The sequence below is a fragment of the Acomys russatus genome, chromosome 19 (assembly GCF_903995435.1).
Source record: "Acomys russatus chromosome 19, mAcoRus1.1, whole genome shotgun sequence".
NCBI lineage: Eukaryota > Metazoa > Chordata > Mammalia > Rodentia > Muridae > Acomys > Acomys russatus.
Genome location: NC_067155.1, coordinates 51885554 through 51996123, shown reverse-complemented (window position 1 = coordinate 51996123; position 110570 = coordinate 51885554). Strand labels below are relative to the sequence as shown.

The 110570-nt window shown below is 49.4% G+C and overlaps 4 protein-coding genes and 1 pseudogene across 8 annotated transcripts; 3 read left to right on the top strand and 2 right to left on the bottom strand.

Moving 5' to 3' along the window:
* Positions 1-16005: 16005 nt before the first annotated feature.
* Positions 16006-17433, top strand: LOC127203378 (protein S100-A11-like; annotated as a pseudogene).
* A 4345-nt stretch (positions 17434-21778) lies between these two features.
* Positions 21779-41953, top strand: Kmt5a (lysine methyltransferase 5A). 4 transcript variants are annotated; one of them, XM_051161474.1, is made up of 8 exons: positions 21911-21935; positions 27078-27199; positions 28471-28627; positions 32713-32932; positions 33280-33367; positions 38999-39058; positions 40985-41175; positions 41742-41953. In XM_051161474.1, the coding sequence occupies exons 1-8, from the start codon at positions 21926-21928 to the stop codon at positions 41950-41952; spliced, it is 1059 nt and encodes a 352-aa protein (XP_051017431.1). In that variant the 5' UTR covers positions 21911-21925; the 3' UTR covers position 41953. The 4 variants fall into 4 exon arrangements, with proteins under 4 accessions (XP_051017432.1, XP_051017431.1, XP_051017430.1 ...); XM_051161475.1 differs by lacking the exon at positions 27078-27199 and having other exon boundaries at positions 21779-21935; XM_051161473.1 differs by lacking the exons at positions 21911-21935; positions 27078-27199 and adding an exon at positions 26682-26849.
* A 4055-nt stretch (positions 41954-46008) lies between these two features.
* Rilpl2 (Rab interacting lysosomal protein like 2) lies at positions 46009-57064 on the bottom strand. The gene is made up of 4 exons (XM_051161488.1): positions 56672-57064; positions 49782-49933; positions 48924-49028; positions 46009-46444 (listed from the first exon to the last, which is right to left on the bottom strand). The coding sequence occupies exons 1-4, from the start codon at positions 56978-56980 to the stop codon at positions 46414-46416; spliced, it is 597 nt and encodes a 198-aa protein (XP_051017445.1). The 5' UTR covers positions 56981-57064; the 3' UTR covers positions 46009-46413.
* Positions 57065-61999: 4935 nt separating this feature from the next.
* On the top strand, positions 62000-66613 carry Snrnp35 (small nuclear ribonucleoprotein U11/U12 subunit 35). 2 transcript variants are annotated; one of them, XM_051161484.1, is made up of 2 exons: positions 62000-62134; positions 65862-66613. In XM_051161484.1, exon 2 carries the CDS (start codon positions 65865-65867, stop codon positions 66603-66605), a length of 741 nt encoding a protein of 246 aa, XP_051017441.1. In that variant the 5' UTR covers positions 62000-62134; positions 65862-65864; the 3' UTR covers positions 66606-66613. The 2 variants fall into 2 exon arrangements, with proteins under 2 accessions (XP_051017441.1, XP_051017440.1); XM_051161483.1 differs by lacking the exon at positions 62000-62134 and adding an exon at positions 62169-62268.
* A 2341-nt stretch (positions 66614-68954) lies between these two features.
* Positions 68955-104900, bottom strand: Rilpl1 (Rab interacting lysosomal protein like 1). The gene is made up of 7 exons (XM_051161496.1): positions 104197-104900; positions 94548-94698; positions 89410-89528; positions 88544-88765; positions 79315-79493; positions 77200-77292; positions 68955-69418 (listed from the first exon to the last, which is right to left on the bottom strand). The coding sequence occupies exons 1-7, from the start codon at positions 104503-104505 to the stop codon at positions 69274-69276; spliced, it is 1218 nt and encodes a 405-aa protein (XP_051017453.1). The 5' UTR covers positions 104506-104900; the 3' UTR covers positions 68955-69273.
* Between the last annotated feature and the right edge of the window lie 5670 nt (positions 104901-110570).

Sequence of the window (110570 nt, the reverse complement as noted above, 5' to 3'; positions counted from 1 at the left end):
GAAGCTCCCTTTAGATTCACTGAACTTTACTAACTTGAAAACCGCACTGTGACCCTGAGCTCATGTATGGTCCTGTAGAATTGAGCAGAAAGGTCCAGATTCTAGTCTCTTCACACACGCCCAGACACCTACACACACCATTGCTTTCCAGTAACGATTGCTGCATACCAAGACTTCTGCCGGTCCTCCCTTATTGTCCCGTTTCCATTATTGTTAAGTGGCCTTGCAGACTAAACGCATTAACTTCTTGGTCACCCTTTTATAAAGTCATTCTAAGAATGTGCTTTGACTTTTTCTTACTTAGGTAATAGGCACGACTGGACAATTCTTGCCCCCTCATCACAGCCCATCTGTTTTCTTCTTTGCTGAAAGCAAACCTCACACGGGCGTTTTGACAGTTGACATTGAAGTGTGAACTCGTCTGGACTCGGTGGCGCACGCCTTTAATCCCAGCACTTAGGAGACAGAGGCAGGCGGCTCTCTGGGTTCGAGGCCAGCCTGGTCTGCAGAGTGTGTTCAAGGAAAAACAAGCTACACAGAGAAACCCTGTTTAGGGGGGAAAAAAAAAGTGTGACCTCTTCAAGACAAATTATTGATTATTGGTGTGTATTCTAGTTTGGTTTTCTGTAACTATGATAAAAACAAAGCAACAACAAAAAAGAAAAATTTTTAAATGAAAATAATAATAATAATAATAAGCTTCACAACACACACACACACAGAGACTGCAACTATTCTAGAAGAGGTAAATCACTCCCCAGGGATGCAAGTCTCATATGTGCCGAGTTTCTGTGTGGAAAAAAAAAAGTGTCCTGTAGATAATGTGCCATTGGATCCTAACCGTGGCTCTGAGGAAGATGTCAGCCGTCAACAGTCCCCAAAGCCTGCATTATTTATGTGCAGCAATATGACTTTGCCTGCTGATAGCCAATAAACTTGCTTTGTTTGGGGTTGTTTGTTTGTTTGTTTGTTTTTTCTATGTGTCTTTGTTTTTTCTACACAGGGTTTCTCTGTGTAGCCTTGCTTGGTCTGAGCTCTCTTTGTAGACCAGGCAGGCCTTGAACTCACAGAGATCTGCCTACCTCTGCCTCCCGAATGCTGGGATTACAGGTGTGTTGGCGCCACCACCCCCCGGCTAACTTGATTTGTTTGGTTTTTTGTTTTTTTTTTTTTTTTAATTTATTTATTATTATGTATACAGTGTTCTGCCTGCTTGTACATCTGCAGGCCAGAAGAGGGCGACAGATCACATGACAGATGCTTGGGAGCCAGTTGCAGTGACACAAGCCTGTAATCCCAGCACTTGGGAGGCAGAGACAGGCGGATCACTGTGAGTTAGAGCCGGCCTGGTCTACAAAGCTAGTCCAGGACAACCAAAGCTACACTGACAAACGTCTCAAAAAACCAAAATGAAAAACGAAGAAAAAAACATTTAAGAGCCGGGCGTGGTGGCGCACGCCTTTAATCCCTGAACTCGGGAGGCAGAGGCAGGCGGATCGCTGTGAGTTCGAGGCCAGCCTGGTCTACAAAGTGAGTCCAGGATGGCCAAGGCTACACAGAAAAACCCTGTCTCAAAAAAAAAAAAAAAACCAAACATTTAAAATGCCGTATTGAGCAGATCCCCGAAGGGTTTGAGAATCACAATCTATTAATTCATCTGAGCTACCCAAACTTTGTTCCTAGTTATCCGCTTCAGACTCAAGCCTGAAAACATGTACAGGAAGAGAGAGGGAGAGAGATGGAGCTTATTTCTAGAACTAGTATTTTGTTTGACTACTAGTATCACGACGGAAAGCTTATTAGATACATAGTACTCTTATAATATTTATACCTTAGGAAAAGGTTTAAGAGAGCCAAATGAAAACCAAAATTTTCAGCTGGAGACATGGCTCAGAGGTTAAGAGCACTGACTGCTCTTCCAGAGGTCCTCAGTTCAATTCCCAGCAACCACATGGTGGCCTCTTCCGGCCTGCAGGAGTACATGCAGGCAGAGCACTGTATACATAATAATAAATAAATAACTCTTTAAAAAATATTAAGAGACTAGTGGCTATAGAATGGTCCATCGTTTTTTGTTCTCCTCTGTCATATACAAGGTGGCTCATCTGTATTAGAGATTTTCAAATTTTTTTTTAGTTTTTTGAGACAGGGTCTCTCTGTGTTATCCTTGACTGTCCTGGACTAACTTTGAAGACCAGGCTGGCCTCAAACTCACAGCTACCTGCCTGCCTCTGCCTCCCAAGTGCTTCACATTATTTTTTAATAATAAAAGATTTATTTGTTTTATGTATGCGTGCTCTATCTGCATTTACACTCTTAACCTCTGAGCCATCTCTCCAGCCCTTTGAATTTTCCTTTAACCAGGCATGTGTAGGTTTGGGGAAGGAGAGCACTGCAACCCCATGCTACCCTTTAATTTTTTAACTGAATTGGGACCACATAAAGACCATTTGCCACTTATGTCTGTAGAGGGCAACAGAGACAAACATTTGGTAATGCACCATGGGAGGTCCAGCTGCCTGCCTAAAAGAAAGAGAGAAGTGCCCACCTGGGCTGTCAGTGCTCCGCCCAAATCAGGCAGTGTTCCAGTGAGGAGGGGCAGCCACTCTGACAAGATGGTGGCATGGATGCCATTGCTTTTCCGGGGATCCCAACCAGGATTTCAGACTGGTCAGCCACCACTGGGCCAATTCACTCTTTTTCTTGGGACATTTTTTTCTTTATTTTTTTAATTTTAGATTTTATTTATTTATTGTATGAGTGCCCTATTTGCATGTATACCTGCAGACCAGAAGAGGGCATCAGATCACATTATAGATAGTTGTGAGCCAAATGTGGTTGCTGGGAATTGAACTCAGGACCTCTAGAAGAGTAGACAATACTCTTAACCACTGAGCCATCTCTCCAGCCCCTCCTTTTCTTTTTAAAAAAAATATTTTTTTATTCATTTTACATAAGAGTGTTCTATCTACATGTATGCCTACATGCCAGAAGAGGGCATCAGATCCCAGTAAAGACAGTTGTGAGCCATCATGTGGCTGCTGGAATTGAACTCAGGACCTCTGGAAGAACAGCCTTGGCTGTCCTGGAGTAGCTTTGTAGACCAGGCTGGCCTCAAACTCAGAGAGATCCACCTGCCTCTGCCTCCTGAGAGCTGGGATTAAAGGCATGCGCCACCACGCCCGGCCCTGACTTTGTTTTTCAAAGCAGGGTTTCTCTGTAATACAGAGCCCCTGTGTTTTTATTTCCTGATCACAAAGGGCATTTGCTTTGAGTTTCAGCCTGCCTTTTGCAAGAGACTTCTTGTTGTTGTGATTGTTGCTGTTGTTGTCATCATCAGAACTTTATTAGGTGGAGTTTGGGTGAGAGGAAGGCCTGAAGCAGTTGTCCACCTGGCTCAGGACAACCGGTATAAAGAGGCTTTGTTTGGAGACAGGCTTTCGCTGAGATGGAAGCAGATCATTGATTTCTTTACAAGGGGGCTGACTGGCTAATTATCTCTGAGACCCAGTTCAGTTTTTGTTTTTTTTTTAAGGGGTTGATAAGAAAAGGCGAGCCGGGAGTGGTGGCGCACACCTTTAATCCCAGCACTCAGGAGGCAGAGGGAGGCGGATCACTGTGAGTTCGAGGCCAGCCTGGTCTACAAAGCGAGTCCAGGACAGCCAAGGCTACACAGAGAAACCATGTCTCGAAAAAAAAAAAAAAAAAAAAGATTTGCTGGAACGGGGACCGTGACAAAAGACAAAAGGATCAGTTTCTCAAAAACAAGTATGAAGTAACTACAGAGGGAAAAAAAAAAAAAAAACATAATGGTCACAAGGGAGGAAGGGAGATGATCCGTGACTCTTCATTAGTACCTGACCCCATCCCCAAGCCACCAACCCTTCAGGGGCACACCAAGCACCCCACTGAGCTGTGGCCACATAGAAGGCCTGAAGGCAGAAAGGTGGGGATAGGGCCTGCTTGGCTACAGGGAGGGTGTGCAGACCTGTAGAACACTTGTATGCTACCCATGGCCACAGCCCAGCCCCTCCAGGCTTCTATCACAGTTACAAATAAATGCATAAATACATTACGTACAATAGTGGGTCTGGGAGGCAGGCTTGTGACAGAGGCTCAGCTGACACAGTTATGTGTAGGAAGGGCACTGGGCCTCCCAGAGCTGTGCTGTATGTGTTCCCTTCCTGCCCATGAGTCCACCCTCTCCCTTTCAGTGTCTAGTTTGTCCAGTATGGAGAGCTGCCATAGGTGGGCTTGTAGGCTTGAGACTTGGGCTGCAGGAAGCTGGGCTGGCTGTGCTGACCAGAGCCACGTATGGCATACTGCAGTTGCAAGTAGCTTTTATATTTATTTATTTTTATTTTCTTCTTCTTCTTCTTCTTCTTCTTCTTCTTCTTCTTCTTCTGTTTTTTTGTTTTGTTTTGTTTTGTTTTTTGAGACAGGGTTTCTCTGTGTAGCCTTGGCTGTCCTGGACTCACTTTGTAGACCAGGATAGCCTCGAACTCATATCCATCCGCCTGCCTCCGCCTCCCAAATGCTGGGGTTAAAGGCATGTGTCACCACACCCGACGATGGATTTCTTTTTGCTTTTGTTATGCCCAAATTTTGAGAGACTCCCCGAACAGACCACTCAAGAGCCGAGTCCAAACGCAATGGCAAGGAAGTCTTTATTGCAGGTTAGAACCCTGGGCCACCTCTCCCATGCACTGACACAGCAGATGCAGGGAAGTGGCCCTGAGTCAAAACTGAGAGTGGTTTTTATAGGTTTTAGACAAAGAAATGGGTTTTACAGTATATGATTGGATGGCATTTGGGCAGAAAAGCTGCAAGTAGGGAGTTAGAAGCCTTGGTGTTTCATGATTGGGTAATAGGTATAGGGGCGAGTTGGCCTATAGAAAAGATTGGTTGAGCTGGGCAATGGTGGTGCACGCCTTTAATCCCAGAACTCAAGAGACTCTCGTGAGTCCAGGACAGCCAAGGCTATACAGAGAAACCCAAAAACACACACACAACAACAACAACAACAAAAAGAAAGTAAAGAAAAGATTGGCTGAAGCAGTATCACAGGGCCATTAGGAACTTCTGGCTTCTTCTAATTGGTTCTTGCTGTGTGCCGGACCACCCGCTGGTCAGCTTGACTGTATATTTGGAATTTCCCAAGGTGAGCTGATTGTGTTGCTAGGGAATATTTTTCTGTTTAGACTACTTTGTGGGTTTTCTGGAATCTGGGCTCAGCCCTTGGCCAGGTTTAACACAAAATGGGGTTTCTTTTTCAAAATGGAGTCTGTCTGGTCCTTTCATTTCCCCCTCTCCTTGTAACTAGAGAAGCTCAGTCTTGGGCTTCTGTGTGCTCTGTATTTCATAACTGACTAGGTCCGCATTTTGTAGAAGCTGGTAACCATCAGTTGGATGCTACCTAGTTTTTCTTATGTGAATTGTATTATGTCACTTAGGATACAAGGCCCAAAGGCGAGAAGGGGAAACAGTGAGCAAAGGACCTAAAAGCATGGATGTTAAAGTGGTCAGCCACGGAGAGGAACTGACCCGTGACGCAAGTCATCAGTGCTGTGGGTTAGGGCAGACATAACATAGAGTCCATCATACAAGGGGCACAAAGCATGACTTGGAGAAACAGAACTAAGGGCCCATTTGTCCCTTATGCCAGGGTCTTTTTGTTTCTACATAGCATTTCAGCCTATTAGGTGGGATAGTGGACGCTGTAGTCTCTTCTGTAGCTTCTTCAAGCTGACATTAGGACGTTGTTAGCAGTGACCCAGGAAGGCTGAAAAGCTAGTCAAAGGCTAGGTAATGGGACACTTATCAGAAGCATCTGCTTAGCCGATCTAGTTGAAGAGACAGGGAGCAGTCATGTCTGCAGGGCTGGTTAACATCAGCTTCCAGCAGGTCCAGATCTCAGCAGCTTGTAATCTACAGGTGATCGCTGGATGGAGTCTGTCAGCCAGGTAAAAATCTGCTGAGACAAATATAAACTTGGAACAGAATTAAAATCTTTTAGTAATTGAGGAAGGTGAAGAATCCCAAGACCAGGGAAAATGTCCATTTTCAGAAACAGGTAGATGAACTTATCTGATGAGTTCATTTGCTCTGTGGCAGGTGGTTCCAGTTCTCATGACTTTTTGATTCTCTTGAGCTTATATGAATTTAAGCTTACAGAAAGAAGCATATTAATCTTACAGTTATAACAGACAACAGCAGGAGACTCACACCTTTTTTAAGACCCAGTAAAAGCATGAACATTTTTTTTCTCTGTTCCAGTAGCCTTGGTATACAGACTGAACAGACTTGTTTTTAGCAGAAATGATAAGTACCCTTAAGTCTGTATTCAGAAGACAACCAAAGGGAAATTAGAATCTTGATCTTGTGACTAATTAATAAGCGGGCAGTGTTTCACCAGCTTATCGGAACTCTAATGATCTCATTTTATGTGCCTTAAGTCATTTTTGTAGCTCTACAACTTGTATTTATGTACCTTAAAACTTTTCTTAACAGCCTCTAACCTTCATCACTTTCACTTGCCATTTAAACACTTTCTTAGACCCTCAAATACTTTTTTCTTTTTTTTTTTTAAAGATTTATTTATTATGTATACAGTATGCATCAGATCACATTATAGATGGTTGTGAGCCATCATGTGGTTGCTGGGAATTGAACTGAGGACCTCTGGAAGAGCAGACAGTGCTCTTAACCTCTGAGCCAGCTCTCCAGCCCCCTTTTTTTTGTTTGTTTGTTTTTGTTTTTTCAAGACTGGGTCTCTCTGTGTATCCTTGGCTGTCCTGGACTCACCTTGTAGACTCCACCTGCCTCTGCCTCCAGAGTGACAAATATTTTCTTTATTACCAACTTTTAAATACTTTCTTAGACCTGTTAGTATTTATAAAATACTTTCTTAGTCCTTCTAATATTTTAGATCCTCTTAAGTTAAATTTTTTTTTGTTGTTAAATTTTTATATCCTCAATCCTTACGTAAACTTTACACCATTTTTTCTTCTCCAGTTATTCACTAAGAGACACGTGCAGTTGATTACTGGGAGCAGTCATCCAAATGAAGGATTAGTAAAAAAGTTACACTAGAATCTGTTTACCTTTTAACATGAAGCCTGTGAGCCAGGCAAGCTTGTCTGTCTTTTTAAATAAGAGAAGAGACCTAATATCTGATAGTTTTAACTACCTAACGAATTGACTAATGAACTAACAGTGGATCTAATTGTTCCCTAGTTGTCAAGCTACCATCAACTTAGCCATCAATGTGATCAGAGACCTCAGAAGGAAAAATTGTAACCTAGATGAATCTATATATCAATTAAAATGACAGAGATGACTAGCCAGTCTGCCACCTAGACAGTTGTCTCACCCAGGCTGCTGTGGTTTCCTGATATTGGGGGCAGAGACAGTCTGGCCATCAGGCACAGAAGATGAGAGGCTGTTTCTGTGGAAGAAGAACACGAGAGACTGACCTCACCTTGTTTTCAGCAACGTGAGACAAGAACTTTCCAGATGACCAGCTTGTTGTCCACAGTCCATGCTGGGCCTAGCAGCGGGTGAAGCTTTGGGGCAGTTTTGCCTGGTGGTTAGAATACCACAGTCCAACACTGTGGTCATCTGCCATGCTAAAAATCTTCTCGGAGACCTTAGGAAGTTACTGCTAGGATGTGGGAGTCTCTGTCCTAATTAGTTTAAATATATTTAATGCCGTACTTAGTAGATCTCTGACTAATTTGAGGGTCAGCATATCTGAGCTGAGTCCTTGTCTGTCTTTAGCTGTCTGTTGCAAACTACATCCTACAAGCATAAGACTGGATGTCATGACTTATAATCTGCAGATAAGTGTTTGCCTATATGACAATCTATTTTTATTTATTTATTTATTTTATTCATTTGTTTTTTTTGAGACAGGGTTTCTCTGTGTAGCCCTAGCTGTCATGGACTCGCTTTGTAGTCCAGGCTGGCCTCGAACTCACAGCGATCCGCCTGCCTCTGCCTCCCGAGTGCTGGGATTAAAGGTGTGTGCCACCTCGCCCAGCCTATCTACTTTTAGTGTATATGGACTGTTTACATTGACTGATTAATTTAGAAAACTGAAATAGCACATAATGAAACCCTGAGTTGGGATTACCCTAAAGAGTGTGTGATAGGAGCTCTTAGCTGTACGCACCTGTTGCGGTTAAAGCACTAGTTTAAGAATGTTTATTTCAAGCCGGGCGTGGTGGTGCACGCCTTTAATCCCAGCACTCGGGAGGCAGAGGCAGGCGGATCGCTGTGAGTTCGAGGCCAGCCTGGTCTACAAAGCGAGTCCATGATGGCCAAGGCTACACAGAGAAACCCTGTCTCGAAAAACCAAAAAAAAAAAGAATGTTTATTTCTAGGTTTAAGAATGTTTATTTCTAGGCCTATAATCACTATTACGGCAGTATTTTCTAACCTGCCAGCACTCAACCAAGACACAGACCCCTGTTATATTTTAAAATAGCCTTAGTTAACCTGGGGCAGGGCAGATACAAATCCCCTAAACTACTTCCTATAGTGGGCAGGTATGGGATCCCTTCTCCAATCCCATGGCATCTGCTTCTAATAACTTCTATCAAGCTACCTCCCAGCCATAATCCCAGATACTTGCTAGTGTTCTTCATCTGGGCCAAATCCTCCATCCACACGGGCCTGTGCCTCTCCTCCATCTCTCAACTCTTCCAACTCACAGCTCTTTGCCCAGAGTCTGGTAATGATTCCCAGTATCTGTCCTGGGTGGAGTCTCTCTGAGGACATCTGTGTTGGGCTAATATCCACTTATAAGTGAATATACACCATGTGTGAATATACGCACACATTTTCCTGTACGCCCAAATGCACCCATTCTTTCTATGAGAACAGCTTTGCCCTTAAGGTAAGGAAACAGTAGCAGCTGAGCAGTCCTACCCCCTGCATTAATTTGCATCCCCTGCTTTACACACACCATGGTTTTTATTTCCTCCTTAACAATCCCCATCTATAATACTGGGATGCACAATAAGACCCTGAGAAGTCACATACCATTTTTAAGATTACAACACCTTAAAGGAGTTGATAGATAGTATGCTGGAATCAAAATATAACCTTCCTTAACTGACAGCTGGCCATCAATTTGTATCTCCCAGTTATATGTAATAATTTAGTTATTTACCTCTGTTTAATTTTGAAACATGCATAGGAGGCCAAATAAATCCCACCTTGGCAATCACTCATGACCATAAGCACAGTCAAAGATATTTTAAGAATACAAGCATCCAGGAAGCAACCAATAATCTGCACTTTATAATTATTTTAATAATAAAATGACAACCATTAAATTGGAGCTCCTTTACTTCAGCATCAAGATCTCTAAATATAGGGGCTGGAAACTTTTCTGACTCCCATATGGTAAATCATTATAGAATGCAACAGTTTTCTTAAAAGAAAATTCATCAGTGTTGCTAACATTTAACTTATGATTTACAGAAGTTTCATTTAAGTTACTAGTAATCTGCACTAACTGTAATTAATACAAATGAATCTTTTTTTACATTTGTTTAAGAGTGAAGTCATAGGGACTGGAGAGATGGCTCAGAGGTTAAGAGCACTGTCTGCTCTTCCGGAGGTCCTGAGTTCAATTCCCAGCAACCACATGGTGGCTCACAACTATCTATAATGTGATCTAATGTGCACTGTATACATAATAATAAATAAATAAATCTTTAAAAAAAGAGTAAAGTCATAGAGTATAAGCATAATTTTTAGAAATCAAAACCAGATTTTTCACAGTGTAAACAATTGAATATTTATAAAGTTAATACATTTCAACTTAAAGGTATCTTTACAATCCCTCCTATTTATTTTTTTATTTTTTTATTTTTATTTTTATTTTTTTTTGCTTTTCGAGACAGACTGTCCTGGACTAACTTTGGAGACCAGGCTGGCCTCGAACTCACAGTGATCTGCCTGCCTCTGCCTCCCGAATGCTTGGATTAAAGGCGTGCCTGTCCAGCATAATTTTAAAAGAATCTTACACCTAAATGTTAAATGCTAAAGGCAGAACCTGTGGAAGATAATAGAGAAACTAGGACTATCTGAGTTTGGCATCCTCCGCAGGATGTTTCTGCACACGAGCTCCTGTTGAAAATGCGCAGCCCGGCCGGGCATGGTGGCACACGCCTTTAATCCCAGCACTCGAGAGGCAGAGGCAGGCGGGTCGCTGTGAGTTCGAGGCCAGCCTGGTCTACAAAGGGAGTCTAGGACAGCCAAGGCTACATAGAGAAACCCTGTCTCGAAAAAAAAACAAAACAAAACAAAAAAAATGCACAGCCCTCATAGTGAAAGTTATACAGAGCCCATGGCCAAGGAGTCCAAGGAGTGACTAGGACTGAAAAGGACCTTACCAGTGGCTTTATCTGGTCACCGCTTACCACCCAGTCCCCAGAAAGACCCATCACATTAGCTCCCGCTGCTCAGCCACCTAGTTGGGGGTAGTGACCCTGCACTCACCATGTTGAGGCTTCTGGGCTTGCTGGAGTTCAGAGCACATCACTGGGAGTTCAGGCAGCCCTGGGCTTGTTGCCAGTTTGCTCTAGACAGGACACTCCCAACATGGCTCCAAGGACAGAGCTAGCTTATCAGTCCTTGCTGCCTTTTTTTTTTTCCTTGAGAATCTTTAAAATGAGTTAGAACTAACAGCCAGCAGATGAAGGTTGGCCCTCGCCCCCCTCAACAGAATATAAAGCATAAAACAATACTTAAACAAATTTTCTTGAAATTGTCCGTCACGACGGAAAAGGGGCTTGTCACAGTCTGTCATTAAATCTAGAGGAGTGGAGGCTGTCTGTCCCATCGTCAGTTCACGTCTCAGTCAGATAAAGAGCAACAGAACCTGTACACAGTTGTCTCAAGACCAAAGTGAAAGTAAGACTGAGAGCGACAAAACAACAAACACAAACACAATACTTACTACCGGCTTAGAATCCCATTGGATCGGAGGTCTTGGGGGTCGCTGGGGTCGGGGGAGTTCCCAGCCAATGCACCATAAGTTATGCCCAAATTTTGAGAGACTCCCGGAACAGACTACCCAATAGCCAAGTCCAAATGCAATGGAAAGGGAGTCTTTTTTTTTTTTGGTTTTTCGAGACAGGGTTTCTCTGTGTAGCTTTGGCTGTCCTGGACTCACTTTGTAGACCAGGCTGACCTCGAACTCACAGTGATCTGCCTGCCTCTGCCTTGCCAATGCTGGGATTAAAGGCATGTGCCTTCACCGCCCAGCGGCAAGGAAGTCTTTATTGCAGGTTCGAACCCAGGCTACCCCTCCCATGCAACATGCACTGGCACAGCAGATGCAGGGAAGTGGCCCTGAGTCTCAATTGAGAGGGGTTTTTATAGGTTTTAGACAAAGAAATCGGTTTTACAGTATATGACTGAATGGCATTTGGGCAGAAAAGCTGCAAGCAGGGCACAGTTACAAGCTTGCCGTTTCATGGTTGGGTAATAGGTGTAGGGACAAGTTGGCCTATAGAAAAGGTTGGTTGGCCGGGCGTGGTGGCGCACGCCTTTAATCCCAGCACTCGGGAGGCAGAGGCAGGTGGATCGCTGTGAGTTCGAGGCCAGCCTGGTCTACAAAGCGAGTCCATGATGGCCAAGGCTACACAGAGAAACCCTGTCTCAAAAAACCAAAAAAAAAAAAAAAAAAAAAAGAAAAGGTTGGTTGAAGCAGTCATGGGGTGTTAGGAACTTTGGCCTGGCTTCTCCTAATTGGTTGTTGCTATGTGCCAACCTGCCCATCAGCTTCACCAGCAGAGAGTATATTTGGACTTTCCCAAGATGAGCTTGACTGTGTTGCTAGGGAATATTTTTCTGTTTAGACTACTTTGTGGATTTTCTGGAATCTGGGTTTAGCCCTTAGCCAGGTTTAATACAAATTGGGGTTTCTTCTTCTTTCTTTCTTTTTTTATTTTTTATAAGATTATGTATACAGTGCTCTGGCTGCAGGTACACTTGCATGCCAGAAGAGGGCATCAGATCTCATGATAGATGTTTATGAACCACCATGCAGTTACTGAGACTTGAACTCAGGACTTCTGGATGAGCAGTCAGTGCTTTTAACCTCTTGGTGTTTTTGGTTTTTTTGTTTTGTTTTCTCGAGACAGGGTTTCTCTGTGTAGTCTTGGCTGTCCTGGACTTGCTTTGTACACCAGTCTGGCCTTGAACTCACAGCAATTCGCCTGCCTCTGCCTCCCGAGTGCTGGGATTAAAGGCGTGCACCACCTCTGCCAGGCTTTTTTGGTGTTTTGAGACAGCGTTTCTCTGTATAGCCTTGGCTGTCCTGGACTTGCTTTGTAGACTGGGCTGGCCTCAAACTCACAGAGATCTTTCTGCCTCTGCCTCCCTGAGTGCTGGGATCAAAGGTGTGTGCCACCACTCTGGGCATCAATGGATGATTTCTATTTCCGATTACTTGTAGTTATATAGTGAAGTTACTTCTGAGTCAACGGGAATGTTCGGCAGTTTCAATATGTAAAACAGTTTTTTCTGCATAGTGAGAGTGAGTAACTATATTAAGGGATTCAGGAAAATCTAATAGCACCATAAGAACAGCATACAACTCTGATTTTTGAACTGAATCGTAAGGTCTCTGAGCCAGTTTACATATATTTTTCCTGACTTACAACCTGCCTTTCCTGACTAGTTTGCATCAGTATAGAAGGTAGGGGATGCAAAATTTGATGTCTCATTTACTATATAGGGGAGAATCCTATTAGTTCTGATTTTTTTAATATATTTTATGAATTTATTCATATTACATCTAAATTGTTATCCCATCCCTTGTATCCTGCCTTTCCTCTTTCCCTCTAGTTCTTCTTATAAAGTTTAGTGTCTTGTTTGTTTTATGCCACACTTGGAATAAAACAAAAACATGTTTACATCGCACATCTGAGTTTAGGAAGAAACCAAAACTTCCATCACAGGGAGGGACGGGGTGGCATCTGGTGGTGGCCTGTGGCATGTAGCGGTTCCAAGACTGCGGTGGCTTGGAGATAGATGGATGGAGAGAAACATTTCTTTTTGTTTTATTTTTCGAGACAGGGTTTCTCTGTGTAGCCTTGCCTGTCCTAGATTCACTTTGCAGACCAGGCTGGCCTCGAACTCACAGCGATCCACCTGCCTCTGCCTCCCGAGTGCTGGGATTAAAGGCATGCGCCACCACTGCCGGGCTTGGAGAGAAACATTTCAATGCAGAGGCTCAGAGGAGACTGCTTGCTGCATTTGCTATTGACAGAGATTGGTATTTGCCCCAAAAGAACCACTGACCCTAAACAGCCCTGAGAAGTAAAGGGGTCTACGGCCCTCTCTGCACTAACATCTTTCTAATACTGAGGGTTAAAAATAAGCATCAACACATATATGTGGATATGTGTGTGTGCGTGATTTCTTTGCATGGATATGGAAAGACAATCCTTTTAGGGAGCAGGAACTGAGATAATGGAGGATTCTTTGCAGGAGGAACCCTTATTTAGGGCACAGCAGAACGGAGATGCCACTGAAAGCAGATGATTGAGAATGCTATTTGTTGACTATTTACCCAGCACTTCTTGTTCATCCTGTGTCTTCGAGCACGCTTACACATTAATGGGAAGCCATCAAAAGGCACACGAGCGCCAGCACACACACACAAGAAGTTTCTAGATACATTTTACAGCTTTCTATATAATTTAACATATCTATATAGTTTTTACTCCTGTTGTCTTGAGGAAAGGTCTGTTACCTCACTGTGAACCCTGAGGTTGCTAACTATAAAAACCTGTTTTTTATTTGTTGTGGTTCATCCTAACACACACCTTTAGCCCAAGAACTTCCTTCCTTTCTTTTTTATTTAGAGATTTATTTATTTATTTAAAAAATTTTTTTTCAGCTCTTAAAGATGTTTTTATTTACTTATTTATTATGTATACAGTGCTCCACCTGTATGTAACACCTGCAGGCTAGAAGAGGGCACCAGATTTCATTGTAGATGGTTGTGAGCCATCATGTAATTGCTGGAAATTAAACTCAGAGCCCTTGGAAGAGCAGGCAGTGCTCTTAACCCCTCAGCCATCTCTCCAGCCCATATTTACTTATTAAGTACACAGTGTCCTGCCTGCATGTACACCTGCAGGCCAGAAGAGGGCACCAGATCTCATTACAGATGGTTGTGAGCCACCATGTGGTTGCTGGGAATTGAACTCCGGACCTTTGGGAGAGCAGACAGTACTCTTCATCTCTGAGCCATCTCAACAGCATTACCCAAAACTTTCTATACACAGGATTTAATAAAGTTAATCCTAGGTCAAAAGGCTGAGCAAGAAACCAGCTAACAGGGATTTAAAGAGTAGAGAGACTTTGAGTTGAAGGGTATTTAAGACAGCATGGATAAGAAGAAGCAGGCTTCTTGAGCTTTGAGCTAGTAAGCCTTTGGCCTTGGATTTTTTTTTTTTGCCTTTTCCTCCTTAGCTGTTAGCTGTGGTAGTGAGCTTTTTTGGCCTTTTTCCTTTGAGAGATGAACTGAATAATAAAGTCAGCTGGGTGCTTTCTCTGTCTCTCTGAGCTAGCAGGTTTTCACCCCAGCATCTGGCTCCTGAGTCTTTATTAGTAATATAGAACATTTGGGGTTTTCATTCTTTTTAAGATTTATTTATTGGGGGTTGGAGAGATGGCTTAGAGGTTAAGAGCATTGTCTACTCTTCCAGAGGTCCTGAGTTTAATTCACAGCAACCACATGGTGGCTCACAACCATCTATAATGTGATCTGATGCCTTATTCTGGCCTGCAGGTATACATGCAGATAGAGCACTGAATACATTTTTATTTGGTTTTTCGAGACAGAGTTTCTCTGTGTAGCCTTGGCCATCCTGGACTCACTTTTTAGACCAGGCTGGCCTCGAACTCACAGCGATCCGCCTGCCTCTGCCTCCCGAGTGCTGGGATTAAAGGCGTGCGCCACCACGCCCAGCTCTTTTTTTTTTTAATTTATTAGCCGAGCATGGTGGCACACACCTTTAATTCCAGCACGCAGAAGGCAGAGACAGGCAGATCTCTGAGTTTGAGGCCAGCTTGGTCTACAAAGCAAGTCCAAGACAGCCAGGGCTGTTACACAGAGAAACCCTGTCTCAAAAAGCCAAAATAAAATAAAATAAAATAAAGATTTATTTATTTATTATGTATATAGTTTTCTGCTTTCATGTACACCTGCAGGCCAGCAGAGGGCAACAGATCACCTTACAGATTGTTGTGAGCCACCATGTGGTTCCTGGGAATTGAACTCAGGACCTCTGGAAGAACAGACAGTGCTCTTAACCTCTGAGCCATCTCTCCAGCCCAGGATTTTCGTTTTGTTATTTTATTGTTTTTATTTTATTTTGGGTTTTTTTTTTTTTCACGACAGGGTTTCTCAGTTTTGCCTTGGCTGTCCTGGATATGCTGTGTAGACCAGGCTGGCCTTAAACTCACAGCAATCCACCTGCCTCTGCCTCCCAAGTGCTGGGATTAAAGGCGTGTGCTACTACGCCCAGCCTCATTTTTTTGTAATAACAAAGGTCCATGTATTCTAGGCTGGTATTGAACTACCATTTTCCTGCCTCAGTTTCTCATTTGACATCCCTATATAAATTCTCCACCACAGCCGGGCGTGGTGGTGCATGCCTTAATCCCCACACTTGGGAGGTACAGGCAGGTGGATCACTGTGAGTTCAAGGCTAGCCTGGTCTACAAAGCAAGTCCAGGACAGCTAAGGCTACACAGAGAAACCCTGTCTCGAAAACCCAAAATAAACCAAAACAAAAACAAAAAGAAATTCACCACCACACTCACATTATTACTTTAAAATTTTTAAGTAACAGACTCCTGTCCCAGCCACCATCAGCCTCAGTCACAGCCCGACCTCGCTCCTCACCTTGGGTACCTTTAGCCACATGGATGAGACTCTGAATGTTTGGAGGAGGAGCTTTCCTGCTGGTTATGAATAAAATAGTTAACTGGCAAAAATGTCCAGGCCTAGAGACTGAGTGATGCACTGAGTCGCTGACGGCTGTGAGCCAAGCGTATGGTGGGAAGGCTGGGAATGGCTGTCAACTCTCCAAAACTGAGTTCCGTGCCTTCATGGGCACAGAGCTGGCCATCTTCACAGAGATCCAGCAGGGCCCTGGAGTCCTGGACCACATGATGGAGAAGCTGGGCATCCACAGTGATGGCAGCTAGATTTCCAAGAGGCTCCCAACCTTATTGGCGGCTTAGCTGTACTGTGTCAGGAGCCCTTCCTCCAGGCTTCCCCAAAGCGCATCAAAGCGGCTCATTTGCCTCCCAGCTACCAAGGCATCAGCTCCTCCACCATTGGCACCTGCTCTGAGCCCACGACACCCACCACCACATGCAGTCCATGCCTGCTAGCTGAAACAAATAGTGCCATTTTTCAAATTGTAAAAAAAAAAAGTAAATAATATTTTTAGATTTTTAAAAATATTGACAGGTAGCCAGGCGTGGTGGTGCACACCTTTGATTCCAGCTCTTAGGGAGGCAGAGGCAGATGGATCTCTGTGAATTCAAGGCCAACCTGGTCTACAAATCAAGTCTAGGACAGCCAAGGCTACACAGAGAAACACTATCTTTTTTTTTTTTTTTAACATATGAATGTATCAGATCCCTTGGTACTGGAGTTACAGACAGGTGTAAGCTGCCATGTGCATGCTGGGAATTGAACCTGGGTCCTTTGGAAGAGCAGACAGTGCTCCAGCCCCAAGAAAACCTATTTTAAAAAACAAAATGTATATGAGTGTTTTGCCTGCGTATGTCTCTGCACTGTGAACATGAAGTACCCACGGCGGTCTGAAATGGGCATTGGATTCCCTGGAACTGGATCTGCAGACCACTGTGAGTCATCATGTGGTGCTGGGAACTTATCCCCAGCCCTCTGGAAGACCAACAAGTGCTCGCGCTCATAACTGCTGAGTTTAAATTAAGCTGGGTATGGTATGCGCGCCCTCAATCCCGGCACTGGATAGGCAGAGGCAGGCAAATTTCTGTAAATTCAAGGCCAGCCTGGTCTATAAGCAAGTTCCAGGCCAGCCAGCAAGGACTACACTGTGAGACCCTGTCTCAAAAAACCCAACAGACGACAAAAGACAAAACAATGCTGAACATGGTGGCATGTTTCCAGGCTATTCTGATCTATACGTCTCATTTGAGGACATCCAGGGCTGCACAGAAAAACCTTGTCTTGAAAACAATCAATTATTATTCTGTACAAATGTATGTAAGATGTTAATGCCCGGCTGCTGCTAGAAAGAGGTCCAGGGTGGGGTCTCTGGGGCCTCATGCGGATGCCCTTCCAGGACGCCTTCATCTCCTGGGTGGCCACAGCTGATGGCTCAGGCCACCGATCAGGATTGAAAGGAGGAAGAAAAGGGAGCCCAAGGTTTCTTCTCTGGGGACTGGCTGTACTGCAGCCAAGGAGAAGTTAAACTGACCACAGTTTTCCTACGGCTGAGGCTGTAAAAGCGGCTCCTGGCTAGAGAATACACAGGGTGGGGGTGGAGGTAGGGGTGATGGGTGGTCATAAAAAGGAGGCTCTTTGATCTGTAGCTAGGCCTCTTTGTCGTGGTGTCCAGTAAGCCAATGTAAACTTTGGCTTATTAGCCATAGAAGGCTGATGGCCCTGAGTCTGCTGACTTATTTGTGAATCTGCAGATAAATAAGAAGTAAGAGAGAGACAGAAAATAAACCACTCACACACATACATTCAAGAGAAAAGGTGGATGAAATTAGGCATCTCGACTTCAACTGAAGTTAAGCTTCCCAATGTCGGTACATACATTCAAGAGAAAAGGGTGGATGAAGTCAGGCATCTTAACTGCAAGTAAAGTTAAGTTTCCCCAATTTCAGCCCTGTTTCTTGTAGATGACTATACTTATACTCGTGAGAAAAGGGTGTTACCTCATAGTTGGAAAAAGGCAATTATTCACAAAAAACACATGAACTCTTTTTTTTTTTTTTTTCCCTCTGTGTAGCCTTGGCTGTCCTGGACTCGCTTTGTAGACCAGGCTGGCCTTGAACTCACAGCGATCCGCCTGCCTCTGCCTCCCGAGTACTGGGTTAAAGGTGTGCGCCACCACACCCAGCCTACACGAATTCTAAAATACAAGAGGTTACATGTTTTGAGCCGGATGTGGTGGCGCACGCCCTTAATCCCAGCACTCGGGAGGCAGAGGCAGGCGGATCGCTGTGAGTTCAAGGCCAGCCTGGTCTACAAAGCGAGTCCAGGACAGCCAAGGCTACACAGAGAAACCCTGTATTGAAAAAACAAACAAACAAACAAACAAAAAAAGAGGTTACATGTTTTAAATCTAAACATTTCTCATCTAAGTATCCATTACACAAGTTCACAGTGAGTTCAGAGTGACAAGGCCTAAAAGTTACAAGAATATACGACTTATCAATTAAGACTGACCTAACTATCTATTATCCAGCTATCTTTTAGTTCATAATGAGTTCAGGACAATAATTTTATCTGTCTTTCATTCTAAGAAACAACAAATTCAGACATCTCTAGGTAGCTTCATTACAACTTAGGTTCATGGAAAGTTTAAACAAACTTGCCTATGTTTATGGCAAAATACCAGGATTCGTGGTGCCATATGGAGTGGAGACTTATCTGAAGCCACAAATCGGCTACAAGGCTATCCTTAGTGAGGCATCTTGAAGTCCACAAAGGTATTTATTGCAGCCATAAACTAAATAGAACTTTTAAAACTATTTGAATTAAATCAGGAAATCCATAGTCAGGGATTAATTCATCTGAATAACAAACAGTACATCTTGAACAGATTCCTATAGGAAGTTTGCTCAATCAGAGCTGGTCAGTATCCAGAAAGTAACAGTTCACACCAATGCCAGATGTTTTTTCTTTTTGGTTATTTGAGACAGAGTATTTCTGTATAATCTTGGCTTTCCTGGAGTCACTTTGTAGAGCGGGCTGGCCATGAATGTAGTCCTGGCTGTCTTGGACTTGCTTTGTAGACCAAGCTGGCCTTAGACTCACAGTGATTCACCTGCCTCTGCCTCCCTGGGTGCTGGGATTATAGGCATGTGCACCATGCCTGACTCTAATGCCAAATTTTAGAGAGATGCAACAAAGCACAATTGGCAGGGCAGTCAGAGTTTGGAAGCAATTCTGGGGTACATCACAGTACAGACCTTGCAAATACCAGATCACCTCCAGAGGTCTCTCATGCCTACTGTACTTCCCCAAATCAATGGCTCCTGACAGCATGTCAGAGGCTGGAAGCAGTTTGGGGGTGCATCATGGTACAAGACTTTGCAAATACCAGATCACCTTCTAGAAAGCCCGCATGCCTAGTGAGCTCCCTCAACAGGGTGGCTGTTGGCAGTAAGGTGGCCTGAAATTCTCTTCTTTTGTTTGAGATAGGGTCTATGTAGTTAGTCCTGGCTGTCCTGGATACTCAAAGATCAGTCTGGACTCAAATTCAGAAATCTACCTGCCTCTGCCTCCTGTATGCTGGGATTAATGTTGTACCTTATCATGACAATTCTCTCACTCTCTCTCTCTTTCTCTCCCTATTTTGAGACAGGGTTTCTCTGTGTAAGCCTTGGCTGTCATGGACTCACTATGTAGACCAGACTGGCCTCGAACTCACAGAGATCCACCTGCCTCTGCCTCCCAGGTGCTGGGATTAAAGGCACGCGCCACCATGCCCGGCCTGTCTCTCTTTTTAATTAAAAAAAATTATTTTATATGTAGGGGTGTTTTCCCTGCATGTCTGAGAACCACGGGCATGCCTAATGCCCTCAGAGGCCGGAAAAGGGAGGGCGTGAGATGTGATTGAACTGGTAGGCATGAGCCGCCATGTGGGCCTCAAACTCTTGACAGTCCTGCTTCAGGCTCAGGAGTGTGGGGTTCACAGGTGTGAGCCACAACACCCAACTGAGACGATTGAAATTAGCAAAACTAGGGGCTGGAGAGCTGGCTCAGTGGTCAAGAGCACTGTCTGCTCTTCCAGAGGTCCTGAGTTCAATTCTCAGCAACCACATGGTGGCTCACAACCATCCACAATGAGATCTGATGCCCTCTTCTGGCCTGCAGGTTCACATGCAAACAGAGTATTCATATACAGAAATTAACTTAAATTGAAAAAGGGAAATAGTGAATTGTTTAAGGGCTAGTGTGGGACTAGGAATGGAAAAAGGTGGCATGGAGGACACTGAATGACACATACTGGAAGCAGGTTCCACCTCGCAGGCTGGAGGAGATGGTTCTGGTGTGGAGCAGGGCTACATGGTTGGAGGAGTCCCAGGTGCAGCTTCCTCTGACAGCCTAAAGAATGAGACTGCCAGGGTGTTGGAGGCCCTTCCGTCCCAGGCAGTGGGACATTGGGTCGGAGACCTTCTTAATCTGTTTGTTTGTTTTGAGACAAGTTTTCTCTGTTTAGATAGGGCTGCCCTGTAACTCACTCTGTAGACCAGGCCGACTTTGAACTCAAAGATCCTCCTGAGAGCTGGGATTAAAGCATGCACTAGCACACCCGGCTGCTGTCTCTCTCTCTGTGTCTCTCTCTTTCTCTCTGTCTCTCTGTTTATTACATTTTAAACTTTATTTTGTGCTGATGTGCATTTGTATACACGTGGAAGTCAGGAGACACCCTGCAGGAGTCTGTTCTCTCTTTCTGCCACGTGTATCCTAGTGGTCAAACTCAGGCCATCAGGCTTGGTGGCCTGTAGGTACATTTACTGAGCCCTTTCATTCACTTGGCTTGCCTGCTAATCTTGTCAATCGCTGGGCATGGTGGTGCACGCCTTTAATCCCAGCACTCAGGAGGCAGAGGCAGCTGGATCTTTGTGAGTTTGAGGCCAGCCTGGTCTACAAAGTGAGTCCAGGACAGCCAGGGTTCTGTTACACAGAGAAACCTTGTCTCAAAAAACCAAAACTGAGCAAACAAACAAAACCCATCCTTGTTCATGGTAGGGTAAACAAAATGTTCTTAGTCCACAAAGAAAATATGCAGTGGCACCTTTCACGCTCGTAAAGCCAAGACTCAGGACATTTGTGCTTATCTGGGGACCTTGGGTGCATGCTTTCCTGGAGTTGAGGTTGTCATGTAGAAGCTGGCTGTCCGTCCTGGGATTTACCCAGGGCCTGAAGAGAAACTGTTGGGTGATCCTGGAGAGCAAATAAGTTTGCTGCAGTCTACTACTCCGTCTGTAAAACAGACACAAGTATTTGGGGTTGCATTTTTGAGGTTCTGTTTACTCACTGACCCAGTTGTACCATCAGAGTTTACATAGTGGAAGAGCATACTTTTTGCAGTAAGCCTTTGCAAGGTAGGCATTCGAATGAAAGTGCCAAACTGAGGGTGGCCGTCCAGGTGATGGAGATGACCAACTTCTGACCACGTTACGTTGCCCAAGAGCGTAAAGAGAGGTCGACTGGTCAAAGGTCTGGTTTCCGGTCAAGCCTAAAGCACACCGGAAGTTCCTGATCAGGTCCACCTCTAAGCCGGTTCCTCCAACGGGAGATTGAAGAACGCGACCTAGAGTTACTGCCAGGAGAGGGAGGAGTTTGCTGCCCCTCTCTCCCAATAGCAGTCGATGAGTCTTTCTTTCTCAGCCAATCAACGCCAGGAGATGATCAAATTTAAAGTCACCCCTCCCACCTGGCTGCAGGCTCTTCCTCCTGCAGAGAGGCGGGGAGAAGGGCGGGCCCTGGCCTCGAGGTCGCCTATCACAGTGGGTACCCCGCGAAAGAGCGGGCGTTAGTACCAATCAACACTCGCAGCCGCGGTATGGTTGAGCAGTTGGCTACAGTTGTTGCAACTTTTTTCGAAAGCTGGGTTTCCCGGGAGATTCCAGGCGGTGACAGAGCCCGGCCATGGCTAGAGGTATTTACTAGGGTGGCCAGCGCGTTGGTACTTCTTGGAGGGGAGACGCACTGCAGAGAGCGCAGGGCGCAGGAGCGACCGCTCACAGGCAACCTCCTATGGTGGAGTGCGGGGACCCGGAGGGGCAGGGGATCCTGGGTGCTCCCGGAGCCCGTTCCCCTTGTTGGGCAACGCTTTCTCGTCTGAACGCTTGGGTGCCTGTGGTTCAGCTAGTCTCCCCAGAGCTGGCACATCCCTATGTCAAACAAAGCTCCTGGGAAACTTGAGCGCAGCGCCCCTCCAGAAACGGTTGTTACTGATGCCACGAGCCTGGCTGCCCGAGGAGGTGACCCCGAGGCAGGGCACAGATTGCTGATCTCCTTCTGGGGCAGTGCGCGCCCCTGAGTCAGCTCTGCACAGCGAGGTCTGCACAGCGAGGTCAGACCCGGTCCGGTGTCTGTAGGCTGTAGTCTATTTCGTGTGAACCGGGTCCCCCAGGTGCCTGGCAGAGCAGCCCCTTACCCCTAAGCTGGGCAGGACTTGAGCTAACAGGGGATGGCGTGGGTGGACTCGTGGGTCCCCGCGGCGCAAGTCCCTCTTTGAAGATATAATTTGCTCACAGGACAAAAAGCCCACGTTATGCGGCAAAGGGATCTCCACCCGCTTGCCATTTCTACCCGTTGAGTCGCATCCAGAAGGACAAAAACTTGAGCGTGACTAGAGAACCGGTTGGATTTTTTTTTTTTTTTAAGTTGTAGTATTGCGTTTTTCTCGAAATGCCAAGCCCTCTCGTGTTAGTGGAAATTTCCATTAATGCAATAATCGTAGATTAATTCGTCATTCATTCAGGGAATATTTTTGGGCCCCTTTGCATGTTCTGCACCCTATTGCATCATTTATTCTCCCAGCACTCTTACACACACACACACACACACACACACACACACACACACACACACACCGCCCCCGAGAAAGAGTTTCTCTGTATAATCATAGCTTTCTTGTAGGGTCTTTGGAGACAAGACTTCTAAGATGCTAACCAGAGATGAGGCATATGAACTTCATGTTAAAGTGTTTCATTACCTAAAAAAAAATATTAACCCTAGTCTCACCTTTCCCTTCACTCCAACACCTTTTTCTTTTTCTTTATTTTCTTTATTTATGTAGAGACAGAGTCTCACTACGTAGCCCTGACTGAAATGGAATTTGTTATGTAGACCAGCTGGCATCAAACGTGGAGTGATCCTCTTGCCCTTACCTCCCAAGTTTAGGGTTTCTAGGCATACACCCCATGCCAAGTTTAACATTACATTTTTCTTGGGGGGGGGGGAGGAAAAAAAAGAAAGTATATAAAAGCATATTTAAGTTGTCTAAGTTATAAGATGATGACTTCCTAGTTCACTTTTTCTATTACCATAAAACTTTTTTTTTTGTTTGTTTTTGTTTGGTTTTTCGAGACAGGGTTTCTCTGTGTAGCCCTATGTAAAGATTACCCCTGTAGTACTCAAATGCTGATTTCTATGCCAGTAGAAATGAGATTCCGGCTGGACTTCGGCATTGTCATTTTTATGAAATATGTCCTGTCTCAATGTTGTGTAAACATGGTCCCCCATCACTATTACAGATAGTTCTTCAGAGGGCAAAGGTGAAGTCTGAAGTCACACATATTAGCTGTGCTGTGTCTTTGTTAGGCTGCTGTCTCCATTTCTTAGCCAAAGCTAAGGGTAAAGTTGTCTAGCTTCTGCCCAGTAAGGCTTATGACCCTAAACCCGACCCTTATGGCTAGCTATGTGCTTCTTTGACCTTTGACCTACTGCTTATGTGTGTGTGTATGTGTGTGGATGTGTTACTGATATCGGATCCTAGGGTCTCACACACTCACAAGCACTCTTCCACTTTCTTATCCTTTCCACCCACCCACCCACCCTTTTTTTGTGTGTGTGAGACAGGGTCTCTCTTGTGTAGCCCTGGCTTCCTTGGAACTTACTGTGCAGACCAGGCTGGCCTCAAACTCACAGAGTTCCACGTGCCTCTGCCTCCAGAGTGCTGGGATTGAAGATGAGTACTACTACACCTGGCCTGAGCCTGTTTTTTTTTTTTTTTTTTTTTTTTTTTGGTGGTTCTTAGACAGACTCACCATGTAGTTCAGGCTGGCCTAGAACTGAAGCACTCCTCCTGCCTCAGCTCCCTGAGCAGCTGGCCACTAGCTGGACTCTTAGCAGCTGTAGATTCCACATCCAAGGAAAAGGCCAGGCTTTTTCCTCTAGAAAATTACTTTTGGGGGGAGTCGTTTGTTTTTGCAGTGCTGGGGATGAAAAGGGGGCCCGGTGCCTGCTAGGTCAGCACTGTACCACTGAGCTTCATTCTCAGCCTCCAGAGAGCCTGGCTTTGCTCGGGCACAGTGACGCATGCCTGCAATCCCAGTGCTGGAGGAGGCAGAGGCAGGAGAATCGGCTAAGATTTGGAGGCCAGCCTAGGCCACAGTGTGAGACCTCCCTGCCCCCCAAAAAAGGAGACAGAGGAAAGAAACCAGAGAAGGTGTTCAAGTCACATTGAGAGTCCCACTGTGTCATCTGAACGAACCACTTTTGTTGTTGTTGTTTGGTTGGTTTGTTTTGGTTTTTATTTTATTTTATTTTTTGTTTTTCGAGACAGGGTTTTTCTCTGTGTAGTCTTGGCTGTCCTGGACTCACTTTGTAGACCAGGCTGGCCTCGAACTCACAGTGATCTGCCTACCTCTGCCTCCCGAGTGCTGGGATTAAAGGCGTGCACCACCCCACCTGGCCTTGTTTTGGTTTTTCGAGGCAGGGTTTTTCTCTGTTGTAGCCTTGGCTGTCCTGGACTCACTTTGTAGACCAGGCTGGCCTCGAACTCAGGGTGATCCACCTGCCTCTGCCTCCCTAGTGCTGGGATTAAAGGTGTCCGCCACCATGCTCGGCATAAGAGAACCATTCTTCATGGTAAAATGTGATTACAAAGTGGAAGTGGGTTCCGGTCCCATTTCCCATTTCTTTCTTGTCACAGTACTCCTAGGCAAAGAAGTCGTCACTCTAAGCCTCAGTTTCCATAGGTGTGAAACGGAGATACGGTACAATGATGCCCTATTAGAGGTTCCCATGCACGGCAAACACTCAAGCTACGTCAGCTGTTGACGATATGTATTGTTGTCAGCTCATAGTTCTCTGGAATCCTAGCAACAGTAGAGTTTGTATCTCTGTTGTTTTGTTTTGAAGTGTTTTACTTTACAGCCTGGAGTGGCTTCAAACTTGCTGTCACTCAGCCTTAGCCTGCCAAGTGGAGACTGGAGGTGCGAGCCACACACAGTTCAAATGGGGTGGTTCCCACTGTCTGTTTGTCCTTTGCAGAATTTGGGATTGAACTCAGGGCTTTGGAGTGTCACTTTAGTGTCTTTTTGGTTTTTGACACAGGCTTTCTCTGTGGAAGAGAGCCCTGATTGTCATGGACTCACTCTGTAGACCAGGCTGGCCTCGAACTCACAGAGATCTGCCTGCCTCTGCCTCCCAAGTGCGGGATTAAAGGCGTGCGCCACCAAGTCAAGCCACTTTAGTATCTTTTTCACTTTAAGTGTGGGACGTCTGCAGAGGGATGGCAAGTCAGAGGTTGGGGGGGGGGGTAGGCCTCTAACTTTGAAATTTATTAAAGTAAATTGATAAGGTGTTCAAGTCCTGCGAGTGGCTTGTCCTGTAATCCTTCTCAGTAGGGCCTTTTATGAGGAGCAAAGGTGGTGATGCGCCTCTGAATGGCTCTTTTTTGTTTTTGTAGATGTTGGAAGGTCCCTTTGATAGATCATGGAAAACGAGGCTTTGGGGATTTAGCTGACAAGACTAGAGGGCCAGATTCGGGAAGTGACTTAGCTGCGTGGTCGGAATGCTAAGACAGGAGCTGGGTACCTTTCAAGTGTCTTGTTTGCGTCTATGACTTTGCACAAATGCAGCGAATCTTTGGCTGTGAGCCAGCATGCCCTAACAGGGCCACAGCACAGCGAGCGGCACAAGGCAGTAATATAATCAGACAGTCACCAGAGTGCATGGAACTCTGCCCACCTAGGCATTTTTCTAATAGGGAGGGCTGCAGGAACACAAGATGAGTGACCTGCTTGCTAAACCTTAGATCCCCCACAACCTCGATTTCTTCATTTGTAAGGGCCAAGAGTAGTGGCTATGAGTACAGTCTCCCCGGTCTGTTAGCTTGGGCTGCGACCTGGGTAGCAAGAACTTGGCCAGGTCCCTCGCTTCTCCGGGTCTCAGTTTCCCCATCTATAGCAAAGAGGCAGTAACTGTGTCTCTCTTTCCCGGGCTGTTCTGAGGCTTGAACAAGACAGCCTGGCAGAGGAAGCACCCCAGCAAACTTATCAAGGCCAGCGAGGACTCCCTGGCTCCTTAGAGCCTCCTACCGGCCACAGGCAGTGTTCGCCCAGCTTTAGACGAGGGCCCCACACTTGGTGATCCTGTGGCCCTGGAGGCTCCCCATCTTCCACTGGGATGCCCACAGAGCTGGCGCCGCGGCTCGGGTGAGCTCCCCACGCGTGCAGACGCGGCCCCGCAGCGGGCTCGGGGCGCCGTGCAGTCGCCGCGCGGAGTGGCCGGGGGCGCGCGCGCGAGGGGCCGCGCTGAGCCGGGATTGGCCATCGTGCGCCCTCGCGCCCGCCCCGCAGGCGCCTGGCAGCGCCGCCCCTGCCCGCGCCGTCCCCGGCCTCGCTCGGGGCCCCGGCTGCGGCGCGCGCGGGCGCCCGGCCGGCAACAGGCCATGGGCGAAGCGGGCGCCGTGGGGCGCCGCCGGCCCTTCCCCGGGGCGCCGCGGCGGCGCTGGTGGCGGCGGCAGCAGCAGCAGCAGCGGCGGCGGCAGCGCTGGTGGCCGGGCCGCGGCGAGGGCGAGGGCGCCGGCCGCGCCGCCATGGGCCTAGCCGGGCTGCAGGTGGGTGTGTCGGGCCCGGCGCGTGGGGTGGGGCGGGCGCAGGGGGCCCCTGCCGGGCCGGGTCGGGAGGGCGCCGCGGCGACGGCTCGGGCCCCCGGACAGCGCAGCCGGGGCCCCCTGCGTGCGCGGGCTTGGAGACATGGCTGCGGCGGGCCCCGCGGTCCCGCTGCCCGCGCCGCCGCGCCCTGAGCGCCCCTCCCCCGCTTCCCCCGGGTCCCCCCTCTCCAGGCAGGAAGATGTGCAAGCCCCGCGCGGTGGAGGCGGCGGCGGCGGCAGCGGCGGTGGCGGCGACGGCCCCGGGCCCGGAGATGGTGGAGCGGAGGGGCCCGGGGAGGCCCCACAGCGACGGGGTAAGCAGGCTCCCTCCCCGCACTGAGCAGCGCTCCAGCGGGGCGCGGGCCTCGCGCACGTGGGCGCAGCGGCGGGGGCTCCCCCACTCTCCGGTGCCCGCCGATGAGACCGGCCTAGGGCAGCTTCATTCTTTGCTGCCTGGCCGGGAGTGGTGGTCCCGCTCCACTGTGACCCTGACTGGTAGTGTCTGACCTCGAAAAGTTTAACTGTGTGGCATTTCCAGGCGCTCCAGAGACCTTGGGTCCCTGGAGATGGGGCTGTCTTCCCAAGAGTGTCCAGGGCCTGCTCTCGCCCCCGCGATCAGCCCCCAAAGTAGCTGATCTGGTGTTCAGTGGCTTACCAGGTTGCCAGGCCCTGCATTGTTTCTGGGAGGACTTCCTCCTATGTGTAGTCACTTGGAGGAGAGGTCCCACACCCAAAGACACCGCAGCAGAGGTGACCTGTACCTCCCCCTCCCTCCTCTCTCTCTTGGAGTCCGCCCCAGTGTTAGCAGCCAAGGTGCGGTTTGCAGTGGAGTGACCGCCCTGAATGCGCTGGCCACGAGTCTGTGCTCTCATTGGCCTCCCCCATCACTCAGCTAAAGTACTGGGAGGTGCTGAGTTGCAGTGGCTTGAGAGAGGCCAGGCCTGGCGTAGAGTAGAAGATTCAGGCAGTAAGCAAGCCCTCCCAGCTCCCTCGGCACCAAGTGGCCCTTAGGCCTGTTTCTATGCTACCGGTTGACTCCCTAGCCTGGGGAGTTAACCCCTGACTCAGCCCATCCCTTCAGAGCTAGAGTTTTTCCTGGGTCATTCTGATCTCCCTGCTGTTGGAAGGTTAGCTCTTTCCTTTACCTTCCTTTATGGTCTTGTCCTCTGGTGGCCAGACTTCCCACCGAGGGACTCTGTATAGAGAGTACATTGTTCAGCAACCAGGGACCTGGGGCTTCAAAAATCTGCCCGTGCTCTTCTGAGCTGGCATCTGCTGGTTGGCCTGTCCTGAATCGTTGATGCCATATGTCTTTTGAGTTCTTTTGTTGTTGTTTTTGGGTTTTTTTTGTTTGTTTGTTTGTTTTTCCCCTGAGGCAAGGTTTCTCTGTGTAGCCTTGGCTGTGCTGGACTTGCTTTGTAGACCAGGCTGGCCTCGAACTCACAGAGATTCGCCTCCCTGAGTGTTGGGGTTACAGGCTTGCGCCCGGCTGTCTTTTGTATTCTTATTCCCCTTCTTCCCTTAAAATGCTATGGGAATGTCTTTGTTTTCAAGCCTCTTTCAGAGTACGTGTTTGTCTTTCTAGGAGAACGTGTTTGCTGGGCAGTCAAAAATATATGCCTACATGAGTCCGAACAAATGCTCTGGAATGCGTTCACCACTTCAGGAAGAGAACTCGGTTGTGCATCATGAGGTCAAATGCCAGGGGAAGCCATTAGCTGGAATCTACAGGAAGCGAGAAGGTAAGTCCTGAGATGGCTTGTTTCTGCCTTTCAGCTGCTCAGGTTGTACGTACGTGCGTGTGCGTTGTCTCTCTCCCTCGCGCTCCCTCCCCTCACACACACAGAGACACACACACACTCTGGCTTGCACATACGTCTTCCCAGTGCCTGGTGTGAGGGAGATATTAACTGTGTCCCTTCTCACTAGTGAGTAACAAACCCAGGTAGAGAAGAGTTGGATGTGTCAGGGTGTGTGTCCTGTGGTCCGACAGGTTTTTCCTACTTGCACAAGAGTTAGCGTGTCCTTCAGGCGTGTCTTGCCACATTGCAAAAATAACACACCTGACCTGCAATTTGAGAGGCTTATGATTGTTAAAAATGCAGAAAAAGTGAGTTCAGATTGTACTGAGCAGGTGACTGGCTGCAGTGTGAGGTGAGCTCAGGGGATCAGCTAACTTCCTCTTGTACAGCAGGCCCTGACCCCGTTTCTACCGTTTCTTTCCATTTAAGCATTCTGTGTTACTTTCCAAAGCATTATGCACTGTGTATAAGATTTTGAGTTAAACATTGAGCATAGGTTGCTGACAGGGCTCGGTGGTAGAACGCTTGATTGTCTAGCACGGGAGATCCTGGGTTTGGTCCTGAGCACTGTACAAAGAAAAAGGAGGCAAAAACATTAAACTAAGAGAATATGGTTACTGGAAAATTCTGTGGAAGCCAAAACGGGACTGCAGTGGCTTCAAGGCCAGCGTGGCTTGCAGTATGACAGTTTGTCTCACCCCACTGCCCAAAATAAGTAGGGCTGGGATGTAGCTTAGTGGTATGCTGCCTGCCCGGCAAGCGTAGAGCGCTAAGTTCAGTTCCTAACACCACAAAATGAAAATTCCACTTAGCTGTATGAACAAAGCAACCCTCTAAAGCTCTTGTCATTTCCTCTTTTTAGGGGTTCAGTGAGGAAAGGCTCCTGTCCACCCCCATAATTCGTTTCTTATGATGAGTCTTGCCAGACCAAGCAGGGCCCCCTGGCTACCGGCAGCTTTATAGGAGAAGCTGTGTGTTCACTAACAGAAAGGCTCGGAAGTGCTGAACCCCAGCCTCTAGCTGGGGCCTTCTTTGCTGAGAGCCTGGGGGAGCCCTGTGCCCGCCCCCATGCACAGGGGTTGTCTGAGTCAGTCCCAGAATACCTTAGGTTCTAACTGCTGCGTGGAAGGAGGGGGCTTGGGCAAGCTGTCGCTCTTTGTGATCCCCAATTGTCGTACTTGTCAGTTGAGAGAGAAGGAATCCGCCAACCCCCGCGCTGTTTGGGGAGTAAGTCACAGCACGGGTGTAGAAGAGTCCTGCGATGTGGCAGCTGCCAGTTCGGCCCCACTGCTGTTGCCACATCTTTCTTCATCCTCATGCCTACAGCTCTTAGGAGGGTGCCTGCCCCCCAAGTGTGGGCAAAGGACAGAATGAATATTGCCCACACGGTGATGGAGACCTGCTGGTTCCCAGTGCGGCTACATGGCAGTGATTAGAATTTGGAGTCTCGCGTACAGTGGAGTTTCACAGTCTGACTCAGTTGTGCTGTGGCACAGACAGCTCTCACAATGTACATAGGACACTGTCCGCTCCCTGGTTTACACCTGCCGTCCTGCCAAGATAAGAGAGTGGTAGGGGGCGGGGTGTTTTCATTACATTTATTTAGTTTGTGTGTTTGCATGTATGTGGGTGGGTATTTCTGTGCTTCCTGTACGTGTGGGGTTCAGAGGACAACTCACAGGAGTCAGTTTTCTTCCACCATGAGGGTCCTGGGGATCAACTTCAAGAAATTAGGCTCGGTGGCAAATTAGGCTCTGAGCTATCTGGGGGCCTCAGCTCTAGCCCCTATCCCCAGCTTTTTTTATGCCTGTGCTGGGTCTCCGAACTCACCAAGCCAACCCCCCAACTCTACCTTCCTGGATACATGTGATGCATTTCCTTTTCCTTCCTATCTGTCTGTCTGTCTGTCTCCGAAACAAGCTCTCTTGTAAGCCCAGGCTTGCTTCTAACTTCCCATAGAGCTGAGGGTGGCCTTTAACTTGTGTCCTCCTGCCTCTACCTCCCAAGTGTGCTGGGATTACAGGCACATGCCACCACGCCAGGATTTACTTTTACCTGCCTCTATCCCCCAGCTCCACAGTGTGTCTGCAGATTCACACAACCTCTGAAGTCCAGAACAGTTCATCCTCCCACAAAGAACACAGCCCTTAACTCTCAGGCTGCGCTCCCCATCCCCCACAGCCCGAGGCAGCCTTGAAACTCCCTTCCCGGTCTGCAGCTTTGCCTGCCGTGGACATTTCATGCAAATGAAGTTACAGGCTTCTGGGCTTGGTCTTTTTACTCAGTGTGTCTTTGAAGGTCTGTCCATGTTGTATATAGTGTGTGACGATGCTTCATGCTTTTCTATGGCTGACCTAGAGTATGGACAGACCACATTTTGTTTGGGATGTTTGCCCTTCTGGCTAGTGTGCATAAGCTGCCATACGTTCATGTACAGATTTTTTTTTTCTTTCTCGAGACAGGGTCTCTAGAGCTTTGACTGTCCTGAACTTGCTTTGTAGACCAGGCTGGCCTCGAACTCACAGAGATCTGCCAGCCTCTGCCTCCTAAGTGTTGGGATTAAAGGCGTGCGTCACCATTGCCCAGCTCATATACAGATTTTTTGTGTAGACGTGTGTTTTTAATCTTCTCGAGTAGATGTCTGACTGACAGAATGGCTGGGTTGCATGGAAATTTGATGTTTAACTTTATGAGGAAACTGCCAAACTGTTTTCCAGAATCTGTGCGGTCTCATATCTCTGGGTATACTAGTTGTTTACTTTTAAAAAGTAAATTGTTGCCGGGCGTGGTGCCGCACGCCTTTAATCCCAGCACTCAGGAGGCAGAGGCAGGTGGATAGCTGTGAGTTCGAGCCAGCCTGGACTACAAAAGCGAGTCTAGGACAGCCAAGGCTACACAGAGAAACCCTGTCTCGAAAAACCAATAAATAAATAAATAAATCGTTAAATCCATTTATTAAAAATAGCATGGTTAAGATGGGCGTGGTGGTGCACACCTTTAATCCCAGCACTTGGGAGGCAGAGGCAGAGGTGAGTTTCAGGACAGCCAAGGCTATACAGAGAAACCCTGTCTCGAAAAACAAAACAAAACAAAACAAGGCATGGCTGCACGCCACTATCAGTAAAGCCATTTGCTTTGTGCTTCATGACAGGATGCATGCCAATCTGCCTAGGTACCATCCAGAGAACCTCTGGGAGCCTGGGTCTTCAACCGTGTTAGAAGGAGAGTTTATGCCAGGTGTAATGGTGCACACCTTTAATCCCAGAACTCTTGAGGCAGAAATAGGGTGTGTGTTCGAGGCCAGCTTGGCCTACAGGGCTAGTTCTAGGACAGCCAGGGCTACACAGTGAAACCCTGTCTGGAAAAGAGCAAAATAGAAGGAGGGTTTATTTGACTAAGAATCTGAAGTGAGCCGGGCATGGTGGCGCACGTCTTTAATCCCAGCCCTTGGGAGGCAGAGGCAGGTGGATTGCTGTGGTTTCAAGGCCAGCCAAGGGTAATACAGAGAGTCCCTGTCTCGGAAAATACAAAACAAAACAAAGCCACTGGCAAGCATGCAGGCCAGTGGTGTCACCACTGTGCACTTCACATGCTCACAGGCTGTCTCCTATGTCCACATATAGAGGACCAGGTCTTGGTCTTGTCTCCGGTATGTGGGTCAAAGCATAGATCCAAGTACTGGTTGGCCTTAGTAGACACTTGGCTCAGTGGGCTCTAGCTCCTTGGTGACACTCCCATGATGCTCTGTCCTTAGCCTGTCGTTTTTTTGTTTTTGTTTTTGTTTTTTAACATTTTATTTATATCTATTTTATTTTATTTAAATGTTTTGCCTGCATATGTGTCTGCCTCAGGGTGTCAGATCAGAGTTACAGACAGTTGTGAGCTACCATGTGGGTAATGGGATTTGAACCTGGGTCCTCTGGAAGAGCAGTCAGTGCTCTTAACTGCTAAGCCATCTCTCTAGCCCCCTTAGCCTGTCTTAGAACACAGGTGATAACCAGTGTCCCCCACTCCTCCTGCTGCAGAGAAAAGGAATACTGGGAACGCGATCCGAAGCACCGTGAAGTCCGATGAACAGAAAATCAAGGATGCCAGGAGAGGTCCCCTGGCACCTTTTCCAAACCAAAAATCCGAAGCAGCAGAGCCTCCAAAAACTCCACCCCCACCATGTGATTCTACCAATGCAGTGGTTGCCAAGCAGGTCCTGAGAAAGCCCCTCAAGGGCAAGCCGGCTCCTCGGAAAAAGTAAGCAGCCTGGAGCCCTCCCCAGCAGACCATTTGGCCCCAGTGGCCTGGCTCAGGTGCTCCTTGCCAGGCCTCTCTCCCCTGAGTCATCCTCACACGGCACTTCCGTTGTTTACCTGTGTCTATGTGACAGGGTCTAGAGGTCAAGACTTCCCTCCCTATCTCTTCGCCAGAGAGGAATGGTTAGTTGTCCTTGATACTGGGCCCCGCCCAGGTAGGTGAGCAGATGTGCAGCCAGGTCCCTGTGCACAAAGGTATTTGAGGAACAAGTTTATAGGGAGTTCCCTCCCGGGTCTGAGCAGGGCATCTGGCCTCCTGTTTATCTTCTCCCCTTCCCTCTCACCCAGGTCTCAAGGGAAAACTCAGCAGAACAGGAAACTCACAGATTTCTACCCCGTGCGAAGGAGCTCCAGGAAGAGCAAAGCAGAGCTGCAGGTAGTGTGGAGCTGCAGCAGCTGCTAGGAGGGAGGTGGTCGGTGGGCGGGGCCTGGTGTTTGTGGGCGGGGCCTGGGTGTGTCTCTTGTCCCTGAAACAGATCATCTTTAGTTTGCTCTTTGACCCTGGTGGGGCAGGAGACCCCTCTGGGGAGCCTTGTAACTTGTGTTTCATGGCATAGAAACTCAGGCTTTTCCAGGATTGGCAGTGTTTGGGACCTGGGGCCGTGGGGGTCGGGGGTCGGGGGGGAGGCTGCCTCTTCTTTGAGGAGTTCCTCTTGGCTGCAGCCTAGAGGTTTCTAAAGAACGATAGCTTGGAAGTACTGATCGCTGAGCTCCAGCCTGAGGGCCCTTCCCCCTGGAGTGCCGCGCTCTGCTGCCTGAAATGGAGTGGTGAAGGTCGGACATGTGGCGACACACATCTGTATCCCTAGGATTCGGGACAGAGTTGAGAAAGCTGATAAGTTCTGATGAGAGTGGCCAGTCTATACAGCAAGTTCTAGGCCAGACAGGGCTACACAGCAAGGGTATGCCTCAAAAAAGAAAAAAAAAGACACAAGGATGAACGGTGAGGTGTTGCGAAGATTGAAGAAACGGATCCATGATAGGGGTGGCAGTGAGTCAGGAGAGAGTGGCCAGATCTCCAACTTGAGACTGCCCTGTCTGAAAGCAAAAGAGAAAAGAGCTCCCTGGGTGCTAGGGACATGGCTCGGTTGCTTAGCATACTTCTAGAAGTCCCATGCTTTTCATCTCTAGCACCATATAAACTGGAGGTGGTGGCTCTTGTCTGTAGTCCCAGCCCTGAGGAGGTAGAGACCGATCAAGAATTCAAGGTTCTTGGGGCTAGAGAGATGGCTCTTCCAGGGGTCGTGAGTTCAATTCCCAGCAACCACATGGTGGCTCACAACCATGTATAATGCGATCTCATGCCCTCTTCTAGCCTGCAGGTGTACATGCAGGCAGAGAGCACTGTATACATAATAATAAATCTGTAAAAAAAGAGATTTCAAGGTTCGGCTAGGCATGGTGGCGCACACCTTTAATCCCAGCACTCGGGAGGCAGAGGCAGGCGGATTGCTGTGAGTCCAGGACAGCCAAGGCCACGCAGAGAGACCTTGTTTCGAAAAACAGAAAAAAGGGGGAGGGGCCATGGGGGGGGCCAAAGTTCTATAATGGCCTTGGAGTGCAAGTGGCATTTGGCTGAGACTGTCACCCTCCCTTGTTCTTCAGTATGGTCACTTCCCAGGTTTCCTATCTGCCTATTTCCAGCTGAACACCAAGTGGCTTGTAGGCAGGAAGGTAGCCAGTCCAGGTGGCCCCACACCCACGTGTACAGGACCAGCGGGCAGCCTGTAAATGTTTGGTGTAGCAGGGTGTGGCTGTTGCTTCTCTGTTCTGAACCCCCAAGGTATGGCCAGATAACTCTTTGCTCCCACACAGAGAGTCAGGGTTAACCCTTCACTCTCCTCCATATCTTTTTAACTCTGGAGGCTTCTGGTCACCTCCAAACAGGGAAGAGGAGCTGGTCTGGGCTTTGGAGCACCTCATCTGCTGCATAGGTTCGCTCAGCCTCAGAGATGGCGGACCTGCAGGCGGAGCTACAGAGCTCTGCCATCCTCATTTTCTTTGAATTGATACAGTTTTATCTTAAAAACAAGCCCAAAGGAGGGAGGGAGGGTCTGCTTCACTTCCCCCACTTTCCCACTAGATTTTGCTTTTTTTTTTCTTGTGAGAGGCAGTGTCTTTTGGCCAAGAATGAGCTATTATAAACACCCGCCAGCAGTGGGAGGCTGTGCTAGGTTACTCTCAAAGGCAGCACTGCAGAATGGAGGTGGTGCCAGGCCACAGAAACCAGGGTCCTGTTCTCCAGGCACAAGGTCCTGGAAAGGCTGGAAGGCTGCAAAGGAACTGCAGAGGTCACCTGCTTCCTGCAGCAAATAAGCTGCAGACAAGGAAAGCGCTCTCAGTTACTAGACCAGGAACCAGTACAAGCCAGAGCCATGCTGTGCCCCTCGCTGTTTGTCTTGGCTCTGCTAAAAGAGCACAGTTCCCCTGCCGCCGCCTGTGGCAGTGAAGCAACAGCGCCTGTGGCCATGTGTATGTGGCTGTTGCTGGCAGGGGCTGGTTCCCTTGACTGCAGAGAAAGCTGGAGGGCACAGCAGCTAGGCTTGAAGTTCCTCCTGACCTGACTAGGCTAGGCCAGGAGCTGAGTAGGTGGGCCAAGAGATACTGTGCTTGACCAGGTGTCCAAAAGTGAAATCAAAGTACCCAGTCCTGCGGCACCTCGTGGAGCTGAAGAAAAGCTGGCGGGGCAGAGCCAGGTCCAGAGGTCAGGACAGGAGGAAGGGGTTTGGACCATAGGGTTTGAGGACAGGGCAAGCCATAGATGCCCCCAGTCTCATCTCATCTTGAGAAGCCCCTTGGCTACCTGGCTGCCCTGCCCATTGCTGGGGTGGCAACCACACTGTGGCAAGAACTGCAAGTGTTGGCAGTGCCATGGCTTCCTCCTCGTCTCTGATAACCACCCGAGGGCTGTAAGGAGCCGGCCGTCTTTCCTGTCCGCCTTCACTCAGGCCTTGCCTGCTCCCACCGGGGATATGGTTATGGAGTTAGGAAGACCCTTAGTGCTGTAGCACGAAGCCCCCGTGTTATCGCCAGGACTTTCAGGAAAACCAAACCTACTCTGCCTGCCTTTGATACTAAGTTAGCGTGGTGGAGTAGCATGGTGGTGTGTGTTCAGCCTAAGGCTCCTCAGTCTCCTGGAAGCTGCAGTTTCTCTGAAAAGGTGTCCTGACATCTCTGGAGCTGAGGAGGAAACAAGCAGCAGATGGCCTGGGCTCAAGACCTGGCCCTCTGGAAGAGCTGCTGTCTAGCTGGCAGGGAGTGGGGGAGGTGAGGCACTGGGACAGTCCCAGCACTCAGGAGGCAGAGGCAGAGGCCAAACTGTCTCAAAGCAGAAAAGGTAACGCTTGGGATGGTATAAACTAAGCCAGCATTCTGCGTGTGCGATGGTGTGCTCCTGTAATCTCAGCACAGATTTCCTGTTCCAGGCTAGCCTCAGGACATAATAAAGACCTAATTCGAGACAGGGTCTCCCTACCACCTTGGCTGTCCTGGAACTTGCTCTGTAGACTTTTTTTGTTTGTTTGTTTGTTTGGTTGGTTGTTTTTGGTTTTTGGTTTTTCGAAACAGGGTTTCTGTGTTAGTCCTGGCTGTCCTGTATTTGCTTTGTAGACCAGGCTGGGCTGGAACTCACAGCAATCTGCCTGCCTTTGCCTCCCAAGTGCTGGGATTAAAGGCGTGCACCACCATTCCCAGCCAGACCAGTCTTACAGAGATCTGCTTGCCTCTGCCTCCTGAGTGTAGGCGTTAAAAGTTTTTTTAGTAATTTTTTTTTATGTATAGAAAAATTGCAAAGGTAACAGACACTTCTCAGGGACCTATTACCAGCCTGTTCCATTACTAACATCTCCAGTCATTCTGGAAATCTGTCACTACGGGGGATGCAGCATTCACTGTTAGGTGAACACACTGAAATGATGGGACTTCTTTTATGACTTTAAAAGCTGGGTTTGGTGGTGCTTTTAAAAATAACAGTAATAACAACAACACTTCAAAAGATCTGTGGTAAGGAGTGGAGTCCTTATTCATGGTGGAAGGCCTGGGCATACGGAGATGCTGTCCTGTAATGCCTTGCCTGGGGGCAAAAGAAGGTGGCTAGGTTTCAGACTGTCCTCCGGGTGGACATTTGATCTCATTCACTCATCAGTGTCTCCATCACGTGTCCCAGGGTAGGTGTGGGACTGACTGGCTGGATATATCTTGGTCCTAGGCTCTGTCTGAAAGGGTATGAGTTCAGTAGCCCCCACAGATGCTATCTGCCCAGGGAGTGCCTTGACGTCGGTGAGCCAGAGTGCTTTGGGGCATCTGTCCTTGGTAGGCCTGCTCCAAGAGCAGTGTCTTATCAGCTGGGAGGCATAGGTGGCATGTGTCCTGCTGGCAGGTGCAGCCTGTGATCTGCTCTGGGTGATTCATCCCATTTATTTATTTTATGTGCTGGTGCTGGGCATTGAACCCACATGTTAAACAAGCGTCTTCCCTTTAGTGCCTTCCTCTCTATCCTTTTTTGCTTTCTATTTTTATTGTTTGTTTGTTTGTTTGTTTGTTTATTTTTGAGGCAGGGTTTCTCAGTGTAGCCCTGGCTGTCCTGACTCGCTTTGTAGACCAAGGCTTCCTCAAACTCAAAACAATCTGCCTGCCTCCACCTACCGAATGCTGGGATCACAGGCATGCCTGGCTCCTTTTTTTTACTATTTATAGGATCTCAATAAACTGCTCTATGCTGGCCCAGAATTAACTACATAATCCAACCTCAAATATATGAACATCGTACCTCAGCCTCTTAAGCAGCTTGGATTGCAGGCATAGCCATTTTGTCCAGTTCATGGTTGACGGTGACTTCATATGACATCAGAATCCAGATTTTATGTTCACTTATTTACTTGTAGCGGGGACATTTGTATACCATGGTTTGAGTATAGCCATCAAGGAGGACACCTGGAGAGTTGGTTCCCTCCTATTGCATAGGTTCTGGGGATCAAATTCAGATGGCCTGGATTGCCAGCAAACGCCTTTGCCCATTGAGCCGTCTTGCCAGCTCTAGTTCTGGTTTTTAGATCCTGGTGAACTAAACATTTTAAAAAGTACTACACAGGACAGACAGCATATTTAAGGCTCTGTAACAAATACGCAGGATAGTAATGATCGCCCCCTTTTGTATTTTTGTTTTTGTTTGTTTGTCCTGGACTTTGTAGACTGGGCTGACCTTGAAATCACAGAGATATACCTGCCTCTTGCCTTCCTCAGTCCTGGGGTTGCTGTCCGCCATGCCTGGCAGTAAGATTTCTTTTCTGTTACTGTTTGAGAAGCTTCAGTCCGTGAGCTGACCCCGGTTGCTTTGGGCAGGAAGCCCATCATGGAGGAACGTGTGGGACAAAAGCACTGGCCTGGTTGCCGAAGATGCGAGGCTAGGCAGGAAGCCCTGTCCCACTCAGGGTACATGCCTAGTGACCACACCTGGTCCCCCCTCTTCATGGTTTCAGTGTCTCCCAATGGTATCTCAGGGCAGACCATACATTTCCTCACAAGGACCGTTGTCAAACACTTAAGATCCAGGCTAGCCAGTTATGGTAGTGCCCACCTATAATCCCACACTCTGGAGGCTGGGGCAGGAGGATCAAGAGTTCAAGGCCGGCTGGCCTTAAAGAGCGATTCCCGAGCCGGGCGTGGTGGTGCAGGCCTTTAATCCCAGCACTCGGGAGGCAGAGGCAGGCAGATCGCTGTGAGTTCGAGGTCAGCCTGGTCTACAAAGTGAGTCCAGGATGGCCAAGGCTACACAGAGAAACCCTGTCTCGAAAAACCAAAAAAAAAAAAAAAGTGATTCCCTGTCTCAGAAACCAACAAAGACAAAGGCTTAATGTATAGCAGACCAGAGTTGTATCCTACTGTCCCAGGCGAACCTAGGTGATTGGTTGCTCATGGTAGATGGGTGAGGAGAGGCAGGCTCAGGGCTGTGGCCTCACGGCTTCGCCCTGGCACGGTAACACTGTTCTTTTATTTCCTCTCCACACAGTCTGAAGAAAGGAAAAAAATAGATGAGCTGATTGAGAGCGGGAAGGAAGAAGGCATGAAGGTAAGGCCACAGCGCCAGTGCCCTGAGGTGATGACCCTCCACCTGGCACATCGCTGAGACCAGCCATAGGCTGCCTTGACTGTGTCTGGTCTGTAGCAGTTCCCACTGCTTTAGGGTGTCAAAGGGCCAGACTCTAAAGCTCTCATGAGGCAAGCATGTCAGGAGGGGTGCACACAGGCCCCATCGCTTAACTGATATATCCATGGTGGAATACCCACTTTTACTTGTTATTTTTTTTGTGGAATGCATGTTATGCTTGCATGTATGTCTGTGCACCACATTACACACCTTTGAGACCATTTAATCCCCTCAAACGGGTTTCATGGTAGATGGTTCTGACTCACCAGGTAGATACTGAAAATTGATAATTTTTCAGTGTGGCTTTTCAGGCCTACAATTATTACAGCAGTGTTTTCTAACCCACTAGCGATCAGTGAAAACACAGACACCTATTATATATATAATAGCCTTAGTTTGTCTGTGCAGCAGCTCAGTAAAACAGGCTGGTTACAGACTCAACAGAGATCTGCCTACCTCTGCCTCCAGAGTGTTGGGGTTAAAGGTGTGTGCTCTGTTACACACAGACACCTTGTATCAAAAAAGAAGAAAGAAACGAAGGAAGGAAGGAAAAAAGAAAGGAAAGAAAAGCCGGGCATGGTGGTGTATGCCTTTAATGCCAGTACTTGGAAGACAGATGCAGGTGGATTGCTGTGAGTTCGAGGCGAGCCTGGTCTACAAAGCGAGTCCAGAACAGCCAAGGCTACACAGAGAAACCCTGTCTTGAAAAACTGGAAAGAAAAAGAAAAAGTTCAATGGGAATGGTGGCAAAGTTTTGTCCTTCCAGCTACTCCAAGGTTGTCTGGTGGTTTAAAGATAAAGTTCACAACATCTTCCAGCCAGGTGTTATGCACACCTGTAATTTCAGCAGGCAGATCACTGTGAGTTGGAGGCCAGCCTGGTTTGCAAAGTGAGTCCAGGACAGCCAAGGTTACATAGAGAAACCCTGACAATAAAAATAAAAATAAATCAAGTCTTGGAGCTACTGAGTCAGTTCAATAGAAAAAGAAGGCTGGCAGCGTGGCTCAGTGATGGGATGCTTTGCCCAGCGTGGACAATGCCCTCATTCAGTTCCTCACACTCCCCAGGGCAGCAAGCACCAAACAAAAGATAAGGAGATGAGGGTTATCTTCTCTACTATTTTCCCCCAGCAAGGTCTGAGGCACTTGATTTTCCCTTTGGATCTAGTTTTTTGTCAATGCTGGGAATTGACTCAGCCCTGAGCATGCAAAATGTGTGCTGTGTCACTGAGAGTGTTTCCTACACCTGTGGTTTGGGTGAGGGTCTGTACCTCTACTCCAGGGTGTGGTGGTGGATGGGTTTGTTCTAGAAGCCGAGGGTCAAAAACCTTCTCTTTCCACCTACAACCTAGACAACAAGGCTTAGTCCTGAGCTCCTAGGCAGCCGTGCATTCTGTGAGTGCGTTTGTAACAGGGTGAGGCGAAACATCAGAGGTTATTGATGGATCACAGGAAGCTCAAGACACTGGGCCTTGCTCCTTCCCCAGCAAGCAGAGAACCTTCCGGATCAGACACACACACGCACCCCCCCACACACACAGTGCTACCATTTCCTAGCTTTTTGTGGCCTTGGGCACGTGATTCTGCCTACCCAAGCCTCATTTTTCTCATCTGCAGAATGGTGTTTTGCCCACTTAGCAGATCTCAGCCGGGAGCCTGACATGGAGAGCACTTTGTGGGGTGGTAGGACCTGAAACTCGACATAGCCAAAACCATTAAGCCATCCACTCGGTGCGCGCGAGGTCCCTCCAGTAAAGTTGGTAAAAAGTGCAGTCCAAGCTGGTGGACATAGTGCCTGGCGACATGTGTCACATTTATGACTCCATGCTGTTTTGTCACCTCCTAACAGATTGACCTCATTGATGGCAAAGGCAGAGGTGTGATTGCCACCAAGCAGTTCTCCCGGGGAGACTTTGTGGTAGAGTACCATGGGGACCTCATTGAGATCACCGATGCCAAGAAGCGAGAGGCTCTGTATGCACAAGACCCCTCCACGGGCTGCTACATGTACTATTTTCAGTATCTGAGCAAAACCTACTGGTGAGTACACGGTGTGAGTGACTTAAACCCCTCAAGTGGCGGACAGGCAGAGAGCTGGGTGCCCAAGGCTGCTCCTCAGTCTCTGTGGTTAGCTTCCGTACAGATAGATCAGGTCTCACTATGTAGCCCTGGCTGGCTTCAAACTCATCATCCTCCTGCCTCAGCCTCCTGAGTGCTAGGATTGCAAGCATGAAGCCATGTCCGGAGAGATCTGCCCCTTTCACCTCCCCAGTTAGTTGTTGGGGTCAGAGCGTCCTCCAGCAGGAGAGGCCTCTCCCTCTGGGCATCTGCCAGAGCAGCTCTGCAACATGGTACCTGCTCCTTCTCGGTGGAGGTCCACAGAGCTGACTCTTACCCATTTATATACTTTGAAACACTACAGTTAGTTTCCTCAGCTCCATGGAGAGTTCTTTGGGTTCTGTCCCTAAGCTCTCCTCCGCAATTAAACTGTCTTCCTCCGAATGAGGTTGCCAGTTGATATCCCACAAAAGTCATGTGGAGCAAGACCCCAGCCAGGTTAAAGGCCTCTTTATCAGTGTACTCCCCTCGCTCTCCCACCACGCCAGCGTGGATGCCACTCGAGAAACGAACCGCCTGGGGAGGCTGATCAATCACAGCAAGTGTGGGAATTGCCAGACCAAACTGCATGACATCGACGGCGTGCCTCACCTCATCCTCATCGCCTCCCGAGACATTGCCGCCGGGGAGGAGCTCCTGTACGACTACGGCGACCGAAGCAAGGCCTCCATCGAAGCCTACCCTTGGCTGAAGCACTGACCGCGCGCGCGCGCGCGCGGCCCCCCGCTGCCCTGCCGCCCTGCCCCCTTCAAAGGACAAAGTGCCCTCAAAGGGAAATGATTTTTTTTTTTTTTTACACACACACACACTTACTCTTAGCTAATTACTTCAAATGTTTTTTAAAAGTATATTAAAGATGCCTTTTCATGTAGTATTTAAATATCTGTTACGGGTCTCCAAGGCGGACCTGAACGGATGGCCTTATATTACCAAAACTTTTATATTCTAGTTGTTTTTGTACCTTTTGCATACAAGTTGAACGTTCGTGCTTCCCGCGCAGCCTAAGACTCGGCACAGGTTTTAGAGAATGGAGTTGAACGTGAACTAGGAAGCCGGGCTCTGCCCGCGATGAAAGCCAGGACTCCCCCGCACCCCGCGTCCAAGGACAGGCGGGTGTGAGGGTGCTGCCACCCCCCACGCACAGCCTGGACAGGATGTCTCCAAGCTCTTGTTCTCCTCAGCGTCTTGACAGGCCTACCCACTGATGTGTATGAATATTTTTTAACAAAGTTTCGCAGTAAGCTAGTCTTCCCCTCTGCTTTCTCCAAAGCTTACTGAGCCTGGGGCTCGGAGGCCCCGCGGGAACAGACCTCCTCCACAGGCTTACGGCTTTTCCAGGCACCTCGAAGCATCAGGGTGGGCAGTCAGACTAGAGGCGGGCCGGGAAAAGCACTGTTGTCCTGCCCAAGCAGGGCAGGTCTCCTGAAACTGCATTAATTCTTTATAGAAATGTGAACACTGAATTTATTTTAAAAAATAAAAAAATTTAAAAAACAAAACATTAAAAAAAATTAAAAAGAAAAAAAAAAGAAAAAAACCACAGAAAACAACTTATATGTATATAGGTTTTGAAGGGAGTGAAGTGAATGCGTTTTTCTTTTTTTTCTGGGGTTCTTTTATTTTTATCTTTTTGGCTTGGCTGGCTGGTTTGTGTAGAGAAGATTTGAGATGGTGCCCTATTCTAATCAAAAGTGAGGTTTTGTAGCGGGACCAGAAATTACTAATAACCCCTTCCCCCCCATACACACACATACCCCAATTCTGCTGCGTGGAAAGTTCTCTACTTGCTGTCAAGGCAGAACTCCTGGTGTCCTGTGCAGATGCTGCCAGTCTAGGGCCCCTGCCGGCATCAGAAGGGTGCTTAGCGGCCAGAGAGCCGGGGTGACTTCGGTTCTGACCTGTGATTAGCAAGAGTAGGTGGCTGCCTTCCCCCTCCCTAGGAAGAGCTAGTTCTCACCGTTCACCTGCAGCCCAGGGGCTGCTGCGGCTCAGGAGCCAGGTCCCCTGTCCCTACCACCTCCCTCATCCCGAGCCTCATGATGGTGCTACCTGAGAAAGTCTTCCCCACACCCGTTGCTAGCCCGGTCAGCGGCCAGACTTGGAGGAGGATCCGACGGGAGGGCGTAACTGTGAGATAATTGTCTTGGTTGTACCTGTTTGTGGCTTAGCTTTGTATTTAAATAGCAAACAAAAAAGGAAATAAACTTGAAACTTATTTGTCATCATAAAAATAAAGCAAAAATTAAAATATTTATTGCCAGGCAAGGCCAACTATGTGTTGTTTGGTTTGTTGTTGTTTTATTATGTATACCTGCATGTACACCTGCACACCAGAAAATACCAGATCTCATTGATGGTTGTGAGCCACCATGTGGTTGCTGGGAATTGAACTCAGGATCTTCGGAAGAACAGCCGATGCTCTTAACCCCTGAACCATTTCTCCAGCCCCCTTTTTTCTTTTTTGTTTTCATTTTTAAAGAGTTTCTCTTACATCCTGGCTACCCTGGCCTCTTGAGTCAAGAGACCCACCTGCCTCTGCTGGGATTAAAGGCGTGCGCCACCACACCTGCCATGTAAAGGTTCTTGTCACCAAGTTTGACCTCTGGGACCCACACACACGGAGACAATTTCTGTAAATTATGTTGACCTTTATACATACTGTGCTATGCACATAAATACAAAAAGACTGGGATCTAATTTGCTGCAGAGTGAACTTTGAGGTTTTGCCCTAGGGAGCCAGAATTGAAGCCTGTGGTGGTGGTTTTGTTTTTTTCTGGGTTTTTTGTTTGTTTGTTTGTTTTTTGTTTTTTTAGAATTTGACTCCTAATTACCCTATATAAAAGGGAAAAGGCTTGGAGGGCTCCTGCGAAGTCTGCCCTGGTGCTGGGATCACAGGTGCACATGCCACAGTGCCTTCAAGTGCTAGATCCAGCTTATAAGCATCACCTTACCTTATCCATCCTACCTGCACCTCTGTCCCAGTCACATGTCATTCCTACCAGCTTTGTTATTTCAGTACTTGTGACCTTTTGGGAGTCGGTGGCCTTGTGTCAATAGGAACAGCCTACCTATTGCCCTCAACGGGTGTTCTGAAGACTCACTCTTTGGGCATTACGTCATGCCTTGTAGAAGGTTCTGTGGTCTTTGGGGTTTCTCGTGCCCAACACAGATGGCAGTAGGAATGCTAGGGGCAAATCCGATGCACTGATACTGAAAAAGCCTTAGAAAGGCCTTGGACTAGTGCTTTGTGAACGGGAAGCTACGCAGATAACCTTAAGAGTGAAAATCTGTTTCAAATTTTCCCAAGTGCTTGAGGCTGATAGTGAATGCTTCTGAGTTCTGTGTAGTCTTGGCTGTCCTGGACTCGCTTGGTAGACCAGGCTGGCCTCAAACTCACAGCAATCCATCTGCTTCTTGCCTCCCCAGTGCTGGGATTAAAGGCGTGCACCACCACGCCCGGACCAATTGTAATATTTTAAGCTGGATATAGATGGCCTCTGTTTTTGTTTTGTTTTATGGTTTTTTGAGACAGGGTTTCTCTGTGTAGCCTTGACTGTCCCGGACTCACTTTGTAGACCAGGCTGACCTCGAACTCACAGCGATCCGCCTGCCTCTGCCTCCCGAGTGCTGGGATTAAAGGCGTGCACTACCATGCCTGGCTTATAGATGGCCTCTGTAAAAGCACCAGCTGCCACATGTAATCCCAGAACTCAGGAGGCAGAGACAGGTAGATTTCTGAGTTCGAGTCCAGCCTGGTCTATAGCACTAGCTGTATAAGCCTAGATACCAGCGGGTTGTGGCGCTCGCCTTTGATCCCACTAGTCTGAGGCAGATGGATCTGAGTTCCGAGCCAGGCAAGGTTTTGACAGGAAGATGGAGGCAGAGGCTGAAAATTATCCAGAGGCCCCAGAGTCAGCAGCCCTACCTCAACAAAGTTTCCAGAAGTCCAAAATCCAAAACTGACTCTCAAAAGTTATCCTGGGGGTGGGGACTACAGGGGGCTGGAGAGATGGCTCTGCACTTGAGGGAACTGACTGCTCAGGAGGATGGGGGTTCAAATCCCAGCACCCATATGGCAGATCTGACACTCACATAAACATACATGCAGGCAAAACACAAATGCATATAAAATAAAGGTAAATGTTTAAAAATAAAGGGTTGTTGTCTGGCATCTGGCAAGATGACTCAGCAGTTAAGAGCAGTGACTACTGATCTTCCTAAGGACCCAGGTGCAATTCCAGCACCTACATGGCAGGTGTTTCAATTGTACCAATCTTTTTTTTTTTTTTTTTTTTGATTTTCGAGACAGGGTTTCTCTGTGTAGCCTTGGTCATCCTGGACTCACTTTGTAGACCAGGCTGGCTTTGAACTCACAGCGATCCGCCTGCCTCTGCCTCCCGAGTGCTGGGATTAAAGGCGTGCGCCACCACGCCCGGCTAATTGTACCAATCTTGAACTTGAAAGGCTTGCGTCCCTTTTGAGTCAGATCGTCGGCATGGCCTGCAGTCTGCAGAGATTCATCCTCCCTGGCTGACCCCTCACTGGGGTTCAGTATGCAAGCACATGCGCCACCATGACTCAAGGAAACCACTCGGTGGTGCCTTTAATCCCAGCACTCAGGAGGCAGAGGCAGTCGGATTGCTGTGAGTGTGAGGCCAGCCTGGTCTATAAAACGAGCCCAAAACAGCCAAGTATACATAAAGAAACCCTGTCTCAAAAAAATAAAAAGAGACCACTCTGAAACAGTAATGGAAACTATAAAGGTCATTCTGCTTTAATACAAAATTCATGTAAAGTTGTATGAGAAAAATCAAGTATTCACCAAATATCAGTGAAGTTAATTCCATTTTTTCCCTGCCACATGTTAATGACTGGATTATCATTGAGCAGGCTGCAGGCCAGAGGCCTCTGTCCATGTGTAGAGGCAGGATATGGCCATACTCTCTTCCCTCGCTCTGCCTGCCCTGGCCAAAGCTTGGTGGCTCTCCAGTTTCTGACCCCAGGGAACAGGTAAGCTGTGTGAACATCTTCCTGTGACTGCTCTGAGGGGTAGATGAGTGAGCGGGCCCAAAGTACATACATGGCACAGAAGGATGGTTCCAGAAGGCATCTTGGCAATTATCAAGTCAGACGGTCAGCACCTTAGTGGTGGCTTTCAATCTAGGTGTGCTTCCCTGACCGGAAGAAGAACCTGGGTGAGGGGAAAGGAGAGAGCATGGAAAAAGACAGTCTTGCAGGCTGCGGCCTCAGGTTCCATTCAGAGGCCTGTGGGATGTTACAGTGGGTAAAGGCACTCGCCCCAAGCTGACAACCTGAGCTTGGTCCCTGGACCCATGTGGTGGAAGAAGACAATCTAATGTCATTTACTGTCTGAACTCCACACATCTCCTGGGGCATGAGCACCATAAACAACCAAATAAATTTAATCCCAGTACTCAGGAGGCAGAGGCAGGTGGATCACTGTGAGTTCGAGGCCAGCCTGGTCTACAAAGCGAGTCCAGGACAGGCAAGGCTACACATAGAAACCCTGTCTTGGAAAACACGCCAGACGACAACCAAAGCCATAGTGATGAGTACTCTTGCGTCCTCTGCTGTCCTGGTCTGTTCACACAGGGAACAGAGTCCTTCCCTGGCAAAGACAAAAATCCTTAGCCTGACATTCTTACTTAGAAAGCCACCTGTCCCCTCATTCCTTCCACTGGTTTAATGAGCTTACCTAATGTAAATCTATAGCCTTGTGGCCACAGACATTTTTTCTTTTGCCATATTTGGCTCAAATACCAGTGAATTTTCTCAGAATTTCCAAAGGGGAGGCTGAAAGAAAACAGTGGTTTCTGCCTTCTAGAGGTTTCATTTAGACAGAGAAATACCAGAGAGCAAACATCGGAGCTCACTGGGAACCTCATGATACTCTTCAGCTTAGCGCCGTGTGCTGTCCACACGTGGGACCCGAAGCTGGTTGCAGTGGTAGTGGCCCTCATCTGTAATCTCAGCACTTGGGCGGTAGAGGCAGGAGTATCAGGAGTTCAAGGCCAGTCTGGGCAACTTTTAGTGAGAGTCTGTTTCAAAAAAAAAAAAAAAAAAGTTTTTAATGCAAAACAAAAAGAGGGCTAGGATGGCAGGTTTGGTGGGACACACCTTTACTCCCAGCACTCAGGAGGCAGAGGCAGATGGATTGCTGTGAGTTCCAGGCCAGCCTGACTACACAGAGAAATCCTGTCTCGAAAAACCAAAACCAACCAACCAAAAAAACAAAAACCAACAATAACAAAGCTCATTGTTCAGCTGGACATGGTGGCGCATGCTTTAGTCCCACGGCTATACAAGGAAATCCTGTCTCGAAAAACTAAAAAACAAAACAAAAAAGACCTCATGGTTCACCAAGTTGGACTTTGGTGGTATCCGTACTTTGGTCTGCTGTGAGTTCCCAATTGGACTAAGGCAGGCATATATCTAGCGTGCCCCAGGAAAAGTTTTGTCACACAACACTGCCCTAACTGCTTTTGATGATGAACTGTGAGGTGGAAGTGGCAGTAAAACAAACAAACAAACAAACAAACAAACAAACAACCCTTCCTTCCCTAATTTGCTTTTGTGCAGGTATCTCATCCCGGCAATGGAAGCCCTCAGAACAGAAGAACAGGAATGGCTCTTAACTGCCCAGCCATCTCTCCAGGCCCAGCTATCCTCCTTTCTATTTAAGCCAAGTTCCTTAGAGATAGTATCTCTTTAGCATAGCAAGTAGCCAGTACCCTACCTCAGAACCACTGTTACCAAGAGGGTCACTAGAAGACAGACCTTGCTGTATTTGTCACCAAGATGGCTACTAAGTGATGACTGGACAGAAGCTGGCCACGAAAAGACAACCTCATGAGTCATATCCCAGACTAGACATAGTGGGAGGCAAAACATTTCATCACACTGCTTACAACAGCATGCAATTGAAAACTCACCTTTTTTTTTTCTTCTGATTTTCTTTTCTTTTTTGTTTTTGTTTTTGTTTTGTTTTTTGAGACAAGGTTTCTCTGTGTAGCCTTGGCTGTCCTGGACTCACTTTATAGACCAAGCTGGCCTTGAACTCACAGCCATCCACCTGCCTCTGTCTCCCAAGTGCTGGGATTAAAGGCGTGCGCCACCACGCCCAGCTCCTTTTCTGGTTTTTCAAGACAGGGTTTCTCTATGTAATGGACACTGACTGCCCTGGAACTCTCTTATAGACTAGGTTGGCCTCAAACTCACAGAGATCCACCTGCCTGTACCTCTCGAGTGCTGGGATTAAAGGTGTGTATTACCACACCCAGCTGAAAACTCACAATATTTGTACTATTCCATTTACTATGTTTGGACCCTCACTAGGTAAGACCTTGGAAAGTTAACCTATGAATAATTATAATGATATGAATAACTTAGTGTTCAAAGTAACATGGTCAGAGAAATGCTCATTCAGTGAGCAGACTCTTGCCCACACCTTGCCAGGGTGGGTCCGATATTTAGACTTCCCCCAGCATTGGTTCACAGATATAACTAAGTGGCATAAAACGTTCCTATTGGCTGCAGCCACATTCCAGGAGAGAGGAGAGCCTCCCCATCCCAGGGCTGGTCAGCCTCCCCTCAACCCACAGCATCTCGTGGTCATGGTCTAGCAGTGATGGGGCATCCAGGTGACTCACAGCTTCTTCATGATGGTCCTCTCCTCCTTCTCACCGTTGCCCACGGTAACTACAGCATCCTTCTCCCTTCTTCCTCCTGGAGTTTCTGTAGGTGGAAGAAGACCACTGGAGAAAAACAGGAGAAGAAGGGCAAATAAATAGATTTAATGCAAATCTCTTTTCCATCCTGGACACCAAAAGTAAATAAGATAAGGTATTTGTTGTTGTGTTTTGAGACAAGACCTCACAATCTGTACCTTATAGAGATGGGCCTGCCTCTGCTCCTTGACTGCTGGTATTAAAAGCATGTTCTATCAAGTTTGACACTGTTGTTTTGAGTCGGGGTCTTACAACACAGCCCAGGCTGCCTTGAACTCCTGATCCTCCAGACTGACACTGGGATCCCAGCTATGCAAGACCACACATGGATGAAATGTATGTTTGTACAGACAGGGTCTCTTGTAGTACAGGCTTGCCTCTGAATTTATGATCCTCCTGCCTCCACTTCTAGAGGGCCAGGGTTACAGGCACATGACACACTTCCTCCCCTGCTTCTCCCAAGACATTGTCTCTCTGTGTAGCCCTGGCTGTCCTGGAACTCACTTGGTAGACCAGGCTGGCCTCGAACTCACAGAGATACACCTGCCTCTGCCTCCTGAGTGCTGGGATTGAATGCCCATGCCACCACCTCCAGGCTGGCTAGACAGGTCTTCCCACTAGACCGTCAAGGACCTTTCCCACTAAGAGCCCACACTGTGAGTGTTGTGCAGCTGTGCCCTTGGTGCCTGGCACATAGTGAGTGTTCAGGAAACTAGGTGAGTGAGCACAGGAGGCAGCATATAACGCGGTGAGCATCTTGGGCCTCCGCAGGGAGCCTACCTCCTGTAGCACTGCAGTTCCTCCTGCACCAGCAGCAGCTGTGCCTTGAGCTTGTTGCGCTCCTGCAGCACGTCCCGCAGCTCCTGCAGAGTGAAGCGGGGGCGATTGGGGTCTGTCAGATCCACTACCATTTTGTCTGGTCCCAAGTTCACCTGAAAGACAATATGCCAAGAGGGTCAGTCACCACACTGGGCCACAGCAGTCCCTGAAGGGAAAGGTTGGGTCTGTGGCTCCCAGGGGCCCTTTGAGGTTTCATAAAGTAGTGCCAATGCCTGAGAGGGGACCCAGGGCTCCTCAGAGCAGCTGATGCCACCACTGGAGCAGAGGAAGGATGACCAAGGAGCACATTACATTAACTGAGGGATGGAGATGAATAACACAAAAGTTTGAAAGTCCTATTACTGCTCAGACTGAGAAGGACTTGAATAGTCAGTCCTTCTATAGAATGGACAAATGCATTGATGAAAACCAGAGTACAGGCTGGACACAGTAGCTCTAGCCTGTAATCCCAGCACTCAGGGAGGCAGAGGTAAGAGATAGCTGTGAGTTCGAGGCCAGCCTGGTCTATAGAGTGAGTCCAGGACAGCCAAGGACTACACAGAGAAACCCTGTCTGGGAAAAGAAAGAAAAAGAAGAAATGAGAAAGGAGAAAGGAGGAGAAGGGGAAGAGGAGGAGGAGGAAGAAGAAGAAGAAACAAACAAACAAAAATCAGAGCACATGGCTGGTGAGATGACTAAGAGGTTAAGAGCACTGACTGCTACTCCAGAGGTCCTGAGTTCAATTCCCAGCAACTATATGGTGGCTCACAACCATCTATAATGTGATCTGGTGTCCTCTTTTGGCATGCAGGTATACATGCAGACAGAGTATGTATCATAATTAATATCTTTTTTTAAAAAGGAAGAAGACATTGAGTGCTGCATGCCTGCCTCACACGGGTGATGCTGGAGGTCTTTCCCCAGCACCCAAAATAACACCCATGAAAATGCTGAACAACGGTCACAAGGTACAATGTATTATGTAATGTGAAAATCCATGTGACTCCCATGGGACACAGTCATACTGTGGCTGTGTTCTTAGTCTCTTGGCTCCATTGCTTTGCCTCTGGGGGAGATGAAAGCTTCTGTACGATTGGAGGACACTCAGTTCAGGAACCCCACCACTGATAACAAGTCCGCTGAAAAACAAAGATATTCCTCATATTCTTTTTTTGTTTTGTTTCGTTTAGTCTGGAAAGACGGGGTTTCTTTGTGTTATCTTGGCTGTCTGAGTCACTTGGGCGGCTGAAAGGCACTAGGGAAATGTTTTACCCAGCCTGAATCCAGAGAATAAAACAAAAATAAGGCCAGGTGTGGTGGCACAAGCCTTTAATCCCAGCACCCAGGAGGCAGAGGCAGGCGGATCTCTGTGAATTTCAAGGCCAGCCTGGTCTATATAGGGAGTTCCAAGACTGCCACAAAGAGACCCTGCCTCAAAAATAAACAAGAACAAAAACCACCCAGAAAACCAAAAAACCAAATGGGGGTAGGGCATTAGGAAAATGGTGTGCTAGGAAAACCACTAGCCCTACCTAGAGGATAAAAAAACAGATCCCGGTTTTCTTTAGGGGAAAGGGTTGTTTGCTTTTGAGACAGGGTACGTATCCCTGGCTGTCCTGGAATTCACTCTGTAGACCAGGCTGGCCTTGAACTCACTGAGATCCCCCTGCCTCGTCCTTCCTAGTGCTGGAATTAAATGGGATTAAAGGCTGTGCCACCATGTCTGACAGTTTTTGATCTTTTTGTTCTATTTGTATATTTGGCTGGTTGGATATGGGTCTCTTATTTATTTATTTATTTATTTATTATTTATTTATTATCTATCTATTTATTTATTTATCCCAGACTTTTAGAGAAAACTTTTCTCTGTGTAACAGCCCTGCCTGTCCTAGAGTCACTTTGTAAACCAGGCTGGCTTTGAACTCACAGCGATTCCCCTGTCTCCACCTCCCCAGTGATGGGATTAAAGGTGTGTGCACCACCACACCTGGCTTGCTTTTGGTCTTTTTTTTTTTTTTTAATATTTTAATTAACTTTAATCTGTGTACATTGGTGTGAGGGTGTCAGACCTTGGAGTTACAGACAGTTGTGAGTTGCCATGTGGGTGCTGGGACACAGAGCTCAGTATAGACTTCTGGCTGGTCCCACATTTCTTTCTAATAATCCCCCTGCCTCTGCCTCCTGACTGCTTGCTGGGCCGACTGACATGCAGCACCATGTTCCGAGAGGCTCGTCTCCTGGTTCAGTCCGACTATCTGCCACATTGCGACTATCTGTCACATTGCGGGGAAGTCAAGGAGAAGCCTAGCAACTAGTGTGGCGGTCACATGACTGCAAATCAAAGGGAAAACACGGCCACATGTTGCTCCGTGAGTGGATGGAAGGAAAGGATCATTCAAAAGCTCTCTAGGGAGGAGACTCAGGAGAGTGGCAGGTTGGGCAGAGAAGTGGGGTGAGGGTGGGGTGGGGTGAGGGTGGGGTGGGGGTGAGGTGAGGGTGGGATGGGGTGAGGTGAGGGTGGGGTGGGGGAGGGGGAGGTGGGGTGAGGGTGGGGTGGGGGTGGGGAGAGGGTGAGGTGAGGGTGGGTTGGGGTGGGGGAGGGTGGGTTGGGTTGAGGGGGTGGGGGGGTTGTTTTCTTTAAGGCATGCACCTTCATATCATCTCAATGTTAAATTTGCACACAGGGAAAAAGAAGAGAGGAGTGGCCGGGCGTGGTAGCGCACGCCTTTAATCCCAGCACTCGGGAGGCAGAGGCAAGCGGATCGCTGTGAGTTCGAGGCCAGCCTGGTCTACAAAGTGAGTGCAGGATGGCCAAGGCTACACAGAGAAACCCTGTCTCGAAAAACCAAAAAAAAAAAAAGAAGAAGAAGAGAGGAGTGAACGGGTGAGAGAAATACTCAAGTGCTCATCATATGAGGCCAAGTGTGCTGGCGCATACGTGTCATGCCAGCGCTTGGGAAGTGTCACAAGTTCGAGGCCAGCCTTAGCTACATCCTAGGTCCAAGAGCAGCCTGGGCTACATGAGAGCCCGTCACAAACAAGGAAAAGAAGCCGGGTGTGGTAGCACGCGTCTGTAATCCCAGCATTAGGGAGGCATAGGCAGGCCGATCTCTCTGAGTTTGAGGCCAGCCTGGTCTACAAAGTGAGTTCCAGGACAGCTAGGGCTACACAGGGAAACCCTGTCTCGAACCCCCACCCCCAACATACACACAAAAGGAAAAGAGCTTCATCACATGAACTGCCTCCAATAGCAATGCACAGAGACAGAAAGTAAGATGGGCACAGTGGTGCCTGTCTGGTACCAGTTACCCAGGAGGCTGACATGTGAGGCCAGCCTAGGCAATACAATGAGAGAACTGGTTGCTCTTGCAGGAGACCCAGGTTAGGGTCCTGCCGCCCATGTGGTGGCTCACAACCATAAATTACCCCAGTTCCATGGGATCTAATAGGCACGCACATGGTGCGTATATATGCAGACAAAGCATCCATATACAGAAGGAAAAATGAATAAATCTAAAATATCATTTTTAAGTAAACAAATAAAACTTGGCACTCTGGGGTTGGAGAGCTGGCTCAGAGGTTCAGAGCACTGCCTGCTCTTCCAAAGGTCCTGAGTTCAATTCCCAGCAACCACATGATGGCTCACAACCATCTATAATGAGATCTTGGTGCCTTCTTCTGGCCTGCAGGCATACATGCATGCAGAACACTGTATACATAATAAATAAATAAAACTTAAAACAACGAACAAAACAAAAAACTGGCACTGTGAGAGGCAGAGGCAGGCAGGATTTCTGTGAGTTTGAGATCATGCTGGTCTACACAGTGATGCATTGCTTCAAAAATAAATAAATGATGATGGAAAATAACTTTCATGTTACATGGATTTGACTACAAGTAAAAATAATTTGAAAATCATCAAACAGTAATTTCCAAAGAACACAGTTTCCGTCCCTTCCTCCCTCCCTCCCTCCCTCCCTCCCTCTCTGTCCTTCTGCCTACCTACCTACCTATCTATTTTTTGGCTTTCCTGAGACTAGAAGGCTAGACAGAGAAACCTTGTCTTCAAAAACAAAACAAAAATGTATTATATGTACGGTATTCTGCCTGCATGTATGTCTGCATACCAGAAGAGTACATAAGATCATATTGTAGATTTTTTTGTTTTGTTTTTTGAGACAGGCTTTCTCTGTGTAGCCTTGACTGTCCTGGACTCTCTTTGTAGACCAGGCTGTGCTTGAACTCACAGAAATCCGCCTGCCTCTGCCCCCCTGAGTGCTGGGATTAAAGTATTATAGATGATTTTAAGGCACCATGTGGTTGCTGGGAATTGAACTCATGACGTCTGGAAGAGCAGCCAGTCCTCTTAACCTCTGAGCCATCTCTCCAGCCCACACCTACTTTTTTAAAAAGAACATAATATTTTAATAAAACATTTCCTCGGTGAACTCTATTCTTCTGTTTTATGCTTTTTCTTTCCTTCTTCTTTTCTTTTAGGAGACAGAGTCTTGCCATATAGCCCAGGCTGCCTCAAACTCTCTAGGGTCTTGCCTTAGCTTCCCAAGCTGATATGACAGCCATGTATACGTCACCACATCCGGCTCCCCCCTCCCCCCATGCCTTAAGACTGTAGTAAAGGAAGAAAATCTGCCACCTCATCTGGTGTCCGTGACCCAGTGGGGGAAACCACCGTTCCCAGGCCACAGAGCAGCTTCCTCTATTTCCCCGAGCCTGAAGACCCAAGTGTACCAAACAGCGTGAGTATGGCTGAACTGCCCAGGCAGCCCAAGTAGTTAAACTTTCCTTGAACCTCCAAGGTACCTAAGATGGCTATGGAAGCACTGTGCCTCTGCAGGTACAGTTGTCACTGTCACATCCTTAATTCCAACACTCACAATGACCAAGGCAGAAGGAGTTCAAAGCCAGTCTGAGCTACAGCGTGAGACCTTGCTATAAATGATACAAAACAAGAAAGCAGTACGTGAAATAAAAGAGGTGTTGCGGGGTGCAGCTCAGCAAGCGAGCAGCTGTTCGGAATGACAACACCCTGGAGTCCACCCTCAGCTCTGAAAAAAAAAATGGATTGAAAACTCAGAAAGTTGGGCCGGGTATGGTGGGGCAGGCCTTTAATCCCAGCACTCGGGAGGCAGAGGCAGGCAGATTGCTGTGAGTTCGAGACCAGCCTGGTCTTCAAAGCAAGTCCAGGACAGCCAAGGCTACATAGCGAGACCCTGTCTCAGAAAACCAAAACCAAACCACAACAACGAAAACAAAAACAAAACTCAGAAACTTAGACTCGGAAATGCATGATGCCTGTGTGCCTCGAGAGCAAGTGCACATGTGTGTGCTTGTATGTGTGTGTGTGTGTGTGTGTGTGTGTGTGTGTAGTTACAGGAAGTCCTTTCTTAGAATTTTTGTTTTGTTTAAGCTGGGCATAGTGTCTCATGCTTGTAATCTCAGCACCCTGGGGTACTTCGGCAGGAGGATGTCTGCGAGTTTGAGGCTAGTCTGTACTACATGGAAAGTTCCAGGCCAGTGAGATCTACTTAGTGAGGTCCTGCTATGAAAGAAAAAGAAAAGAAAAGAAAGAACCAACCAAAAATAATAAAGGAAGGAGTGGGGTACGTGACTGAGTATGGTGCTTGCTTACCCAGCACGCCCACCCCAAACCACTGACACAACAGCAGCTTCTTGGCCCCCTGCTCAGACCCACTTACTCTAGCAATTCTGGGCTTTGATGCTGTCCCTTTCTTTGTTGTTTTTTGAGACGAGGTGTCTCTGTGTAGCCTTGGCTGGTCTGGACTCACTTTGTAGACCAGGTTGGCCTTGAACTCCCAGTCTTTAATCCCAGCACTCGGGAGGCAGAGACAGGTGGATGTCTGTGAGTTCGAGGCCAGCCTGGTCTACAAAGAGAGTTCCAGGACTGTTACACAGAGAAACACACACACACACACACACACACACACAGAGAGAGAGAGAGAGAGGAGAGAGAGAGAGAGAGAGAGGAGGGAGCGGAGAGAGAGAGAGAGAGAGAGAGAGAGAGAGAGAGAGAGAAAGAAAAAGAAAAAGAAAAAGAAAAAAAAGAAAGTGGTTCTGAAATATGGTAACACTTGAAGCCATTGCTGGAGGTAAAAGTCCAAGATGCAGTGGGAGGGACTAGAGAGATGGCTCAGAAGTTAAAGGTGCTTGCCAACACACTTGAGGCAATGAGTTCCATCCTCAGAGCTGGCATGGTGCAAGGAGAAAATCACCTTACAAACTTATCCTTTGACACACACGCGCGCGCACACACACACACACACACACACACACACACACACACTGGCACACATGCTCACATTAATAATATACATAAGTAAATACTTTTTTAAAAATAGAAAGTAAACTGTACAGTGGCGGTGCACGCTTTTAATCCCAGCACTTGGAAGGCAGCGACAGAGGCATCTTTGTGAGTTCGAGGCTAACCTGGTCTATAGAGAGAATTCTAGGACAGTCAATGCTACACAGAGAAACCCTGGTGTGAAAAGAAAAGAAAATCAGGGCAGGATATAACTCATAGGGTAAGTGCACTGGCTGCTCTTGTAGAGGGCTTTAGTTCGATTCCCAGCACTCATATGACAACCATCTATAAAACTATGGGGGTAGGGGCCCAATGCCTTCTACTGCCCTCCAGGGACGCTATGTACATGTGGTGCAGACATACCTGAAGGGAAAACGCCCAGAGACATAAAAATAAAGGTTACATTAAAAAAGAAAGAAAGAAAGAAAGAAACTAAATTTGAAAACGAAACAGTAGGTGGTACTCATTAACCATCGACTGCCGGAAAACTTCCAGACTGAGGTCTCCTCACCTGGGCTCCTGAAGCACTGGCTCTCCGCAGCCCCTCCACCTCCTGCCTGAGGTTGTCTCTCTCCATCCTCAGCTCCTCGACCGCCAGGCTGCCCTCGGTCACCAGCGCCTCCAGCATCTCCATCACACGCACGATCTTGAATTGCAGCCTGGTGACTCGGGGGTCGCTGCCCAGGGCCATCAGCTCGCGGCCCACCACGTAGGAGATGTCGTACACGTCGTCGGTGGTCAGCTGCAGGGGGCTCTTGGCCAGAGCGCCCTCTTCATCCTCTCCGTCTTCCTCCTCCCCCCGCACAGGGGGCTCCTCCATGGTGCTTCCGACTTGGGCGACCCTCGGGGCTGCTGTCACCTACGCGTCCACAGGTTCTGGGGTCCAGGAAACTTTTCTCTGGGCCGAGTCCACGGCGTGTGCAGTCTGGGTGGCCCCGGGGAAATGCGTCGAGTCGAGGGAAGCACCTAATCGCGCGCTGCAGCACAGCCGTGCTCCATTTGTTGCGGGACACCGAGAAGGAGGCCTGGAAAGCAAAGCAGGAAAGAAGTGGGGGAACCACGCACCAGGGGCCTGGTAGCCCGAGGGGGAGGAGCCTCCCGTAGCTCCGCCCTTGGTGACGGGCGCGTGAGAAGCCTGGTTTCCATGGAGACGGAGGCGGGCTTTCCAGAGTGGTCATGGAAAGGTTTAAAAACAACCCCCCCAGCCGGGCGTGGTGGCGCATGCCTTTAATCCCAGCACTCGGGAGGCAGAGGCAGGCGGATCGCTGTGAGTTCGAGGCCAGCCTGGTCCACAAAGTGAGTCCAGGATGGCCATGGCTACACAGAGAAACCCTGTCTCAAAAAACCAAAAAAAAAAAAACAACCCTCCCCCCACCAAAACCCTCACAACTTTTTACAAAATCGAGCTTTCCAGCTGTCGAATTTGCATGGCAGGGGAGGGAAACTCCAGGTCTCTATTGAAGAGTTAAAAAAAAATTTTTTTTCCCAGAGAAACTCTGTCTCGAAAGACCAAAAGCAAAACGGAAATAAAAAAATTCGTGTAGCAAAAAACATCCTGCAGGTGTTGAGTTGGGCAGGAGGAGCAGTTGGTGGAGCGTGGCAACAGCGACCTTTACCGCTGAGCTAGGTATCTTTTTTTTTTTTTTTTTTTTTTTTTTTGGTTTTTCGAGACAGGGTTTCTTTATGTAGCCTTGGCCATCCTGGACTCACTTTGTAGACCAGGCTGGCCTCGAACTCACAGCGATCCGCCTGCCTCTGCCTCCCAAGTGCGGGGATTAAAGGCGTGCGCCACCACGCCCGTCTCTGAGCTAGGTATCTTGTTGGCTAGCCAGGTATATCTCATTACATGCGTGAGGAAATGCAGGGAGCGTCCACTCTCTTACATCGTGAATTAGCCTGAAAACGGGCTACTAAAGAGAAAAAAAGCAGGCACTAAAAGCCACATACACATGACTTCCTTTCCAGGAAATGTCCAGAATAGAAGAAATCCTAGTTAGAGAAGGGAAATCAGCTCCCTGTTATTAAAAACAAGTAAAAGAGGGGCTGGAGAGATGGCTCAGAGGTTAAGAGCACTGGCTGCGCTACCAAAGGTCCAGAGTTCAATTCCCAGCAACCACATGGTGACTCATAATCATCTATAATGAGATCTAGTGCCCTCTTATGGTGGGCAGGCACACATGCAGGCAGAGCACTGTATACATAATAAATACATAAATCTTGTATGAGAGAGAAGTGTGTGCCCCAGCACTTGAGAGGCAGAGGCAGGCGGATCGCTGTGAATTTGAAGCCAACCTAGTCTACAAAGTGAGTCCAGGACAGCCAAGGTGACACAGAGAGAGACCCTGTCTCAAAAAACCATTGGGGGGCGGGGAGGAGAACCTTGAGGCTGGGATCAGCCCTGGAGGTGAAGGGAGAGAACTATCAGATAGCAACACATTCTAAACTTAGCACCGTGAAGTTCTAAATGTGACTCCCAGCACCCCAGACGATTTCTCTGTGTAGCCTTGGCCATCCTGGACTCACTTTGTAGACCAGGCTGGCCTCGAACTCACAGCAATCCGCCTACCTCTGCCACTCAAGTGATGGGATTAAAGGCGTGCACTACCACTGCCGGCTTTGTTTGGTTTTTCGAGACAGGGTTTCTCTGTGTAGCTTTGGCTGTCCTAGACTTGCTTTGTGGACTAGGCTGGCCTGGACCAGACAATGATCCTCCTGCCTCTGCTCCCCACAGTGCTGGGATCACAGGAGTGTGCCACAGCACCAATGCCTTCCTCGTTGTCGAAGCGCTGGACCAACACACACACAGCACTGTGTCTGGTCTTTTTAGTGTGGCTTCCAAGTGCGGAACTCGTGTCCCGTGCTTGCTCCTACTCTGAGTCATTTCATTGGCCCTCTACTTTATCTGTTTTTTGTTTTGTTTTGTTTTGTTTTTTTTGAGCCAGGGTTTCTCTGTGTAGCCTTGGCTGTGCTGGACCCTTATTTGTTTTTGAGACGGGGTCTCTCCCTGCAGCTGGGGCTCCCCGACTCAGCTCGGCTGCCTGGCCTGTGAGATGTGGGCCATCACAGAGGATGTGGGCCATTACAGATGTGGGCCATCATGCCCCATCTTTTCCTGGGTTCCACGGACTGGGACTCAGTCCGTGTGCTTGAGCCCTGACATCCCTGGACTCCCTGGGTTGCTCATGACCTTTAACATGCCCAACCATCAAGACAGCCCGGAATGCTCCCAAATCACTGACCCTGCCAAAAGGTCAGTACAATTCCCCTGAAACTGACGCTGTGGAGCTTCACAGCATCCTTCCTCTCTACCTCATATCCTTTCATGATAGGAAAGATGGCAAAATGATGGTTGACATACCAAAGTGGGACCAGGGAGGTGATTTTTGGGTAAATGTTTTAGCTACACAAATTGATGATTCAAGTTGTGTCCCACAAAACACATGGGAAGAGCCACATGCAGTGGTTCACATCAAGAGAATCATCTAGAAGCTCTGGGCCACCCGTGGTCTGGAGTCCACAGCATAGCAGAAGAAATGAGAGGGCCACTGCCTCAGCAAGGTAGAAGAGAGAGGAGAACCCTCTGCTCTCCTCATGCATACTGTGACCCAGGTGCACACAAAGCAGAAATCAGTTACTTAAAGGCACACATCTCTAATCCCAGCAGTCGGATGGAGGTAGACGGATCTAAATTCAAGGCCAGTCTGGTCTACACAGGGAGGCCCAGACCAACCAGGGCCATATATAAAGATCCAGTCTCAAAAACAAAAACAAACAAAAAAAGAGAGGGAGAGAGAGAGAAAAAGAAAACAAGAAACAAAAACCAAACTAATTTCAAGGCACCTCCTCTGGAGAGATGCACGGCACGTCTTGAATGTGTACTCTTCTTTCCTGGTCTGATCTTTTCTCTCCCTTCCCCCCACACACTCTACTGTCCCTGAAAAACTAAATAACTTGGCCTTTTCTTTCTCTCTCTTTTTATAAACCACTATTCCTAGGCTGGGCATGATGGTGCACACCTTTAATTCCCAGTACTTGGGAGGCAGAGGCAGGTGGATCGCTGTGAGTTTGAATCCAGCCTGGTCTACAAAGTGAGTTTCAGGATAGCCTTGGTTACACAGAGAAACCCTGTCTCAATAAACAAACAACCCCCCCCAAAAAAAAACACCACCACGACCACCACCAAAAACCCAACACTATTCTCTTGAGATAAGCTAAGACAGAGAGGAAAAACATGGACACGGAAAGAAAGCACAAGTAAGTGGGTGGGTGGGGTCACGGGTAATCAAAGTGGAACTGGAGGTCTTTGGTGGCTGACACCCACAGATAAAAAATGTTCCACCAACCGTGGGGACATGAGCATATTGTTCAGGTCCTCTGGCTCCTTGTGACACTGCCTGTGCCCCATGTGGCTGCTTCAGGGTTCTATCTATCACGTTCATTTATACAGGAAAGCAGCCAGGGCCTGGCACATTCCTAGACTAAGGAGCTCCCATTTAGTTGGCTCTTAGGGAAGGAGCCGTGTGCTGTGTGCAGGAAAAGTGCTGTGCAGATGCTTGTTTCAGTCTCTCTGTATCAGTAGTAACTGGATTTTTTTGGTTGTCAAAACAGGGTTTCTTTGTTTACACATAACCCTGGCTGTACTGGACTACCACTGTAGACCAGGCTGGCCTTGAAACTCACAGCAATTCACCTGCCTCTGCCATCCTGATTAAAGGATTAAGGCCACCAAGCCCCCGGCTTGGACAGCCCCTGTCTTAAGGTTCCATGCAGTGAGTGCAATGGGTTTGACTCAGGGACTGGCAGGTGATGTGAGGCTGTTAATGAGAATCTGAGTGTTTATCACAGCACAATTCACAACGCACAAGATATGGAACCAACCTAAGTGTCTTATTAATGAATGAATACAGCCCCTTCCCCTGCTGAGGCCAGCCCAGGACCGCCAAGGGTACACAGAGAAACCCTGTCTTGAAAAACAAACAAAGAGAAGAAAAAGAAAAAAGAAAAGGAATTGCACATTCAAGTAGTCTACCAACTGTCAATTTACATTTTTGTCATCATGTTAAAAAGTACAACAACTGAAGCAGAGCGGTTGATGGCCCACGCCTTTAATCCCGGCACTTGGGAGGCAGAGGCAGGCAGAAAAACAAAACAAAACAACAAGAGGCAGACGGAGCTTTGTGAGTTCGAAGACAGCGTGGTCTACAGAGTGAGTCCAGGACAGCCAAGGCTACACAGAGAAACCCTGTCTCAAAAAATAACAACAACAACAAACAAAACCGTGAAATCTCCTTATTCTTAAAATATCCACTCCTGTATATAGACTGGATATAATCAACTTTTTCAAGAGATGGGAGAAAGGTTCACGCCTTTAATCCCACGACTCAGGAGGCAGAGGCAAGTCGGTTTCTTTGAGTTCAAGGCCAGTCTGGTCTACAAAGCAAGTGTTTTGTTTTGTTTTTTTTCTTGAGACAAGGTTTCTCTGTGTAGCCTTGGCTGTCCTAGATTCGCTTTGTAGACCAGGCTGGCCTCGAACTCACAGTGATCCACCTGCCTCTGCCTCCCGAGTGCTGGGATTAAAGGCGTGCGCCACCACACCCGGCTCAAAGCAAGTTCTTTTTCTTTCCTTTCCTTTCTTTCTGTCTTTTTTTTTTTTTTTTTTTTTTTTTCCCCTTCCCGAGACAGGGTTTCTCTGTGTAATATCCCCTGGTTGTCCTGGAACTATCATTGTAGACCACGCTGGCCTCGAACTGACAAAGATCAGCCTAGCCTCTGCCTCTAGGACAGCAGGATTACACAGAGAAACCGTGTCTGTAAAAGGAAACCAAGAACAAAATAAGCAGCTCGACGTCTGTAGCGAATCTGCTGCTACCAATAAAGAGTTCCGGTGGAAGTCGGCGGAAGGGCTCCCGAGTCGCCGGTAAACGTGTAGTGGGTACAGCCTGTGCCGGTGCGGAAGAACCCAGGATTTGCTGAGGTGAGTGAGCGCAAGCTCGGCGGGCGCAGGCCAGCGCGAGGAGGCGGAGAGAGCCGCCCAGCAGGCCTGGCGGAGCGCCACGTCCGCGCGTGGCCGACGCCATGTTGAAGCCTGGCAGAGGCGGAGGCCGGGAGGTAGGAGAGCGACAGAGGGTTGGGTGGAGGGCGACCCCCGTTGAGGCGCGGCCGAGCAGGTTGCAGGGCCTCCCCGAAGGCACGGACCGAGCCTGGGGGCACCGAGAAGCCGGCTTCCCACAGGCACTTCCGCCCTGGCTTCCTCGGCGCTACTGCGCGTGCCTGGGACGGTTTGGCCCTGAATGGTTTGTCTTCATTTCGCTCTGGTTTTCCGGGGCAGCGCTTGCCAGTAACTTCAATTCCTGCCCCCTCCGCTGAGGCTTTTTTTTTTTTTTTTTTTTTAAACATTTGAAAAAATATGGATATCTCACGTGTCCGAGGCTGGCCTCCAATTTACTAGGTAATCAAGGTTAGGATTTACGCCTTGCTAGCCCGGGTTACTTTAGGTATAATCTTAAAAAAAAAAAAAAAAGGTAGTATGTGGATCACTGTGAGTTCAAGGCCAGCCTAGTCTACAGCGCCAGTTCCAGGACAGCCAGGACGACACGGAGAAAAACTGTCTGTCTCACAAAACAAACAAAATAACTGAAAAACTAAACTCGACCCCTCGCCCCCTCCCCCAAATTGATGGGCTGGTACATATATTGAAGAGGTAGAGGCAGGAGAGCCCTTGACTACATAGGAAAGTGAAAGCTAGCCTGGGGTACGTGAGACCTTCTCTCTCTAAGTCCCTGCATAGTTTTTGTTTTGTGCTTGTGTTGTTTTTCAAGACAGGGTTTCCCTGTGTTCCCTTGGCTGCCCTAGACTCCCTTTGTAGACCAGGCTGTCCTCAAACTCACAGCCAGGGCCAGGCATGGTGACTCACGCCTTTAATCCCAGCACAGAAGAGGCAGAGGTAGGTGGATCTCTGTGAGTTCGAGGCCAGCCTGGTCTACAAAGCAAGTCCAGGACAGCCAAGGCTACACAGAGAAACCATGTCTTGAAAACCCCAAAAAAACAAGAAACCAAAAACAAACTCACAGCCATCCACTTGCCTCTGCCTCCCGAGTGCTGGGATTAAAGGTGTGCACCACCATGCCTGGCTTTCCTGCATAGTTTTGTTTGAGGTTAAAAGAAAAAAAAACTCAGGCCAGAATGTTGAAAATACTGGCAGTTGCCTGGAGGATGAAGATGGAAAAAGAAAAAGGCCTGGGTGTGATATTGCGCGCCTGTGACCCCAGCACTTGGGAGGCAAAGGCAGATGGATCTCTGAGTTTCAAGTCGGCCTGGTCTGCAGAGTGAGTTCCAGGATAGCCAAGGCTACATAGAAACCCTGTCTCAGAAAAAAGAAATAAATAGAAAAGGCAGCCAGGTGGTGGCGGCACAGGCCTGTAATCCCAGTACTTGGGAGGCAGAGGCAGGTGGATCCCTGTGAGTTCGAGGCCAGCCTGGTCTACAATGGGAGTCCAGGACAGCCAAGGCTACACAGAGAAACCCTGTCTTGAAAACAAAAACAAAGAGGGGCTGGAGAAATGGCTCAGAGGTTAAGAGCACTGCCTGCTCTTCCAGAGGTCCTGAGTTCAATTCCCAGCAACCACATGGTAGCTCACAGCCATCTATAATGTGATCTGATCGTATTGTATACATAATAAATAAATCTTTTTTAAAAAAGAGAGAGGAAAGGTTTTGCTGTTTAAGAGGTCAGCTATGTGTCAGACAGTGTAAGATGTTTTGTTTTTGAGGAAGGGTCTCAGTAAGACCACCTGGCTGGTTTGAAGTCCCTATGAAACCCAAGGCTGGATTTAGAGTGCTGGGATTAGAGGTGTGTGCCACCACTACCACGCCTCCATCAAAGCCCTGCGTATTATGACAGCATCCAAGGAAGCAATGAAGCGGAAGCGCTGTCTGTAGCCTTACAGCCCCTGATTTGACTCCCTCACTGGACTATGTAGCTTAAAGATCACAGAGCCTTTTGCAGGTGTCCTTATCTGAAGTGACGGTGGTGGCCCTCCACATTGATGGCAGGTGTGAGAGGAGTTAGGGGCTCAGCCCAAGGCGCAGCAACACCTAGGTGCTGGGTGCAAGCTACTGGATTTCCCACAGATTGCTACCCTGCTGAGCGATGAGGGCTCGGTTCCCAAGAATCCAGGGCTCGGTACAGAGAATTCCAGAGCCGGGGGACGGTCATGACAACACTTTTGCTGGCTTTCACCTGGAGGAATTCTATGCTTTCAGGAGAAAAAGACATCAAATGGTTTGAGCCAGAGCCCAGGGACCCCCTCCCCTCCATGGCCCTTCTTTTGTATGAGTGTGTCTCATCCTTTTACTGATAAGGCCATAACGGGACGCTGTGTTGCTTGTGAGTGACAAGTTGGTATTATCCTTTAAATATTTTTTAATGTTTTTAAAAATAATTGTTATTTATTTTTATGTACATTTGGCATTTGGTGTACATGAATATCTGTGTGAGGGAGTCAGACCCCCTGGAGCTGGAGTTACAGTTGTGAGCTGCCATGTGGGTGCTGGGAATTGAACCTGGGCTCTCTAGAAGAGCTGCCAGTGCTCTTAACCACTAAGCCAACTCTCCAGTCCCCCTCCTTTCTTTTTCTTTTTCTTTTTTTTTTTTTTTGGTTTTTTTGAGACAGGGTTTCTCTGTGTAGCCTTGGCCATCCTGGACTCACTTTGTAGACCAGGCTGGCCTCGAACTCACAGCAATCCGCCTGCCTCTGCCTCCCAAGTGGTGGGAATAAAGGCGTGCGCTACCACACCCGGCTCCCCCTCCTTTCTTACAACTAGATAAAAGGCTGTGTAATGTTCAGCTTTGAGCTGGCCCTGGAATACCTTGGAATTTTCGCCTCTGTACCCTAAGTGTTGAGACGACAGGTGTGTGCCACCATGCATGATTTTGTATTCTTGTTTTCAGTTTCATTTTTATGTATAGGGATGTTTGGCCTGCGTGTATGTTTGTGTACCATGTGTGTGCCTGGTGTTCATAGAGGGCAGGAGAGGCCTTCAGAGCCCCTGGGGATGGAGTTACTGAGAGTCCTGAGCCACCCATGTGGGTGCTGGAAACCGAACCTGGATCTTCTGCAGGAGTAGCGGTCGTACTGCTAAGCCATTTATCCTGCCCCTAGTTCTTCGTTCCTTGAGACAGGTGACCCAGCCTGACCTCAGACTTGTGGCAATCCTCCTGCCTCAGCCTCCTGAGTGCTGGGACCTTGTGTGCACACTGTCATAGCCGGGGATGAGTACCGTTTTAGGGATGTGGAAAGATGCCGCTGGGGAAGGAGTTGTCTGTCACACCCCCAGCAGTAAACAGCAGATTCCAGCATTGGCTCTGATTGGCTAGTAGGCAGTCGAAGTTTAGAGTTAGGTAGCACGTCTCAGGATGAAGAGCGACAGCTGCCCTCAACACAGGCATTCTCGTGCGCAGCATGACTGGGTCCATCTGTTGGGAGCTGAGAAGAAAGCCCCTGGTTTTGAGCCCAGAGCCCTTAGCATGGGTAGTGAAGTTGGTGGCATGTGCCTGTGATCCCAGCCCTCGGGGTGAGGCGGGAAGATTTGGAGCTCAGGGCCAGCTTGGGGCGATGAGGGAGGCCCTATATCGTGAGACTCACCGTGCACAGAAGTGGGTGAATGCAGCGGTACTTACTCACTCGCGGTTACTGTCCTAGAGCATGAGCGACTGGCTGCCCATCGCCAAGGAGTATGACCCACTTAAAGCTGGCAGCATCGATGGCACGGATGAAGACCCACATGACCGCGCTGTTTGGAGGGCCATGCTGGCCCGTTATGTTCCCAACAAAGGTGTCACCGGTGACCCCCTCCTTACCCTGTTTGTGGCACGACTGAACTTGCAGACCAAAGAGGAGAAGTTAAAGCAAGTCTTCTCCCGATATGGTGACATCCGGAGGCTGCGGCTGGTTCGGGACCTGGTGACTGGCTTCTCCAAGGGCTATGCCTTCATTGAGTACAAGGAGGAACGGGCCCTGCTGAAGGCCTACCGTGATGCCGATGGCCTGGTCATTGACCAGCACGAGATATTCGTGGACTATGAGCTGGAGAGGACCCTACGTGGCTGGATCCCTCGGCGGCTGGGTGGTGGGTTGGGTGGGAAAAAGGAATCTGGGCAACTGAGGTTCGGTGGCCGGGACCGGCCTTTCCGCAAACCCATCAACTTGCCAGTTGCCAAGAATGAGCCGCATAGAGACGGGAAAAGAGAACGGAGGGAGCGGTCTCGATCGAGGGACAGACACTGGGACCCCAGGCCCAGGGAACGGGACCATGACAGGGGCCGCGAGAAGCGCTGGCATGAGAGGGAGCCGGCCAGGGCGTGGCCTGAGAACGACTGGGAAAGAGAGAGGGAGTTCAGGGAGGAGAGGGTCAAAAGCAGGGACAAGAGGGATAGAAGTAAGTAGAGCACACAGGCAGCGACACAGGCAGTGGAGGCCCGCGGGGCGGGGCGGGGGCGGGGGCGGGCTGAAGTCCCAGTCACGGTCAGGCTGGGGCAGTTCCCTTTCCAGTATAGACATGCCAAAGCTACCATCGTCACACAGACCTAGGAGAGGCCGGGCTTTTGCAGTCCTGGGAGTGGACTGGAGAGCCCAAGCGTGCTAGGCAAATGCTCCACCACAGAGCCAGAGGATGGATGGGAGAGCGCTGTGTAAGAAGCCTTGTCATCCCAGCACGTGGGAGATGGAGGCGGGAGTACTGAAAGAAGAAGGGCTAATAAAGACTTTGTCTTGTCTTTCTCACACTCTGAGGTGGGATTGAATGTGCAGCAGAGGCGATAGAGGCTTAAAGCCCTTAAACATGAGGCACATCCCTGTCATCCTAGCACTGGAGAGGCTGAGGCAGGAGGATTGCAGGTTTGAAGCCAGACTAGGTTATAAAATCAGACCGTCTCGATAGCCTACAAAAATTAGATGTTGCGCTGACTCCTGGGATGTGTCATCTTTTCCATCTTCATCATCAGTAGCCCCCAGGGTCTGCTGAATTGGGGGTGAAAAGGGGGGGGGTTGGGCTAGAAAAGCCACATCCAAGGAGGATGTTCTAGCCCTTAATAACCAGACAGCAGGCTGAGCATCTGGGTCAGCAGGCAGCTGGGTCAGGTTGGTGTAACCCACTCCTGCAGAAATGCTGACTGCCAGCCTTCTTCCCGGCTGGCATTTAAAATGGAAAGCAGTCTTGTAGGGGCTGCCAGCCCTTGGAAAAGCTTTGTCTCCGAGGGAATGAGATGAAAGGGTGGGAGGGGCAAGCTAGATTACCTGGATCGAGCTGCAGGGCTGGCGGCCCCTTTTCCTTACTGTCAGATTCTGGTTTGCAGGACAGCTAGGGTCTGCGAACCTGAATCAGAGACTGAGTGTGGTGAGGCACATCTTTAATCCCAGCACTTAGAGGGCAGACACCAGCCATTTCAATCGGTAAGTACACTGCCATTGGAGAACTGGCCAGATGGCTCAGAGCATAAAGGACATGCCACTGGTTGGAGAGACAGTCCAGCAATTTAAGAGCAGTTGCTGTTCTTGAAAACAACCTGGAGCGTGGTGGGGCATGCCTTTAATCCCAGCACTCAGGAGGCAAAGGCAGGTGGATCACTGTGAGTTCGAGGCCAGCCTCATCTATAAAGTGAGTTCAGGACAGCCAAGGCTACACAGGGAAACCCTGTCTCGAAAAACCAAAAAAGAAAGAAAGAAAGAAAGAAAACGACCTAGGTTCTGTTTACAGCTCTATAAATGCCACTTCAGGGGACCTGACTTTGGATCCCCAGAACCAACTCCTGGAAGTTGTCCCGTTAGCTCCAGAAGAGCACCACGGCGCGCGCGTGCGCGCGCACAGTAATAGCAAAGGTTGCCCTCAGAGCCAGGCATTTTGCACAAGGCTGTCAACCCTGCACTTAGGAGACACGGGACTGTTGAGAGTCAGAGGCCAGCTAGGGCCCTGTAACAAGATCCCAGCTCAAAACCCAACAGAAGTGAATTATGGTAGGATGTCCTACCTCCCTGCTGTCAGAAAGTGGCTGGAACTTCACACTGGAGCCACAGGGAGTGCTAACGGCATGCACCCCTCTGCTCAGCTTCACCCTATTTTGCACAGGGCATGGTCTCATCTGTCATACCCTCTTACAAAGTGCCACCCTCTGAAGCCCTGGATCTGGAGTGCTATGTACATCAGCAGAAAGTACACGGCTAGCCTCCAGTTCCTCCAGTGGCCATGGCAACCATGGGTCAGCTAGGCATGTGGTCCTCAGGCCCCTGCCTACCCAATGCCCTTCCTGCCTTCCTCATCCGTCAACAGCATATCACACCGGCTGGTGAGCCTGGCGCCCTGTTTGATTTAAGGCATTGTCTTCTTTGCATAGGATCCAGTATTTCACACAAGGTACATAAGAAGCAGGAAAAAAAGATGGAAAGAAAGGAAAAACACACACATAGGAAACAGGTCAATGTCTTGCCCTAAGCGCCTTTGTTTGGTTAGCACTGTGTAGCTCACAGCAGGTTTCAAGGCACATCACCGCGGACAGGCTGCTCTGGCCTCTAGCCTTATCAGGAGCAGTCAGCGACAATCCCAAGGTTGTTTCTAGTCTGTGGCTGGAAAGACTGTGACGATATTCTGCTGTGTCCCATCCAAGTTAGGGGGCCCCACCTATGACTAGAGGCTCCACCTGTCCGATCCATCCTGTACAACCTACTTCCTCCAGGGCAAGTTCATAGCATAAAACTCCCCTCTCCACTGCTCCTCACTAACATGACAAAGGCCATTAAAAAAACAACAACAACAAAAAAAAAAACCAAACTAAGCCTAGGAGTCAAATAGCCATGGTAGTGAGTGGTGATGTGTTCAGTTTAGGAAGCTTGTTAACTGAAATTTACGTGGTCTGGCTTCAGATCCTCATCTTATTAAATAGGTCCTAAGGGGTCGGAGGCAGTGAGTATAAACCGGATAGCCCTGCAGATAAACACTTCCGTAGGATTTGGCATCAGTTTTTCCGCCATCCACCCTCAAAGCAGGCAGTTCGTTTGAGAGGTCGATGCTGAGGCAGCCACCTGGAGCAGGTGACACACGGTCCAGGAGCAGGTGGCACAGTCACAGGTGCTGCAGGGCTTCCTGTCCTTGTTCTGTGTACACGTCATCTCGGTGGGTATTTGCCCACTGGCCAAAGGACTCATGGATGTGCGTGGGTCTTTGCGTGTTGGCCAGGCGCTTCTTGTCCCGGGAGAAAAAGCTAAACCTTTTGGGAGGGAGAAAAGAAAAATAAAGATGGAAATGAGTGCTGTCCTCTGCCGCTCTGCTTCCTTCTTCCAATGCTGGAACACACAGGGGAGCAGAACCATTCTCCATATGCGGGATGCGGATGGCAGGATTCTAGAAAACACTGGGGCTTTTGTGTGTCATATAGTCCCATGATCACAAAGTGAGCAGTTTGCATGTATGTGATTTGGGAAGGGGGTGTCACTTCCACCTTGCCACTTCTGGGGGGTGTCTTTTCTAAGATGTATTTATTTATTATTAGGCATGCAGTGCTCTGCCTGCACATACACCTGCAGGTCAGAAGAGGGCATCAGATCAGATCACATTACAGATGGTCGTGAGCCACCATGTGGTTGCTGGAAATTGAACTCAGGACCTCTGGAGGAGCAGTCAGTGCTCTTAACCTCTCAGCAATCTCTCCAGCCCCTGGGGAGTCTTTTCTATAACTACTATTAACACAACGCAGGTCCTCACAAAGGCCAGGTGCTCTGCACTAGGGCTCAGCTACACACCTAGCCCAGGGATTTGTTTGTTTGTTTCTCTTCTTCCGCTTCATCACAGGTCCCTGGTGTTAAACTTAGGTCAGCAGGCTTAGCTGACCTGTTTACTTCCGTCAGTAATCTCAATTTGCGAAATTGCCCAAGTTGGCCTTTAACTTGTGATCCTCCTGCCTCATTTACTCTTCCAGGGCGTTACAGGAGCTACACTCTCTTTGGAGCGGGAATAGAATGTTCTTTCATCCTCAAGCCAAGTTCACCTGGGGAGACTCTCTAGGGCTCTGAAGGGCAAGTGCGAGCTGGCAAGTGAAGGCGAGGGTTCACCCTGAGCAAGAAAGGCCTCTTTCCAACACAGCAGCCATGGAATTAGGCAGCCCAAACCAGTGCAGCTCCGTCTCTGTTATGTCTCATCTTAACTTAGGAAAGCCACCTGCTACTTCGCACTCGGGGGCCAGCTCCCCCCTCCCCCCAGCCCTGACCCTTTTGTGCCCCAAACCAAACAGCTGCCAAGACAAAGCTGTTTAGGAAGCTTCAGGCATGGGGACTGAAAAAGCAGTTAGTGGCACTCCTGTCTCCCCGAGGGGCATCAATTACTGACCCGTCATTTAAAGGACCTTCTTTACTGGATCATGGACAAAGTGGTTTTTAGAGCGAAAACAGAAGAGACAGAAAGAATTATCAGTGACATTCCAGGCTGCACTCGTGGAGGTCAAGGGCAGCAGTGGCAATCACACTCCATTACCCACTTGAGATGCCAACAAGCAGGTGACGGCCATGCAACCGAAGTGGCCAGAAAGGAAAGGCCGGCAGCAGCCACCACAGCCATTACAAAGGCATAGCAAAAAACCCCAAACGCAACCCCAAACACAGACAGTGCCTACGAGGGATGCAAGGCTTCGGACAGGCTGCAGCGTGGGGTCATCAAGGATCAGTCCAGTTGCCACCATGGGCATGACGGTTGTAAAGAGCCTGCTTCCAGAAGCAGATAGACAGAGGAGGAGATAAAAAGAGGGCAGTGTGAGGCAGGCACGGTGGCGCACGCCTGTAATCCCAGCACTCGGGAGGCAGAGGCAGGTAGATCGCTGTGAGTTCGAGGCCAGCCCGGCCTACAAAAAGAATCCAGGACAGCCAAGGCTACACAGAGAAACCCTGTCATGAAAAAAAAAAGGAGGGGGGGGGGCAGTGTGACCAAGAAACCTACCCCAGAGCCGGGAGTGGTGGCGCACGCCTTTAATACCAGCACTCGGGAGGCAGAGGCAGGCGGATTGCTGTGAGTTTGAGGCCAGCCTGGTCTACAAAGTGAGTCCAGGATGGCCAAGGCTACACAGAGAAACCCTGTTTCAAAAAACCAAAAAAAAAAAAAAAAAAAAAAAAAAAAAAGAAACCCACCCCTAAGAGGCCCCACTGAGATCTGTGCCTATGGTCTTAGACTTGTCCGCCACACCCCTCAGTATGTAACCCATGGCGACACAGGGTGCTGCCAGAGGACGGCAAGGTGGGGTAGAGGGACCTATCTCAAAAGGACCGATGAGCCGGGCGTGGTGGCGCACGCCTTTAATCCCAGCACTCGGGAGGCAGAGGCAGGCGGATCGCTGTGAGTTCAAGGCCAGCCTGGTCTACAAAGCGAGTCCATGATGGCCAAGGCTACACAGAGAAACCCTGTCTCGAAAAACCAAAAAAAAAATAAATAAATAAATAAAAAATAAAAAAAAATAAAAGGACCGATGAACTTGTCTATGGGGAGAAATTTGGACACAGACATGTACAGAGGCAGAGATGAGGGGATGTCCATATAGCTAAAGGAAGGCCAAAGGTCACAAACCGCGTAAGGACAGGCCACCTAGGACAGTCTCTCTAGGACCCAATCATGAGGATGGATAGGCACCTTGCCTTTTCTTGTTTGTTTTTCTCTTTTCTAGACAAGGTCTCACTATGTAGCTCTTGCTGTCCTGGAACTCACTCCGTAGACCAGGCTGGCGGCAAACTCAAGAGATCCTCCTGCCTCAGCCTCCCGAGTGCTGGGATTAAAGGCGTATGCCACCATCGCCTGCTGAGATAGAGTTTTTATCCTAAGCTGGCCTCACACTCACTATGTAGCTCAGTCTAAGTGAAACTCCTGGTCCTTCTGCCTCCACACCTCCCCGGGGCGGGGCTTACAGGCATGGACCGCCCGTCATATCTGATCTACCTCAGTCACAAACTCAGCCAAGTGTGCGTCATCACCAGCACTTAGGACACATTCTCACTGTGTCCAGTGAAGTCTGTGGAGCCCCTCCCTGTGTGCACCCCATCTTAGTGGCCGTCACAGAGGAGCTGGGAGCCACAGCCCACGCAGAGGGCCGGTCACACCGATACTTGTTTCTTGCTAGCTGCTGCCTACAAGAGGCTCTGGGAGCTCCAAGCCACTCTACCTGTACCCACCTGCTCCAGGAGACCCATTCAGAGCCCCTGCCCCTTAAACAATGTCACTGAAAAGCAGGCAGCCTCAGAGTCCATGTAGACAGTCTGCTTAGAGGTGTGTCTACCCACCTACAAATACAGGAACACACTGGTGGCAGGAGGACCTGCGTCACCTGGAACATTCCAGGCATATGGTCCCTTCCTATTGCTTCTGGGTCACCTGCAGAAGTCCAACCTCTAAAGGTATAAGAGAAATGAAAATATTCTTTTTTTTTTTTAAAAATGAGGTGTGGTACAACACACTTTTTAAAAAAATATATAAATATTTTAAAACATTTTATGTTCGAGCTAGGCAGTGGTGGCACACACCTTTAATCCCAGCATTTGAGAGGCAGAGGCCAGCCTGGTCTACAAAGTGAGTCCAGGACAGCTAAGGCTACACAAAGAAACCCTATCTCGAAAAACAAAACAAAAGAAAGCAAAATAATAATTAAAAAAATAACTGGTTTACTGAGGACAGGTGGCCAAACCCAGTTTGTTGGAGCACAAACTGTGGCCAGTAAAAAAAGGGAAGGCAATTCCTAGTACTGGCAGGCAAAACCCGCATATTAAATATGGTAGGTATGAGCCAGGTGGTGGTGGCACACACCTTTAATCCCAGCACTTGGGAGGCAGAGGCAGAAGGATATCTGTGAGTTCAAGGCCAGCCTGGTCTACAGAGAGTTCCAGGACAGCTAGAGCTGTTACACAAGAGAAACTCTGTCTTGGGGGAAAAAAAAAAAAAAAAAGTGGGTATGGTTTTATGCCCCTATCCTGCTGGGTATTTTTGGAAGGTTCAAACGAAATGAAGTGCTAACTCCTGGAATTTCAAGGGTGGCTTCGAAGAAACTATTCCTGGCTGGGGAGGGGTGTGGGAGAGGAGGCCAGGGACAGAACATACTGTCTTCCTTACTGTGCAGACAGAGGCGGAGCCTACTCCGAGGTCAGCCTCTCATGTCCCTGAGGCCAGCCACCGCTCTCCTGTCTCCCTCCAGACCACCCCATCTTGGTTCTGCCCAGGGGAAAGCCATCCTGTGGTACCAACTCAGAAATGGGGACTACACAAAAGGGACACTGAGCTGGGCGTGGTGGCGCAGGCCTTTAAACCCAGCACTCGGGAGGCAGGGGCAGGCAAATCATGAGTTCGAGGCCAGCCTGGTCTACAAAGGGAGTCCAGGACAGCCAAGGTTACAAAAAGAAACCCTGTCTTGAAAAACCTAGAAAAAAAAAAGGTACACTGGTATTTGGGGTTTGCTGGGGACAAGGCTAAAGTCACTTGAGGCTCCCTTGTGACCTCCCTGGGTTGTGCCAACCTGTCCTCTCAGGCCAGTGGCCTCCCTGTCACAAGCTATTCTTGGATCATCTTCAGACTCTCTGTTTTGACTGGCAGTGGGAGGTTCTTTTTCCCTTGTTGTGCCCAGCCTAGAAATGTCGAGTCTGACGTCTTGGACTCAGCATGCATTTGAGTGATAAGGGACCTGGGCAGCCAGCCACTAGCTGGGACATAGGGACGTGACAGAGGAAGGGAGAGTAGGGAAGAAGTTTGTATGGACAAAAGACCCAGTCCAGAGACCCAGCTTTGAGTCGTCCCAATTGTCCAGATCTGAATGAAGTCTGCAGCATCCCTGGACCTCAGTTACCTCAACTGAGAAATGGGGACAACTGTCCGAGCTCCATGACTCTGACCCAACAAAAGTAGTGACCCCCTTCAACTATGCCTGGTGGTGACAAGAGGTGGGCTGGGAGCAGCCAAAGGTGAGGACAAAGGGGACAGACAGAGGCTGCAATGGAGAGGAAGGGCACCAGCGGAGGCGACCGGTGAAAGCTGTCATAGGCCGCAGATCTCAGTCAGCAACTGAGGACAAAGGCTACCACTGTGCCAGTCAAAAGCCTTTTGTGTCCAATAGCCTCCCCCTTCACCCCCAAGGAAACTGGCTGACACAGAAGTGGCCACCTGTGCAGTGTGAACAGGAGTGGGTGGCCTCGCTGTGTCTCTGTCCCTGTCTCTCTGGGGCTGATTACCCTGTCAGGCTCAGAGCACCAGGTGTTGCCAAGCAACCTGAGGGGAGAGGGGCTTTGGGACTGGAATCATCTGGAAGAGTATGGCAGATGCTGTGGCCTGGTCATGTTCTCTGTACTTTACCCAATTTCAGACTGAAGAAAATAACTTAAAAAAATTTCTTTGTGGTGGTCAGGTTTGGTGGCGCAGGCCTTTAATCCCAGCACTGGGGAGGCAGAGGCAGGTGGATCGCTGTGAGTTCAAGGCCAGTCTGGTCTACAAAGTGAGTTCAGTACAGCCAGGGCCACACAGAGAAACACTGTCTTGAAACACTCCCTTCCAAAAAATTTATTTGTGGCCTTTTATCCCAGCAATCGGGAAGCAGAGGCTGGTGGATTGCTGTGAGTTCCAGGCCAGGACAGCCAGGACTAAAAGAATAAAAATAAAAAATTGTGTGTGTGTGTGTGTGTGTGTGTGTGTGTGTGTGTGTGTGTGTGTGTGTGTGTGTGTGTGTGATATGTGGGGTGTGCCTACAAGCCAGAAGACTGACTTTGGGGGAGTCAGTTCTGTCCACTTTAATGTGGGTTCTGGGGAACTGAACTTAGTAGGTCCACAGGCTTCTTGTGTTTTATTTGCTAAACAATCTCACTGGCCTCTGTTTCATTTTTCTAACAATAAGTCTTCCCACTTTCACCTTCTGTGTGTTTCATATGTACAGGCTACCAGAGAGGGCTGAAAGGCCACGGCCTTTACATTTTTTTCCAGAGCTTCAGACAGAAGAAAAGAAGAATTGTGTTTTCTCATGGGTTTGTTTTTTTCTGAGGTGGTGCCAATCTGTTGGGTTTTGTTTTTGTTTTTGTTTTTCCTTCTGAAGACAGGGTTTGTCTGTGTAGCCTTGGGTATCCTTTTCTTTTTTTCTTTTTTCTTTTTTGAGTGCCAGTCTGTACGTAGTCTAGGTGGCTCTCAAACTAGTGCTGGAGTGACACATGTGAGCCACCAGGCTCTGAGCTTGCAGGAGTACGGTGAGGGATAAAACCTATACACGGGGAGTCAGGCACACTGGCAGAGGACAGCCGAGCCCAATGCTGGACCAGGCTGGTAATCCTGGATTTAGACAATTCTTTCTCTCCAGTTATCTGAGCGGGGTTTTGATGGCAGATGGAAAACAAAGCCATGGTCAAAAGAGTGCTGGGACTCCCGGGGAAGCTTTTCTGATTCTGTGCCTCAGAAGTATTTCTATCTCTCTTAGAAGAACTCTGGAGCCAGCAGGATGTAGGGCCCAGCTGACCAGCATGGAGGGCCACCGCACGCAAAAGCTGCATACTCCAGGAAACTGCCTACTAGTTGGAAGTCCCAGGGCCTAGTGTGAGCCGGATGCCACCTCCCAAAGGAGTGGGCGCCAACATACAAACCATCCCACATTCCATCCACTCAGAACTAGGCCAACGGTTTCCCAGCCTGGTCATTGGACTTTAAAGGGTAGGGTGTATGGGGAAGGCCCACTTCCTCTCCCCACCCCCACACAGGCTGCCTGCTCTTTCAAAGCTTCTGTTAGGTTTGGGAGAGCGGCTCAAGGCCTCTTCTGTAAGAATAGGTGAAAGTCCCAGGCCCAGGGAGCCCCTTTTAGGCTATGACACCCCTAAGAACTCGAGGCTTCAACACAGTACTCTGGGGCCAGGCTACCTCAGCAAGGCTCTGCCTCCTGTAGTGGAATGGCCTCGGTCAGGTGTCTCAGTTGCTTCAAGGGTACCATAAAAATGACAAGTCTTCCACAGACTAACACTGGGAGATGACCTACAAGGCCATCCTAGGGATGGGACTTGGTCCGCAGCAGGCTCTGGATGGGCCCCCAGATCTCCTAAATTGGACAACATTCCACACCTCTATTCTTTTCCAAGGAAAATGTCCACAGACTTCCATGAGAACCAGGGAGATCTGCAATGCCAGTCACTCCTGGAAGGGCTTAAGCCAGCGTCTAGCTAACAACAGGAGCCCTATCCTTCCTTTTGCATGTGTCTCATAGCAACCACGGCCATAGACTGCATAGATGCGGCACCAATGTACCAATGGAGACGTTACAGCTGGGGGGAGGTGGGGGCCAGGTGGATTATCATTACAGAATCCCAAAATGAAGCCAGATATGGTGGCGCACTCCTTTGATCCCAGCACTCAGGGAGGCAGAGGCAAGTGGATTACTGTTAGTTCGAGGGCAGCCTGGTCCATAAAGGCTACACAGAGAAACCCTGTCTTGAAAGACAAAACAAAACAAAATCCAAAATGGGGTGGATCTAAGCCACTTTGAAATTAAAAACAAAACAAACTTATGTAGCCCAGGCTGGTGTTGAGCTTACTATGTAGACCAGGATGACCTTGAATGGCTGATCCTCCAGTCTCCACCTCCCGAGTGCTGGGATTCAAGCATGGGCCACCACACCTAGCTACTTAAAGACGCTATTTCAAGCTCTGAAAACGCATGAGCCTGACTGCCCCCCAACTTATTCACTGAACCAAGCCTGGAGCCACATCCCATGCACCTGACACACCCAAGCAAGCTCTGGGCCCCAGCCACAGGCCCCAACCCCTCCCAGCCTCCCAGGTGCTCCCCAAATATCTGCCCAATGACCCCAAGAGGAATTGGCTATTCAGGCAGGAAGATGACCAAAAGGGGAAAGAGGGGGCAGGCCACAGTGGTGGAGCAGCTCATCTCTCAGCAGCTCTGGTTAGCAACAAGCCTGAGAGAAGGTGGCCAGACCTGGAGTCAGAGGTCGCAGGAACCCAGATGAGCCCACCTGTGGCCCGGCCCGTGTGGGAAACCCAAACACTTACAGTCGCTTGATCCCAGACTCCGGCTGCGGGGACGTCCGTGGGTGTGTGACGGGCAGGGGTTGGGGGATTCGAGTCTCCTCTTCCAGTTCTTCACTGAAGGCACACAACAGATACGTCAAAAACTCTGTGAGAACTGGAACATACCAGAAGCAAGTAGAATGCTTTCGGGGGCACAAGCCCTCTTCCTTTCTTTTCTTTTTTTTTTCTCTGTTTAACCCTGGCTGTCCTGCACTCACTTTGTTGATCAGGCAGGCCTCGAACTTACAGAGATCCACCTGCCTCTGCCTCCTGAAAACTAATATTAAAGTTGTGTGCCACCACACCCATGCCTGGCCCTCTTTCTTTCTCTAAAATATTTATGTATGTATTTATTATTTATACAGTATTCTGCCTGCATACCATAAGAGGGCACCAGATCTCATTATAGATGGTTGTGAGCCACCATGTGGTTGCTGGGAATTGAACTCAGGTCCTTTGGAAGAACAGCCAGTGCTCTTAACCACTGGGCCACCTCTCCAGCCCCCTTCTTTCTTTTCCTTCCCCCCTCCCCCAGACAGGGTTTCTCTGTGTAGCCTCGAACTCACAGAGGTGCACCTGCCTCTGCTTCCTGGGACTAAAGGCGTGCACCTAAACCGAGCCCAAACTTTCTTTTTTTTCTTTCTTTCTTTTTTTTTTTTTTTTGGTTTTTTGAGACAGGGTTTCTCTGTGTAGCCTTGGCCGTCCTGGACTCACTTTGTAGACCAGGCTGGCCTCGAACTCATAACAATCCGCCTGCCTCTGCCTCCCGAGTGCTGGGATTAAAGGCCTGCGCCACCACGCCCGGCCCGAGCCCAAAATGTCTTGATGGGGAATAAAGTACCTGGGAAGATGACAAGTTGAGTGTATTGGCACACTCTGCTCGGGGTGTGAGAGGGTTAGCGCCCGGGGTTCCTCTGGCCTAGGGGAGGGGGGTTCAGGGCAGGGATTCCTCGCTCCCATCTCTTTTTCCCTCCTTTTGGTGTGCATGGTGTGTGCGTGTCTACAGACAGGTACTCCTGTCTGAATGCACATGCATGTGTGTACACATGTGGAGGCCCACATCCTCTGGTCCTCTCACACCTTCCTCTTTGAGGCAGGGTCTCTCTGTCAAACCCTGAGCTCGCAGCTAAGGCGAGTCCCGCTAGGCAGCTTGCTCTGGGGATCTGCTAGGATGACAGGCGCCTCACACCATCCCAGCATTGACTTGGCTTCTGAAGATCAGAGTTCTAAACTCACAGTTGACCTGTACCATCTCAGCCCTCTGTCCGTCCCTTCTCGGTTTTCTGAGACAAGTTTTCATGTACCTCAGGTGAGTCTTGAACTTCATATGCACCCCAAAATGACAACAAAAACCTTCCTAAAACTGTCTGTGACCCTTTGATGCAGTTCCTCATGTTGTGATGATCCCCAACCATAAAGTTATTTTTGTTTCTACTTCATAACTTTGATTTTGTTACTGTTATGAATCCTATTATAAATATTTGAAGATAAAAGGTCTCACACCACTATCTGGCACTTTTAGTTTAGTTTTTGTTGCATTTTTTGTTTTGTTCTGTTTTAGACAAGAGTTTCTCTGTGTAGCCTTGGCTGTCCTGGAACTCACTCTGTAGACCAGGTTGGCCTTGAACTTAGAGAGATCCACCTGCCTCTGCCTCCCTGAGTGCTGGGGTTTACAGGCGTGCACCACCATGTCCGGCTGGCTTTCTGGCCATTCTCTTTTTTTTTCCCCTAGTAATGTACTTGGTTAGATGTGCCATGGCCTGTCCTGAGGCTGTGCGACCTTTGTGCCAGCTGTAGGAATGCTTGGCTATCTGCTACACAAGTACCGACTGTGTCTGGGGTATGGCCCCCTCCCGCCCTCCCCCCCACGCTCAGGTCAGCCTGAGGTTTACCTCATAGGGCCTGCCCTCATCTCTTTTTCTTTTTAAAATATTTTTATTTAATTTTAATTTATGTGCATCGGTGTGAGGCTGTGAGATCTTGGGGTTACAGACAGTTGTGAGCTGCCGTGTGGGTGCTGGGAATTGAACCCGGGACCTTTGGAAGAGCAGACAGTGCTCTTAACCACTGAGCCATCTCTCCAGCCCCTGCCCTCACCTCTTATAGTAGGCCAGCTCCTCCTGCAGCAGGAACACCTTGGACTTCAGCTCATTCCTCTCATGCAGCACGTCCCGCAGCTCCTGCAGTGTGAACCGCGGCCGGTTGGGGTCCCTGAGCTCCAAGGCTGCCTTCTCTGCATCTGAGATGGAGTCTTCTTCATCTGGCTGCGACTGCATCTGAAAGACGAGGCAGAGAAGCCATCGTCAGGGGACTCCTGACAGCGGCCCCCCGCCCCCCAACTCCACACTCCGAGGATGCTGGAATTTTCCACCTTCCTGTGGTAGGTGGCCTGTTCAGGTCACTATTTTCAGTATCTGGGCGGCGGCCTCCGCTTGCCGCTTTTCCCTCTGGAGGCGGAAGCCTGCCGCCACCTGTTCAGCGAGCTCCTTCACTGAGCTAGCCCTGCATCCCGGACTCCCTCTCCACTCAGGGTTCTGTTACCAACAAGCAGAGGTGGGTGCACCCCCCGCCGTGCCTCCCACTGCCGCCCTCCACCATCTGCTGTTCTTTCTCCTGGAGGCTCCCCTCCCCTAGTCTCACTTTAGAGCTCTGCTGAGCTACTCCAGGTGTGTGGGAGCACAGCCTCCACCATGCTCTTGGGTTTGCTTTCTGCAACAGACCCTCCGGTCAAACCCCTTTGTCCTTAAGGTCTCCCGGCATCTTGTTGGAGTTCAAAGCCTGGCAGGAATATCTGTCCTTAATGCAAGCTACCCAGACAGGTCCTCCGATCGTTCTGAGTCACCTGCCCTCTGTCAGATCACAACTTGGCCTCCCACTTCCTCCCAGAGCCTGATAGCCTTTCAAAGAAATTGTGGTAAGACACAGGAAACATATCTGGTATCCATTTTAAAGTGTACTAGCTGGGTGGAGTGGCACATGCCTCTAGGCACGGCACGGGAGTCTGAGGCAGGAAAGATGCCTGGAGTTCGAGGCCAGCCTGAGCTATGTAGTGACTTTCAAGGCAGTCTGACCCAACACAGTTAGTTTGAGACCAGCCTGAGCTACATAGTGTTTATGAGGCCAGTCAGCGCTACATAGAGATTTGAAGACAGTGTGAGACCTAGTCTAAAAAAAAAAGAAAAAGAAAAACCAGTCTCATTCTGTGTTACTTAGCACTTTTATACAGCTACTTCCAGAACATTCTCATCATCCAAAAGAAAATTCCCATACACACTAAACAATCATGCACCACTCTGCCCATTTCAGTCTCGGCCCCTGCAGGAGGACAAGCCTGCCCTCTTGTCTCTCTGGACTGTTCCAAGCTGGACATTTCCCATAATGCACTTGTTTCATCGATTCAACACTGTTTCATGCATGTTTCAGCCCAGGTCAGATTCATGGCTGGATAATGTTCCACAGACTAGAAGACGTGCATGGTCATCTGATGACTGACGGACAGACATGGAGGTGGCTTCTCTTCAGCTGTGAATCCCCAAATCCAATCCCCTGGTGGGGCACCTGTCTTCCAGCCCTGAGAAACAGGCCAGGTGTGAACAGCTGGCTCTCATGGAGACTCTGGTTTTAACTTCCTGGGTTTTTTTTTGTTTTGTTTTTCGAGACAGGGTTTCTCTATGTAGCCCTGGCTGTCCTGGACTTGCTTTATACCAGGCTGGCCTCGAACTCACAGCGATCTGCCTGTCTCTGCCTCCCGAGCGCTGGGATTAAAGGTGTGCACCACCATGCCCGGCCCTGAATTTTCTTTTCTATACTGCACTCCAGCCAGCCACACCGAGGATCCTGGTTTTTTCATTCCATACATTTGTCACTTCCTGTTTACTTATCTATTTATTGTGTATATGTATGAGCGCACTTCAGAATGTGTGGTGGTCAGACGGCACCTTGCGGGAGTCAGATCTTTCTTTCCACCACGTGGGACCTGGGTACCAAGCTCCAGGGGTTAGGCTTGGCAGCAACCCCCTTACACGCTGAGCCCTCTCATCAGCCACTCTACACAGGCTGGAGTTATCTGAAAGAAGGGCACCTCAATCAAGAAGGTGCCACCACAAGATCCAGCTGTAGCCAGGCGTGGTGGTGCACGCCTGCAATCCCAGCACTCAGGAGGCAGAGGCAGGCGGATCCCTATGAGTTCAAGGCCAGCCTGGTCTACAAAGCGAGTCCAGGACAGCCAAGGCTACACAGAGAAACCCTGTCTCAAAAAAAACAAACAAATGACAACAACAACAAAACAGAAAAAAAGGTCCAGATCCAGCTATATTTTCTTAATTAGTGATTGACAGAGAAGGGCCCAGCCCATTGTGGGTAATACCATGTCTGGGCTGGTGGTCCTGGGTTCTAAAGGAGAGCAGCCCAAGCAAGCCAGTAAGTAAGCATCCCTCCATGGCCTCTGCATCAGCTCCTACCCTGTTTGAGTTCCTGCCCTGACTTCCTTCAGTGCTGAACAGTGATGTGGAAACGGGAGCCAAGTAAACCCTTTCCTCCCCAGCTTGCTCTTGGTTGTGGTGTTTCATCACAGCAATCCTAACCCTAACTAAGACACTGGCCCGGTCTTTTCTTTGAGACAGGTTCTCATCCTGCAGCCCAGGCAGGCTGGAACCCACATCAATCTTCCTGCCTCAGCCTCTGGAACACTGAGGTGATGGCTGTGCTCCACCCGACACCCCTTTCTCTCCCTCCCCTCCCCTTCCCTAATACGTGGGATATTCTGACCTTGCACATGCCAACACAAGTCATACCACTGAGCTCAGCCCCTCAAGCCAGCAAGCCCAATCTCAGGTGATCCATGTCTTTAAAGCCACCCAGTATCTGACCCCCAAGAGCCTCCAGTGCCCGTGCACGGCGAGGCCAGGATACTCTAGAACAGCGATTCGCAACCTGGGTGCTGCTGCTCTTTGAGGGCCAAGCAATCTTTTCACAGAAGTCGCCTATAACCAACCATCCAAAACCAGAGAGATTTACAACAGTTACATTACAACTTCACAGTTACGAAGTAGCAACGAGAATCACTTTATGGCTGGGTATCACCACATCATGAGGAACTGTGCTGAAGGGCAGCAGCATTAGAAAGCTTGAGAACCGCTGATCTCTAAACGGAAGGCAGAGGTGGCCAACCAACAGCCCCCTCTGCCCAGTCCCTCAGCCCCACAGGGAGAAGTGGACTCTAGCTAGGACAGGGGCTCAAGGCCCAGAGCCCAAGGCCTCCTGGAGGCTGAAGTGGACAGGCTGTTCTGGAAAAGGGACAGCTGAAAGGAAATCCCACCGGCCAGGCAGGTCAGCTGAGCTGCAGGGACGGGTCGAGGTGAGTGGGGAGGGCTCCGCCCGCACATACAGTTGGAGCCAGAGCCACTGCAGAAGAGGTGGATACAGGAGAAGAAACAGGACTCCTGTGTCACCACAGGCCGCTCAGAATCTGGTGATTCTCTTCCCAGCTGGGCTACATGGTTTGGCTTTTATGCCCAGCCTGATGCAGCCTGTGTCAAAGCCTCATTTCTTTTCATGGCTGTATAATATTCTACTTCTATCTAGTATTATCCGTGACTACTGAGGCCACACCATCAGAGGTTGGCCACCTACTCAGACAGTGTCCTCCATTAAGGACATCCAGCATTTTTCTAAGCAGCCTGTGCCTTGCTGTCATTGAACTCAGAAGAGGGAACAGACTTGGATTGAACACAATCACACCAGCGAGTGAGGATCGAGGGAGAGGTTCCTGGAGAGGGGCTCCCTGTGCATGGGGCGCTGATGCATGTGTAGGAGTTTGCCGCCAACTCTAAGCATCAGGGGCTTAGACCAAAGGTTGCATACTAGAGTGCCTAGGGCCACACAATGTTCCCCACACTTGTTTGGACCCCTGCTGTGCCAGAAAAATCTGAATTAGTGGCCAACTGTTTTAAGATCTGAAAATTCAATGGCAAATCTTCCTGTATCAGCCTCCCTAGTGCTAGGTTTACAGGTGTATGCTATCATCCCCAGTGAACCTAGTGATGCGCCTAAGGTCTCTTTTCATCTTGACATTGCAGGGTCCCCTGCTCCAGTAATGGCTGTGTTCAGCCAAGACACAGAGAGCTAGGGCCAGAGAGATGGTTCAGAGGTTAAGAGCACTGGCTGCTGCTCTTCAAGAGGTCCTGAGTTCAATTCCCAGCAACCACATGGTAACTCACAACTGCCTATAACTGTAGCCCATGGTATCTGCAGCCATAATAAATAGACAAATATCTGGGCGTGCTGATACATTCCTTTAATCCCAGCAGTTGGGAGGCAGAGGCAGGCAGATCTCTGTGAGTTCGAGGCCAGCCAGGTCTACAAGAGAAATCCTGTCTCGTGTGTATGTGTGTGTGTGTGTATGTATAAATAAACATATATTTATACATATATAAATAAAAATAAAAAAATAAATATAACTTAAAAGAAAGAGACAGGCTCCCTGTGGCCTGATGTAGGCTCAGGTTTTTTGTTTTTGTTTTTGTTTTTGTTTTGAGACAGGTTTCTCTGTGTAGCCTTGGCTGTCCTGGACTCGCTTTGTAGACCACACTGGCCTCGAACCCACAGGGATCTGCTTGCCTCTGCCTCCCAAGTGCTGAAATTAAAAGGCCTGCGCCAACACTGCAGGGCTGCAGAGCCAGTTCTTTTGTGGTAGAGCTTAGGCGAGTCCTAGCCAGGTGTGTGGCAGTTTTGCCTCTGAATATTCGTACCTGGAGTGTGGGGAGAACTGAGCTTCTGTGAGCCATGCCTCCAGCCTATGGGCAGCCGGAGCAAGGCCCGTCCCAGCTGGAAAGCCCGAAGCAGTTCCTTCCAGTGCCGTCATCATGCCAATCACAGGCCCTTCTAGGCTCATTACCACAGGGGATGGCAGGGTGGCTCAGGTCATCTCAGATAAGCTGCTCCCTGGGGATGCCCTGGGCACGGCGCTGGGAGTCCCCGGGTGTAGCGCTACAGGCTGGGGCCACTAGCCTGAGGCCTAGCCTCCTGGGAAGGCTCTCCTGTGGGATCAGTGGAACGCGATGATGACAGTTCGGAGCAGCCTGGAGTGACCAGCCTCTGGTCGCCCTGAGTCCAGGACTCTGAATCTAAACCCTGGCTCAACCCAGCTACCGGGTCCTGAGGGGATTATGGGACAGTCTCCTTATGTAGCCCAGGCTGGCCTAACACTAGAAATGTAGCTGAGGATAGCCTTGAACACCTTCCATGGTGCAAGTGCTAGGACTTTAGGCGTGCACCACCACATCTGGCCCTGGTACACTTTATTTTATATGAAGATGTGTGTTTCCTAGAGGTTGACCAGACGCCACTCATCACGGTTTATTTTGCGATGCTGGAGAAGGCACCTTTCTCCTCACAGGACACTGTAAGTGGCCGAACTCTGGGGTTCAGAATTATACTTCCCGAAGTCTTATGTAGAATCCACAGGGGGATCTTGTCTACTGGAGGTCAAACTGACGCTTAATGTGAAAGGGAGGCCTGGAGTTTGAGGCTAGCCTGGGCTACTTTGTGAGACCCTATCTCAAAAACACCATGAAGGAGCTGAGATTACAGCTTCTTGGGTAGAATAGGACTGCCTAGTCTCCTCATTTGCCCTAAACCACGTGTGGCTTATACACTCTAATCCTGGCACTGGAAGGGCAAAGGCAGGAGGATCCTGAATTTTGGGTTATCCTTGGATACTGGCCCCCTTAGACCACATGAGACCTTGACCCAAAACAAACAAACAAACAAACCACTCATGAAAAGAACACAGAAAAAATGAAGAGGATTGGGTAAACTGGAGAGGAAACCAGCCTATTTCAGAGATAACATGCCTTAGCCAGGCATGGTGTCTGCACGCCTTTAATCCTAGCCCCCGGGAAGCAGAGGCAGATGTAGCTCTGTGAGCTGAGTTTGAGGCCAGCCTGATCTACACATAGTGAGCTCCAGTAGTTCTAGGACAGCCAGGGCTATGTGGAGAGACCTATCCTATAAACCCCAGTTTTTGTTGTTACTGTTTTTTAATTTTTATTTATATATAAAGTCCTATCTCCGTGTACACTTGCATGCCAGAGGAGGGTATAGATGGTTGTGAGCCACCATGTGGTTGCTGGGAATTGAACTCAGGACCTCTGGAAGAGCAGTCAGTGCTCTTAACCTCTGAGCCAACTCTCCAGCTCCTGTTGTTGTTTTTTTAAAAAGGCTTCTGTTCCGGCTCCAGATCCCTCTGTGGCTCCCATCTCCCTCCTCCAGCCCTGCCCCAGGCCTGAGCAGCACCCAGCCACACACTGCATTCCCCAGCCTGGCTCCCGGCTGTTCCCCGCCTGGAATAGCTCGCTCCACATTCCACTGGAAACCTGCCCACTCGACCTGTCCCTCCCTCCCCTGCTCCCACTGCAGGGGCAGGAACTCTGCCACTGAGCATGAGTGCCTCAGAGAACCTTCTGGATGTATGAGGGTCTGGTGGCCATGCCTCTCCGCTCCAGTGTCCCCTTCCCTGACCCCCCCACCCACCCATGTTTCTCCACCTGAGCCATATATATGATTCTGAACCACTTAGTCAAGACCAGTCCCCTCCTCTTCCGGGAACCCCAGGTCTCATCCAACCCCGCTGCACTCGCGTTTGATTGACAAGCACCCTGGACTTGACACAGCTCTGAGGCCAACCCGGGCAGCGTGATCCAGCACGTGGGCTGCCTGCCTTCACAGCTCACGTCTTTTCTCTTTTTCTATTCTGTGTGCACACACAGAGGCCAGACGTTGGCATGAGGTGTCTTCCTCACTTGCTCTCCACTCTGTTTGTTTAGCTCAGCAGTTCTGACTGACTGGAAGCTCTGAAACATGCCTATGGTGTTGCAGCTCTGCACCACCCCCATGCACCACCCCCCCCGACACTCACACCCCACCTCCACGCTGGGATTAATAGGTATAAACCCCATCTGCCTTTTTGTATGTTGGTGTTGAGGATCTGAAGTCAGGTCTCCACACTCAAGTCCTCGCGACTCTTTATCACCAGCCTTCTTCTCAGCCTCTCTCCCCGTTTCTTCTCTGTTCCTCTGCTGCCAGAAAGGAAAAGTAAACTAGCCTGGGCAGCCAGCTGGTACAAAATGTCCCTGTCCTCCTTAAGGGAGGGACCTGGAGCAGGGCTGGGAATCACATGGTCCTTAGGGTCATGTCCTTAGGGACCCAGGTTTAGACCTGGCCCTGCCTGGTCAGAAGGATAGAGGCTTGAGTTCCTGGGGCAAGGACGGAACATGGCTACCTCCAGACTGTGGCCTACGGCGGCTGTCTTGGGCATGTGCCTGCTCCCCTGAGGTGGATCTGGCCTAGCCTTTTGTCAGGCCTGCGTGCCATACCTCACTTTCCCTCCGTAAAACCTCAGGGCTCGCCACACCTGCAGAAGCCTGGTCCTGGGACCCTCGTGCATTTCAGCGGCAGCTCAGAGCCTCTCGGGGAAGAGGCTTGCTGAGCAGGTTGACGTCAGGGACCATGTTATGGTGAGAGCCCAGCTGAGAATGCAACCAACTTAGAGGCAACAAAGCCCAAAAAGGCCTGGCTCGGATTCCCGCTGCCATCCTGAGCGCCTGGAGCCAGCTGCACCTGAAGCTGTCGCTACCATCACAGTTCAGTCACTCAGCCAGTACACCTTTCTCCTTCAACACGTAACTTGACTTTGTGACACTGTATAGCAAAAATCAGGTCCTGACCTGTCCCTCTAAAATGGCTTCTTCCATGATCCTTAAACAATCAGTGTACACCCAGAGAAAGAAAATGCAAGCCCTGACTGTTCCTGCGTCTACTGGGGCTGGAGAGATGGCTCAGAGGTTAAGAGCACTGACTGTTCTTCCAAAGGTCCTGAGTTCAATTCCCAGCAACCCATGGTGGCTCATGACCATCTATAATGAGATCTGGTGCTCTCTTGTCACATGCAGGTGAAACATTGTATACATAGTAATAATAATAAATTTTTAAAAAATCATTCACATGTAACGCACATACCATAAGATCTACCCTTCAAAGAATAAAGTCTGGAAATTTCTAGAACTTCCCAAGGTGTAAAACCGCCACCACTGTCTAATTCCAGAACGTTTCCCTCATGTACAAAGAAACCTTGGGCCCATAGCAATTCACCGCTGCCCCAGTCCTGCCCACCCATCTACATCCTATCCTGTCCAGTGCAGACATCTCCACATCACCGCTACATGGAGTCACACAGCATGTAGCCTTCTGTGTCTGGCTACTCGTGCTCATCATGAATCCGTCAAGGTTCACCTCTAGGGTAGTGTGTCCTCATGACTCAGGCTTTTTCAGGGCTGAGTCATATTCCACTATGTGGAATACGTATGACCTCATTTCCCTGTTCACTTCCTAACTGGGTGTCCTCTATCAGTTAGATCTTATGACTAATGCTACTGGGAACATTTGTGTAGGGTTTTTTTTGTTGTTGTTTTGCTTTGGTTTTGGTTTTTTGTTTTCCAGATAGGGTTTCTCTGTGTAGCCTTAACTGTCCTGGACTCACTTTGTAGACCACACTGGCCTCAAACTCACAGCAATCCATCTGCCTCTGCCTCCCTGAGTGCTGGGATTACAGGTATGGGCCAGCCACCATGCCTTGCTTCCCCCACCCCTGAAGTTTGTTTTTTGTTTTAATGTTAATATGTGTGTGTCTATGTACATATGTGCACCATGTACACAGGTTCTCATGGAGACCAGCAGAGGGCAACAGATGCCCTGGAGCTGGGGTTACAGGCAGTTGTGAGCCTCCTAAAGCAGGTGCAGGGAACTGAACCAGGATCCTTTGGAAGAGCAGCAAGTTCTCTGAACTGGCGAACCATGTCGCCAGCCCCCTGTATAGGTAGGTTTTTACATGGACACATGTTCAGTTTGCTTGGATATCTGTCTAGAACTTCCAGTCCCTATGGCAACTGTGATCACTGTCCTATGCTAAGCATATGCCCCACGGGACAATAACAGTGCTAGGCGAGTCTTAACATGCCATCCTGTGTGCCTGCTACATAGTCAACAGTCACTGGAATGAATGAATGAATGAATGATGAATGAATGAATCACTGGAGCTCAGTAACCAACCACCACTGAATTGCACGCCCTCTGGCATGCTGAAGACCTGGCCTTCTGGCCCAGCTCTGTCCATGCCCAGTTGTGTATCCTTCAGCCAGTAGAGCCCTGTGTGTGTGTGTGTGTGTGTGTGTGCGCGCGCGCGCGCACGCGCGCGCGCGCATGTCTGCCTGCCTAGTGCAGGCCCACCACGCAGGCTCCCACGGCACCTCAGCACCAGCTTGCTGCTCACCTCGGCCTCTTCTGCCCCATTCTGCCTGTGCTCGCCCTGGAGCGTCTCTCGAAGCCTCCCGAGTTCTGCCCGCAGGCTGCCCATCTCCTGCTCCTTGGTCTGCAGATCTGCCTCAAGCTCCACTTTCTGTTCAATCAGGGCCTTCCCCTGAGCTTCCACCACTGTGACCCGGTGCCGAAGGTCATGGTTGATCTTCATTAGCCTTGTCTGCTGCTGCTGCAGCTGGGGACAGAAAGAGGCATCACGTGAGGCTACCACGTACAGTGACCAGGCTGTGTATGGCACAGGAGCAAACCCTCTCTGGGTGGAATAGGTACGTCATAAACATTTTCCAAGTTTGTTTCTATTTTTATGACTCTTGATAAGGAATGATAAAATTGTGTGTGTGTGTGTTTTAAAGATTTACTTATTTATTATTATGTATTCAGTGCTCTGACTGCATGTACACCTACAGGCCAGAAGAGGGCATCAGATCACATTATAGATGGTTGTGAAACACTATGTGGTTGCTGGGAATTGAACTCAGGACCTCTGGTAGAGCTCTTAACCAATGAGCCATCTCCCCAGCCCTGTGTTTCTGTTTTTGTTTTTTAATTAATTTTTATGCTGCTATGTGTTTTGCCTGTGTGTGGTCTGTGCACCACATATGTTCCTGGTGCCTGTGAAGGCCAGAAGACGATGTCAAATCTGCTGAAACTGGAGCTGCAAACAGTTATGAGCTGTCACATGGGTGCTGGGAACGGAACCCATGTCCTCCGGAAGAGCAGCCAGTGCTCTTAGCCACCGTGCGGTCCCTCCTGCCCTCTCCCACGGGCTTCTGACTGGAGGACCCTCTCTGACGCCATGGAGTGGGCGTGGTCACTTACAGCTTCCACATCCTCGTTCTTCAGGCCCAGCTCCCTGTCCTTGGCTCGGATCTCATCCCTCTGCTTGTCCACAACCTCCTTCAGCCTCTTCATCACCTGGCGCTCACGCTCCGACATGCCTGTGCGGAGGCAAGACTGGCGGGTGAGCCACTGCCCTTCCCCTTCAACCTCCCAGAGCGTCACACTGCAGAAGGGCCAGACCTCGAGCCGGCCGGTGGTGGCGCACGCCTTTAATCCCAGCACTCGGGAGGCAGAGGCAGCTGGATCTCTGTGAGTTCGAGGCCAGCCTGATCTACAAAGCGAATCCAGGGCAGCCAAGGCTACACAGAGAAACCCTGTCTTGGAAAAAACCAACCAACCAGACAAACAAACAAACAAAAGGGCCAGACCTCTCCTTCAAGGTCCAGCTTCCCCAATCCTCCCAACGGAACCCCCACAACACTACAGGTGTCTGCTTCTGCCTTCAGTCTCACCAAGCACACTCGTACCTCGCCATCTCTCTCTTCCCTCTGTCTGAAGCTTTGCCTGCTGAGCTACTCTGGCTCAGACACAGAAGACTCATCTGGTTGGTCCCCTCTGCACGATGGCTGCCCTCCCTCACCCCGAGACAGCACCCGACAACCACAGCATGCTCCCACATGTCACGACAGACATGACCTCACACCATGACCCAGAGGGCGTCTCCAAAGCTTCTACTAACCCTGTAACACTGTTTCCAAACTCAAAAAATAGCTGCACCTACCCAGGGCAGACTGGAGAATGGGTGGAGGCAACACACACACACACACACACACACCACACCACCACCTCCACCACCAGCACCATTAGGATGTAGCTCTTGGTTGGCAGTGAGGACAACACCCCTCCACTACCCCATGCCTCTCACACATGAGGTGCCTGTCAGGCAACCGGTGAAAGCAGGGTGTGGTGGCGCACACCTTTGGTCCCAGCGCTCTGGAGGCAGAGGCAAGTAGATCTCTGTGAGTTGAAGGCTGGCCTGGGCTACATAGTGAATCTGAGCCCAGCCTGAGCTAAACAGAAAGACCCCTGTCTAAAACAAGAAAGGATATTTGGTGAGCAAGCTGTGGCAGCATACAAACCCAGCACTCCAGGCAGAGGCAGAGGCAGGCGGATCTCTATGACTTCGAGACCAGCCTGGTCTACAGAGCAGAGTCTGGGACAGTCAAGGCTACACAGAGAAACCCTGACTCAAAACCAAACCAAAGCTCAGTCATGTTATGTAAACAGGGTTTTTGTTTTAATCCTAAGTGTGGGATATGGAGTTGTTTTTAGTTTGTCCAAAGCTGGTAATTGCCTCCTACTGCTCAGAGAGGGGGCGGTCTTTGCTGGCTACGGTTACTTTTAATTCTGAGGACTCCGGGAGGAGATAAACATCGGAGCCTAGAAAGAGGAAGGGGCTTTCAAGAGACTGATGGAGGAGGAGGAAGGAGACTGATGGAGGAAGACGAAGGAGACTGATGGAGGAAGAGGAAGGAGACTGACCACTTGTTCATTCTGCTGCGTTTGCCCTTTGCTGTTGCTGGACTGTCAGATATCCTGTCAACTGAGATTGGTATTTTCCCAAAGAACCCAACAATGCTAATCCCCTCCCCAACCCCCACCTTGAACTAAGTCTAAAGAGGGTTGCTACATCCCGTCCCTTCTAACCGTCTTTCTCTCCTCCCTAGAGTGGCTGGAGAGATGGCTCAGAGGTAAAGAGCACTGGCTGCTCTTTCGGAGGTTCCGAGTTCAATTCCCAGCAACTACGTGGTGGCTCACAACCACCTATAATGAGATTTGGTGTCCCCTTCTGGTGGGTAGGTGTACATGCCGGCAGAACACTGTATACATAATAAATAAATTTAAGTCTTTAAAAAAAAAAAAAAAAGAATTAAAAGACCAGCGCCTACATTGGTCTACATTGCAAGTTCGGGATCGCCGGAGCCCACTGTGATGCTGGGTGGGCATGGTGGCTTGAGTGACACTTCAGCCTCCGAAAGCAGAGGCTCCAGGCCAGCCACATCCATGTGCTCTGGAGTTTGGCTGAGAGAACCTGCCTCAGTGAATAAAGTGGAAGAGAAATGGAGGACACTTTGAACATGCATAAACTCAAGCACATATACACAAGAGAAGAAACTAATTAAAAAAAAAAAAAAACCTAGCGACAGATGGTGGCACACACCTGTAATCCTAAGGACTCTGGAGACAGAGGTAGGTGGATCACTGTGAGTTTGAGGCCAGCCTGGTCTACAGAGTGAGTGTAGGACAGTGAATGCTACACAGAGAAACGCTGTCTTGAAAAGCCAAAAAAAAAAAAAAAAAAAAAAAGTCCACAGGATGGCTAAGAAAGTTAATTTGCCCATTCTCCATCCACAAGCCCATGTGAAAAAGCCACATGTGTGGTGCACAGCTATAATTCCAGCATTCCTACAGAGAGATGGGAGTCAAGAACTGCTTGGAAACCAGAGGGCCAGTAAGCCCTGACTACACATCACAGCAGCAGAAACCAGAGAGACTCTGCCCTAAAGAGGTGAACCTCGCTGGGCAGTGGTGGCACACACCTTTAATCCCAGCACTCGGGAGGCAGAGGCAGGCGGATTGCTGAGTTCGAGGCCAGCCTGGTCTACAGAGCAAGTCCAGGACAGCCAAGGATAACACAGAGAAACTCTGTCTCAAAAAACAAAACAAAACAAAACAAAAGGTGTGCCTCAAGACATCTGACCTCCACAAGTACACAACCATGCATATATACATACACACAATTAAAAAAAATACTCTTTAAAAAGCTATATGCGCATGGGTGTTCTGCCTGCATGCGTGTCTTTGCACCAGAGGTCAGAAGAAGGTGTCAGATCCCCTGGAACTGGAATTATGGAAAGCTGGGAATTGAACCTATGCCCTCAGTAAGTGCTCTAATCTGCTGAGCCTTTGCTCTCGCCCACGATTTTTTTTGGGTGTTTCAAGACAGGGTTTCTCTGTGTAGTCCTGGCTGTCCTGGACTTACTTTGTAGACCAGGCTGGCCTCGAACTCACAGAGATCCACCTCCCTCTGCCTCCCGAGTGCTGGGATTAAAGGCGTTCACCAACATGCCCGGCTTCCCCCCACATTTTCAAAAGCCAGAAGTTCAAGGTGGGGGGTGGTGAATGAGTGTGGCCAGCAAGTTCAGGATGGCCCCTGCTGTGCCAGTCTCCATGGCAACCCCCCCCCCCCTGTTGTCTAGCACATTCTCTGCCTCCATCTCACAAAAGTAGCTGCGACCACATTTTGGGCTCACCAAAATAAGCCAGCATAACTCCATCTCACTGCTTTGAACTTCCTTCTCAAAAGAAAAACCAAGAACAAAGAAGGGGCTGGAGAGACAGTTCAGCCATCATGAGCACTGTTTTTGCAGAGGCCCTGGGTTCAGTTTCCAGGCCCCCACATGGCTGCTCACAACCCTAACTCCGGTTCTAGGGATCCAATGCCCTCTGCTGACTTCCATGGCGCCAGGCGCGCACATGGTGCACAGACATACGTGCAGGCACACACACATGTAATAAACAAGACCTCAAAGGAGCAAAACCACACAAAAATAACTGTGTGGTCGGTTCTGCCCTGTTCGTGGCGACCAACGGCAGAACTATACCGGTCTCTGTGGTGTGTCTCACCTCTGCCCTGTGCAGTGGCTGGACACTTTAAATTCACAGCCTTATTAGCCTGTTAGAGTGCTAACAGCTCTCTAGCTGGACAGATCCCAAAAGAGACCCAGAGCAGTTGGCTTGTTTTTGTTTTTTGGGTTTTTTTGTTTTGTTTTGTTTTGTTTTTTGCTTTTCCAAGACAGGATTTCTCTGTGTAGCCCTGGCTGTCTTAGAATTCATAATGTAGACCAAGCTGGCCTTGAACTCAGAGATCTACCTGCCTCTGCCTCCTAAGTCCTGGAATTAAAAGCCTGCACCACCACTGCCCAGGGTTTCTCTGTGTAGCCTTGGATGTCCTAGACTCGCCTTGTAGACCAGGCTGGCTTCGAACTCACAGTGATCCACCTGCCTCTGCCTCCCTGAGTGCTGGGATTAAAGCCGTGCGCCACCACACCCTGCTCAGACGAAATTTTAATCTGGCTTCTGTGGTGATACAAAAGAGATCAGAATACAGCCCTGTCAGTATTCAGAAATCCAGTGGCCTGGGGGCTGGAGAGATGGCTCAGAGGTTAAGAACACTGACTGTTCTTCCAAAGGTCATGAGTTCAATTCCCAGCAACTACACGGTGGCTCACAACCATCTATAACAAAATCTGTGAACATAATAAATAAATAAATCTTAAAAAAAAAAAAAGTGTGTATCACCACATCTGGCCCTCTTTGGGGGAAAAAAAAAAAAAAAAAAGATCCAGTGGCCTACGTAGGATAGGCACTTCTTAGCACCCTCCTCCCCCTAGCTCACCGCCACAGAAATCTGACCCCTTCCTGCACCTGCATCCTCAAGTAACTCTTGGGCCTGGCCCTGCTCCATGTCACTCTTGACTGGTTCTCAAGGTGACTAGCGCCACCCTCTTTCTCTCAGGGTACTGCTGGCCCCATGTCTGTTCCCTAGTAGGTGGGGAACACTTGGTCCCTGCTGGGTTCCCATGGTTTCCCCACAAAATAAAAATAACCTTGAAGGCAGCCTGGCATCTGCCTGCCTCTTGGCACGGGCTGGGGCTGCAGGCATCGAGAACACAGCGCCTCCCGCTGGTCCCATGGGAGCCGGGCACATTCAATGCTCAGGGCATCACCTGCGCACACCTCATGCTGGTCCACACTCGTCGGCAGTCATGGAGAAAGCTCCAGGGGCTGAGCTGCACTCCCAGAGGGAAGAGGCCACAGGGGAAGCAGCTCAGAGCTGCAGGAGGTCTCTGGGGCTTTGCTAGAGTGGGCAATGGGTTTCCTGATCTCCCCAAGAGGGCGGACACGGGGACGGCTAATTGAGTCCACGTCAACACCCATGAACTGGACCTGAGTCACTTCTCTCTGGGAGAGTCAAGCTGTGAATCCACCTGCCCACAGGAGCCAAAGGCACCAGAAGTGAAACAGCAGCCTCTGAGTGGCCACAGAGACCACTGGGAGGGGCGGGGGTGTGGCGGGCGGGTGGGGCGGGGGGGGGGTGGGGTGGGGAACCTCACCTTCCTGCTTCTGGAACTCCTCCTCAGAGAAGCACATGTCCTTGTGGTTGAGGTTGGTCATCAGCTGCTTGTTCTCCTCCTGCAGCTGGGCAATCTGGGACAGGAGGTCCTGTGCCTCACCCCGCCACACATCCTCTACCAGCTCCAGTTCCTGTAGCGGGGGGGGGGGGGGTGCAGCAAGGGTCACATCAGGATCACAGCCACCCAGGATCTCACCCACCCATCCAAAGAACTACTCCGCTTCTGGGACTTGGAGCCATCCCTTTTCCCCAAGAGAAGCGGGTTCCCGGCAGGTGGCACACAGAGGACCCAGCCCAGGTCACACCTGTGTTCACCCACTGAGTTCTGACACTCCCCAGTCACCTCTTCAAGGCACAAAGAGGCTGCAGAGACCCCGTGACAAAGCCACAGCCCCAGGGTTCCCTCTGCTCTCTGGGACAGACAGACATCTTGTCGAGGCAGCCTGGACCACTTGCCTAACCACTCAGAGCCTCAGTTTACCTCAGCTAGGGAACCAAAACTTCCAGGTTTAAAAGCCATGTGAGGGGCTGGAGAGATGGCTCAGAGGTTAAGAGCACTGTTGGTTCTTCCAAAGGTCCCGAGTTCAATTCCCAGCAACCATATGGTGGCTCACAGCCATCTATAATGAGATCTGGTGCCCTCTTCTGGACTGCAGGCACACATGGGGGCAGAGTGCTGTATAAATAATAAATAAAATAAAAGCCATGTGAGAGAACTACTGAAATCTGTCCGTAATCAGTATTTACTGTTTGTGGAGGCTGAGACAGGAGGAAGTCTTCAAGTTAGAAGTTAGCCTAGGCTATAAGAACGTCTCAGGGAAAAAAACCCTATGGAATTTCAAAAGGGACTGGGACATTGTGACAGTGTATGCAAGTTTGGTTTTCAACACTTGCACAGGCATCTTCATTCATGTGCACACACCCATATACAGACACACAAACATATACATACTTAGAAAGAATAAAAGTGGGGCCAGGTGTGGTCCTTTAATCTCAACACTCAAGGCAGAAGCAAGTAAATCTCTGTGGAATTTGAGCCAGCCTGGTCTACAAAGTGAGTTCTGGGCCAGCAAAGGCTATGTAGTGAGACTTTGTCTCAAAGTAGTAGGAATAATAATAAGAAATATTAAGACTATAAAATGAGGGGACGGGTGTGGTGGTGCATGCCTTTAATCCCAGCACTTGGGAGGCAGACCCAGGCGGATTGCTGTGAGTTTGAGGCCAGTCTGGTCTAAAAAGTGAGTCCAGGACAGTCAAGGCTAGCACAGAGGACTCTGTCTCGAAAAACTAAAAACAAACAAACAAAACAAAAAAGACTATAAAATGAGTCTTTAAAAAATTCATCTAGCCGGGCGTGGTGGCACACGCCTTTAATCCCAGCACTCCGGAGGCAGAGGCAGGTGGGTCGGTGTGAGTTCGAGGCCAGCCTGGTCTACAAAAGGAGTCCAGGACAGCTAAGGCTACACAGAGAAACCCTGTCTTGAAAAACCAAAAAACTATTCAAAAAAACAAAACAAAAACACAAATTCATCTATTTTACTTTATTTATACATAGTGTTCTGCACATAGGTATATGCACTACAACTCTGCAGTAACCAAAGATGCCAGAAGAGGGCAACAGAATCTCTGGAACTGGGAACAGTTGTGAGCAACTATGTGAGTGCTGGGACCTGAACTTGGGTCCTCTGCAAGAGGAGTTAGGTGTTCTTGAGCCGGGTCAGCACAGTGAGACTTCGTCTCCAACAAACAGGTAAAAGCCAGAGTTGGCAACATTCAGCCCTGTGGCATTCTGGGGGAATATTCTAGAGGCCAACATAGATCCATCCAGGACGTGGCAACCCTACCCTCAGATCTGTTCAAGAGATGTGAAGACATGTGCCCGGGCTTAGAGTAGTGCCACACGCTTGTGATCCCAAGATTCAGAAAGCTGAGGCAGGAAGCTTGTGGTGAGTTAGGGGCCAGCCTGGGCCAGGACCCCCTCTCCAAAAAAGACCCCGGAAAGAAAAGACAGGCCCAAACCCACGAGATCATATATACACACAAAGGCCTACAGCAATGTTGCTCACGGCAGAAAGAATGAGCCAGCATCCGGCAGCCCAGGGAGGAGCAAATAACACCGATCTGTCCCCACAATGGGCCATTACCTGGACATAAAAAGGAACGAAATGTTGCTTTCACTATCTACAGCTAAGAAGAGGAGCCAGGCACAAACGGCCACACAGTCTGCAGTGCCACTTTCACGAACCGTCCCAACAGGCAAATCCACAGAGACAGAGGTAGGCTTCTGGCTGGAAGTGCTGAGGGGCACCAGGAGTGACAGTGTGCCCAGGCTCCTCTTTGAAGGCAAGGTTAACGATCTCGACTTTGTGGTGACACTGTTTGTACAACTGTGAACAAGGGAGCAACCACTCGAGTGCAAGAACGAGGCTGGGGTGGGGGGACACTATGGCTGTGGCTTGGTCACAGTCCGAGCTGTATGTATGCATCCTGTCAACACAGGCTTGCTTGTTCGAGGTGTTGGGAGTGGAACTAGGGGCCTCACAGATGTATTCTACCACTGAGCCACACCCCCAGCCCCTCACTGGGGGATTCTAGGCAGGGGCTCTACCACTGAGCCACACCCCCAGCCCCTCACTGGGGGATTCTAGGCAGGGGCTCTACCACTGAGCCACACCCCCAGCCCCTCACTGGGGGATTCTAGGCAGGGGCTCTACCACTGAGCTACATCTACAGCCCGCTTCTCAGACATGGTCTCACAACGTTGTCCAAGCTGGTCTTGAACTCACTCTGTAGCCTAGGAGGGCTTTGTTTTGATTTTCCTGCCTCAGCCTCCCCAGTAGCTGGGGTTATAGGCTTGTACCACTAGGCCTGGATATGCCCACCCAGGCGTGAACTTTATTCCCAATACAAATAGCTGGTCCTAGGCAAGCTCTTTAAACCTTGGGCACCCCAGAAAAGAAATCAGTCTGTCCTTTTGAGGGCTGTTGGGAGGATGAGACAGTCAGCTGGATCGAAAGGGTTTAAAATGGCACCCGGCACCCAGAAGGTGCCCGCACAGTCAGGATGTGGCCAGCCCTCCCCTCCTACAGTCTGTCACAGGATGGCCAGGTGGCCAGATATCCAGTACTACCCTTCCTCATCTCGTAGAGAAGTTCCCCCCCATTCCGCCTTCTGTCAGGAAACAGTGGCCCTGACAGCTGGCTCACGGTCACAATGGGGGTGGGGTGGGGTGAAGTATCAGGTCAGGGTGAGCAGTGGTGCAGTAAGGGTGGGCCCTACATTCCTGCATTCAGGGGTGGCCTGCAAACCAAGCCAGACCCTTCCTCCTCCCCCCGTTGGCCCAGACTGAACACGGAGTGACCCGAGTGGATATCAGGGGTAAGCAGCTAAGCAGGTGGAACAGTGCTCCCCACAAAGATGGCCACATGCTAGTCCCCAGACCCCAACAATATGTCACCTTCTATAACAAAAGGGACTTTGACCTCAAGGAGATCTGGTGGCTCTATGCGATCATAGGGCCCTTGTAAGCCGCTAGCAGGGGCCAGAGTGAGAGAAGATGTGGGGTAGGTTAGAGACTGGAAGATGTTACTTGCTGGCTAGGAGCATGCAGGAAGGGGCCATAAGCCAGGGATGCAGACAGTAGAAGCTGAGGGGAAAAAAACAAAAAACAAAAAACAAAAAACAAAAAAACGCAAACAAATAGATTTTCCCAAGAGCATCCTAAACGAACGGAGCCTCTCGACACCTTGACTTGACTTCTTGTTATTATAGATTTGGATGATGAGGACGGAGCCTGGAGTCCTTTACATATCAGACACAAGCCACACCCACTCCCCCAACCCTTTGTGGTTTTGCTGTTGTTGTTGTTTTTGGTTTTTTGTTTTTGTTTTTTTTTTTTAAGACAGAGCCTCACTAAGTTGCCTAGGTTGGCTTAAAACTTGCCATCCTCCTGCCTCAGCCTGTCAAATGCACTACCAGGTCCCGCTGTTGAGTGTAACCCACTTCCAACTCCTGGCTTCCAGAACGTTACCCAGTCCTGTCCCCGTTGGTGTTACCTGTACCTACCCATGGTTCCTTGCTCCACTAGACATTAGTGTAGCCACAGTACAGATTATCCAGCAAAATAACATATTTCTCCTGCTTTGAGCCATCAGTGCTCTCAGGTTATGGCAGCCATGGGAGCTATAGATAGATTTAGCCACAGTTGGTGTTTCCTCTCATGTAGCCCAGGTTGACCTCAAACTCCCTAAGTAGCCGAGGTTGGCCTTGATGTTCTGACTCTCTTGCCTCCACTCCCGCATGTTAGGATTACAAGCATGCTTACTATGTGTGGTTTCTACATTGCTAGGAATCGAACCCAGAGCCTCATGCATGCCAGGCAAGCACTCTACCAACTAGGCTAACCCCAGCCCTTTTCTCTCTTTCCTTCTTTTTGTTTTTTTTTTTCTCCAGTTTTTCAAGACATGGTTTCTCTGTTATCTTGGCTGTCCTGGACTCGCTTTGTAGACTAGGCTGGCCTCAAACTCACAGTGATCCACCTGCCTCTGCCTCCTGAGTGCTGGGATTAAAGGCGCGCGCCACCACTGCCTGGCTTCTTTCTTTTCTTTAAGACTTATTTTTAATTACGTGTAGGTGTGTGTCTGCTTGTGGGTACAGGCCTCCCCCCCCACCCAAGACCTCTCTGTGGTGGCTCCTCACTTCACTCAGCCCTCAGCTCAGGCACTGTCTCAACTGGAACTTCCCTGAAAGCTTCCCTCTAGACAGCCTCCATCAGCAGCGCTCCCTGCTTTACTTCCTTCATGGCACTTAATCATAAGCTGGCAGCTCTGTTTATTTTTAAATATATGCGTTCATGCTAGTGTGGGGGAAAATACATGCTGGATTTCAAACGTGAGGTTAATGAAGAGAATGGGGCCCTCAGGCCAGCCTGGTCTACAAAGAGAGTCTAGGACAGCCAAAGCTACACAGAGAGACCCTGTCTCGGGGGGTGGGGGGGGAGGGAAGAATGGGGCCCGCACAAGTTGGCTCAGCAGGTCTGACTTGACTAGAAACCCACATTGTGGAAGGTGGTAACTGAGTCCTGTGACTTGTCCTCTGACTCCCATGTCAGAGGACAGGGTTTCTCGGGGCTGAAGAGATGGCTCAGAGGTTAAGAGCACTGTCTGCTCTTCCAGGGGTCCTGAGTTCAATTCCCAGCAACCACATGGTGGCTCTCAACCATCTATAATGTGATCTGATGCCCTCTTCTGTCTTATGCTTTCTTCTGTCATGCAGGCATACATGCAAGAGTGCTTATATACACAAATAAATAAATCTATATAAAAAAAGGAAGGAAGGAAGGAAGGAAGGAAGGAAGAAAAGACAGGGTTTCTCTGCATAGTCCTGGCTGTCTGACTATCCTGGAATTCACTCTATAGACCAGGCTGGCCTCAAACTCATAGATCCCTCTGCCTTTGTCCCCTAAGAGCTGGGCTTAGAGATGTGTGCCACCTCCACCCTGATAAGAAATTTTTTTTTTACTTTAAAAAATAAAAAAGGGGGCTGGAGAGATGGCTCAGTGGTTAAGAGCACTTGCTGACCTTCCAAAGGTCCTGAGTTCAATTCCCAGCAACTACATGGTGGCGTACATTCATCTGTGGTTAAGAGCTACTGCCCTCTTCTGGCCTGCAGGCACACATGCAGGCAGAATACTACATAAATAATAAATAAATACATCTTTTTTTTTTTTTTTTTTTTTTTTTGGTTTTTCGAGACAGGGTTTCTCTGTGTAGCCTTGGCCATCCTGGACTCACTTTGTAGACCAGGCTGGCTTTGAACTCACAGCGATCCGCCTGCCTCTGCCTCCCGAGTGCTGGGATTAAAGGCGTGCGCCACCACGCCCGGCTGTATAAATACATCTTTAAAAAGTAAATAAAAAAGGAATGGAGCCTGAGGCTCAGTAGGTAGAGAGCTTAATTAGCATGCACAGGGGGCCTCGGGTTCTATTCCCAGCAGTGAATAAACTAGGTCCGGTGGCCCACACCTGCATTTCTAGCAGCAGGGAGGAAAAGGCAGGAGGACCAGAAGTTCAAGGTCACCTTATGATATATAACAAGTTCAGTGCAGGCCTGGGATACTTCAGACCCTGCCTCAAAAATAAAATAAAATAAAAATTGCATATGACTTCGCATGTAGGTGCATGTCTTTAATCCTAGGGAGGCAGAGACAGGTGAATCTTTATTGAGTTCAAAGCCAGCCTGGTCTACAGAAGAATTCTAGGCTAGCCAGGACTGCACAGAAGAGACCCTATGTCAAGGGAAGAAAAAAAGATTAAAAAATATTAATGGGCCTGGAGAGACAGATCAGTAATTGAAGAGCACTGGCTGCTCTTCCATAGGACCTGGGATCAATTCCCTGCACCCACATGGTGGCTCACAGCTGTCTGTAGAACTCCAGTCACCTTCTTCAGGCCTCTGTGGGCACAACGCATATGGTACACAGGCATACATGCAGGCAAAACACGTATACACATAAAGCAAAATTAAAAATAAAAAAATAATAAGCACTCAATAAATTCTTACACCAGGGCTGTTGGTGGTGGAGCCCCAGGCCAGCACACATGGATTTGACCTACGGCACCACAAAAAACTAAAAAATATACTACTAATTTTTATGGTGATTTCATATGAGATTGAAATCGTCATGGATGTACTGTTTTCTGGTCTCTGTGTTAGAATTAACCTCATGAAGGCCGGGCGTGGTGGCGCATGCCTTTAATCCCAGCACTCAGGAGGCAGAGGCAGGCGGATCACTATGAGTTCGAGGCTAGCCTGGTCCACAAAGTGAGTCCAGGATGGCCAAGGCTACACTCCAGTCACCAAAAAAAAAAAAAAAAATTAACCTCATGAAAAAAAATAATAAAAAAGAATTAACCTCACGTTTCCTCCTAGCATGCACTTTCTGCTATTGACTGGCATGGCCCTAGAACTGCAGGCCCACAGGGGACAGACCTTCACCTGCGTCCCCACTGCCCAGAATGGTGCCTGGAACATGGAAGAATACTTGGGGTTTCGGGGTGTGGAGTATAGAGGGCTTAGCAGGAGGAAATCCTGGCTTGAATCCCCAGCTTTAAAACCATGTCCATACAGCCAGGCAGTGGTGGCGTACACCTTTAACCCAGCACTCGGGAGGCAGAGGCAGGCAGATCGCTGTGAGTCTGAGGCCAACCTGGTCTACAAAGTGAGTCCAGGACAGCCAAGGCTACACAGACAGACGTTGTCTTGGAAACAAACAAAACAAAACAAAAACAAAAATACCCCCAAAACGATGTCTTTATAATTGTTGAGTGAACGACACATACGGTGTGCTCCCTGCAGACATAACCCACAAGCCCCTGCTCTCTGGATTCTGTCACCCACCTGCTGCCTGGCTTGAGGATCTGTCCCCCCCCCCAGCCCCTGCCCCAGCCCGGTACTGCCCACGTCACCCAGGAGAGCACTCTGCGCACCATGGCATGCCCACAGGGCTGCACAATGTGGAATCCAACAGAACCATGGGGCCCTGGTCTGGGACCAAGTGATGAGGTCGGCAGAGTAAGCCTAAGTGTCTGAGGAAGGCCAGGGCTCACACAGGCTTTCCCAGGCCCCGTTTACGGAGAGAGAAGGAGAGAGAAGAGAGATGGGGAGACAGAACAAGGGCATGCTGAGGATTTTGTAGGAAGAATTAAAAAAAAAAAAATGCATCTTGAAGAGATCAGATGGGCCTACACACAAGCCACACAAAGAGGCCTGGCCTGGTGGAGGAGGGGCTCCATCTTGAATTGTTTACAAACAAGCACTGCTACCTACTTCCTGGCTGCCGCTGGTGACACTCTGAAGCAACAAGTGCGGGCTGAGAATTCCATCCGACTTTGGTGACCTGTGACGGCTGGGGCCCGGCCCAGCACAGCCGCAACAGAAATAAAGCACTGGGAGGGGACACAAAATGATGCCAACGGGACTTCTGGCAGACACCAGGCGGAAGATGGATTCTGTAGCCCAGGAGGACTGCAAGCCCCTCCCTCCCAGATGCAGCCCAGGAGCCCCTCCCTCCCAGAGGCCCTCCAAGACAAGTGGCGTATCTGTTGGGGGGGGGAGGGGGAGTAGAAATGCCTGGCTGGGGGCTCCAGTGACCTCTGGGGGCATCTCAGTACGTGCACCCCTCCCAAGACTTTCTACCTTTGAACCTTGGGCCTCTGGTAACTAACTCCTTTACCCACTGGGCCTTCTCCTTGACCCTAGAGTCTGGCCTGTGCCCTTTGTGTCCCAGCTGCCCCTAATGATCATCACTGTTCTACATGGTGGGGTCTGAGATTACCCTGTGGAGGACACCAGGACACAGAGAGGCTAGCAATCTGTCCCTGCCAGCTGTGGGGTCTGAAACCGGGTTGTCTGGCTCCAAGGTCCCACTGGTCCCGTGTCTTTGCAAATTAATTATAGGACCGAGGGAGGCATTTTCCGGCTCCCAGTGTGACCCTGGAAAGGCAGCTGACTCTGAGGAGCTCAGTTTCCTTCCGGACCTCATAGCACAGGACAAGGTGGGGGGAGGGTAAGGACATGGACAGCCAGCCCTGTGCATATGGCTGTCACACACACCGGTGGCCCGGCCTCCGGGTGAGGCTGAACACCTCATTTGACCATTCTCTCAGAGAACTTAAGACCCATCCCAGCAGGACTCAGTAGAGGATGGCCTGCCAGGGAGTTTCAGAGAGGCCGACCAAACTTGCCCCCTGCAAGTCAGAACAGGTTCCAGCATCCAGGGAAAAGGGGTTTCCTCCCATTAGAAGTCCGTCCGAGAGGGCTGTCAAAAGCAGCCCAAGCTGAGGTTAGGGCAGGAAACCACACGTCTCGGATTCCCTTCCACAAGCACCCAGTCTGATCTGGTCTCCCACAGGCAGACGCCTGCTCCTGAGGCAGAGAGTGGGCCTGAAAGCCACCTGCAGCTCAGTGTCCCGAATCAAGCCGGCTGGAGAAGAGACCCTGGAAGTTATCTCGCAAGTAACCTGGGGTAACCCCCCTCCCAATTGCAAGATGAAGAATACCCTCGCCTCACGGTTTTAAGAATTAAAAACAAGAGTCAAGGCGACGGGGAAAGCACCTCAGGGTGCAGGTGAGTAGACTGGGGGACCCCTGAGAAGTTGTGACTATGAAGCTCAACGTGGGGTCTCCGGACTAGAGCTCACTCTAAGGGCCCTGGAGGTACTTCAGGATAGCATGAAAAGGAAGAGGGCTGGGCGACTGGTGTCACACCTTGGGTCACAAAGAGGGGTGGGTGGAGACAGACTTCCTTCCTGGAATAAAATAATACTAAGTACTGTGCCCACCGCATCCCGTTTGGTCCCCTTAGGTGGGTTCTACCGTAACAGCCATTGGACTGACCAGGAGACAAAGCACAGAGAGGCTCAGCAAGTTACCCAAGGTCACACTGCGACTCTGTGCTCAAGGCTGAGCCAATAGAACCCCGGCCTCCCTTCCTCTCATCCTGAGCATCCCCCTCCACTCTAGGCATTGTGTACGCTCTTCCACACGGACACTAGCGTCTGCCCACGACCGACGGGCACCCACGGAGCCGGCGCCCCTTTCCCAGACCGGGAGACTGAGGCCTCCGCCCACCTTCTGATGCTTGCGCTCCTTCTCAATGCGGTCCATCCTCTCCACGCGCAGCCGGTCCAGCTCCAGGCGCAGCTCGTCCAGCTCGGGAGCGACGTGGTGCCGGCTAACCAGCACTTCGAGGATCTCCAGCACCCTCACGACCTTGGGCATGAGACGTGCGATGGCCTCGCAGCCGTGCTGATCGATGACTCTCTCGAACTCGTGGCCCACCAGCGACGCGATGTCGTACACGTCCATGACGGTCAGCTCCGCCACATTCTTCTCCAGCGCCGACAGAGCGGCGGGCGGCGACCCCAGCGGCTCATCCATGGCCCCGCGCGGGCCCGGGGCTGTCCGTCCACTCGCGCAACTCGTGAACTTGGGGGGCGGGGGGTCTGTAGCACCGCCAGGAGGATAGCGAGGGCGGCGGCGCGTGCGCAGGCCCGCAGCGCCTCCCGACTTTGAGGCTCGGACTCCAAGCGATGGAGACGCGGGTCCCGGCCTGGGAGATGGGTGACGCCCGGTGCCTGGGGGGACCGCGGCCCCGAGACTCCTCCTGGGGAGGAGAATCAAACTTTGGCGACGCCGAGTGACTCCGGGTGGCCGGCTCCTCCCCGCGGGCACGCTGCAAGGCAACGTGGGCTTGGAGAACCGCGCTCGTCTCTGTTCCCAGGGGTCCCGGTACACAGCCCAGCGGATTCCGAAGCTCCACCCCCGGCTCCGGTCCCGCCTCTCGGGCTCCGGTCTCCACGACCCCGGCCCTGCTCCGCCTCCTCCAGCTGCGCTCCGCCTCCCGGGCAGGCACAACGGCGTGCATCCATTGGCTGCTGCAGGAGGGGGCGGAGTCTGCTTGCGGAGGGACCGGGTCAAGAGGTGGGCTCACTCTGGGATCCAGCTACTGGGAGGGGATCCCGCCCCCCCTCGCCTCCCTCCCCCCCACACCTCCCCCCCAGCCAAATACGCCCCTAGACGTTCCATGCTCCTCCCTGGGCACCCCGACTCCGTGGCGCCCCACCCTGCGCTCCAGCGGGCGCCTGGAGACAGCCACCCATAGCGCATGGGGTCCTCGGTCTCCAAAGCCAGCCGCCGTCCCGCTGGATTCTGACTCATTTTGGGGACCCTCTGACCCCGCAGGTCTACCCTCTCCTCTACTCCACTGTCTACTACGACTCCGAGGCACCCCACCCTGCGTTCCAGCAGTCGTCTCCGGCGACTTCAAGTCGACAGCGCAAACCGTCCACGGTCTCCAAAGCCGCTGCCTGCCAGGCTACTGCTCCTCAAGCTGAGACAGAACGTCATTTCGCAATGGAAGAAGACAAACTGCGGATTTGGATCTCAATCCAAAGACTTGTCCCAAACTCTCTTCGTCTTTTGGCTTCACCAAATCTACTTGCCCATCAGACCCTAGCCCAAGCTAGGAGAGATTATCCCAAATCTCTCTTACTCCCTCCCACAACTCTTCTGTTCCCATACTGGAGGAGAAACCCCCTGAGTTTCCCACCATCCTTGGTCCTTCAGAACAGAAATGTTTATTGTTACTGTTTGTTTTGAGTTGCTGGTTTACAACTCTCTATGTAGACCAGGCTGGCTTCGAACTCATAGAGATCCTCCTGTCTCTGCTTCCTGAGTGCTGGGATTAAAAGCATGTGCCACATTTTATCCTCCCATTTACAACAACAATAGCCGGGCGTGGTGGCGCATGCCTTTAATCCCAGCACTTGGGAAGCAGAAGCAGGTGGATCCCTGTGAGCTCGAGGCCAGCCCAGTCTACAAAGTGAGTCCAGGACAGCCAAGGCTACACAGAGAGACCCTGTCTCGGGAAAATTAAAATAATAGTGATAATAATAATAATAATAATAATAATAATAATAATAATAAAATTGAGGAGGTCCAGAAGTGCAGTAGCCCCTACCCTACCTCAGTCTCTGTTCTCTGTTTGTGTGTGTGTGTGTGTGTGTGTGTGTGTGTGTGTGTGTGTGTATCTGTGTGTGTTCTCAGTTACCAACTCCCAACCGCTGTCTAGAAACATTAAATGATAACAGCAGAAACATTGTATAAGTTACAAATAGCTTTGTATTTTGTTGTTCTTTTTTTTTTCCTTCTTCCATTTTTTGGGGGGAAGTTTCAAGATAGGGTTTCTCTGTGTAACAGCTCTGGCTGTGCTGGAACTCACTTTTTAGTCCAGGCTGGCCTCAAACTCATGGAGATCCGCCTGCCTCTGCCTCCCAAGTGCTGGGACTAAAGGCATGGCCCACCACCGCCTGGCAGTGTTTTGGTTTTTTGAGACAAGGTTTCTCTGTGTTATCTTAGCTGTCCTGAACTTGCTTTGTAGACTTTGTACACCAGGCTGGCCTCAAACTCACAGCGATCTATCTATCTGCCTGTGTCTGCCTCTCAAGTGCTGGGATTAAAGGCTTGCACCACCACACCCGGCTATAAATAACTTTAAATACTGTATATTATTAGAATAATTTTACTTTACTGTTAAAAAAAACTTACTTTTAGGGGCTGGAGAGATGGTTCAGAGGTTAAGAGCACTGGCTGCTCTTTCAAAGGTCCTGAGTTCAATTCCCAGCAACCACATGGTGACTCACAGCCATCTGTAATGAGATCTGGTGCCCTCTTCTGGTACACAGGCATACTTGCAGACATAACACTGTATACATAATAAAATCTTTTGTACTGTGCCTAATTTATGAATTAAAACGTATCACAAAAAAAAAAATATATATATATGTATATATATGTGTGTGTGTGTGTGTGTGTAAAGAGAAAAAAATCACAGTAGCTGGGTTTTTGTGTGACCTTTGAGGCTGCTGCCCTGGTGGGGACTGCACTGGGGGAGTGGCTGCATTGGAGGCTGTAGCACTGTGAGACTGCTGTGCTGGCTTCTGCTGCGTGGAGGGGGAGCAGCAGCAGCAGCACTGGGGATCTGTTGCAGGCAGGGTAGGGTGGGGCAGGGCTGCCGCTGCACTTACCTGTGGAATCTGCTGAGTGTTAGCTCAGCGCCAGGAGAGCTGTTTCAATCCTTGCTCTATGCACAATGTCTCTTTTAGTCTTTGCAATGTGTCTGTAAATCTCGGGGTCACTATGTCACTCTAAAATTGTCTGTTTTGTTTCAGTTTTGGAGACAAGGTTTCTCTGTGTGGCCTTGGCTGTCCTGAACTCGCTTTTAGACCAAGCTGGCCTTGAACTCACATCGACCTGACTGCCTCTGGCTACATGAGTGCTGGGGTTATAGGCATTGACCACTGTGCCCAGCTTGCTTTTCTTTTCTTTCTTTCTTTCTTTCTTTTTTTTTTTTTTTTTTTTCCGAGACAGGGTTTCCTTAGCCTTGGCCATCCTGGACTCACTTTGTATACCAGGCTGGCCTTGAACTCACATTTTTTTTTTGATATAGGGTTTCTCTGTGTAGCCTTGGCTGTCCTGGACAGCTTTGTAGACCAGGCTGGCCTCGAACTCACAGCGATCTGCCTGCCTCTCCTTCCTGAGTGCTGGGATTATAGGCATGCGCCACCAAACCCGGCTCTTCTTTTCTTTCTTTTTTTTTTTTTTTAAGTTGTTTTTTTTTTTTTTTAAACAAGGTGTTTTTGTGTAACAGTCCTGGCAGTCCTGGACTTGCTTTTATAGACCAGGCTGGCCTCAAATTCACAGTGATCTGCCTGCTTCTACCTCCCGAGTGCTGAGATTAAAGGTGTGAGCCACCATGCCTGGCACCCAGCTTGTTTGTCAAATTTAAAATAAATAGATGTTTTAAACATTTCTTAAAAGTCACTGCATCAGCCGGGCGTGGTGGCGCGTGCCTTTAATCTCAGCACTCGGGAGGCAGAGGCAGGCGGATCGCTGTGAGTTCGAGGCCAGCCTGGTCTACAAAGTGAGTCCAGGATGGCCAAGGCTACACAGAGAAACCCTGTCTCGGAAAACCAAAACCAAAAAAAAAAAAAAAAAAAAAAAAAGTCACTGCATCTGCCGGGCAGTAGTCCCTCAGGATTTTTGATGAGGAAGGTTTAAAGTGTGTAAACAGGAACAGTTACACAGGCCTGAGATTCCAGCACTGAGAAAGGCAGAGACAGGCGTGTCTCTGTGAGTTCAAGGACAGCCTGGTCTACAAAAGTGAGTCCAGGACAGCCAGAGCTACACAGAGAAACCCTGTCTCAGGAGAAAAAAAGAAGTGTGAAGTCCTCAGAAAGGCTCATTATTAATTTGTTTTTATATTTATTTTTTATAGCCATCTCTATCAATGTAACCCATTTTTGTTAATTTCTTCAAAACTCTTATTATTTTGTGTGTATGGGCGGGTAAAAGTGAGTGCTTAAAGAGGCGAGGAGAGGGCATCAAACTCCTGGAACTGCCAGCCAGGTGTGGTGTTGGAGCAATCTCCTTCTGCACTATGTAAAGGCTGTCTTTGAATTATTAAAATGTGATTTCTAAGCCAGGTGTGGTGGAGCATGCCTGTAATCCCAGCACTCAGGAGGCAGAGGCAGGTGGATCACTCTGAGTTCGAGGCCAGCCTGGTCTACAAAGCGAGTCCAGGACAGTCAAGACTACACAGAGCGACCCTGTCTGGAAAAACCAATTTAAAAAAAAGCGATTTCTGAGCAAGCATGGTGGCCTGTAACCCCAGCACTCAGGAGGCAGAGGCAAGAGGATTGCCGTGACGCCCTCTGGAGAATTTCCAATCTCTATGCCCATATAAAGGGCCGCTAGCTAAGCTTATACACCTTTCCAACTAAACTTGGACAAATCCAAAACAAAACCTTTTAAAATCATGGCCAACAATCGGGTGAAAGGGAAGGAGGCTCCTAATTTTCAAGCCTTTTTTTCTCCTTTGCTCTCCCGAAAGTTCCAGATATACACCTAAAGTGGAATAAAAGGAAGTTTCCCTATGTTCAAGCTTTTCCCTTCTTCGCTCCAAATCTTCCGTCTCAGCTCACTCTCTTTTTTTTTTTTTTTTTTTTGGTTTTTTGAGACAGGGTTTCTCTGTGTAGCCTTGGCTATCCTGGACTCACTTTGTAGACCAGGCTGGCCTCGAACTCACAGCGATCCTCCTGCCTCTGCCTCCCGAGTGCTGGGATTAAAGGCATGCGCCACCACGCCCGGCTCAGCTCACTCTCATAAGAGTTTCTAATGTACACCTAAAGGGAATTTTCTCCCTAGCCTACTACCTTTGTCTTCTGCCCACATGTATGTTCTAGTATCCTGCCAGACTTCCTACATCCGGGACAGGTGCTCCAGTCCAACCTCAGCTGAACCTGCATCGCCCCTCCTAGCCACAGACGGTCTCAGACCCTGGACAGCAAACACGATAACCTGTCCTTCTTGGACTTGGCCAACATTTCAGCCTTTAACCCCACTGTCAGCAGGAAGCAGTCAAAGACACCGATTTCTTCACCCCTCATCCATTTACAAAAGCTCAAAGGATGTCCTCCAGACCTGGGACAAAAGGCTCCAGGTTCTCCCAGCATTCCCCAGTCCCTGTCTGCTGCAGGACATGGCTGACATACCCTGCCCTCTACTTTGAACTCTCCGGGACAGAACACTTCCTTTCCCTTCACCCTATAATCTGGACATTTTGTTGCTCTTGCTGTTCTCTCTCTCTCTCTCCTTCTTCTCCTTCTTCTTCTGCTTTCTCTCTCTCTCTCTCTCTCTCCCCGTCCTTGCATAGCAGTCAAGAGCTGCTTCCAATGAACCTACATTTATGTAAAACCTATCTTACATGAAACGCAATCCAATGTCCTCATTTAAAAGTTTTTGTTTTATTTTTATTTTATTTATTTTTTGATTATAGTGAAAGGGAGGAACGGTAGCATACTGCCCCAAGTCCGCCTAGCAACATATGACGTCATTACCTGCCTGCCACTAGGTAGACCAGCTGTCTAGGATATAAAAAGAGCAACTTGCCTCATCTCTCTCTTGCTCTTCTCTTTTCTCTTTCTTTCTGTCTCTGTCTCTCTATCTCTCTTATTCTCTTTTTCTGTCTGTCTCTCTCATTCTCTCTCTCCCCTTGGGGTGCCCCTCCCACTTCCCTGCTTTCTCATGCTCATAATAAACTCCTTATCGCCAGGCGTGGTGGCGCACGCCTTTAATCCCAGCACTCGGGAGGCAGAAGCAGGCGGATCGCTGTGAGTTCGAGGCCAGCCTGGTCTACAAAGTGAGTCCAGGATGGCCAAGGCTACACAGAGAAACCCTGTCTCGAAAAACCAAAAAAAAAAAATAAAAAAATAAAAAATAAATAAAATAAACTCCTTATCAAATCTGTTGCCTGGCGCCTTATCACCCTTTTTGTTTATTTGTTTTTTTTCGAGGCAGGGTCTCTCTGTGTAGTCTTGGCTGTCCTGGACTCACTTTGTAGACCAGGCTGGCCTTGAACTCACAGCGCTCCACCTGCCTCTGCC

Coding starts and splice junctions, on each gene's coding strand:
- Snrnp35 (XM_051161483.1), top strand. CDS start 62,236: ATGTTGAAGCCTGGCAGAGGCGGAGGCCGGGAG. Junction 62,269..65,861: donor GCAGAGGCGGAGGCCGGGAG/GTAGGAGAGCGA, acceptor TTACTGTCCTAG/AGCATGAGCGACTGGCTGCC.
- Kmt5a (XM_051161473.1), top strand. CDS start 26,682: ATGGGCGAAGCGGGCGCCGTGGGGCGCCGCCGGCCCTTCCCCGGGGCG. Junction 32,933..33,279: donor AAGCCGGCTCCTCGGAAAAA/GTAAGCAGCCTG, acceptor CCTCTCACCCAG/GTCTCAAGGGAAAACTCAGC. Junction 33,368..38,998: donor AGAGCAAAGCAGAGCTGCAG/GTAGTGTGGAGC, acceptor CTCTCCACACAG/TCTGAAGAAAGGAAAAAAAT.
- Rilpl1 (XM_051161496.1), bottom strand. CDS start 104,505: ATGGATGAGCCGCTGGGGTCGCCGCCCGCCGCTCTGTCGGCGCTGGAG. Junction 88,766..89,409: donor AGAACGAGGATGTGGAAGCT/GTAAGTGACCAC, acceptor TTCTGTCCCCAG/CTGCAGCAGCAGCAGACAAG. Junction 77,293..79,314: donor GAGCTGGCCTACTATAAGAG/GTGAGGGCAGGG, acceptor GTGTGCCTTCAG/TGAAGAACTGGAAGAGGAGA.
- Rilpl2 (XM_051161488.1), bottom strand. CDS start 56,980: ATGGAGGAGCCCCCTGTGCGGGGGGAGGAGGAAGACGGAGAGGATGAA. Junction 49,934..56,671: donor CCAGTGCTTCAGGAGCCCAG/GTGAGGAGACCT, acceptor ATTGTCTTTCAG/GTGAACTTGGGACCAGACAA. Junction 49,029..49,781: donor GAACTGCAGTGCTACAGGAG/GTAGGCTCCCTG, acceptor GTTTTTCTCCAG/TGGTCTTCTTCCACCTACAG.